Raw genomic sequence first — 143,264 nt, 5'->3', positions numbered from 1 at the left:
GGTGCATTATAAACAGAGGCTTTTAATCTGAAGGGATTGAAAAAGGGTTTGAATCCAAACATCTATCAGATTGGAGTTGTTGGAATGTCAAGAGATAGGCCTAACTTGACCAGGTGGTGGCACAGTGGATAGAGTGTTGGACTGGGATGCAGAAGACCCGGGTTCGAGACCCCGAGGCCGCCAGCTTGAGCGCAGGCTCATCTGGTTTGAGCAAAGCTCACCAGCTTGGGCCCAAGGTCGCTGGCTCGAGCAAGGGGTTACTTGGTCTGTTGTAGCCCCATGGTCAAGACACATATGAGAAAGCAATCAATGAACAACTAAGGTGTTGCAACGAAAAACTAATGATTGATGCTTCTCATCTCTCTTCGTTCTGGTCTGTCTGTCCCTATCTATCCCTCTCTCTGACTCTTTGTTAAAAAAAAAAAGAGATGGGCCTAGAATTTGTTGCTAAGGAAGGGGGCTGGGGTGACCCGAGGGGTCTTTTTTTTTTTTTCTTTTGTATTTTTCTGAAGCTGGAAATGGGGAGAGACAGTCAGACAGACTCCCGCATGCGCCCGACTGGGATCCACCCGGCACGCCCACCAGGGGGCGATGCTCTGCCCCTCCGGGGCATCGCTCTGCCGAGACCAGAGCCACTCTAGTGCCTGGGGCAGAGGCCAAGGAGCCATCCCCAGTGCCCGGGCCATCTTTGCTCCAATGGAGCCTTGCTGCAGGAGGGGAAGAGAGAGACAGAGAGGAAGGAGGGGGGTAGGGGTGGAGAGGCAGATGGGCGCCTCTCCTGTGTGCCCTGGCCGGGAATCGAACCCGGGACTTCTGCACGCCAGGCCGACACTACCACTGAGTCAACCGGCCAAGGCTATTTTTTATTTTTGTTTTATTTTATCCCCCCCCCCCCCGAGGGGTCTTGTTTGCTGTACTAAACAGCCTTAACTGCTAGAGGTGAGTGTTGATGGTTGCACTTAGAAGGAAATTGGCTTTTAATCAGATTGAAAGGGGAAAGCAGAGGCAGAGGGACGTGGAAATGATTGTTAGATCAGGGGAACAGTGAATTAGGGCGGAGGCCATAAATCGCGAAAGGGAGATGGGGTGAAGAGTGCTTTGGGAAATAAGGTTTTCAGGTCTAGTCATCTGATGAGCGAAGGGTGAGGGAGAGGGAGTTGTCATGGACGAAGTCCAAGTTTCTGGCTTGGGAGATTACTAGATAAGATTGAAAGCCAGTACATATCTGAAAACAAACTTAACAGTGTTTCTTCCTTGCCTGCTCAGACCGCCACATTAGCAAGTTGAGAGGATGAGAATGATTGCCGTCAGAGCGGGTCCCTGATGTAATCTAAGCCAGCCATCCCCACCGCCATCTCATCCTTGAGGTTTCAGCCCCGAGATAAAAGCACTGTATGCTGTTACTGGTCTAGTGCAGAGCACATCCAGCAGCCTTCTGACCGCACCTCAGCTTTGCAAAGTAGTGTCTCCTAGCTGACACCAGACCGGGGCTTTCCCAGGCCAGTCCATCGTTCTGTAAGGCCACCAGCTTCCAGATGATGGGCACATGGCTAGATCAGCAAGTCCTGTCGACATTAGCCCCTTGCCTCACTTCTTTTTAAAAATTCAGCAGTTTTATTTTGAAATAATTTTAGATTTACATAGGGTTGCATATCTAGTGCAGAGTTCTCATATGTCTTTCACCCAGCTTCCCCTAATGTTACTATCTTACACGACCATGATACTTTTATGAAAACTAAGGAATTAACATTGATACAGCACTACGAACTAAGGTCCAGACATTTTATTTGAATTTCCCAAGCTTTTCCACTCCTATCATCTTTCTGTTTCAGGGTCCACATTACACTTATTCGTTTCTTATGTATTTTTGCTGGGAAGAGCTTCTGACAGGATGGTCTAGGATACTGTGGCCCTCACATGCCATAGGTCCCTAGATGGCATTGTTGGCAGGGACACGACAAGAAAGAAACACAAATCCAATTCCTGAGTACGTGCCTGGTCCAGTGACAACTGTCTGTCCCTTCCACCAACCTGCCACCAGAGAACTGGCTGGCTGTCTTGAGGTCTGGTGTTATATGAGCGGCTTCGGGTTGTCACAGTTGCTGGCTCATGGGTGGAGTTGCACTGGCCTTGATGCAGCACAGCCCACGCTTGTCCCCTCGTGCCTAAACTCTATTCTGGCCGCTTTGTTTCATGAGCTCCACTCAGCCCAGTGAGATTATAAAGAGCCTCTTGTGCAGAAAGGTTTCTGGGAAACTTACTTATGACACTTGAATGTTTTCAGTCTCTGAGCTCACCCTAGGGGGCCAGCCACATAGCTCTCTCCAAATACCTTTGTCTTCAGTCCTCTAAGACCTGATCACCTGGCCAGAACCTTACCTGCTTCCCAGGAATCAGAGAGGAAGGAATTCCTTTCCCTGCTAACCCTCAGTGCCACCCCTGAGAAGGCTACTTCCCAGGGACAGTGGAACCACTGGCGTTCTGGCACTCAGAGGGGATTAGGAACTGAATCAAAACAGTGGGTTAAGGGCCCTGGCCAGTTGGCTCAGTGGTAGAGCATCGGCCTGGCATGCAGTAGTCCCAGGTTCGATTCTTGGCCAGGGCACACAGGAGAAGCGCCCATCTGTTTCTCCACCCCTCCCCCTCTCCTTCCTCTCTATCTCTCTCTTCCCCTCTCGCAGCCAAGGCTCCACTGGAGCAAAGTTGGCCCAGGCACTGAGGATGGCTTCATGGCCTCTGCCTCAGGCACTAGAATGGCTCTGGTTGCAACAGAGCAATGCCCCAGATGGGCAGAGCATCGCCCCCTGGTGGGTGTGCTGAGTGGATCCCGGTTGGTGGAAGGAGTCTGTCTGACTGCCTCCCCGTTTCCAACTTCAGATTAAAAAACAAAAAAACAGTGGGTTAAAAATGGTCAAGGTGAGCCTGACCAGGCGGTGGTGCAGTGGATAAAGCGGATGCGGAGGACCCAGGTTAGAAATCCCGAGGTCGCCAGCTTGAGCGCGGGCTCATCTGGTTTGAGCAAAGTTCACCAGTTTGGACCCAAGGTTGCTGGCTCAAGCATGGTCAAGGCACATGTGAGAAAGCAATCAATGTCGCAACGAGAAACTGATGATTGGTGCTTCTCATCTCTCTCCGTTTCTGTCTGTCTGTTCCTATCTATCCCTCTCTCTGACTCTCTCTCTCTCTCTGTCTCTGTGGAAAAGGAAAGAAAAAAGGAAGAACAGACAAGGTGAGAAATTAGAGAGATAATTAGGAAGTAAATTTTTCAGGGTTTAGAGATAGATTGAATGTTGGAGACTTCAAGTTTCTTTCTGAGATGACTGAGTGAATGGCGGTGTCACCAATTAAATGGTGGTGTCACCAATTAGAAAGTCCTTTCCACCGGTGACTCTAGATGATTCCCCTAGGCTTCCCCCCATCCTTCCCTTGAGCCCTGTTGAGAATCACTGAGAGGTGGCTGCTGATACTACAAAAGTAGGTGACACTGCTCCAGATGGCTGCATGGATCAAAATTAGATGCTAAAAATGGAACTTGGAGAACATCAGCAACTCAGGCTGGGGCCCAGAAGGGCGGGCCAGGGGTGCGAGGCCACCAAGCAGAGCCTGGACGGTTAAAATTCTGGTGATCCTGAGCAGTGAAATGACCAAGTCAGGAAGAGGGAGGAAGAGAGGGGCAGTGCTCCTGATTTCCTGATCAATCTACATCAATTTGAATAATTCTCAAGGTTCAAATTCTGTATCACTTTTCTTCCACACTCCACATTCCGGAAAGACACCCCCCAGGACAGGATTCCCCCAGGACAGGAGGGGAACAGCTGACTGGTTAATTCAGGGCTCAGCTTCTGAAGCTGGCTGAAGCTGGCAATCCTCCCGAGTGAATCAGGCAGCCCAGCCCTTCCCACGCGTGGTGCTCTAGGATCTCATCCCTGCAGCCCAGTCTTGTCTGCTAGGCATCTTGGCGCCTTAGGCAGAGTTTGATTACCCAACTCTGACCTCAGGGCCTCTAGGTAAAGTCATCAGAGCCCTCTGCCCCACTCTATTCCATTCCCTGTGAGCTTGAGGCCTGGGGTCAGGACCAGATTTAGGGGTGCATTCCACCTGTTTTGTCACGTACCTGGGACCCAGGGACCCTGCTTAGAAGCGCCCTTTGCTTGCTTTAACACGCTGCTGTAAGCATCGTGACATTCTTAATAATTTTTGGACAGGGGCCCCACATTTTCCTTTTGTCCTGGGCCTCACCTTTTCTTTTTAAACGATTTTATTTATTGATTTTATGAGAGAGGAGAGGGGAACAGAGTGAGAAGTATCAACTCATAGTTGCTTCACCTTAGTTGTTCATTGGTGGCTTATTGTATGTGCCTTGACCGGGCAAGCCCAGGGTTTCGAACCAATGACCTCAGCGTTCCAGGTTGATGCTCTCTCTGCTGTGCCACCACAGGCCAGGCTCATCTTTTCTGTAGCTGGACCTGTCTTGGGAGACAGATGCCAGGGCTTAGTGGAAGAGGTGGGACACTTAACCAGGAGCAGAGTTTAAGATGGGGTTCAAAAAGCACCCAAACCATCCTACTCCTTGCCCTCCTCCGCCATTTCTAAAGCTGGGGTAGGGAAGGTGACTCTGGGGTCCCCTTGTCCCCTCTGATTTTCCTGTTCTCTAGCAGACTGCAGAAATGGGTGGAGTGGATGAGTCATCACCTATGGCATCAGAGCTGAGAAAACAGAAACCAGGGGAGGGAGGAGAGGCAGAGAGACAGTGGACTTGCCTCTCCCTGCCCACTCCCCCCATCCTATCTAATCAGGGCCAAGTACCTGAGATTCTATTTTCTAACATCTCTCACAGATTCACCTGCTTGGCCCTAGGCTCCCTCTGCCAAGCCACTAGGTAGACTCATGGCCTCTTACCCTATGGTTCAACAGCTTCCTGTGAAACTCCCCTCCTCCCTGGCCCCCCTTCACCCCACACGCCACTTGGCTGCTAGTGTATTCTTTATGGTTCCCTTACTCAAAACATTTCTTGACTTTCCATCCCCTGTAAGACCAAGTCAAGACTTCTGGGTTTAAGGGCCTGGCAAGTTGGCTCAGTGATAAGAGTGTCAGCCCAGCATGTGGATGTCCTGGGTTCATTTTATGGTGCACACAGAAGCAACCATCTGCTTCTCAACTTCTCCCTTGCCCCTCTCCCCCCTCTTCCTCTCACTTCTCCTCCCACAGCCATGGCTCAATTGGTCTGAATGCATCAGCCCCGGTGCCATGAGAGGGAGAGAGAGAGAGACAGGAACATCGATCTGTTCCTGTATGTGCCCTGACTGGGGATTGAACCAGCAACCTCTGCGCTTTGGGATGATGCTCTAACCAACCATCTCTGGCCAGGGCTAAGCATATTGCTTTTCATTTTACACTCTACTTTACTCTTTGATTTATGAGTCAAGAGTTCAAACACTTTGTGGGCGGGGTCAAATCTTTTATATCTTTATTTCCAGCTCCTAGAACGTGGTAGGTACTCAACAAATAGGTGTTAAATGACTGTGCCTGCTCTATCATTTCTAGGCCTACTATATGGGAGGCCCTGTGATAAGTGTTACATATACATTATCTGATGTACAAAGAAGATAATGAACAGACAACCCTGGGAATCTAGCATAAGGGAAAGGCCAGCCTTGACACAGACCTGGCTTCCCCTGTGATCCTGGTGTTCTGCCCTCTGCTGGTGACTCTTGTCAGGGACAGCATACTGTAGGTTCGTCTTCTAGAAAATGCTGTCCTTGGGGGATGCTTCAAGGCAGGGGTCCCCAAACTTTTTACACAGGGGGCCAGTTCACTAGGTTCCGTTGGAGGGCCGGACTATAAAAAAAACTATGAACAAATCCCTATGCACACTGCACATATCTTATTTTAAAGTAAAAAAACAAAATGGGAACAAATACAATATTTAAAACAAAGAACAAGTAAATTTAAATCAACAAACTGACCAGTATTTCAATGGGAACTATGGGCCTGCTTTTGGCTAATGAGATGGTCAATGTCCGGTTCCATATTTGTCACTGCTAGTCGTAACAAGTGATATGATATGCTTCCGGAGCCATGATGCGTGCTTCTGGCATCACCGGAAGAAGTACTGTATGTGAGCGACGCTGCGCTTTGCAGCGCTGCCACATACAGTGCTCTTCTCACTGACCACCAATGAAAGAGGTGCCCCTTCCGGAAGTGCAACGGGGCTGGATAAATGGCCTCAGGGGACCGCATGCGACCTGCGGGCCGTAGTTTGGGAACCCCTGCTTCAAGGGAATAAAACCATTGGAAAGGTCTCCTCAGATTGTTGGTGAGAAAGAAAGAGAGGTTCTGAGCTACAGGGAATGGAAAGAGAAGGACCTGTGGCCTGATTGGTGATGGTGCAGTGGAGAGAGCATTGACCTGGGACACTGAGGTCCCAGGTTTGAAATTCTAAGTTTGCTGGCTTGAGCACAGGCTCACCAGTCTGAGCACAGGGTCACTTGTTGTCTCTGGCTTTAGAAAGAGGTCACTGGCTTGGGCTTGAGCCCCTCCCCTACCATCAAGGCACATTTGAAAAGCAATCAATGAACAACTAAAGTGATGCCACTTCGAATTCATGCTTCTCATCTCTCTCCCTTCCTCTTTAAAAAAACAACAACAAAAACTTTTAAGTTTTGCATATATATGTATCAGTTTGTGGTGTAAAACATATCTTACTGAGGATCTTGGTAGAACTGAACAAACAAAAAATGGTGAAAGCCACTGGAGAAATGATGAGAAAGGTCCCAAGTGGGTGTGAATAAAATCCTGGGTGGGCGTGAGATTCACAGCAGAATCAAACCGTAGGCCAGAAGGCAAGGCCAATTTTGTGAAGCCCAATTTCCATTTCAGTGCAGAAATCTCCCTGCACCCCAATGACAAAGACTTTGGAGGTCCCCCCCAAGAGACTTCCAGACATCAGAAGCTCAGAATTTCTCAAGCCTGTCCTGCTAATGGACAGCTTAGATTGTTAGAAAGTTCTTTCTATTTGCCTCTAAAATCCACCCACGAGTTCTACTTCTCTGTCTCTGTTGCAACGTTCTAAATTTGCTTTCTTCCTCATATAAACATGTGCTCTTTTCTCAAGAATCTGGGCTTCCTTAGTCTTCACTATTCTGGTTGTCTTTCTAGCAGTTAATATTATTGAGCCTACTGTGGATCAGATGCAGGGAAAAGGATTTTTCAATTGCTACTTTACTAATTCTTGCACTACTGCTATGCAAAAAAAACCCCACCATTATTGTCCTTTTACAGACAACGCTCAGAGTTTTAATTTACTTTTAATTTTTTCCAGACTTACGGAGATATAATTGACATAAAACATTGTATAAATTTTTTTTACATTGTATAAATTCAAGGTGTACAACACAAGTTGATATATATTGCAAAAATGGTTACCACACAAGTTTAGTTAGCCACATTTAAAATGTTGCGATTTCTGAACATTTAAATTGCTTACCCAAATGCACCCAGCCAGTTAGTAGCCAGATGAAATTTATCAATGTCCGTGTGGTGCCTGGAACGGAACCCCATCCTCCAAATTCCTTAGGCTGACTCAGATTAAAAGATTTTTACCCTGAGTCCCTCTCTGTGGACAACATTCAGCATTATCATTTTGGTGAGTGTGCAGAGGTAGTTGAGCTTTTTAATTCGCATTTTTCTGATGACTAATGGTGTTTTGGAGCTTTTAATATGTATATCAGTTATTTTGAATTTTCTTTATTTGTAAAGTGCCATTTCAAGTCTTTTGCTATTTTCCCATTAGGATGTTTGTCTCTTGTTGAATTTTAGGAGTTCTTTATATAATCTAGATACAAGTTTCTTTGGTCAAGTATGCATTCCAAATACCTTTTCACTTTCTTATTGGGGTTGTTGTTAAGAAAGACATAGAATATTATATTAATATGATGACATATATCAAACTTTTAGAAACTTGTCTTATTTAAGGCTTTCTATACTCTGAGGTGAGGTCATGAAAATACTCTATTTTTTCTTTCTAAAGCTGTATTGCTTTTCCCTTTCAAATGTCTACAGTTTACATGAAATTTATTGCCCTGCTTACTGTAAATTGGGTGAATTTGATTTCATATTTGTGAATTTGATTTCATATTTTTCCATATGACACCCATCATCCCAGAATAATTTATGGAAAGTAGGTATTTTTCCCCACTGCCCTGTTGTGCTATCTGCATCTGGGACTATTCTGTTCCATTAGTATGTTTGCACCAGTATCACGCTATCTTAATTCCTACAGTTTATAGTTGATAGTAAGTTTTACTATCTGGTAGAGTAAGTCCTCCCACCTCTCCTAACTAGGTACTTTTGAGGCTGAAACTGCTCATACATACAAATCCATTCAAACCTTTAAGGACTGTATGGGGCGGGGTGGGATGAGGTGGGGTGGAGGCGGGCTCAGGAGAGAGAATCCGAGCAGTGCAGGATCCTCTTTGTTACCATGACATCTTCCCAAGTGGCGGGAACATATAACCGCAGTGCCAATCGCCCTGTAGGGAGATCACAAATGCGTCAGCTGGCTCTCTCCTCACTTACCCCAAGCGACAGACAGCCCTCAAAACCCAGATATCAATCCAAAGAAGACAGTACTCGATGTATGTCTTTCCTGCCATCCCAGAGGTACACCCTTTCCTTCAAATCACGTGAGCCTGGTCAGCACCCTAAATACGGATACAGAGCATATTCGCCAATAGAGAAATTCGCTCAACCCTGCTGGTGAACCCTACGCTCCGCTGAGGAGAGATAGTGCATCTATATGAGGAGAAACCGAAGGCAGAGCGGCCCTGACCCATTAAGACAGACTGAAGAACAGATAACCTAACGAGAGAGAGAGAAAAGGAAAGGAGGAAGGGAGGAAGAAAACTCACCGCCTACTGCTTGAGTACCGGACAACTAAAACAAACACACAAACTTCAGTATCTGACCGCCCTACAGCCGGACTGACACCCAAACCACACCTTCCTCCCCAGCCTGCCTTTCCTTCCCGCGCCCCTTGGTTCGGTGGGGCCAGTTCCTCCCGACTTATACAACAGAAATGTATCGCTCTCTGCGCGCTGGCCAATAGGAAGAAGGATTCCCGGCAGCCTTCGGCGGGGGCGGGACTCCCAGTCCCGAAGACTGCGACTGTTGCCTTCTGGAAGCAGGATCCTGGGATCCTTCAGGTTCCTCCGCTGCCCCATCCAGATTAAAGTCACCGTCTATTTACCAGGAACTGATACATTGATTTTCGGCCCCGACTCCTACGCATGCGCAGTGAGACCCATTAGGTCGGCGCTGAAATGAAAGCATCTTGAGAGAAGGGGAGGGACCCTAAACTGCGGTCCTGCAGGTCACAGGGGAAACAGCACAGCCCAAGGTGGCCTCTGCAGCCAGCAGTCCCCAAAACAAAAATTGTAGAACCAAAAAGACTACTGAGGTCCCACCGAGATTTGAACTCGGATCGCTGGATTCAAAGTCCAGAGTGCTAACCATTACACCATGGGACCTGCTGGCTTCTCTAAGCGGCCGGGAGTGTTCTCAAACCATATAGCGACAGGGCCAAATTGTCTTTCCGGAGCCATGGTCAATGCCGGGTTCACCTGGCCTGGGCGCCAGCCCGAGGCCGCTCGGGCGGGCGGAGGCGAAGCAGCGAGGGCTTCGGCGTCCCCGACGTTCCCGGTCCCGGGGTATCATCTCTTGCGGTCACTCTTCCTGCTGTCCTCCCGAGGTCCTGGTCCCGCGTCCCGGGGAGCCGAGAGCGCGGCGAGCTGGCGGGGACGCTCTCGGGGGCATGGGTGGGCCCTTGATACCGGGCCGGGCTGGAGGCCGAGAAGGCGGCTGCAGTTCCCAGCTCCCTAGGCGGGAAGCTCGGCGCCCGCATCCTGGGCTTCGTACTTGTTTATTTATTTATTTACATACGAATGTTTTGAAGAAGATGTTTTGGCAAACGGAGAGGGAAGCGGACTAGCACGTGAGGGAGCCGCGGTTCAAGGCCCAAGCGCACCATGAACAAATTTGCGGCTAGAGAGTGGACCCCAGCTGATTCCCAGAGTTTCGTGGTTGGAAGCAGCCGAGTTCTGCACAGAAGCTTTCACTTCCAGTTTCGTGTTCAGCTTTTAAAGCTACTTGCTAGGTGGTTCCTTTTAACATGTGGGTTACAATCAGATCAGTGAAAGAGACAGGCCCTTTTGGACTTTCTTGTACGTTTTAGTAAGAGTACAAAATGGATAATGTTCCTTAAGATCAATCAGGCGGCAGATAAAATTTTATATACCATTTGATTCAGCCATTTCACTTTTGGAACTTCATCCAAGGAACTCCTGGGGCAAGTGCCAAGCGTTCAGGATGATCTCAGCTGTGTTGTTTATAACAGTAAAGAACAGAAGCTAAATGTCCATTAAGTGAAACTTGATTAAATAAATATTTACTATACAATAAATGCTGCGCAGGAATTTAAGGGATAATTTATTGTATTAACATGAAAAGAGATACAGGCCTACATAAAACAAACAAAAACAAAAATCTACTTACCAATTACTGTATATAATAAAATCCCACGTATACAAACAACATGAAAAGCCGTGTACCTAAGTAATAAACAGTTGGCATTTATTTGCTCTGTGAAATCTGACTGGCTCCCTTTCTTAAGAGATCCAACACTGTTTGGGTTGTGACAACAGGGTTGTCCCCAAGACAGACATATTCTCCATGCTTCTGGCAGCCAGAGTGAAAGTGTGTGTCCTTAGCTTGGCCAGTTGGACTTAGAATCCAGAAGCAGGGATGTACTTATTCTGCCACTGGTGGTGGCTGTGATACCCAGAGTCACAGGAGCGGTGATAGCCACGCCATGTCCACTGGCAGCAGAAGTGGCTGGTCAGTGTTCCTAACCAGACAGTCTAGGATCCTGACTTTGGTTGGCTTCCTGGTTGCCTAGTTTCCCTTCATTCTTGCCCATGGTCCTGACTTTGCTTTCTCTCCGATGATGTGAGCTATCTGACCTCCTAATAAGTCCCTTTTCTGCTCAGAGTCCGTTTCTGTTTCATATAGTCAAGAACCTTCTTAGTCCAAATTGGAAAAGGTCTGTTGATGACAGTTTTCTCCAGGGAGTAAATTTTTCTGCATTGCTTGAAAAAAATTGTAACTCTTGTATATTATCAAAAGAAACTTAATAATTTTCTCTTGTTGAGAATAGAACCAAACTCCCCTTGAACTCCTCTGATGAGATAAAGGTTGTTAGGTTTGTGCAGAGGGAAGAAGCGAAAAGAGAAGGAGCTGAGAAAATAAACAAAGGTGAAAAAAGGACATACATATTACAGGGAAAAGGGTATTAGAAGGAGAATTTCAAACCTGACCTTTAAGGTCTTCAATGATCAGGAGGATGAACAGAGACTAATTGAAACCCAGGCTTTACAGGTATTTGTGAGGTGGTCTCACAGGCTGTATATGCACAAAAAGGCCCAGAGGCCCCCCCAAAAATCCCATCAAGGATTTTCTGGCTCTCTCCCAGGGGCTTGCTTTAAGTGCAGACAGGAGGTATACTGTAGCTGCTTCTGTCCCAATCCCAGGCCACCAACCAGACCCTGCTCTCTTTGTGGTCATGTGGGCCCTTGGAAGTCAGACTGCCTATGAGCCCAAGGTGTGGGGGCTGTCCCTTCCCAGCCCCTGCCTCTTCCCAGCACCTGCCTGCAAGCAGTAGCACTTCTTGACATCCTGGGGGAAAGAAGAAGACAGGAGGGGTCTGGCCTCACCACAGGCCTCCACATCCACCATCTGAATACTGGAGCCTTGGGTAACTCTACAGGTCACCAGTAAGGCCATTCCTTTCCTGTTAAATACAGGACCACTAATTGGACACTCCCCAAATTTTCAGGGCCACTCTCTTCTTTCTTCATCTTGATTATTGGGGTCCACAGAATTTCCTCCAACCCACTGATTACCCCCCTCCCTTTTACATACTCCTTCCTCATTATCGCCAGCTGTCCAATTTGTCAAAATTCAGAGTCTCCCTTACGTTAACACCTCAACTTTTTTGTTTTTGACAGAGACAGAGAAAGCCAGAGAGAGAGATGAGATGCATCAATTCTTCGTTGCGACACCTTAGTTGTTCATTGATTGCTTTCTCATATGTGCCATGACCGTGGGCCTTCAGCAGACCGAGTAACCCCTTGCTCAAGCCAGCAACCTTGGGTCCAAGCTGGTGAGCTTTTTTTTTTTTTTTTTTAAATTTAATTTTATTTTATTTATTCATTTTAGAGAGGAGAGAGAAAGGAAGAGAGAGACAGAGAGAGAAGGGGGGAGGAGCTGGAAGCATCAACTCCCATATGTGCCTTGAACAGGCAAGCCCAGGGTTTCGAACCGGCGACCTCAGCATTTCCAGGTCGACGCTTAATCCACTGTGCCACCACAGGTCAGGCCCCAAGCTGGTGAGCTTTTGCTCAGACCAGATGAGCTTGCACTCAAGCTGGCGACCTCAGGGTCTCGAACCTGGGCCCTCTGCATCCCAGTCCGACGCTCTATCCACTGCACAAACCGCCTGGTCAGGCTTTCTTTCTTTTTTTTTTTTTTTTTTTTTTTTTTGTGGCAGAGACAGAGAGAGTCAGAAAGGGACAGACAGGGACAGACAGACAGGAAGGGAAAGAGATGAGAAACATCAATTCTTCATTATGGCTCCTTAGTTGTTCATTGATTGATTTCTCATATGTGCCTTGACGGGGGGGGGGGGGGAGCTACAGCAGACCGAGTGAGCCCTTGCTTGAACCAGTGACCTTGGGCTCAAGCTGGTGAGCCTTGCTTAAACCAGATGAGCCCGCAGTCAAGCTGGCGACCTCGGGGTCTCGAACCTGGGTCCCAGTCCAGTGCTCCATCCACTGCGCCACTGCCTGGTCAGGCTAACACCTCAACTCTTAATTCAGCTCCCTCCCTTCTCCTCCTCCTCACTACCCCTGAACCCTAACAGTTCCCACTGCTTCTTCCCAGGTGATTCCACTAGTTTGGGACACATCCACCCCTTCGGGAGCCCGCCACCATGCCCCAATACAAATTCAATTATTTTTTTAAAATATTTTATTTATTGACTTTTAGAGAGAGGGGATAGAGAGAGGGAATGGGGAGGAGCAGAAAGCATCAACACCCGTAAGTGCCTTGACCAGGCAAGCCCAATGTTTCAAACTGGCAACCTCAGTGTTCCAGGTCGACGCTTTATCCCACTGTGCCACCGCAGGTCAGGCCTACAAGTTCAATTAATGACTTCATATGCCTGTCAGCCACAATACCCTTTTTCCCTAGAGAGCCACAAGGGCCTACAACCCATCATCACTCATCTTCTTTCACAAAACCTCCAAAAGCCTACAATTCACCATATAATACTCCCATTTACCAGTCAAAAAACCAGATGGTTCCTATCACCTAGTTCAGGACCTAAGAATTATTATTATTTTTCTTTTTTTTTCCGAAGTGAGAAGCGGGGACAGCAGACAGACAGACTCTCGCATGCGCTCGACCGGGATCCACCCAGCATGCCCACCAAGGGGCATTCCTCCACTGCAACTGGAGCCATTCTAGCACCTGAGGTGGAGGCGATGGAGCCATCCTCAGCCCCCAGGTCAACTTTGCTCCAGCGGAACCTTGGCTGCGGGAGGGGAAGAGAGAGATAGAGAGGAAGGAGAGAAGGAAGGGTGGAGAAGAAGATGGGTGTGGGTGCTTCTCCTGTGTGCCCTGGCCGGGAATCGAACCTGGGACTTTCACATGCTGAGCCGATGCTCTACCACTGAGCCAACCTCTAGGGCCAGGACCTAAGAATTATAAGGTCTACCAGAAAGTTCTGTTCGTTTTTGGAATAAAACAAAATACAAATTTTTATTACCGTCAATAAACTTTATTAAATAATATAATTGCCATTATTATTAATGATTTCTTGCCAGCATGAGGGCAATTTGTATATCCCATTTTTGAAAAATGTTTTATCTTTTGATGCGAAAAATTGAACCAGTGCTTGTTTGATATCTTCTTCATTTTTTAATTTTTTGCCCTTCAAAAAATTTTGTAAGGACAAAAACAAGTGATAGTCGGAGGGTGCTAAGTCCGGGGAATATGGTGGATGCGACAGACATGCTTCTGTAGCATTTCTTCCTTGTTGAAATTCGTAAAAATTACAGTGGCGTAAATGAACTTTATCAGTAGCCATGGGTACACTATCGCTTCACACATAAGACTAACATAAATCAACTTTGTTTTAGTTAATTTGCTACATCAGTATGTATACATTAAGTGATAAAAATAGAGAGGCACACATGTGCCAAATAAACATGTGCTTATGTGTCGAAACTTGTGATAGAAACAGACAGAACTTTCCGGTAGACTTTATATTAATCAGCCTGATGAGGTCATGGCGCAGTGGATAGAGCACTGAATGAGAATCCAGGTTCAAAACCCCTAGCTCTCAGGCTTGAGCGTGGGAGCATAGACATGACCCCATGGTTGCTGGCTTGAGCCCAAAGGTCACTGGGTTGAAGTCCAGGGTCGCTGGCTTGAGCAAGGGGTCACTGGCTTAGCTGGATGGGTCACTGCCATCCATTCATGTCTGGACGCTCCTGATTTCAGAGCGCCTCTCTTTCTCCACATCACAGACCACCCCGTGGTGTCTACTGGTCTGTGGCAATGAAGCCTATTGGGTTCTTTAGGTTCCATGTAGTTCTGGTAGGTTCCATGTCCTACCAGATACTGCCATCACCCCAGACAGTGCTACCCTGCCCCTTCCTCTGTGCTCAGAAGTAAGCTTCAAAAATGAGAGGGCCTCTACTTCCCCTCATTTCTATTGTCGGCTCTCTAGCTGCAGCAGGAACTGCCACAGGAGAAGTGTCACTCAGCCTCCAAGGCAAAATATCCTAAAACAGTGGTCCCCAACCCCCGGGCCGCGGACCGGTACCGGTCCACAGAGAAAGAATAAATAACTGACATTATTTCCGTTTTATTTATATTTAAGTCTGAACGATGTTTTACTTTTAAAAAATAACCAGATTCCCTCTGTTACCTTCGTCTAAGACTCACTCTTGACGCTTGTCTCGGTCACGTGATACATTTATCCGTCCCACCCTAAAGGCCGGTCTGTGAAAATATTTTCTGACATTAAACCGGTCCATGGCCCAAAAAAGGTCGGGGACCACTGTCCTAAAAGACAGCAGGGGCCTCACCAAGATGGGAGAAACCTGAAAGTTATCCCAGGAACAACTAGGCTCACTGGCAGGAGTAGCCCTACGAACGGCAGAGCTCTTGACTTCCTAACGGCAGGGCAAGGGGGGGACTTGTCTTTAGCTACGGGAACAATGCTGCTTCTATGTTAATAAGTTGGGACAGGTTCAGGAAAACATTCAGAGTGTTTTAGAATTGGCTTCCAAAATAAAAAATTCTCCAGGCCTTTCTTCATGGTTAACTTCACTCCTACCACCCTTACTCTTTCCTGTAACTATACTAACAGTATTTCTCCTCTTTGGACCCTGTATTTTTAGACTTCTCTCCAAGTTCATTCAGGACCACTATGCCATCCCAGGCCCTGGCCTGAACCTCAGGAGACCAGTATCGACAACCAGCTGACTCTCACTTATCCCCTCCCTCTAAATATGTCAATGACCCTAAGGGGCAGGAAGTAGCTACAGAAGAAGAAACCTCCACCCCTTTTCCTTAAACAACAAAAGTTTGGGTTGAGGGCCCCTTACCTACAGTCTCAACTAGCCAGGTTGATCGTTAGGTGACCCAGGGCCAAGGCAACTCGTGTAGCTCTCCAGTTGAGCAGTGCTGGTTGATGTCTTACCTCCACCTGACCCTTGAACATTCTGCCAGGTAGTTACCCCCCCTCCCCACTTCACTTACTGAACATTCTATTGCTTGGTCATTAATCACCACCTCCTCCTTTGTTTAACCTTTCTATCCTTTAGCTGCCACAGGTAACAAGTTTTCCCCCTGCAGCGAGAAATACAGCCTAACTCAGTCCTGTAGGAAGAGGCTTTCATCCCCTTGCTGCTGACGCCACTAGGGTCTCAGCCCCTCTGTTCACAGATGCATAAAGTTCTCATAAAACTCATCAGGCCTTGGCCTGACCAGGCGGTGGCGCAGTGGGACTGGGATGCCGAGGACCCAGGTTTGAGACCCCGAGGTCGCCAGCTTGAGCACGGGCTCATCTGGTTTGAGCAAAAGCTCACCAGCTTGGACCCAAGGTCGCTGGCTCGAGCAAAGGGTCACTCAGTCTGCTGTAGCCCTCCCCCCCCCTACCCGGTCAAGAGAAATCAACCAATGAACAACTAAGGAACTGCAATGAAGAATTGGTGTTTCTCATCTCTCCATTCCTGTCTGTCTGTCTGTCCCTCTCTCTGACTCTCTATCTCTGCCACAAAGAAAAAAAAAAAACAACTCATCAGGTCTTGTACATCCCTCTTTTGGCGACCTAACAAAGGTGTCCCCCTATTAAGACTGAAGTGACTTAATATAGAATTGATTCAATGTCAAATGATTTTAGCATCTCTGGGCCTCAGCTTTCCCATCTGTTCCCTTCTTACAAGGGCTCTGTGAAAGTGTATTGCAATCAATATTTCCAGAGCTTATGGAGAAATCCTAAAGGGTGATGACTGTAGCCTTTGAAAGTGTGCTGAAGATCATTCCTCCTGTCCAGTACCGGGGCCTGACCTGTGGTGGTGCAGTGGGATAAAGCATTGACCTGGAAGTGCTGTCCAGTACCGGGGTGAGGGGAGATTTCCCCCTCCCCCTTCTCTTTACTCCTAATCCCAAGTCCTTCTGCACATCCCACCTCCTTCTTTTTCAGCTTCAGAAAAATCTTACCAGCCCAAATGAGACCCTGGCTGAAACCCCTCTAGGCATGCATTCCTTAAGTGACATAAAAGGATCATCTCCCTTACAGTTTTTGTCATTACTTGCTGGAATTACAGGTAATTTTCCTCTGTGGTTCAATCTCTCCCATCTTTCCTCCCTCCTCTCCTTGGCTAGGCTGTGAGTTCCCTTGGAGACTCCCTTGGAGACAGGGCCCAGGACTTACTGATCTTTGAATGTGCCTAGTACCTTACCAAACACTTCACTGAACCCCTTCAGAAGGCCCAGGAGAACTTAGGAGGAAGAAACAATTTCCCCTGGCCAGCTGGCTCAGCAGTAGAGCCTTAGCCCAGCATATGGAAGTCCCAGGGTTCGATTCCCAGCCAGGGCACACAGGAGAAGTGCCTATCCTCTTCTCCACCCTACCCCTTCTCCTTTCTCTCTGTCTCTCTCTTCTCCTCCCACAGCCAAGGCTCCATAGGAGCAAAGTTGGCCCGGGCGCTGAAGATGGCTCCATGCCCTCTGCCTCAGGTGCTAGAATGGTTCCAGTTGCAACAGAGAAACACCCCAGAGGGGCAGAGCATTGCCCTCTAGTGGCCAGGCCGGGTAGATCCCGGTTGGGCAGTCGGGCAAATGCGGGAGTCTGTCTGACTGCCTCCAGGCTTCTCACTTCAGAAAAATACAAAAAAAAAAAAAAAAAAAAAAAAAAAAAAAAGGAAATAAAATAAACAACTTTCTAGTTTTGTGTTCAGAGATAAGAGAAAACAGAGATAATATGTAATCTCTCTGCCCCAGTGTAACTAGTTCTTTTACCATAAATCCACAATGGAAAGCATCTTGAAGATGTCTTTGAGAACAGACTAAACCTCCACAAGGTGGCCCCCGAATCTTGGGGTGTTGGGGCTCTGCCCCAGGTGAGGTCAATCTCAAGTGAGGTTCAGTCAGACTACTGAACTTCTGCAAAGTATACCCCGGAAAGTATAATGAGGCCAAAGGTTCAGAAAAGATGGCTAAAGTCCAGGAGAAGGGACTTTTAAGATATTCTCCCAAGCTTCTTGTGAACTTGTATAAATGGATAATGAGTGGAACAATAGGTACAATGATGTTTTGAGTAGTTAACATGAAAAGTATTCCTACTCACTATCAAGGCTAGGTTAATCAATTTCCTTTATCCATGCTGAGGCCACTCACAGTGAGCTGGGATAGAATCTGCCTTGCGCTGTGTCCTCACCACCCAGGTTAGGTGATATCTGCCATAAATCCTCCACTTTGCCTTGGAGTTCTGGCTATACCAGGCAAGCCATCAGACTCTCCTTGATCAGGGTACTAGATGATACTCTGAGTCTCCCAGCTTGCCCTACCCAACCCCTACACCCAGCCTCCTGCTCTGGGCCTGGAGTTTATTATTTTTTTTTAAAGAGGTTTTTTTTGTTTTTTTGTTTTTTTACTGAGACAGAGTTAGAGAGAGGGATAGATAGGGACAGACAGGAACGAAGAGAGATAAGAAGCATCAATCATCAGTTTTTCATTGCGACACCTTAGTTGTTCATTGATTGCTTTCTCATATGTGCCTCGACCGTGGGGCTACAGCAGACCGAGTAACCCCTTGCTCGAGCCAGCAACCTTGGGTCCAAGCTGGTGAGCTTTTTGCTCAAGCCAAATGAGCCCACACTCAAGCTGGCAACCTCGGGATCTCGAACCTGGGTCTTCTGCATCCCAGTTCGATGCTCTATCCACTGTGCCACCGCCTGGTCAGGCTATGATCTTTTTTCTTAAGTGAGAAGCAGGAAGGCAGAGAGACAGACTCCTGCATGCACCCCGACCAGGATCCACCTGGCAAGCCCCCTATGAGGAGATGCTCTGCCCATCTTGGGCCTTGCTCTGTTGCTCAGCAACTGAACTATTTTAGTGCCTGAGGAGAGGCCATGAGCCATCCTCAGTGCCCAAGGCCAACTCACTCCAAGTGAGCCATGGCTGCAGGAGGGGAAGAGAAAGACAAAGAGAGAAGGGAGAGGAGAAGGGGTGGAGAAGCAGATGTCCATTTCTTCTGTGTGCCCTGACCAGAAATCGAACCCGGGACATCCACACACCAGGCCAATGCTCTACCACTGAGCCAACTGGCCAGGGCCTGGGCTTGGCATTCTGCAGGAAAATCTGATGGGGAAATCTGGCCACTCATCTTGAACGAAGCAGCATCCACTTTATATTTCTTTCACTTTGTCTTTTTAAAAGAATTATTTTATCTTTCAGATTATAAGGGTAAAACATTTATGATGGAAACTGTAGAAAATGTAGTAAAGTGGAAAGGAAATATAAAAATAACCACAGTCCCAACAACTTTTAACATTTGGTGAGTTTCATTTCCTTTTTTTAATGCATTTTTACATAATCTCACTGTACATATAATTTTATATTTTGCTTTGGCTCTTATTGTAATACAACATGTTACTGAAAAACCTTCTTGCCTGACCTGCGGTGGTGCAGTGGATAAAGCGTCGACCTGAAACACTGAGGTCGCCGGTTCAAAACCTGGACTTACCTGGTCAAGGCATATATGGGAGTTGATGCTTCCTGCTCCTCCCTCCTTCTCTCTCTCCCTCTTTCCCTCTCTCTCTCTCTCCTCTCTGAAAATTGAATAAAGTATTAAAAAAAAACAGTTAAAAAAAAAGAAAAACCTTCTTGCTTTTTCTTTCCTTAAAATTTTTTTATTAATTTTATTTATTCATTCATTTTGAGATAGAGAAGAGAGAGAGAGAGAGAGAGAGAATGAGAGAGAGAAGTAGGGTAGGCGTAGGAAGTATCAACTCCTATATGTGCCTTGACCAGGCAAGCCCAGGAATTCGAACTGGTGACCTCAGCGTTCCAGGTGGATGCTTTATCCATGGTGCCACCACAGGTCAGGCTTCCTTAAAATTTTATTTTTTTTATTTTTTTATTTTTTTATTTATTTATTCATTTTAGAGAGGAGAAAGAGAGACAGAGAGAGAGAGAGAAAGAGAGGAGAGAGAGACAGGGGGGAGGAGCTGGAAGAATCAACTCCCATATGTGCCCTGACCAGGCAAGCCCAGGGTTTCGAACCGGCGACCTCAGCATTTCCAGGTCGACGCTTTATCCACTGCACCACCACAGGCCAGGCAAAGCTTCCTTAAAATTTTAAAAAATATTCAAGAGCATAATACATGAGCATGATACAAAATTCAAAAGATATGAAAGAAAATACATAGATAAATAAAACTTTCTGACTATAATTTTTTCCCTTTTTTTTTTGTTTTGTTAGTGAGCAAGAGAGAGAAAGAGACAGGAAAGGAGAGAGATGAGAAACATCAACTTGTAATTGCATCACCTTAGTTGTTCATTGATTGCTTTCTCATATGTGCCTTGACTGAGGATCTCAAGCAGAGCCAGTGACCCCTTGCTCAAGCCAGCGACCTTGGGCTGGGCTCAAACCAGTGACCTTGGGCTCAAGCCAGCAACTCTGAGGTAATGTAGATTATCTCACACTCAATTCTGCATCCTTAGGGTTTTGAATCTAGGACGTCCCAAGTCGATGGTTTATCCACCGTGCCACTACTGGTCAGGCTAATTTTCTGTTTTACTTAGAGGCAACTTCTGATACTTTCTTTCTGGACATATTTTATCTTATAAAAATATACATGTAAAAGTATGTATATACATGTGTAACCCTGGCCAGGTAGTTCAGTTGGTTAGAACATCGTCTTTATATGCCAAGGTTACGGGTTGATTCTCTGGTCAGGGCACATACAAGAATCAACCAATAGCCCTGGCCGGTTGGCTCAGCGGTAGAGCGTCGGCCTAGCGTGCGGAGGACCCAGGTTCGATTCCTGGCCAGGGCACACAGGAGAAGCGCCCATTTGCTTCTCCACCCCTCCGCCACGCTTTCCTCTCTGTCTCTCTCTACCCCTCCCGCAGCCAAGGCTCCATTGGAGCAAAGATGGCCCGGGCGCTGGGGATGGCTCTGTGGCCTCTGCCTCAGGCGCTAGAGTGGCTCTGGTCGCAACATGGCGACACCCAGGATGGGCAGAGCATCGCCCCCTGGTGGGCAGAGCGTCGCCCCATGGTGGGCATGCCGGGTGGATCCCGGTCGGGCACATGCGGGAGTCTGTCTGACTGTCTCTCCCTGTTTCCAGCTTCAGAAAAAAAAAAAAAAAAAAGAAAAAAGAAAAAAAAAGAATCAACCAATAATGCATAAACAAGTGGAACAACAAATCCATCTCTCCCTCTTTCTCTTTCTCTCTCTCTCACATCAATAAATTAAAAATTTAAAAGAAACACACGTGGGCGCTCCCCCTCCCTGCAACACTCCCGCCCCCACCCAGGCATGTTACCTTTACCCTTCTCTCTTGAGTTTCAAGGGCCCTTCTTTTGCCTTTGTAACTTTCTAAATAAACTTTTGCTTATAGTTTGAAATATATATATATATATGTATGTATATTCCTTTCCTTTAAAAAAATCAAAACACTGTTCTGTACCTTGCTTTATTTATTGAGCACCATATCTTGAGGATTGATCCATAACAGTCCATGTAAAACATATCTCATTCTATTTACATGGTATTTATTGAGATGTTATTTACATAAATAAAATGCACAAATCTGAACTAAAATCAGTTTTACAAATATATACACCTCTGTGACTATCACCCAGATTAAGATATAAAACATTTTCTTATAATAACTGTGTATGGTGCCAGGTGGACACTGGAGATATCAGGGGGACACTTTGTAAAGTACATGAGTACCTGACCACTCTGCTGAACACCTGAAACTAATACAAAATAATATTAAATGTAAACTGTAATAAAAAAAACAAAATTCTTAAAGATATTAAAGATATTTTCATCACTTAAAGATATTTTCATCACCGCAGAAAATTCCCTGGTGTCCTTTGTTTGGTCGTTATCTACTCCACTCCCCGGAAATCGCTACTCTGGTTTCTATCACCAAAAAAATAGTTTTTCTTATTTTAAAGTGTATGTATATAAAGGAGCCAGACAAATGATACTGTTTTGCAGTAACAGTGTTTTCGAGATTCAGCCATGTCACTTTGTACATCAACGGCATGTTTTTTATTGCCGAGTCGTAGTCGGTTGTATAACTACACCACAATTTCTTGGTCCATTGCTGAGCAGTATAACTATACCACATATTGCTGGTTGTATAACTATACCACAATTTCTTGGTCCATTCTCCAGTTGATAGGCGTGTGACTTGTTTCCACCTTGGAACTAATATAAATAAAGCTACTATGGACCGTTCTTGTGCAAACATTTTTTTTTTTTTTTTTTGGTTTGGCGTATATACTTAGGCGTGGAATTGCTGGGTCATAGGCTAAGTGTACATTGAAGTTTACTAGGAACTGCTAAAGAGCTTGCCAAAGTGGCTATGCAATTTCATACTCCCACCAGTAGTGTATGCGAGTTTCAGTCGCTTCACATCTTAGCTAACGGTGGTGCTGTTAGTCTTTTAAATTTAGTCATTCTAGTGGGTGTATAATGATACCTCCTTGTGGCTATAATTTGAAGTTCCCTGATGGTTAATGAGGTTGAACATCTTTTACTTTTTTTTTTTTAACATGCTCATTAGCCATTTGGATGCCTTCTTTTCTAAGCCTTTCTTAAAGTATTTTGTCCATTTAAAAAATTCTCATCCTATTGATTTATAGAAATTCTTTACATATTGGTGATATGCATCCTTGGCCAAATATTTGTATTATGTTTCCTTCTAGTCTGTGGCTTATCTTTTCACTTTCATAACAGTGTCTTTTGATTAGCAAAAGGTTTTAATTTTGCTTACGTCAAATGTAACCTTTTCTTTTCCTTTTGTAATGCCTACTGGGTTCTTGCATGCAGAGAGCTGGGATCTTTTTCCAAGCACACGGGATAGGAGCTGTACATGTGCTGTTACACAGATTACTCAATTACATCATGAGAACCTTGATAATATAAAGCTTAAAGGGGGGTAAGAGATGTAGACTTTATATCGGAGACTTGTTTGAAGCCGAAGAGGAAGACTGAAGGGTACAAAGGCAGCTAGAGCATCCAAGCAAAAGTTTAAGAAAAAGAACTGTATACAGATAGGAATCCTCTGTGAAGGTCAATAGATGTAGGGTCAGGCCGAAGAGATGGGATAGAGAACAGTGACCTTCCGGGAAGCTGGTGATCTTGAAAACTATTGCTGATATCTGGAACACAGACTGTGTGCCTCTCAAGACTGTAGAATATCAATGGGAAATATTAGGAACAAATGAAGAGGTTGGTGTGTGTTAGTGACTTCATTCCGTCTTCAAGATGGTCCTATAAGAGAGACAAGTTTTGGGCTAAGGCAGTGTGTTGTTTTTGAGAGAGAGAGAGAGGGAGAAGGAGAGAGATGAGAAGCACTAACTCATAGTTACGTCACTTTAGTTGTTCATTGATTGCTTCTCATACATGACTTGATGGTGGGGGGGGGCTTAAGTTGAGCCAGTGACCCCTTGCTCAAGCCAGCAACTTTGGGCTTCAAGCCAGTGACATTTGGGTTCAAGCCAGCAAACTTGGGATCATGTTGATGATCTCACACTCAAGCTGGTGACCTCAGGGCTTGCTCTATCCACTGCTCCACCACCAGTCAGCCTGCAATGGAATCTTTAAGACAACAATGAAATGAAGTATGTGTGTTCAATTCCAATTTGGGAGGATAAAAAGTGATTGCCAGTCTATATCCATATCTGAGAAATGCTGAACTAAAATTAAACTGGTTTCTTTATTACAGAACTTCTCAGTCTTAATTATGCTAATGTAATTGCAATTTTTTGACAATTATTTGAGTTTTCATTAACTTTTATTAATATCTCAGACACATCTTCAGAGATCCTGAATTTCCCTCAGCCATCTTCATAAGAAAGTAGAATCTGCTGACTCCAAAGATAACAGAGAGCCTTCCCCACCAACATGTGATGACTCCATTCTGTAGATGACAGGGGTTTGAGCAATCAGCAACTGGTTGCAAGTCCTCGGAATTCAGTGCCTTGCCACCACACTAGCACTGTTTATAATGATGCCCTAGCATGGGGTCCAAGTTCAGTCCTTGGCATTCTGGAATGTGTCTTTGTGGTAGCAACCAGGAAAGCCTTGGTTCTGGCAGACAGTGGCCGACCCAATGCCTTCCTCCCTCCCTCCAACTGTTCGAATCCCATCCATCTTCCAGGCTCCAGGTAAGCTCACTCCACTTCCTCAGTTGCCTGGTGATGTCTCCCTCCTCTGATCCTCTGACCCTGGCTGCCCAATGATACTAGTGGACTGCAGTGGACCGTGCTGCAAGTCTGGTCTCAAGACAAGGACTGTGGATTACTCACACTATCTGAGTCTACAGGGTAGGACCAGATAAAAATCTGTGGATGAGTGATGCTGGAGATGATGCTTCTGACTGTGAAATAATTGCCACCAAATAATTATCAAGGGCCCTGGCCGGTTGGCTCAGTGGTAGAGCGTCGGCCTGGCGTGCAGAAGTCCAGGGTTCGATTCCCGGCCAGGGCACACAGGAGAAGCGCCCATCTGCTTCTCCACCCCTCCCCTCTCCTTCCTCTCTGTCTCTCTCTTCCCCTCCTGCAGCCAAGGCTCCATTGGAGCAAAGATGGCCCAGGCACTGGGGATGGCTGCTTGGCCTCTGCCCCAGGCGCTAAGAGTGGCTCTGGTCGCAACAGAGTGATGCCCTGGAGGGGCAGAGCATCACCCCCTCATGGGCAGAGCGTCGCCCCCTGGTGGGCAGAGCGTCACCCCCTGGTGGGCGTCCCGGGTGGATCCCGGTCGGGCGCATGCGGGAGTCTGACTGTCTCTCTCCGTTTCCAGCTTCAGAAAAATACCAAAAAAAAAAAAAAAACTATCAAGGACCCAGCAGCCAGTCATCCTTTTTTTTTTTTTTTTTTTTCATTTTTCTGAAGCTGGAAACAGGGAGAGACAGTCAGACAGACTCCCGCATGCGCCCGACCGGGATCCACCCGGCACGCCCACCAGGGGCGACGCTCTGCCCACCAGGGGGCGATGCTCTGCCCATCCTGGGCGTCGCCATGTTGCGACCAGAGCCACTCTAGCGCCTGAGGCAGAGGCCACAGAGCCATCCCCAGCGCCCGGGCCATCTTTGCTCCAATGGAGCCTCGGCTGCGGGAGGGGAGGAGAGAGACAGAGAGGAAAGCGCGGCGGAGGGGTGGAGAAGCAAATGGGCGCTTCTCCTGTGTGCCCTGGCCGGAATCGAACCCGGGTCCTCCGCACGCTAGGCCGACGCTCTACCGCTGAGCCAACCGGCCAGGGCCATCCTTTTTCTTTAATGATTTATTTATTTTGCCCTGGCTGGATAGCTCAGTTGGTTAGAGCATCAACCCAAAGTACTGAGGTTGCTGGTCCAACCCCTGATCAGGGCACAAACAGGAACAGATCATTGTTTCTGTCTGTCTCTTTTTCTAAAACCAATAAATAAAATAATTTAAGATTTATGTACTTTTCTTAAAATTTTTTTTTAAAAATCTTTTTTTTTTTTTTTTTAAAAAAAGATTGAACTGGGAAACTGAAGAAACTTAGGAGGAACAGTCTTTTCTAGTGAAGTCTCTTTTTTTTTTTAATTTTTATTTTATTTATTCATTTCAGAGAGGAGAGAGAGGGAGAGAGAGAGAGGGAAAGAGAGAGAGGAGAGGGAGACGGGGGAGGAGCTGGAAGCATCAACTCCCATATGTGCCTTGACCAGGCAAGCCCAGGGTTTCGAACTGGCGACCTCAGCATTTCCAGGTCGACGTTTTATCCACTGTGCCACCACAGGTCAGGCAAGATTTATGTACTTTTATTAAAAATTTTTTCTTTTTAACTGAGAAGTGGGGAGGCAAGGAGGCAGAGAGACAGACTTCTGCATGTGCCCTGACTGGGATCCACCTGGCCAGCCCACTAGGGGGCGATGCTCTCTGCCTATCTGAGGCCACTGCTTTGGGAATGGAGCCATTTCAGGGCCTGAGATGAGGACATGGAGCCATCCTCAGTGCTGGGGGCCAAATTGCTCAAACCATTGGAACCATGGCTGCAGGAGGAGAGGGGAGAGAGAAAGAAGGGGGGCGGGGGGGGGGGAGAAGCTGATGGGCGCTTCTCCTGTGTGCCCTGACTGGGAATTGAACCCAGGACTTACACACACCGGGTAGTCACTCTACCCATGAGCCAACTGGCCAGGGCCTTATTTTTATTACATTTAATGGGGTGACTTTGGTTAATAGGATCATATAGGTCTCAGATATACATCTCTATATAGTTACATAGGTGCATGCAGAGGCGGATTGAATGGCAGAAGCACCAGGCTCGCGCCCTGGGCCCCGACTTCTGAAGGGCCCCGCAAAACCCCAGCTTTACACTCTTTTCTAATGACACCAAGTTTGGTTTCATATGTGCAATTTTAACATTAATAGTACATAATATTTTCTATTTATTTAAAAATATGGTTAACATGTATTTTTATTTTCCCTCTCTGTCTCTTTTTTTAAAGGGGCTCAATATTTTCTTCTGCGCCCGGGGCCTCAACTGACCTTAATCTGCCTCTGGATACATGAACTGTAAATTGCGTTGTGTGCCCATCACCCAAAGTCAAATCATCTTCTATCCAGTCATTCTTTTGACTGAGGATGTCAGTTCTCTTTCCTGTGAGATCTGAGGAAACTATGTGAGATACTGTATGCGTAAGTGCTTCATAAACACAGTAAGGCATCATACAAATAATAATCATTTTTAATATGGTCTCCATTGCCCTGATCAGTGATTGGCCCATTTCTAATAACCCTTAGCCTTTTTTTTTTTAATTCTTTTTTTAAATTATTATTTATTCATTTTAGAGAGGAGAGAGAGAGGGAGAGAGAGAGACAGAGAGAGACAGGGGGGAGGAGCTGGAAGCATCACCTCCCATACGTGCCTTGACCAGGCAAGCCCAGGGTTTCAAACCGGCAACCTCAGCATTTCCAGGTCGACGCTTTATCCACTGCACCACCACAGGTCAGGCTAACCCTTAGCCTTTGATTGGTCTTCCCAGTAACTGAACCTGTTCCATTTGCCCTACACTAGATAGTTTATTACAATGTCCGTGTTTTCAGGAGTCCACGTTTTGGTAGCCAGATGGTTCTGCTATGCCAGATACCCATGACCAGTCAATCTAGTGCTTTCTCAATACCCAGGCACCTTTACGTGGAGCACTGGAGATGGTTCTTGAAGTAGTGAAGAGCCAGCTTGAACTGGATCTGGGCCCTGGTGTTGGCCCGGAATGTCCTATAGGTCTTCTCCAGGGCAGCCAGCTCCAGGTCCACATCTGGAGAATGGGCCTGGTGACCTATAACCACGTTTGGGCAGGACCCCACGTGCAGACTCCCGAGCCCGTCAATGAAGAACTCTGCCAAGAGAGGGAGAGCACAAGAAGGAAATATGAGCTTCAGTCCAAGGCCCAGGGCCATATTCCAGGTCCGGGAGGAGAATCAGGGGGAAGAGACACAGTTTGTACCCCTGAGGAGGCTCAGCCCATGCAAAACCACCTGCCGAAGCTGATTTGGAAGGAAATAAACAAGCTCGTTTCTCAGACAGAGATAAGAGTAAAAGGGCAGAGGCCCTGGACAGTTGGCTCAGTGGTAGAGCGTTGGCCTGGCATGCAAAGGTCCCGGGTTCGATTCCCGGCCAGGGCACACAGGAGAAGCACCCATCTGCTTCTCCCCCCCTCCCCCCCTCCTTCCTCTCTGTCTCTCTCTTCCTCTCCCGCAGCCGAGGCTCCATTGGAGCAGAGATGGCCCGGGCGCTGGGGATGGCTCCTTGGCCTCTGCCCCAGGTGCTAGAGTGGCTCTGGTTGCAACAGAGCGACGCCCGGGAGGGGCAGAGCATCGCCCCCTGGTGGGCAGAACGTCGCCCCTGGTGGGCGTGCTGAGTGGATCCCGGTCGGGCGTATGCAGGAGTCTGTCTGGCTGTCTCTCCCCGTTTCCAGCTTCAGAAAAATACAAAAAAAAAAAAAAAGAGTAAAAGGGCAGAGAAATACAGATTAGCTTTTCAGCTGGAGAGAGCTGTGGACTCCAGGATGGAGGGAATAAGAGGGGGAAGAGAGAGCATTTAACCAGTTGTAGTTAAATAGGAAAGGATTTCTGGGAAAATACGAATAGGAAGTAGGCTGGGGAAAGAGGGAGGGGACAGGGCTGTGGGGAAAGGGAGGGAAAGGGCGTCTCAGAGAAGCATGAATAGCCTGCAGGAGTCACGAAGCCAGAGGGTGAAGAGGGAGGCCGGAGAGACCATGAGCTCCTTAGTTTGGGGTGAAAGGGAAAGCAAGCCCACTGATGCCAGGCAAGCGACCGTGACCAGTGGAGCAGCCCTTGAAAGGACACACTTCCAAGGTCAGTTCATAACCCAGCTCCCGTCCTCACTCTTCCAGCCTCCCCACCTGAATGAGCCACTCGTTGCAGGAGGGGGTCGAAGCCAACTCGTAGTAGTCGTTCTGTGTGGGCCAGGAAGAAATTGACAACGCCACTGGTCACCACACAGTTAGGGAAGCCATGCAGGGGCTGGAAAGATCCTGGCCTCCTGTGAAGACAGTCCCCGCTCTCACTCTGCTCCAGCAACAGCTTGAACTGGAACGTGTTTCCAAGCACACTGCCGCCTACCTAGCCCGTGGGCAGAGAAATACATGTTAGAGAACACAGACTCGATAGCTAGGTTGCCTCTGCCAGGAAGCCTTACTGGACTGAAACCTCAGTTACAACAAGAATCACATCCTTTCTCTATCTACCCTTCCAACTGCCCCACGGTTACTCTCTTCTTGCTATTGAGGCCAAGGCCTTCAGCATATCCTGCTGGGTCCTTTGATCCTTCATTTCTACTCACTCCAGAAAATCTTGGTGAGAGCAGAAAGCACATTAGGCCAAAAGGGCAGGCATGTTCTCTGCTCTGCTTACACTGCAGTGAGCTCATCCTTCCCAGAAAAAGATAACTCACTCCCTTTCATTAGGAAGAGCAGTATTTGGGTGCAGGCAACAGACACCCTGTGTGCTTAATGGTCTGCATGTGGGGTCTCCCCTGTCGAGCTTCTTGCAGTTTGTGTCAAGCTGTCATCCTCCCATTCCCTGCTTCCCACTCGCCTCTCTGAGCAGCTGTCCGTGCACTCATGGGAGACACGTGCATTAATATGTCTGAGGCCAAGCCAAAAAAGACAAGCATGTACATCTATTCCTGAACCATCACAATCACCCCAGGTGGCATGGTAAAGCCTACTAATATCTCCCATCGCCTGTTCTATCCTTTTTCCTTTTAGTAAATGAACCCTCTGGGTTTTGGGTGGATTAAATTAAGATACAGTTCACTATCCACCTAAGAAGAAATATCTCCATTTCCTTTGCAAAGTCTGACTATGTGACTAAGTAAGTCCTGACTGAAGGGCTATGATTTAGGTAGATGCAGCTTCTAGGTCACATTCAAGGGACAATGGTCCTCCACTTCCTTGTTCCCTTTTCTTCTGGCCTTGCAGCAGAGAACACGAGGATGACGAGCAACAAGGGAAGAAAGCTGGTCCAGGATGACGTGGGAAGCAGTCAAGTGCCAGCTTGGATTTTGACATGTGCAGGAACTACATCTTCTGTCTCATTTACGCTATTGTGATTTGGTCTCTATAAGAGTATCAAGAGATCTCTTAGTCACTCGGATGCTTTGGGGACTGTCCACCTGGAGTAAGAGTTAACTGTGATCACAGTGCCATTTATCTATTTTCTTTTTTTTTAAACAGCTTTGTTGAGATATCTTTGATATATTGTATGTATTTAATGTATAGAGCCTGATATTTTGATATATGTATACATTGTGAAAAGATCACCACAATCAAGCTAATTAATACAGTGTGTCCGTAAAGTCATGGTGCACTTTTGACCGGTCACAGGAAAGCAACAAAAGACGATAGAAATGTGAAAACTGCACCAAATAAAAGGAAAACTCTCTCAGTTTCATACCTATTCAGTGCAGTTTGATGTGGGCTCATGCACAGATTTTTAGGGCTCCTTAGGTAGCTATCCCGTATAGCCTCTACAGACTCGTCACTGACTGATGGCCTACCAGAACAGGGTTTCTCCACCAAACTGCCAGTTTCCTTCAACTGCTTATCCCACCGAGTAATGTTATTCCTCTGTGGTGGCGCTTCGTTTAAATGCACCGATATTCACATTGCATTTTGGTCATGGATTCGAATTTAGCAAGCCACAGAACACACTGAACTTTCCTCTGTACTGTCCACATCTCGACTGGCATGGCCGTGGGTTGCTCCGCTGTATACACGGTGTTACGTCATCATCTGTGTATGCGCACATGCTGCCACATCATCCTACAGAAACTGGGAGGGTTCTCCTTTTATTTGGTGTAGATTTCACATTTCTATCGTCTTTTGTTGCTTTCCTGTGACTGGTCAAAAGTGCACCATGACTTTACGGACACACTGTATATCTGTCACTTTAACATAAGTACTATTGTATGTGGTGAAAAATTTAAGAGCTATCCTCTTCCCAAATTTCAAGTGTCATTAATTATCAGCACCTTTTTCTTCTTTCTATATTTGAATTGACTTGATGTTTTTATTACTTTCTTTTTTTAATTTCTATTTATTGATTTTGTTTTAGATTTTATTTATTTTTAGAGAGAGAGAAGGGGGGAGAAGCAGGAAGCATCAACTCCCATATGTGCCTTGACCAGACAAGCCCAGGGTTTCGAACTGGTGACCTCAGCATTGCAGATTGATGCTTTATCCGCTGTGCCACCACAGGTCAGTCAGACTTTATTTATTGATTGATTTTTAAAATTTTTATTTGCTGAGTTTTAGAGAGATGAAGAGAGAGAAACATCAATTTGTTGTTCCACTTCTTTATAAATTTATTGGTTGATTCTTATATGTGCCCTGACTGGGGATCAAACCTGCAACTTTGGCATATAGAGACCACATTTTTTTTTTCCTGAAGTTGGAAACGGGGAGGCAGTCAGACAGACTCCTGCATGAGCCCGACCAGGATCCACCCGGCATGCCCACCAGGGGGCGATGCTCTGCCCATCTTGGGGCATTGCTCTGCCCATCTTGGGGCGTCGCTCTGCCGCAGTCAGAGCCATTCTAGCGCCTGAGGCAGAGGCCACAGAGCCATCCTCAGCGCCCGGGCCAACTTTGCTCCAATGGAGCCTTGGCTGCAGGAGGGGAAGAGAGAGAGAGGAAGGAGAGGGGGAGGGGTGGAGAAGCAAATGGGCGCTTCTCCTGTGTGCCCTGGCCGGGAATCGAACCCGGGACTCCTGCACGCTAAGCCAACACTCTACCACTGAGCCAACCGGCCAAGGCCAGAGACCACATTTTAACCAACTGAGATACTTGGCCAGTCCTTTATTTTTTTCATATTTTCTTCTTTTTTTGTGTGACAGAGAGTGAGAGACAGAGAGAAGGACAGATAGGTACAGACAGGAAGGAGAGAGATGAGAAGCATCAATTCTTCGTTGCAGCACCTTAGTTGTTCATTGATTGCTTTCTCATATGTGCCTTGACTGGGGCGTTACAGAAGACCAAGTGATCCCTTGCTCAAGTCAGTGACCTTGGGCTTCAAGCCAGCGACCATGTGGTCTTGTCTGTGATCCCACACTTAAGCCAGTAAACCCGTGCTCAAGCTGGTGAGCCCACACTCAAGCCAGCTACCTTGGGGTTTCGAACCTGGGTCCTCTGTGTCCCAGTCTGACATTCTATCTACTGTGCCACCACTTGGTCAGGCCATACTTTCTTCTTTTTAAAATGTCATTAGGAATATACATATGTGCTTTTAAAGCTTTGTGCCATTTACATTTTTTTCAAATGGTGTCTGACAAAACCAAAGCACTACGCTCTTTCTGCCGCCATTCTCCAGAGTAGGTTAGAAGTGATGCATAAACACACCATTTTAAGGAAGCCACAGTGGTAGATTGAGGCGGGGCTATGATTTTCCCAAAGTAAAGTAAGTATGGAGGCAGAAGCAGAACTCGCATATCTCCTGAGTCCTGGTGTGATGCTCTCAAACCCAGAGCTGTGCCGGCTACTCATCTGCATTGTCCCTCCCTCACCTTCCTTCCCTCTCCTTTTCTCTCTTTTTTCTCCTCTTTGCTCACATGCTTTCCTCTCCTCTCTTCTCCTTTCCTTCCCTCTTTAGGTTGTTTCTACCGGTGGCAACTGCGGATAAAGCTGGCAGCTCTCCCTTACCACGTCCAGTTCAGTCTTCTCCAGGACATCCACCAGCATCTCAATCTTTGTCTTGTCGTTGAAGAGAAAGTCGTCGTCCACCCAGAGAACATATTTGGTGGTGACCTGAGATATGGCCAGGTTCCTACCAGCAAACCAACCCTGTCAACGGAATGGGGTTGGGTCAGTGGTTACCGTTAGAATAATCACCTGGGGAGCTTTCTCAAGTCCCAATAGCCAGGCAGTACCCCAGACAAATCAAGTCAGAACTCGTGGGAGTGAATCCAATACACTGAGATTGAGAACCTCTGAGTTAAAGGGAGTCCATGTCTCAGAGACACTGGAAGAAGGACAGCAACTTTCTGCATTTCGGGACGATGCTCTAACCAACCGAGCTATCCGGCCAAGGCAACAGCAACTTCCTGGATCAAAGACTGAAAGACTAGAGAGCCCTTCCTTGGCCCTGAGGCCACTATGGATGGGTTGAAGTCCTTTTCCTAGAGTCTCTGTCACTCTCCTTCCATTTCCCATTATGTTGCCTGGAAGATGTTAGAAAGTGGGACACTTTGGTACATATAGTATTCATTTCCTTCTATGTGTCCTCGTGAGGAGACGGACAGAGAGAGCCAGTCCAGCCTGGGTGGAGTCGAAGGGGTGAGAAGTTCCTCTGCTGTTGGATTCACGTGTCAGGAACCCTTGGGATGTGAGACACCTCGTCACTGAAAAGGACCTCAGTCAACTTCCACACAGAGTGTGAAGAAAGGCTGAATTTGGTGTCAGCGAGGGGACTCAGAGGAGTCTTGCCCCTTTCCACTCCAGGACCCTGCTTCCTTGGGAAGGTCACTGAAGCAGCCTCATCCAGGACAGAATCTGACTTTGAGCCCTCTTGTCCCAGGACCCAAGTGTCTCCCATCTGGGAGGGACATACCTTCCCAAAGGGCATGATGTAGTACTCCACATGGCTGTCATTAATTTTCAAAGGCTCCTTGCTGTCGTCAGCCACGATCACAGTCAAGTCTGGATAATACTCACGAACACTCCGGAGCATTGTCATAAGCTTGTGGGGGCGAAGGAAAGTTTTGGTGGCAATGGTCACAAGGTCTCTGAGTTTCCTCTCTGGTCAAGAAAGGGTGGATGTCAGAGTACTGTCTTTTGGGAAGACTCACTGTCTTATCTTGTATTGTTCTGGTGGTTTCTTTCTTTCTTTCTTTTTTTTTTTTACAGAGACAGAGTGAGAATCAGAGAGAGGGATAGATAGGGACAGACAGACAGGAATGGAGAGAGATGAGAAGCATCAATCATTAGTTTTTTGTTGTGACACCTTAGTTATTCATTGCTTGCTTTCTCATATGTGCCTTGACCATGGGGCTACAGCAGACCAAGTAACCCCTTGCTCAAGTCAGCGACCTTGGGTCCAAGCTGGTGAGCCTTGCTCAAACCAGATGAGCCCGCACTCGAGCTGGCAACCTCAAGATCTCGTACCTGGGTCCTCAGCATCCCAGTCCGACACTCTATACACTGCGCCACCTCCTGGTCAAGCTCTGGTGATTTCTTTAGAGCACAACCTCTCAGTGTTTGTGGACTTCATGCTTCACTAGGTGTTTAATAAGGGTTTGTTTGTTGGGTTAGAAAATAAATATATTTATATATGCCTATATTCCTTGCAGCATTATTCACAGCAGCCAAGACAAGGAAACAACCGAGGTGTCCTTCCTTGATAGACAGATGGATAGAGAGATGGTACATACATACAATGGAATACTACTCAGCCATAAGAAAAAAGGAAATACTGCCATTTCCGACAACATAGGTGGGTCTTGAGAGTATCATGCTAAGCGAAATAAGTCAGATGAAAAAAGTCAAGAACCATATGATATCATTCATATGTGGGATATAAAACCGAAAGCAACGAATGAACGAACAAGACAAATAAACAAAAACTCATAGATGCAGACAACAGTACAATGGTTACCAGAGGGAACCCTATAAGCTTTGTGGATGGTTTGATTCAGAAGAACAAGCCTTAGATGGTGTTTCCATCTTAGATCTAAAGCATGGAGGAATAGCAGGAAGCCACACCAACAGGAAAACTGTGTATGATGTAAAGCGGAGAACCTGGCCAAGGTGACAAGGCAGACTAACTCAGCTCTGCGGCAACAGTGGTGTATCTCTGCAGAGAACGCCATGTATCAGGCCTGCTCAACTCAGAACTGTAATAAGAAAGTGACTGATCAGCCCTGGCCAGCTGGCTCAGTGGTAGAGCCTTGGACTGGTGTGTGGAAGTCCCAAGTTTGATTCCCAGCCAGGGCACACAGGAGAACTGCCCATCTGCTTCTCCACCCTTCTCCCTCTCCTTTCTCTCTGTCTCTCTCTTCCCCTCCCTCAGCCAAGGCTCCATTGGAGCAAAGTTAACCCAGGCGCTGAGGACAGCTCCATGGTCTCCACTTCAGGCACTAGAATAGCTCTGGTTGCAGTGGAGCAACGCCCCAGAAGGGCCAAGCATCACCCCCTGGTGGACATGCCGGGTGGATCCTGGTAGGGCGTATGCAGGAGTCTGTCTCTCTGCCTCCTTGCTTCTCACTTCAGAAAAATACAAAAAAAAAAAAAAAAAAGAAAGAAAAGAAAGAAAGTGATTGATCAACAGAATAGATTATATCACCATGAGAAGTGTGACTGAATTTTCTCATTTCAAGTACTACATGATCCTGTTGGAAATATTGCCGATTTTCAAGAGTATCAGTGGGTCACCTGTTTCCAGAAATCTGTGGAGGCCATCCTCTGACAAATCCCTGCTTATCTTGAAAATTTTAAAGATCAGAATGAGGCCCTGACTGGTTGGCTCAGTGGTAGAGCATCAACCGGGTGTATGTATGTCCTGGTTCAATTCTCAGAGCACACAGAAGCGACCATCTGCTTCTCCACCCCTCCCCCCTCTCCTCTTTCTCTCTCTCTTCTCCTCCTACAGCCATAGCCTGATTTGTTTGAGTGCACTGGCCCCAGGAGCTGAGGATGGCTCCCTGGAGCTTTGTCTCAGGTGCTAAAATTAGCTCAGTTGCGAGCATGGCCCCTGGTGGCAGAGCATAGCCCCAGATGGGCAGAGCATCAGCCCAGGACGGGCGTTGCCAGGTGGATCCCAGTCAAGATGCATGCAAGAGTCTGTCTCTCTATCTCCCCTCTTCTTCACTTGGAAAAGAAGAGAAATAAATATATAAATAAATAATCAGAAGGAGCAGGCATTTGAGAAAATTTTCCAGAATGCTACCTTTTGATCTTTTGTATTCAAATCAGGGTCAACCTGAAGACCTACAATGATGAGTCTCAAATTAAGACCATTGTGATGGACGTGAAGCCCATGGACTACAGAGCATATAGCAGAAGACAGATCACGAATATCAGGAGAAACATAGCAATGTGAGAAGATCAGTGCTCACTAGGCAGAAGTTTGAAGATAAAGAGCTGAAGTAAAATTGATTTCTTCTCACTTCCTGTATAACAATTTCACATTAGCTACACAGTGCCTAGAGCCTCTTTATGGTAGACTAAGCAATTTCCTCTATGTATATCTTGAAGCCCATTGGTAGGCAAAGGAGAATGTGCTCAGAGGGCTGTGGTGTAAACTGTCAGACCTCAGAGATCAGCTGGCCAGTAGTGTAGTACCAGTCATTCTCTCTCTCTTCAGGCTTTTGTCAGTTTGGTTAAGATTTCATTATCTGCCTGACTACGCAGTGGCACAGTGGATAGAGCGTTGGACTGGGGTGCGGAGGACCCAGGTTCGAGATCCCGAGGTCGCCAGCTCGAGCGCGGGCTTATCTGGTTTGAGCAAAGGTCATCAGCTTGGACCCAAGGTCACTGGCTTGAGCAAGGAGTCACTCGGTCTGCTGTAGCCCCACGGTCAAGGCACATATGAGAAAGCAATCAATGAACAACTAAGGTGTCGCAACGAAAAACTGATGATTGATGCTTCTCATCTCTCTCCGTTCCTGTCTGTCTGTCCCTGTCTATCCCTCTCTCTGACTCTCTCTCTGTCTCTGTAAAAATAAATAAATAAATAAATAAATAATAAATTATCAGTTTTAAAATAAAAATAAAAAAGATTTTGTTATCTTTGTACAAGAATTATGTCATAGGTAATGGACCCTAAATCTGCAGACAGTGAAATATTAGTAATTTTTTTCATATTGATTTTGAGAAAGAGGAAGGGAAATGAGGGAAGGAGGGAGACAAAGAGAAAGAAGCATCAACTCGTTCCACTCAGCTGTGCACCCCTTAATTGCTTCTCTTCGGCGCCCTGACCTGAGCTGGAACTGGCTACCTGGGGGTCAAGACGATACCCTTCGGATCAAACCGGCAACCTTGGCACTCCGGGATGATGCTCTGTCCACTGTGCCATCAGACACACACAAAAAATAATAATAATTTTAAGCAGTTTTCATATTTAAATATTCTCACTTTAGCCTGAACAGGCAGTGGCGCAGTGGATAGAGCGTCGACTGGGATGAGAAAGGACCCAGGTTCGAGACCCCGAGGTCGTGCCAGCTTGAGCGCGGGCTCATCTAGCTTGAGCAAAACCTCACCAGCTTGGACCCAAGGTCGCTGGCTCCAGTAAGGGGTTCCTCAGTCTGCTGAAGGCCCGCAGTCAAGGCACATATGAGAAAGGAATCAATGAACAACTAAGGTGTCGCAATGAAAAACTGATGATTGATGCTTCTCATCTCTCCGTTCCTGTCTGTCTGTCCCTCTCTCTGACTCTCTCGCTGTTCCTGTAAATAAATAAATAAATAAATAAATAAATAAATAAATAAATAAATACATCATTCAAAAAAATATTCTCACTTTATACCTTTCTTTGTTTCATATTTTCTTTTTTATATGCATGATTCTGTTACTTATTGCTTTAAAGATTTTAGACATTTTCTTTTTTTTTCACAAGCAAAGAAAGAATATACTGTTTATTAAAAGAAAGCAAGGGAAACAAAGGGCTTTTCCCTTCAACACCCCTCCTATTTCACTCAGCTTTAATCAAGAAATGAAACACAAATGCAAGGGATGTGTACAGGCAGAAAAAGTGTGTATTCACCAACCAAAATGCAACATTAATTGAAGTGAAAACTAAATCAATGAGTTTTAATTGCCTGGATATCCGTGGGGGCCGGCAAGTCAGTTTATCAGCCTTCTTCAGAAGAGACAATTTTGATTAATATCTTACCCATCTGACTTGGTCTATTAAACCCTGAAAGAAGGATATTTTTCAAAAGATAGGTCTTTGGCCTGACCAGGCAGTGGCACAGTGGGTGGAGCATCGGACTGGGATGCCGAGGACCCACGTTCGAGACCCCGAGGTCGCCAGCTTGAGCGCGGGCTCATCTGGTTTGAGCAAAAGCTCACCAACTTGGACCCAAGGTCATTCTTGAGCAAGGGGTTACTCGGTCTGCTGTAGCCCCACGGTCAAGGCACATATAAGAAAGCAATCAATGAACAACTAAGGTGTTGCAATGCGCAATGAAAAACTAATGATTGATGCTTCTCATCTCTCCGTTCCTGTCTGTCTGTCCCTGTCTGTCCCTCTCTCTGACTCTCTCTCTGTTTCTGTAAAAAAAAAAAAAAAAGATAGGTCTTTGATTAGTAATTGTGCCCTATTTCCATCCCGAGCATTAACAAGTCTGTGGCACCTTTAGAAGGAGAGTGCCTCTGAATTCTAGGGTAACACGCTTACCCAAGTTCCATACAACCACTTCTTGGCTCTCCCTCCTGATAAGGAACCCAAGTTGTGAAGGATTCACCACTGGAGAAATAGAAACTAGTTATAAAATTTATTTCAGCCACCGCCTGGTCAGGCTTAAAATTATTAAAGATCAATGTTAAGAACCAGAAGGGGGCCATGACTTCAGATGTATTTAAATGTTATAAAAAGCACCTGACCGGGCGGTGGCGCAGTGGATAGAGCGTCGGACTGGGGCGTGGAGGGCCCAGGTTCGAGACCCCGAGGTCGCCAGCTTGAGCACGGGCTCTTCGGGTTTGAGCAAGGTTCACCAGCTTGAACCCAAGGTCACTGGTTCAAGCAAGGGGTCACTCGGTCTGCTGAAGGCCCGCAGTCAAGGCACATATGAGAAGGCAGTCAATGAACAACTAAGGTGTCACAACGAAAAACTAATGATTGATACTTCCCATCTCTCTTCATTTCTGTCTGTCCCTATCTATCCCTCTCTCTGACTCTCTCTCTGTCACTGTAAAAAAAACAAACAAACAAAAACAACCCTTAAATGTTATAAAAAGCATAAAAGAATGCTATGAACAATCTTATGACAGAAAACTGGCAATTTTATGTCAAATGGATACTTCTATAGAAACATTTAAAAATGGACTCAATGTATATATATATGGATCAATAACCATTAAAGACACAGAATTTTATTTTAAAAATTGACTCAATGTATATACGGATCAATAACCATTAAAGACACAGAATTTTATTTTAAAAATTCTCCCCTTCCTCTCACTCCTTCCCATTTACATTCCCACTCCTAATCCCTGACACCTACCTTGCAACTCAGACTCAAGGACCAGATAAGTTTTAACAAAAGTTCAAGAGATATGCCTGACCAGGCAGTAGTGCAGTGGATAGAGCATCAGACTGGGACACTAGGACCAAGGTTCGAAACCCCGAGGTTGCTGACTTGAGCACAGGCTCATTGGCTTAAGCATGGGCTCACTGGCTTGAGTGCAGGATCTCTGGCTTGAGAGTGGGATCATAGACATGACCCCATGGTCGCTGGCCTGAGCCCAAAGGTCACTGGCCCAAGCCCAAGGTCGCTGGCTTGAGCCCAACGTCACTGACTTGAGCAAGGGGTCACTCGCTCTGCTGTAGCCCCCTGCCCACCATCAAGGCACATATGAGTAAGCAATCAATGAACAAGTAATGAGCTGAAACAAAGAATTGATGCTTCTCATCTCTCTTCCTTCTTGTCTGTCTGTCCCTATCTGACTCCCTCTGTCTCTTTCAAAAAAAAGTTCTCTGTCAAAAAAAAAAGTTCCAGCCCTGGCCGGTTGGCTCAGCGGTAGAGCGTCGGCCTAGCGTGCGGAGGACCCGGGTTCGATTCCCGGCCAGGGCACACAGGAGAAGCGCCCATTTGCTTCTCCACCCCTCCGCCGCGCTTTCCTCTCTGTCTCTCTCTTCCCCTCCCGCAGCCAAGGCTCCATTGGAGCAAAGATGGCCCGGGCGCTGGGGATGGCTCTGTGGCCTCTGCCTCAGGCGCTAGAGTGGCTCTGGTCGCAACATGACGACGCCCAGGATGGGCAGAGCATCGCCCCCTGGTGGGCAGAGCATCGCCCCTGGTGGGCGTGCCGGGTGGATCCCGGTCGGGCGCATGCGGGAGTCTGTCTGACTGTCTCTCCCTGTTTCCAGCTTCAGAAAAATGAAAAAAAAAAAAAAAAAAAAAAAAAAAAAAAAAAAAAAGTTCCAGAGATATATAATTTTTACTTTATTACAATTCATTTTAGAAAATAAAAAAAGTTTCCCAAGTCATTTTATGAGACTTGCATAATGTTGATAACAAATTAAGCAAGGACATTACAGGAAAAGATAGTAATAGTTTGGAAAACAGATGCAAAAATCCTAAATAAAGTAGTAGTAAATTTAATTCAGCATTTAATCAAATAATGCATTGCAATCAAGATGGACTTATTCCAGTAATGCATGGATGTTTTAGCAGTAGCAGATTAATCAATATAAATCACTACATGAAGCCAATTGAAGGGGGAAAAATTATTTCAAGATACAAATAAATTACCTGATAAAATTCAATACCCATCCATAATAAAAACTCTTAACAATGAAATGGAAAACAGAAGTAGAAACAGAAAAATACTTAGCAATAGAAATAGAAGGAAAGAAGGAAACTTTCTTACCCTGATAGATCTACCACACTCCTACACAGCAACCATTAGTGGTGTAACATTAGAATATTCTTCTCAGTCAGGAACAAGCAAAATTGCCTGCTACCACTGCTACTATTCAACACTGTCCTGGAGAGTTTAGCCGAATGCAATAAGACAAGAAAAAGAAAAGACTTATAAGGATTGGAAAAGACAAAAATTATTTTTCTAAGAGACTTTATATGTAAAAAATAAGTTACCAATAAGAGTGCAACAAAGCTGTTGTTTATTAGTTCAACATTCAAAAATTACTAGTAACCTTTATACTAGCAACGACCAATTAAAGTGTAGAAGAAAAATATACAATTCACAATAACAATTAAAATATAAGGTACCTGCCCTGGCTGGTTGGCTCAGTAGTAGAGCGTTGGCCTGGCATGCAGGAATCCCAGGTTCGATTCCCGGCCAGGGCACACAGGAGGAGCGCCCATCTGCTTCTCCACCCCTCCCCCTCTCCCTTCTCTCTGTCTCTCTCTTCCCCTCCCACAGCCAAAGCGCCATTGGAGCAAAATTGGCCCGGGCACTGAGGATGGCTCTATGGCCTCTGCCTCAGGTGCTAGAATGGCCCTGGTTACAACAGAGCAACGTCCCAGATGGGCAGAGCATCGCCCCCTGGTGGGCATGCCGGGTGGATCCTGGTCAGTGCATGCAGGAGTCTGTCTGACTGCCTCCCCGTTTCCAACTTCAGAAAAATACTATATATATATGGTACCTAAGGCTACATCCAATAAAATATATGTAATTCCTTTACAAATAAAGTTACAAAATAAATTGCTGAAGAACTTATGGAGACTATAATATGGAGAAGTATACCTAACTCATTGTTAGAAGTATTCAACTTCATAAAGTTATGAGTTCATCTTTAATTAATATATAAATTCTATGAAATTCTTGTTACGAATTTCTTTATGATTTGGGCTCACGAGGCAAAAGACACACCAGATTCAAATAACTGGGCAGAGGGCTGAAACTCTTAGGCGGAACCAGCCCCGAGAAACAGCGCCACTGCATATTTATTGAGTTCCAAAAGCCACAGCTCAGCAGATAAAACTAGAAAGTTACACAAGCCTTTTTTTCTCATCCATTTCATCCCCTACCCTGCACGTCTACTGTTTCGTTTCATGAACAAGGACACAAGAAGAGTCAGAGTCCCAGAGCTTATCAATCACAAAGGACATCTGGTTCTTGGAGGCATTCCTCCAAGAATCCTGCGTACACGCATTCAAGTAACCCTGGCCAATGTCTCTTTATGGCCAATATACTCCAAGATCTCTTGTCTCCAATTAACCCTTGCTCTGCAGTTAACTGCCATTTATATTGGTGCAGGGTCGTCTCCTACAAATTCTAATCAAAATCTCAAGGGATTTTAAAGGATCTTAATGAGCTGATCCTAAAATTCTAATGGGAAGAGTAAAAGACCAAGAAAAGCTTTATATAAGAAAATTTTGTAAATGAAGTACATTCCTCCCAAAGTACAGGATTTATCCGCACTAGATAGAAAACTTATTATAAAGCATATTAAAACATTATGATATTAGCCCAATGATACAGATCAGAGCAACCTGACAAAGCCCAGGTTCTGACTCCTGCACATAGCAACCTTGGTGTATGACAGAGTGACTCTAATATGATCCAGGGAAGAGGATGGGCTCATATGGTGTTAGGGCAAAATTTGCTGTTCATACACCAAAAAATTAGATCCTCATTATATGACACACATAAAAATAACTTCTAGGTAGATCAGATATCTCATTTTTTTATTGATTGATTTTAGAGAGAGAGAAGAAGGGAGGGAGAGAGAGAAACATCAATGTGTTGTTCCACTTACTTATGCATTCATTGGTTGACTCTTGTATGTGCCTTGACTGGGGATGGAACCTGCAATCTTGGCATATTGGGCCAACATTCTAACCTCTGAGCCACTCAGCCAGGAAGGTCAGATATCTAAGTGTGAATGAAAACAAATATGTACATCTTGGCAAAAAGTACAGAATATTTTTCTGGCTTTAGTATAAATAAGAATTGATTTTTTTTATTTTTAGAGACAGAGAGAGAGAGTCAGAGAGAGGGATAGGGACAGACAGACAGGAATGGAGAGATGAGAAGCATCAATCATTAGTTTTTCGTTGCGCGTTGCAACACCTTAGTTGTAGTGGAATAATCCATTGCATGACCTTGGATGGGAACACAGCCAACAAGAAAAGAATGTTTTGCCAAGAGAATTGTTTTGTGACTTGAAGGCGGGTCACTGAAACAGGTCTATGTGACTGAAGGCAGTTGCTGGCCTTTTCTCAGTAAAACATTCTCATAAGATTTCTGTACTTTCCAAGGTTATCATCCCTTAAGATAAGGAGAGGAATGTTGTGGGATCCATAGAAGCAATAGCAATTAATACCTTCTGATATTATATTGTTACTAAGCTATCTTGCAGGTGCACTCCCTGTATCTTTAAGTAAAAGTTACACTTGATGTTATGCCAATTTCTCAGTAAACAAGCTTTTTGAAGTCTTGTGAATAAAATTAGGACACAGCGCAAACTCGGGGCCATTTATTTGCCTGAGCGAGCGGTGGTCCTTTGCTAGTCCTTGATCATTTCGTCTGCTGATCTCTCTCTCTGCGCCCCCGACTCACAACAACATTTGGTGCCTACCGTGGGCCTTAAGAAGAGATTGGGAACAGATGGAACCCCAAAAGGATAAGTTGGACGCGCTGTGTATGTGAAACTTTCGGGTAACTAGCAAAGTCATGGGAAATTCCCATTCATTACGGGACAATTATGTACAAGTTTTAAAACCCCTTTTAAAAGGGTCTGGGATTCAGATAAAAGACAAGGTGTTGTTACGTCTTTTAAATGCTGTTCAGAAAGATTGTTGTTATACTCCTGAACACTGTAATCAATTGAATTTGAATGTTTGGCAACAAGTAGGAAAATCTTTAAGCTGTGTTCATCAGCACAGAGATCCACTTGATGCTAAAATGTGGGCTGCTTATAATCTTATTGCTACAGCCCTTGGACCTTTGCAATCAGATGGAGATTCTGTTAAAGACTTGAGTGAGCTTATTTTTAATGAGCCTGAAGAATTTGATTCAGCACAGAATGAACAGAATAATGACTTGGACAATACTGTCTCTGCTTCTGAAGTTACTGATGTTAATAAAATTCAGCCATCCACAGGCTTTCATCCCTCTTTCTTAAAAAATGAGGGAGCCCCTATGGATGATGTTGCCTGTCTAAAACATTTATTAAGTAAACTACAATTTACACTGGAACAACAGGAGAATGGAAATCAGTATACTGCTTATCCTGTTCAAAAGCAAGATATATGTGAGCCTATGGCTCCTCCAATTCAAGGTAAAAAATTAATTGGTACTGGCAGGGGAAGGATTTTTCAATTCCCTGAAATCTCTGAAATGCAACAGGTACTTGTGCGTCATGATGATTTAGAATCTAATTCTAGTAACTTTTCTGCATCTATTTTTTTCAATTATTCAACAGCCTTTTCCTCTTAATGCTCCAGATCCTGGGGGAGGGCATAACATCCAATTTGACCAAACTGAATTTACTTTCTTAAAGCTAGTCAAACAATCTGTTGGGTGACGTCACGGAAATGGCGCCGTGAGAAGCGCGTCCGACAGCTCTCCCCTAAATCACAACAAATTTATCAACTAGAAACAGAAAAATTTATCCTCGGAGCATTCCGGAGTTCCACACAAACTGAAAGCAAAAGGACTGTTATCACTTGAATCTGAGAGACGAGGATGTGGAGGAAGCTACCGCAGCGACGCTCATTCAAGCCGCCAGGGAGTGCGCCCGCGGTGACTCAGCCCATATACTTGGGAACCGCAAGCCGCCGCGAGCGGCCAACCGCGAGCCGCCGCGAGCCCGCGAGCTGCCGCGAGCCCCCGCGAACCGCCACCGCGAGCGGCCGCCACGAGCCGCCGCGCGCGCGCCCGGTCCGGTTGAGCACTGCTGACGTTCCCAGCGGCCCGCACACTGCGAGTGGGGGTCGCCGGCCACCGGTGCCCGGAGCGCCCCATTTGCGCGCGTGCCTTGGGCATTCCACGCGCCCAGGGCGCCCTACTGGCCCGCACACCCAGGGGGCTCCATTATCCTGCGCCTGGTGCGGTCCAGCCGCCAGCGGCGGGGCGATTGGGAGAGGCTTGGGAGATTCTCTCCGTGGGCGGGGCACCTCACCCAGCCATTCAAGCTAACAATCAAGCGTTGGGGGAGGGGTGCGCGCAGGCAGCCTAAAATACCTTCGGAAACACAGCTGCGACCCAATCACTGAAATTAGCTTAACCCATAAAATCTGCGCACCCTCGGTCCTAATTGATAAGATCTCTCTCAGTTCAGCGATCCAAGACAAGAGGCGTGATATTTTTTAGTGCCTCTCCGTAAAGGGGCGGGGGCAACTTCTGATTGATAGAGCCTCCATATTCAGGGATAAACGCTAACAAGAAGGACTTGGCAGATAATAAGGTCTATACTACACTAGTCGTAAGCAGAGACTAGTGCCTCTTCTTCCCTGCAAAAACAGGCTACAAAGTGTGGAAAGCCTGGGTTGAGAGGTCCAACTAAATGATAGGTGCTGAACAGTCACCTTGACAACAATTGACTCCCACCCCCGCCTGATTACACTGGAGGCCCTGACTCTCAGAGCCTTTCCCAAAGCCTTGCACTGAGTGGGGATAGAGTGGGGATTTCCCAGCTCTTTGAGCCTCTTACTCCCCAGGCAGAAGCAGTTGCAGCCTTATAGCTGGATCACCAGGCTGCTAATTCAGAAAGGGGGGACTAGGAGAGAGAATCCAGGAAAGCAAACTCTCTCATCGTTGGACCCGGCAAACGCCAACAATCCTTTACTTCCAGCAAGACTAAAGCCAATTATATGACATTGCCATAGAATCCCATCAACTGCAAATCCCTACCTAAGAGTGACACAGGGGCAGAGCCTGGGGTACAGAGTCACCGACTAGGAAGAGGGAGAGAAAAGAAAAAGGAAGAAGTTAACCTCTCAAAATCAAGAAAAACCCACAGACTTTACAACTTGATCCACTAATTTTTTGTTGTTGTTGTTGTTGTTGTTGCTTGTTTCTTCTATCTTTTTGCCTTTATTTCCTCCACCTCGGTCCTTCTATTCTCTGCCCATCTTATGCTTCCCCTTTCTTGAACTACACTACCCATGAGTGTTGCATTTTATTTTTCTTCTTCATCCTCACCCTCCTTTAAGGTTATACTCCAAAACACTTAACTCTCACTCTCTCCTCTTTTGTTTTTTTTTTTGTCTTGCTTTATTTTGTTTTTTTCTCCTCCTATTTTATTTCTTCCTTCGTTTTTCTCTTTTTCTTATTTTTTCCTTTCTACTCGTTTTTTCTTTTCTCATTTTACTTTCCTCCCATATAATCCTCAATCATGAACAAATTAGTTAATTTGGGACTCAAGGCTTTTTTTTGGTTTTATTTCTCTTTTTTGCTTTTGTTTTTATTTTTTTTTTCTCTTGTTTGTTTATTTTTGTGGCATTTTGGGTCCTCCCAACCCAAGGTCTCCATTGTATTTAGTCTTCGCTCCACTTAATACAACAGATTTTTACTTATTATTTTTATTTTTTCTTCTTTATTATTCTTTTTTGGTCCTTTTTTCTGATTCCCTCTTATCCCTCTCATTATATCTCTTAGTTGACCATCACTTACAAGCAAATCATCTTATGCTTGTCTAAGATTTTCTTCTTTTTTTTTTTTTTTTTTTTTTTTTTTTTTTTTGCATTTAGTAGGTCCCTACTCCCTTTTTTTGCCCCTTGAACTCTTCACCCCAAATTAGGCCCTCCATTATAGGCACGATATTTCCCTGAGGAGGGGAGAGGAGGGAAAGAGAAGAGAGAAAAAAGGGGGAAATAATAAATTATTACTGTTTTTTTTTTGTGGGGTGTTTTACCCTTTTTTTTTTTTTTTTTTTTTTTTACTCTTTATTAATTCTAATTAGTGCTATCAATAAGACCACCCTCAGATGCCGATAAGAAAGAGGAAATCGAATATTATGGATACAAAAGAAAGAGAGGTAACACAAATAGATGTGGAAAAATCTATGGAGAAAAGACTTAACATATTGGAAGCCTTGGAGCTAAATGACAGAGAATTTAAAATAGAAATCTTAAAAATACTCAGAGATATACAAGAAAACACAGAAAGGCAATATAGGGAGAACAGAAAACAACTCAATGAACACAAAGAATATATTACCAAGGAAATTGAAACTATAAAAACAAATCAAACAGAAATGAAAAACTCAATTCACGAGCTGAAAAACGAGGTAACAAGCTTAGCTAACAGAACAGCCCAGATTGAAGATAGGATTAGTGAAATAGAAGATAAACAACTTGAGGCACAACAGAGAGAAGAAGAAAGAGACTCAAGAATAATAAAAAATAAGAAAGCCCTACAGGAATTGTCTGACTCCATCAGAAAGAATAACATAAGAATAATAGGTATATCAGAGGGAGAAGAGAAAGAAAATGGAATGGAGAATATACTCAAACAAATAATAGACGAGAACTTCCCAAGCCTGTGGAAGGAACTAAAGCCTCAAATTCAAGAAGCAAACAGAACACCAAGTTTTCTTAACCCCAACAAACCCACTCCAAGGCACATCATAATAAAGATGACACAAACCAATGACAAAGAAAAAATTCTCAAGGCAGCCAGGGAAAAGAAGAGTACAACATATAAAGGAAGGCCTATTAGATTATCATCAGATTTCTCAGCAGAAACTCTACAAGCTAGAAGAGAGTGGACCCCAATATTTAAAGCCCTGAAAGAGAGGAACTTTCAGCCAAGAATACTATACCCATCAAAGCTATCCTTCAAGTATGAAGGAGATATAAAAACATTCACAAATACAGAAAAGATGAGAGAATTTATCAACAGAAAGCCCCTACTCCAGGAAATACTAAAGGGGGTTTTCCAACCAGATTCAAAGAACAAAAGAAAACAACACCACAAGTAACAGCTCCACCAAGAACACAATAAAACCAAACTTAAACTGTGACAACAAAGGAAAAAAAGGGGGGAGAGGATGGAGATTAACAGTAGCAAAGGATGATGAAGTGCAGAAATACTTATAAGATAGGGTACTACAATGAATATGGTAGGTACCCTTTTCATTACTTAATGGTAACCACCCTTAAAAAAACCACCACAAAAACACTTGACTTAAAAAAGGTAGCAACAGAGGAAAGAAGTATGGAACACAAACAAACAAAAACAAATGATAGAAAAACAAAAGAGAAGAATCAAACTAGATACAAAACTAACAGAAAGCAATTTATAAAATGGCAGTAGGGAACCCACAAGTGTCAATAATTACACTAAATGTAAATGGATTAAACTTACCAATAAAAAGACACAGAGTAGCAGAATGGATTAAAAAAGAAAATCCAACTATATGCTGCCTACAAGAAACACATCTAAGCAACAAGGATAAAAACAAATTCAAAGTGAAAGGCTGGAAAACAATACTCCAAGCAAACAACACCCAAAAAAAAGCAGGTGTAGCAATACTCATATCTAATAATGCTGACTACAAGACAGAAAAAGTACTCAGAGACAAAAATGGTCATTTCATAATGATTAAGGGGAAGTTGAATCAAGAAGACATAACAATCCTTAATATATATGCACCAAACCAAGGAGCACCAAAATATATAAGACAGCTACTTATTGACCTTAAAACAAAAACTAACAAAAATACAATCATACTTGGAGACCTCAATACACCGCTGACGGCTCTAGATCGGTCATCCAAACAAAGAATCAATAAAGATATAGTGGCCTTAAACGAAATACTAGAACACCTGGATATGATAGACATCTACAGGACACTTCATCCCAAAGCGACAGAGTATACATTTTTCTCTAGTGTACATGGAACATTCTCAAGAATTGACCATATGTTGGGCCACAAAGACAATATCAGCAAATTTAGAAAAATTGAAATTGTACCAAGCATATTTTCTGATCATAAAGCCTTGAAACTAGAATTCAACTGCAAAAAAGAGGGGAAAAAACCCACAAAAATGTGGAAACTAAACAACATACTTCTAAAAAATGAATGGGTCAAAGAAGAAATAAGTGCAGAAATCAAAAGATATATACAGACAAATGAAAATGAAAATACGACATATCAGAATCTCTGGGATGCAGCAAAAGCAGTAATAAGAGGAAAGTTCATATCACTTCAGGCCTATATGAACAAACAAGAGAGAGCCGAAGTAAACCACTTAACTTCACACCTTAAGGAACTAGAAAAAGAAGAACAAAGACAACCCAAAACCAGCCGAAAAAAGGAGATAATAAAAATCAGAGCAGAAATAAATGAAATAGAGAACAGAAAAACTATAGAAAAAATCAATAAAACAAGGAGCTGGTTCTTTGAAAAGATCAACAAAATTGACAAACCCTTGGCAAGACTCACCAAGGAAAAAAGACACAGGACTCAAATAAATAAAATCCAAAATGAAAGAGGAGAGATCACCACAGACATCATAGAAATACAAAGAATTATTGTAGAATACTATGAAAAATTATATGCCACCAAATACAACAACCTAGAAGAAATGGATAAATTCCTAGAACAATACAACCTTCCTAGACTGAGTCATGAAGAAGCAGAAAGCCTAAACAGACCAATCAGCAGGGAGGAAATAGAAAAAACTATTAAAAATCTCCCCAAAAATAAAAGTCCAGGCCCAGACGGTTATACTAGTGAATTCTATCAAACATTCAAAGAAGACTTGGTTCCTATTCTACTCAAAGTCTTCCAAAAAATTGAAGAAGAAGCAATACTTCCAAACACATTTTATGAGGCCAACATAACCCTCATACCAAAACCTGGCAAGGATGGCACAAAGAAAGAAAACTACAGACCAATATCTCTAATGAATACAGATGCTAAAATACTAAACAAAATACTGGCAAACCGAATACAACAACATATTAAAAAAATAATACATCATGATCAAGTGGGATTCATCCCAGAATCTCAAGGATGGTTCAACATACGCAAAACGGTTAATGTAATACACCATATCAACAAAACAAAGAACAAAAACCACATGATCTTATCAATAGATGCAGAAAAGGCTTTTGATAAAATACAACACAATTTTATGTTTAAGACTCTCAACAAAATGGGTATAGAAGGAAAATATCTCAACATGATAAAGGCCATATATGATAAACCATCAGCCAACATCCTATTAAACGGCATAAAACTGAGGACTTTCTACCTTAAATCAGGAACAAGACAGGGTTGTCTACTCTCTCCACTCTTATTCAACGTGGTGCTAGAAGTTCTGGCCAGAGCAATCAGACAAGACAAAGAAATAAAAGGCATCCATATCGGAAAAGAAGAAGTAAAGCTATCACTTTTTGCTGACGATATGATCCTATACATCGAAAACCCGAAGGACTCCACAAAAAGATTATTAGAAACAATAAACCAATACAGTAAGGTCGCAGGATACAAAATTAACATACAAAAGTCCATAGCCTTTCTATATGCCAACAATGAAATATTAGAAAACGAACTCAAAAAAATAATCCCCTTCACGATTGCAACAAAAAAAATAAAATACCTAGGAATAAACATAACAAAGAACGTAAAGGACCTATATAATGAAAATTACAAAGCATTGTTAAGGGAAATCGAAAAAGATACAATGAGATGGAAAAATATTCCTTGTTCTTGGATAGGAAGAATAAATATTATCAAAATGGCCATATTACCCAAAGCAATATACAAATTTAATGCAATTCCCATCAAAATCCCTATGAGATTTTTTAAAGAAATGGAACAAAAAATCATCAGATTTATATGGAACTATAAAAAACCCCGAATAGCCAAAACAATCCTAAGGAAAAAGAATGAAGCTGGGGGCATTACAATACCTGACTTTAAACTATATTATAGGGCCACGATAATCAAAACAGCATGGTATTGGCAGAAAAATAGACACTCAGACCAATGGAACAGAATAGAAAGCCCAGAAATAAAACCACATATATATGGTCAAATAATCTTTGATAAAGGGGCCAACAACACACAATGGAGAAAAGAAAGCCTCTTCAACAAATGGTGTTGGGAAAACTGGAAAGCCACATGCAAAAGAATGAAACTCGACTACAGCCTGTCCCCGTGTACTAAAATTAATTCAAAATGGATCAAAGACCTAAATATAAGACCTGAAACAATAAAGTACATAGAAGAAGACATAGGTACTAAAATCATGGACCTGGGTTTTAAAGAACATTTTATGAACTTGACTCCAATGGCAAGAGAAGTGAAGGCAAAGATAAATGAATGGGACTACATCAGAATTAAAAGTTTTTGCTCAGCAAGAGAAACTGATATCAAAATAAACAGACAGCCAACTATATGGGAACTGATATTTTCAAACGACAGCTCAGATAAGGGCCTAATATCCAAAATTTACAAAGAACTCATAAAACTCAACAACAAACAAACAAGCAATCCAATAAAAAAATGGGAAGAGGACATGAACAGACACTTCTCCCAGGAAGAGATACAAATGGCCAACAGATATATGAAAAGATGCTCAGCTTCATTAGTTATTAGAGAAATGCAAATCAAAACTACAATGAGATACCACCTCACCCCTGTTAGATTAGCTATTATCAACAAGACGGGTAATAGCAAATGTTGGAGAGGCTGTGGAGAAAAAGGAACCCTCATTCACTGTTGGTGGGACTGTAAAGTAGTACAACCATTATGGAGGAAAGTATGGTGGTTCCTCAAAAAACTGAAAATAGAACTACCTTATGACCCAGCAATCCCTCTACTGGGTATATACCCCAAAACCTCAGAAACATTGATACGTGAAGACACATGTAGCCCCATGTTCATTGCAGCACTGTTCACAGTGGCCAAGACATGGAAACAACCAAAAAGCCCTTCAATAGAAGACTGGATAAAGAAGATGTGGCACATATACACTATGGAATACTACTCAGCCATAAGAAATGATGACATCAGATCATTTACAGCAAAATGGTGGGATCTTGATAACATTATAAGGAGTGAAATAAGCAAATCAGAAAAAAACAAGAACTACATGATTCCATACATTGGTGGAACATAAAAATGAGACTAAGAGACATGGACAAGAGTGTGGTGGTTACCAAGGGTGGGGGGGGAGGGAGGACATGGGAGGGAGGGAGGGAGAGAGTTAGGGGGAGGGGGAGGGGCACAGAGAACTAGATAGAGGGTGACGGAGGACAATCTGACTTTGGGCGAGGGGTTTGCAACATAATTTGATGACAAAATAACCTAGACATGTTTTCTTTGAATATATGTACCCTGATTTATTAATGTCATCCCATTACCATTAATAAAAATTTATTAAAAAAAAACAAACAAAAAAAAACAATCTGTTGCTACGTATGGACCTCAGTCCTCATATGTTCAAGGTCTGATCTCTTCCTATTGTAATAATCATTTAATCATTCCTTTGGATTGGGATTTATTTGCTAGTACGGTTTTGGAACCAGGACAATATTTACAATTAAAATCTTGGTGGAGAGAGGAGGCTTTTCGAATATCTCTCATGAACGCCAGAAATAATCCCCCCGGAGTTACTTTTGAAATGCTCATCAGCATTGCAAAAATCGGCAAAGCTCATTGGTGCTTATGCAACTGTGGGACAACAAACTGGTTATACTGATGCTGTTATAGCTCAGATTAGATCGCTTGTCTTAAAGCCTAGATGCAAATCACTGGAGATGAAGACAAGGAAGAAAAGCTTGCAGCTTTACATCAGTTGATACAAACTCAATTAGAATTAGGACATATAGAAGAATCATAAAGTCTTTAAAATCCTCTAGTCTTTGTAATAATAAAATAAATAAATACTAATTTTCTTTGATGTTTTAGCTACAATCCTCTGAGCTATCACTTTGTTTCTTTCTTAATCTTTGCCTAGAAACTGAGGCAGGGGACATGTGTTGGATCTGACTATAGAAAATATCCCAGCAGCTGCCAAAAGAATTTTCTTGGGGAAATTTTGTTCAGTCTCATCCATCGTCAGTCCCTCTGTCAGAAAATGCCCTGATTAAAATCACGCAGGCATCTTTCTAGTCTGACTGTGCTCTGAAATCCCGGGTTTCTCTTTGGTTTGTCTGGTCTGGTTTGTCTGATTCTAATTTCTGTTTAGTTTTTGTTTGACGTTGTCTAAAATGTGATTTTTAAGGCCTGAATTGTGTTTACATACAAAGATTAAAAATGCCGACTTTTATATTGAAAAAATAGTTTCATCCATATATTTTTTGCTTTAAAATGAGAAATTATAAGGAGCACTCATTTAAATTTAAATTGAATAGAATATGGATCCTTAAGACTTGCTAATTTGGTTAATACATTGTAAGGTATATTCAAAGTTTGAAATCAAATAAGAATTCAAGTATTAGGATTAATTAAAGTTATATGTTATACTTGTGTTTCTGTATTGAAAAATTGTCTTGTTTATGTGTAAAATATGCTCAAATTTGTAAAACTAAGGAATTAAATAAAATTAAGTCATTTTAAGAATTTATCTCAAGTTGGCTCAGCGGTAGAGCGTCGGCCTAGCGTGCGGAGGACCCGGGTTCGATTCCCGGCCAGGGCACACAGGAGAAGCGCCCATTTGCTTCTCCACCCCTCCGCCGTGCTTTCCTCTCTGTCTCTCTCTTCCCCTCCCGCAGCCAAGGCTCCATTGGAGCAGAGATGGCCCGGGCGCTGGGGATGGCTCTGTGGCCTCTGCCTCAGGCGCTAGAGTGGCTCTGGTCGCAACATGGTGACGCCCAGGATGGGCAGAGCATCGCCCCCTGGTGGGCAGAGCGTCGCCCCTGGTGGGCGTGTTGGGTGGATCCCGGTCGGGCGCATGCGGGAGTCTGTCTGACTGTCTCTCCCCGTTTCCAGCTTCAGAAAAATGAAAAAATGAAAAAAAAAAAAAAAAAAAAAGAATTTATCTCAAGCTGCTTCAGACAGTTGGCTGCTTGTAAGGCAACATCCTGAAAAAGGAGGCACTGAGGAAAGCGGGAGTTTAGTTCCTCTAATGCCCTATAATAGACTGAACAATACAAAAGACTTTTAGATATAGAAGCTGATGCATCTCTTATTACTAAGCAACATTAGTTTTCTTTTTAGCCCATTTAGGCAGTAGTCACTAAGCTGCATGGCTTAGGAGAAGTCCTAACAAAGCTCTAAAATTTCTTTTACAATAGGAAAATAACAAGGGTCATTTGGCCTCTGATAAAGAAAAACATTTATCTTATAAATAATTAAAACAGCAACTTTTTAAATTACAGTCTAAACTTTCTGACAAGGAGTTTTTTATATTCACTATGACCAAATTTCTGTCAAAGCTCTTAAAGAGTTAAAAACGGCTTGCTCCCAGTATAAAACTAACTGTCTTTATATGCAAGAACTGCTATTCTCCTTATGGACTCTGAATGTTTTATTTCAAAAAATTTAGAAATGTTAGCTTGGACTGTTCTTTCAAAAGCGAAAGAGTTACAATTTATAACTTAGGAAAATCAAGCTTGTATTCCAGCTAATCAAAATGCTAATGCTGCCCAACCAGGCAGTGGCGCAGTGGATAGAGCGTCGGACTGGGATGCGAAGGACCCAGGTTCGAGACCCCGAGGTCGCCAGCTTGAGCACGAACTCATCTGGTTTGAGCAAAAGCCCACCAGCTTGAACCCAAGGTCGCTGGCTCCAGCAAGGGGTTACTCGGTCTGCTGAAGGCCCACGGTCAAGGCACATATGAGAAAGCAATCAATGAACAACTAAGGTGTTGCAACGCGCAATGAAAAATTAATGATTGATGCTTCTCATCTCTCTCCGTTCCTGTCTGTCTGTCCCTATCCTTCTCTCTGACTCACTCTCTGTCTCTGTAAAATAAATAAATAAATAAATAAATACTAACCTTTACACAAGATGAACTTTTTAAATGGACAGTTTTCTAATTTACAACAGCAATGTAGACAAAATGTAGGGGTGAGGATTTGCTCTTATTTCCACAGATATGGGACTAGTAGATACCTTCCAGAAAATTGAAGCCTCGGCATAAGTTGGAAATAGAAAAAAGGGAAATTTGACAATTAAATAAACTTACCTAGGAGGCAAAATTTTTTTTAATTAAGATTAAGACTTCAAAAAACATCTTTGACTCTGTTTCTAGCAATGCTAGCTGTTGTGTCTATAACAATAAGCATAACTAACTATTCTTACTAAGTTTATATTACTTAAATAAGCAATAAGCAATATTGAATAGTCAGACACTGTATCAACATTATGTAAATCAACCTTTAGAAAAAATTCGTTAAAAATATCTTCAATCTTTAATAATCCATTATATAAATGACATATTAATAGCTTATAAAAATAATGCTGAACTTTCAGTCATCCTTAAAAATGCTTCTGAAGCAATACTTCCAAACACATTTTATGAGGCCAACATAACCCTCATACCAAAACCAGGCAAGGATGGCACAAAAAAAGAAAACTACAGACCAATATCTCTAATGAATACAGATGCTAAAATATTAAACAAAATACTAGCAAATCGAATACAACAACATATTAAAAAAATAATACATCATGATCAAGTGGGATTCATCCCAGAATCTCAAGGATGGTTCAACATACGTAAAACGGTTAACATAATACACCATATCAACAAAACAAAGAACAAAAACCACATGATCTTATCAATAGATGCAGAAAAGGCTTTCGATAAAATACAACACAATTTTATGTTTAAGACTCTCAACAAAATGGGTATAGAAGGAAAATATCTCAACATGATAAAGGCCATATATGATAAACCATCAGCTAACATCATATTAAATGGCACTAAACTGAAGGCTTTCCCCCTTAAATCAGGAACAAGACAGGGTTGTCCACTCTCTCCACTCTTATTTAATGTGGTACTAGAGGTTCTCGCCACAGCAATCAGACAAGACAAAGAAATAAAAGGCATCCATATCGGAAAAGAAGAAGTAAAGGTATCACTTTTTGCAGATGATATGATCCTATACATCGAAAACCCCAAAGAATCCACAAAAAGACTACTAGAAACAATAAGCCAATACAGTAAGGTCGCAGGATACAAAATTAACATTCAGAAGTCAATAGCCTTTCTATATGCCAACAATGAAACAACTGAGAAGGAACTCAAAAGAATAATCCCCTTCACAATTGCAACAAAAAAAATAAAATACTTAGGAATAAACATAACAAAGAATGTAAAGGACTTATATAATGAAAACTATAAACCATTGTTAAGGGAAATTGAAAAAGATATAATGAGATGGAAGAATATACCTTGTTCTTGGCTAGGAAGAATAAATATAATCAAGATGGCTATATTACCCAAAGCCATATACAAATTCAATGCAATTCCCATCAAACTTCCAATGACGTTTTTTAAAGAAATAGAGCAAAAAATCATCAGATTTATATGGAACTATAAAAAACCCCGAATAGCCAAAGCAATCCTAAAGAAAAAGAATGAAGCTGGGGGCATTACAATACCTGACTTCAAACTCTATTATAGGGCCACGACAATCAAAACAGCATGGTATTGGCAGAAAAATAGACACTCGGACCAATGGAACAGAATAGAAAGTCCAGAAATAAAACCACATATATATAGTCAAATAATTTTTGATAAAGGGGCCAACAACACACAGTGGAGAAAAGAAAGCCTCTTCAATAAATGGTGCTGGGAAAACTGGAAAGCCACATGCAAAAGAATGAAACTGGACTACAGTTTGTCCCCCTGTACTAAAATTAACTCAAAATGGATCAAAGATCTAAACATAAGACCTGAAACAATTAAGTACATAGAAGAAGACATAGGTACTCAACTCATGGACCTGGGTTTTAAAGAGCATTTTATGAATTTGACTCCAATGGCAAGAGAAGTGAAGGCAAAAATTAATGAATGGGACTACATCAGACTAAGAAGTTTTTGCTCAGCAAGAGAAACTGATAACAAAATAAACAGAAAGCCAACTAAATGGGAAATGATATTTTCAAACAACAGCTCAGATAAGGGCCTAATATCCAAAATATACAAAGAACTCATAAAACTCAACAACAAACAAACAAACAATCCCATAAAAAAATGGGAAGAGGATATGAACAGACACTTCTCCCAGGAAGAAATACAAATGGCCAACAGATATATGAAAAGATGCTCATCTTCTTTAGCTATTAGAGAAATGCAAATCAAAACAGCAATGAGATACCACCTCACACCTGTTCGATTAGCTATTATTAGCAAGACAGGTAATAGCAAATGTTGGAGAGGCTGTGGAGAAAAAGGAACCCTCATACACTGTTGGTGGGAATGTAAAGTAGTACAACCATTATGGAAGAAAGTATGGTGGTTCCTCAAAAAACTGAAAATAGAACTACCTTATGACCCAGCAATCCCTCTACTGGGTATATACCCCAAAAACTCAGAAACATTGATACGTAAAGACACATGCAGCCCCATGTTTATTGCAGCATTGTTCACAGTGGCCAGGACATGGAAACAACGAAAAAGCCCGTCAATAGATGACTGGATAAAGAAGATGTGGCACATATACACTATGGAATACTACTCAGTCATAAGAAATGATGACATCGGAACATTTACAGCAAAATGGTGGGATCTAGATAACATGATACGAAGCGAAATAAGTAAATCAGAAAAAACCAGGAACTGCATTATTCCATACGTAGGTGGGACATAAAAGTGAAACTAAGAGACATTGATAAGAGTGTGGTGGTTACGGGGGGGAGGGGGGAATGGGAGAGGGAAAGGGGTAGGGGGAGGGGCACAAAGAAAACAAGATAGAAGGTGACAGAGGACAATCTGACTTTGGGTGACGGGTATGCATCATAATTGAACGACAAGATACCCTGGTCTTGTTATCTTTGAATATATGTATCCTGATTTATTGATGTCACCCCATTAAAAAAATAAAATTATTTAATAAAAAAAAAAAAAAAGAAAAAAAAATGCTTCTGAAACCTTAAATCAGTGTAGTTTGATTGTAGTTAAAGACAAAATTCAAACATTCTGTCCTATTAACATTGTTACTGATTCACAATATGTAGAACATACAATTAAACTTATAGAAACTGTTTATATTTCAAATAATAGTTTTAGATTGCACAAATTGTTTCAAGAAGACCTGTGGTGGCGCAGTGGATAAAGCGTCAACCTGGAATGCTGAGGTCGCCGGTTCAAAACCCTGGCCTTGCCTGGACAAATTGTTTCAAGAGTTACAACTTTTATTGTAGGAATGAAATTTGCCTATCTATATAACTCACATTTGTTCTCATACAGCTTTACCAGAACCTATGTCTACTACAGATAATGAAGTTGATCAATTACTCATTAGAGGCCCTGGCTGGTTGGCTCAGCGGTAGAGCGTCGGCCTGGCGTGCGGGGGACCCGGGTTCAATTCCTGGACAGGGCACATAGGAGAAGCGCCCATTTGTTTCTCCACCCCCCGCCCCCCCCTCCTTCCTCTCTGTCTCTCTCTTCCCCTCCCGCAGCCAAGGCTCCATTGGAGCAAAGATGGCCCAGGCACTGGGGATGGCTCCTTGGCCTCTGCCCCAGGCGCTAGAGTGGCTCTGGTTGTGGCAGAGCGACGCCCCGGAGGGGCAGAGCATCGCCCCCTGGTGGGCAGAGCATCGCCCCTGGTGGGCGTGCCGGGTGGATCCCGGTCGGGCGCATGAGGGAGTCTGTCTGACTGTCTCTCCCCGTTTCCAGCTTCAGAAAAATACAAAAAAAAAAAAATTACTCATTAGATCAATAAAAATAGCTACTAAGTTTTATACAAAGACTCATACAAATAAAAAAGATTTAATGCAAAAAATTAAAATAACCTGGTGAGAAGCTTGGAATATTGTTAGAAACTGTCCTCAGTATAGTATTATAAATGCTCCTCCATTACCGAGAGGCATGAATCCTAGAGGGCAACACAGTAATAACCTGTAGCAAATAGATATTGCTCATATTTCTTCTTTAAAAAAAACTATCTTATGTACGGTTTTATTAATATTTATTCTTCCTTTCGATAGGCCACACCTTTGCCTAGAGAAAAGGCTAATTGTGTCATTCAACATCTTATTGAAACTTTTAATGTTATAGGCATTCCTAAAGGAATTAAAACTGACAATAGTCCTGCCTATACATCTACTAAATTTCAACAATTCTTAGCATTTCAGAATATTAAACATACTACTAGAATTCCATATAATCCGCAAGAACAAGCAATTATTGAATGCAGTAATTGCATTCTGAAAAATATGATACTTAAACAAAAGGGGGGAGAAGAAAAAAGATTATTCCCTAGAATTATGTTACACAAAGCTTTATTTACTTTAAATTTCTTAAATACAGGAGAAGATAATTTGACTGCTGCAGACATTAGACGAAAAGTAACAGTTCTAAGATTAATCAACCTATACATTATAAAAGTGAGTTGAATCAAGCCCTGGCCGGTTGGCTCAGTGGTAGAGTGTCGGCCTGGCATGCGGGGGACCCGGGTTCGATTCCCGGCCAGGGCACATAGGAGAAGCACCCATTTGCTTCTCCACCCCCACCCCCTCCTTCCTCTCTGTCTCTCTCTTCCTCTCCCGCAGCCAAGGCTCCACTGGAGCAAGGATGGCCCGGGCGCTGGGGATGGCTCCTTGGCCTCTGCCCCAGGCGCTAGAGTGGCTCTGGTCGTGGCAGAGCGTCGCCCCTGGTGGGCGTGCCAGGTGGATCCCGGTCGGGCGCATGCAGGAGTCTGTCTGACTGTCTCTCCCCATTTCCAGCTTCAGAAAAATACAAAAAACAAAACAAAACAAAAGTGAGTTGAATCAATAGGTGCCTAGTGTAGTGCAACATTGGGGAAGAGGGTTTGCTTGTGTCATTGCAGAATCCGGTGAAGTCCTTTGGTGTCCTGCTCGCAGAATTAAACTAACAACATGAATAAGAACAATAGATTCTTTCCATATTCACCCATTGCTGAGATGGAAGAACTGAATTTCAAAAGAAGAATCTTAAAGGTGCTACTGCTTGGTATTGAAAAGACTAAAATACCAAGTTGGGTTCAACTTAAAAAGCTGATCTTTTTTTTTTTTTTTTTTTTTTTTTGTATTTTTCTGAAGCTGGAAACGGGGAGAGACAGTCAGACAGACTCCCGCATGCGCCCGACTGGGATCCACCCGGCACACCCACCATGGGGCGATGCTCTGCCCATCCTGGGCGTCGCTATGTTGCGACCAGAGCCACTCTAGCGCCTGAGGCAGAGGCCACAGAGCCATCCCCAGCGCCCGGGCCATCTTTGCTCCAATGGAGCCTTGGCTGCAGGAGGGGAAGAGAGAGACAGAGAGGAAAGCGCTGCGGAGGGGTGGAGAAGCAAATAGGTGCTTCTCCTGTGTGCCCTGGCTGGGAATTGAACCCGGGTCCTCCGCACGCTAGGCCGACACTCTACTGCTGAGCCAACCGGCCAGGGCTAAAAAGCTGATCTTTAATGGTAAAAATATGCTACAAGCTACTAGAAAAAAAATGCTACTAACCTGTTTTTAGCAATGATTGCCTTGATAACAATTCCGGTAAGTAGAGCTGAAAATTTTAGTTATTAGGCATATGTTCCTAATCCTCCATTAAGTAGAGCTATTCATTAGGAAAATAGTGCATTTCCTATTTTTGTTAATGACTCTAATTGGCTTCTAGGACCTTTTAATGATAGAGGTCCCTTAGCACCTTCGAAAGAAGGCATAAACTTAGAAAATCATACAACAGGAGTTGAGGAATTACCTATATGTATAAGACATGAGCCACATTGTTTAAAAATAAAAGCTCAAGCTTGGCTCTCTATTGTCAAAAATAACAGTAAAGGAGAAGGAAAAAAATGTTTGTTACAAGAATACAGATTTAAAAGTAATACATCTGTACATAAAACATCATAAATTAAAACCCTCATAGCTCTGCCCAAGTTAAAGGGCAGGGTGCTGATTTAAGGTAGCATAAGAACAATGGTTTAATTACAGCTGGTGATCAAAGTAATCATACTATCATATAGCATAGAGAAGGATGTCACCTCAAGCTCCTCATATAAAATTTGGTCCTATACAATATCATTTGTGGAAAGTAGCCATGGCACTTAAACATATGTCACTGTAGAAAGGAAAAATCTAGAAAAATTATCCTTCTAATCATATTATGTTAATCTTTAAGAAGAATGAAACACATTTCATATCTGCTTATGTTAGATTGCTTTATATATTTGTTATAGGTGAAACCAAATAGACAGCTGAAAATTATTCAATAACTTGCAATAAGTGTGCTTTTTATACATGTATTAACTCTTCTATTCTTTTTAATAAAATAGTCAAAGTCTTTACATTTTAAGAACCTGAACAGGAGTCTAGATTCCAGTACAGATGCATCGGATGTGGCAGGGTTCCCCTTCCATGATGCTGTTACAACATCTTATTAAGTCCTTGGAGCAAACCAAGAGACTGGTTGGACTAATTATCACCATCATTATAGGACTAATAGCTGTAACCACCGTGGCTGCTATATCTGGAGTTGGATTACATCAAAGTATTCAGACTGTGGACTTTGTGCAAAAATGGCATGAAGATTCTGAACAACTGTGGACTTCTCAATAACGTATAAATAGTAGCATTAATACTAAAGTTAATGATTTAGAACAGACTATGATTGTGTTGAGATCAAATTGTTAGCCTGCAAAGACAAATTAAGCTAAGATGTGATTAGAATGTAACTACTTTTTGTGTTACCCTTATTTCTTAAAATCGTACTTATTTCCATTAGGAAAATGTTAGAAAGCATTTGTTAAATCATGTTAATGTAACTAAAAAAATTATTAAATTACAAAGACATATTCATGAAGCTTTTCAAAGAAAATTAGAAATTCTAACATGTCAACCTATATTGAAGGGATTAATGGATAATTTATCGCAGTTAAATCCTATTGAATATATTAAAGAATTTTGGGGATCCACTGTAAGACTTCTTATAATAATATTAATTATTTTATATGTAGTCTGTCAACAAATCAAAGCAAGAGAAATAAGGGATGAATGACAGAAGGCTGTGTTTTCTGTGGTACTTCATAACATTCAGCATAAACAAAAAGGGGGAAATGTAGTGGAATAATCCATTGCATGACCTTGGATGGGAACACAGCCAACAAGAAAAGAACGTTTTGCCAAGAGAATTGTTTTGTGACTTGAAGGCGGGTCACTGAAACAGGTCTATGTGACTGAAGGCAGTTGCTGGGCTTTTCTCAGTAAAACATTCTCATAAGATTTCTGTACTAGGGGTGAGGAAGGAGAGGGAGGGGGTGAGAGGAGGGTAGGGGCATAAAGAAAACCAGATAGAAGGTGACAGAGGACGATTTGACTTTGAGTGAGGGGTATGCAGCATAATCAAAGGTCAAAATAATCTGGAGATGTTTTCTCGGAACATATGTACCCTGATTTATCAATGTCACTGCATTAAAATTAATAAAAATAAGATTAAAAAAAAAAGATTTCTGTACTTTCCAAGGTTATCATCCCTTAAGATAAGGAGAGGAATGTTATGGGATCCATAGAAGCAATAGCAATTAATGCCTTCAATATTATGTTGTTACTAAGCTATCTTGCAGGTGCACTCCATGTATCTTTACGTAAAAGTTACACTTTAAGTAAAAGTTACTTATGCCAATTTCTCAGTAAACAAGCTTTTTGAAGTCTTGTGAATAAAATTAGGACACAGTGCGAACTTGGGGCCATTTGCCTGAGCGAGCGGTGGTCCTTTGCTAGTCCTTGATCATTTCGTCTGCTGATATCTCTCTCTGCGCCCCCGACTCACAACACTTAGTTGTTCATTGATTGCTTTCCCATATGTGCCTTTACTGCGGGCCTTCAGCAGACCGAGTAACCCCTTGCTCGAGCCAGTGACCTTGGGCTCAAGCCAGTGAGCTTTTGCTCAAACCAGATGAGCCCGCACTTAAGCTGGCGACCTTGTGGTCTCGAACCTGGGTCTTCCGCATCCCAGTCTGACGCTCTTCCACTGCACAACCGCCTGATCAGGCGAGAAGAGTTTTTTTAAACAATGCACAAAAAGTAAAAACTAGAAAGAAAACAATGAATTAATTTTACTATACTAAAAGATAAAACTTTCATATAACAAAAGATCCCAGAAGCAAAATCGAAAGACAAGTCATGGGCTGATGAAAGGTCAGGATCTAGAACTTCATACAATACAGTGTGATAACTTTTATGAAAAGTTCAAAAATGCATAGAGCCAAAATACAAAAAAAAAAAAAAATTAAATTAAAAATAAAAAAAATGCATAGAGCCACACTGTATGCATTGTGTGTGTGTGTGTGTTTGTGTATAAGAATGGGAACCTGCACATTAAACGTACAAAAGCAGGGAAAAGAAAGATACATGTGACTGTGGTTGCTGAAGGCAGGGAGGGGAAATGATTGTGGAGATTTCCATCGGGACTGTAACACTTTACCTTTAAACAAAATACCCAAATTATTTTTTTATGAATTTTCTTGTGCTTATTTCATTTATTTTTGAGATAGATAGCTATGTTAAACAAGTATTTAAATTGTTGTCTATGATATTTATTGCTATTTTAAATAATTTAATTTAGATTTTGAATAGAATTATTTGGATAGAATAGATTATATTTTGAATATGCAGGTAATATATTGATTTCAGTGAGAGAGGAAGTGAGAAAGAAAGGCAGGAATAGCAAGCTGCTTCTGCATGTGTCCCGATGAGGATCAAACCAGCAACCTCTGTGCTTTGGGACAATTCTCTAACCAACTGAGCTACCCGGTCATGTGGTAATATATATATATTTTTAAATGCCAAGTGGTTCAAAATTCTAAATATATAGAAAGTAACACCATGACAATACTTTTTCCCACTCCTGTCCCAACTACTTGGTTTCCTGCCAGGAAGCAACCAATATTATTACAAATTTCTTGTTTATTTTTCTATAATAAGCAATTATGGAAGTATATTCTCCCCCTCCTTTTTTTTCTTTTACATAAGTGATAGCTTACTCATCACTCTCTTCTGTACCTTGATTACCTGTTGGAAAGCATTTGGTATAATTTAAAAAACCCTAACTCTTCTAGCCCTGGATGGTTGGCTCAGTGGATAGAGCCAGCATATGGACATCTTGGGTTCAATTCCCGGCCAGGGCACACAGGAGAAGCAACCATCTGCTTTTTGCACCCTTCCTCTCCCCCTTCTCTCTCTCTCTCTCTGCCCCTTCTGTAGCCAGTAGCTTGATTGGTTCAAGAGTCAGCCCTAGGCACTGAGGGTAGCTCAGTTGTTCCAGTGCATCAACCTCAGGCACTGAGGATAGCTCGAGTGTTTTGAGCATTGGCTCCTAATGGGGGTTGCTGGGTGAATCATGGTGGGGGTGCCTGTGGTAGTCTGTCTCACTATCTCCCCTCCTCTCACTTATAAACAAACAAACAAACAAAACCCTAACCCTCCTGCTTCCCTCTTCCTTTCTTCTGAATGCCACTATCAGGCAATTCACTATACAGCTGGACCACTCTTGTGTTAACCAGTGCATCCCTGTTTTAAGGTTTTTGTCATTGCAAACAATGTTTTAATAAATAATCTCAACATGACCTGTGGTGGCGCAGTGGATAAAGTGTCAACCTGGAAATGCTGAGGTCGCCGGTTCGAACCCCTGGGCTTGCCTGGTCAAGGCACATATGGCAGTTGATGCTTTCAGCTCCTCCCCACCTTCTATCTCTGTCTCTCTCTCTTCTCTCTCTCTTCTCTCTCTCCCTTTCTCTCTCTTCTCTAAAATGAATTTAAAAAAATTTTTAAAATAAATAAATAAATAATCTCAAACCAATATTATTTCACAAGGATGTAATATTGTGATGTATGTAGGATCATTTTTAGACATAGAATTTCTGGCCCAAACAGTATACACCTTTAAAATGTTGACAGATATTGCCAGTTGCCTCCAGAAATGTGCCCGCTTACATTCCCACCAGCAGTTTATAAGAATAGCTGTCTTCGCCTGACCAGGCGGTGGTGCAGTGGATGGAGCATCGGACTGGGATGCAAAGGACCCAGGTTCGAGACCCCGAGGTCGCCAGCTTGAGTGTAGGCTCATCTGGTTTGACCAAAAGCCCACCAGCATGAACCCAAGGTTGCTGGCTCCAGCAAGGGGCTACTTGGTCTGCTGAAGGCCCGCGGTCAAGGCACATATGAGAAAGCAATCAATGAACAACTAAGGTATTGCAACGCGCAATGAAAAACTAATGGTTGGCCCTGGCTGGTTGGCTCAGCGGTAGAGCGTCGGCCTGGCGTGCAGAAGTCCCAGGTTCGATTCCTGGCCAGGGCACACAGGAGAGGCGCCCACTTGCTTCTCCACCCCTCCCCCTCTCCTTCCTCTCTGTCTCTCTCTTCCCCTCCCGCAGCGAGGCTCCATTGGAGCAAAGATGGCCCGGGCGCTGGGGATGGCTCTGTGGCCTCTGCCTCAGGCGCTAGACTGGCTCTGGATGCAACAGAGCGACGCCCCAGAGGGGCAGAGCATCGCCCCCTGGTGGGCATGCCGGGTGGATCCCGGTTGGGCGCATGCGGGAGTCTGTCTGACTACCTCCCCATTTCCAGCTTCGGAAAAATGAAAAAAAAAAACAAAACAAAACAACTAATGGTTGATGCTTCTCATCTCTCTCCGTTCCTGTCTCTCTGACTCACTGTAAAACAAACAAACAAACAAACAAACAAAAATGGCTGTTTTCCAAGTGTTGGAGAGGTTGTGGAGGAAAAGGAACCCTCACTCACTGCTGGTGGGAATGTAAACTGGTACAGCCATTATGGAAGACGGTATGGCGGTTCCTTGAAAAATTAAAAATTGACCCAGCAATCCCTCTACTGGGTATCTACCTGGACAACTTGAAAACATCTGTATGCAAAGACACATGCACCCCCATGTCCATCACAGCATTATTCACAGTGGCCAAGACATGGAGACAAAGTGTCCCTCGATAGAGGACTGTATAAAGAAATTGTGGTACATATATACAATGGAATACTACTTAGCCATAAGAAATCATGAAATATTGTCATTTGTGACAACACGGATGGACCTGGAGAACATTATGATAAGCATAATAAGTAAATCAGGAAAAGCTAACAACTATATGATTTCACACATAGGTGGAATATGAAACTGAGACCCATGGACATAAACAAAAGTGAAGTGATTCCCAGAGGGAGAGGGTGGAAGGGAAGGGACTAAAGAGAGCCAGATATATGGTGATGAAAAATGATTTAACTTTGAGTGATGGGCACACAACATAATGAATAGTTCAAATGCTATAGAGAGGTATACCTGAAACCTGTGTATTCCTATAGGCCAATATCACCCCATTAAATTAATTCTAAATAATTTTAAAACAGAATGTCTGTTTTCCCACTCCTTTTTTTTTTCCCTTAAGTGAGAAGCAGGGAGGCAGAGAGACAGACTCCCACATGCACCCGCCTGGGATCCACCCGGCATGCCCACCAGGGGGCGATGCTCTGCCCCTCTGAGCCATTGCTCTGCTGCAACTTGAGCCATTCTAGCATCTGAGGCTGAGGCCATGGAGCCATCCTCAGCAGCAGGAGCCAACTTGCTCCAACTGAGCCATGACTGCAGAAGGGGAAAAGATAGAGAAAAGGGAAAGAGGGAGGAGTGGAGAAGCAGCCATCTGTGTTCCCTGACCAGAAATCAAACCCAGGACATCCACACACTGGTCCAATGCTCTACCACTGAGTCAACCAGCCAGGACTTCCCCACTCCTTGTCAAGTACTTTTTGATATAAATGTAGTGTTCACTTGCACTTTTCTTAATGTGATCCTGAGCATATATTTTAATGACTAAAAGTCTTGCCAAATTTAATTTTTTGTGATTTGTGCATTTTCCACTGGCTTATTAGGTGTTCTTTACTTACTGACTCACAGGTGCTCTAAGTAAACTTAGAGCTCTAAGTAAACTTAGACCTTTGACTTTAATATGGTTGAAGATATTTTTCCCCAACTTGTTCTCTCTCTCTCTCTTTTTTTTTTTTTTTTGACAGAGACAGAGAGTCAGAAAGAGGGACAGACAGACAGGAAGGGAGAGAGATGAAAAGCATCAGTTTTTCGTTGTGGCACCTTAGTTGTTCATTGACTGCTTTCTCATATGCGCCTTGACTGTGGGGCTACAACAGGCTGAATGACCCCTTGCTCAAGCCAGCGACCTTGGGTCCAAGCTGGTGAGCTTTGCTCAAACCAGATGAGCCCGCGCTCAAGCTGGTGACCTCGGGGTCTTGAACCCAGGTCCTCTGCATCTCAGTCCGACACTCTATCAACTGTGCCACCGCCTGGTCAGACCCATGTGATTTCTTGAGTAATCCATCTTTCCCCCCTTTAATTTGAAAAGTTACCTTTGTCACAAGGTAAAATCCCAAGTGTCTATCTAAAATTCCAATTTGATTCCATTGATTAATCTATTCATGCTCCAATACCATTCTGTTTTTTTATTACTATTACTTATTAAAATGTTTCCATTCATTGGGTCTTTTTCAAAATAAGCACAACCATATAATAGATTAAATATAATTAAGTGATATCAGGGCAGTGCATCCTAGAATTGTTTTCCTTCAAACAAAGCTTGCTGTCAGGAACACATCAGAGCTGTTTATCGCTCTCAACCTCCACCTCAGGGATCTGAGTCTCACCAAAGCTCTACAGGACACCAACATGCAGCCCCAGGGGCAAGGGCCTTACCTGGTCCAGGGTCATATAACTTGGGTATGACAGGATGGCGGATGGTCACTGGAAACTTGGCTACTGAGGAGTCAGACTTCAGAGTCACTGGGGGGAGAAATAAGACAGGGGTGGGCAGCACCGTGTCTGGGTCCCTCTCCACGCCACCCCAGGGAGACCCATGCAATGCGGAAGTGAAGGTTTGACGGACTATGTCCTGGCCTGGATGAGATGAAGGAACTAATGGAGCTTACGGCATTCTGGCTCCTGGCTTACTGTGTGTCCCTGGGGCAACCTGTTGAGTGCCTCCTCAACTCACATTTCTTGCCCTTGAGAGACTCTGGTCAGGTGGAGAGGGTGTGGAGTCAGAGGGTCTGGATTACATTTGACTTTGCCACTTATTATCTGAAATGCCTCAGTCTCCTCCACCTACAAAACCGGGATAGCAGTGCTTGCCCTCTTTTATCTCACCAGGTCATTTTGTGAAAGGAGATGTCTGAAAACCTGAAGGTGGAGAAAACTCGCTCTTTAATATGTGCTCATGGGACATGTGTCCCATGTTTCATTTCTTATTGTTGGTGCCTGCGAATGCATTCTGTGTAGCTTGTCAAAAGAGAAAGATTGACTTGAATTCATCTGGAAAGAAACTGGGCTGCCCTGAGGATGTCCGGAATTGTTCTCATGGAATTATTAGGGTGGGGGTCAGGGGGGTCAACTGGGAAGGCAGAGTCAAAGCCACTGTCCTTTGGACTGGGAGTTCGCCACATCCTCCTTCCCTGCTAATACCCAGGACAATAAATGGATGCGTAGACTGGCTCTCATCTCTACTGCAGCTGAAGTCTTCAGCTTTGAGAACTACAGGGAATAGGGAACAGAACTACAAGGTTTCCAGGTGCACAGCACGAATAATCTGTGCTCACAGAGAGAAGAGCAGATATTTCACCTGTCCTTCCCTCGAGTCATTTCTGTAGGGTCAATGGCAATGTGCAGATAGTACTGGGTACAGTAATTTGGAAGTGAATCGTCTAGGGTTAGAAACAGAAGCAAGGCAAGCATCTCAAATGCAGGCAGGATTCTTGGAGGAGGAAGACTTTGAGGTGCCCAGTAGTGTTTTCCGTCTCCCTAGGCATTTTGCCATCCAGGGACAGGTTCTCACCCACATCCACTCTGTGGTGCTGGTACACCGTACTGGTGTAGGTCACGTGCTGGAGGATGAAATTCAAAAGCTTCCGGTCTCTGGTTGAAATGGTCAGCTGCTTCTGGCCTCTGCCCTTCACCACACTGTCTGGGACATCAGCAAGGGTGTTAAGTGTCCCCAGAGAAGCCATCAGAGTGACCTAGGGTGGGTGCAATCCAAAGAGACTAAATCCAAGAAAAGGCACATCATACCCAATACGGCCAGCAGAGGGCAGAGCATATTAGGGTGAGAAAAGGAGCGTCATGGGTGCTCTGGTGGCTAGAGTCTGCAAGGGGTCTCCGCTCTAGTCACAGCAAAGAGAAACCTGAGGCCTGGTGCGTTCAAGGGCAGTTTCTTTCCCCTTCTTATCACTTGGCTTGCAGGATTTCTTCTTACTTCCACTGGCTACTCCTTTTGACTTTAGTTTGCCAACTCCTCCTCCTCTACAGACCTCCAAATGGAGTTTTTCAGGGCTTTCTTATTCTAATATCTTCTTTTCTTTTTTTTTTTTAAATTTTAAAAAAATTTTTGTATTTTCTGAAGTTGGAAATGGGGAGGCAGTCAGATAGACTCCCACATGCGCCCAACTGGGATCCACCCGGCATGCCCACCAGGGGGCGATGCTCTGCCCATCTGGGGCGTCACTCTGTTGCATCCAGAGCCATTTCTAGTGCCTGAGGCAGAGGCCACAGAGCCATCCTCAGCACCCGGGCCATCTTTGCTCCAATGGAGCCTTGGCTGCAGGAAGGGAAGAGAGAGACAGAGAGGAAGGAGAGGAGGAGGGGGGGAGAAGCAGATGGGCGCTTCTCCTGTGTGCCCTGGCCGGGAATCGAACCCGGGACTCCTGCACGCCAGGCCAATGCTCTACCACTGAGCCAACTGGCCAGGGCCTTCTAATATCTTCTTGCTAAAAGATTTCATCTGTTACCAGGGCTTTAACTATCTACGTGCTGATGGTATGAGAATCTTTGCCTGCAGCTTATCTCTTTCTGAGATCCAGCCACCTGGTGGGTTGCCCTGCTAGGAAGTCTCACAAGCAAATCAAACAGATATCTTCAAAATCAAACTATTGCTGTTTCTTTTTTCTGTTTTTCTTTTCTTTTTTAGTGAGAGAGAAAGAGGGACCCACAGACAGAAAGGGAGAGAGATGAGAAGCATCAACACGTAGTTGGAGCACCTTAGTTGTTCACTGATTACTTTCTCATTTGTGCCTTGATGGGGGGGGGGGGCTACAGCAAAGCCAGTGAGCCCTTGCTCAAGCCAGTGACCCCGTACTCAAGCTGGTGAGCCCACGCCCAAGCCAGATGAGCCCATGCTCAAGCCGGCAACCTCGGGGTTTGGAACCTGGGTCCTCAGCATCCCAGGCCAATGCTCTGTCCACCGTACCACTACCTGATCAGGCTGCTATTTCTCTATAAGCCTGTTTTGCAGACTCTCCCTAGTTCTCCCTGCCTCCTGAATGGCACCTTCATCCTCTCAACTGCTCCTGTCCCCATGTGGAAGTCCTTGCTGTTCCGCCCTTTCCCTCACACCACAAGCCAATCTACTGAGTCCTGTCAGTTCTACTTCCAAAATGGAGCTGGAATTGGTCCACTGCTCTGCATCCCCGTTGTTACTCCCTAATGCTCCCCTCTTCTCTGGCCTCCATGTCTTCTGCACTGGCCAGTTATCTTCATGAAAAGTGGATTAGATTATGTCACTCTTGTTGAAAACACTTTAGTCAATGGGCATTTTCTGAGCTCTACATTACTGTCACTGGAAAAAGAGTTGTGAATAAGAGAGGCAATATGATAGTGCACATAGGTCATTCAGGCACATGGAAGTGCTGTGAAGAGGACAGCAGAATACTGAGAAAGTGACCCAAGTGGGTGGCTTTGCTGGGGCTGGGAGCAGAGGAGGTCTCGGGAGGGTAGAGCAGCTTTGCTCACTTATCACCCATTTCAACCTCGGTTTAGTATGCACAGGTGAGAAAACTAAAACTCGATTTCCCAGGCTCCTTTAAGTTAGGGTTCTTGATGTGATTTATGTCCCACCAGTTAGATATACTGGCAGAAGACCTTGATTGGAGCTCTGTTGGGTAGAGAAGGCAGGGCAGGCACAGGGCGTCCCTGCACGAGGAGCGAAGGCTGTGGCAGCAGAAGCAGCCACCATGGTGGCTCAGCGCTTTGGCATGGTCTTGGAAGTCCCCCCTGGAACTCCAGCCATGCCTGTGGCCAGAAAAATTGTCCCTCCCATAGGCACCCTTCCCCATTCCCCCCACCTCACACTCTTGTCTGATATTTTATCTGAATTTAATCTCCATCAAAATCTGAGACCAGCCAGACCAGGCGGTGGCGCAGTGGACGGAGCGTTGAACTGGGATGTGGAGGACACAAGTTTGAGACCCCAAGGTCGCCAGCTTGAGCACGGGCTCATCTGGTTTGAGCAAAGCTCACCAGCTTGGACCCAAGGTCGCTGGCTTGAGCAAGGGGTTACTCAGTCTGCTGTAGCCCCATGGTCAAGGAACATATGAGAAAGCAATCAATGAACAACTAAAGTGCCACAACGAAAAATTGATGCTTCTCATCTCTCTCCCTTCCTGTCTGTCTATCCCTCTTGCTGACTCTCTCTCTGTCTTCATCAAAAAAAAATAAAAAAATCTGAGACTAGCCACCACTAGAGAGAAGAGGATGAGCAGTGAGCCAAGGATAGGATGCCATGTATAATACAAAAGGACTGGGAAGGGGACTCTTACCTCATAGATGGGGGCATTGGGTCCATCAAACTGGAGACCTGGAGGACACAGGGAAAAGGACAAAAAACAAACAAACAAAAAAACACCATCTGAGAGGATTCCAAGGGCTCTCTAAGGCCCACACCTTCCTAACTGACTCCATATCCTTCCAGAGTCCCTTCAAGTGTCCCCTCCTATCCAGGGTTTGCTGACACACTCCCCTCTCTCCAGGGTTCTGCTTTCCGTGGTCCTACCAGTGGTTCTAAAACCTCTGGTGATTACCCTTGGCTTTGAATGGGTGCTATGAATTAACCCAGTCCCTTCCAGGTAGCTCTTTTACTGCAGGGAAAGAAGCAATGGGGACATAAAGAATCATCCTTATATGAAGCACCTGGAGCAGTCCGATTCAGCAAGACAGGAAGTAGAATAGTGGTTGCCAGAGGCAGAGGAGGGGAGGTAATGTTAAATAGGCACAGAGTTCCAGCTGGGAAGATGAAAAGGTCCTAGAGACAGATGGTGGTGATGGTTGCAGAACGATGTGAATGTACTTAATGCAATAGACCTATACACTAAATATAGTTAAAAAGTCAATTTTGTTACGTACACTTTACTACAATAAAAAATGAATCATCCAGATTCTCCCCATTGATTTGAGAGGAAGGAAGGAAGGAAGGAGAGAGACAGACAGAAAGAAGGGAGAGAGAGAGGAAGAAGCATTAACTTATTCCACTTAGTTGTTCCATTTATTTGTGTGCTCATTGGCTGCTTCTCAGATATGCCCTGACCTGGGATTGAACCTGGAACCTTGTAGCACTAGGACAACACTCTATTTACTGAGCCACCCGGTCAGGGCTCTCATTTTTAAATGACTATTCAAAGCCGCTAACAATTAACTCCAAATGTATTACTTTAGCATTTATCTCTGCTCTTATAATATGACTAACTCAAGTTCTAGTTTAAGCATATCCTCCGTATGTAGCCCTAGATAACTTACTAAATTCATCTGTGAAATTGTCATAATAATATTTATCTCACAGGGCTGTGATGTTAAACTAGAAGAGTGTGGCCTGACCTGTGGTGGCACAGTGGATAAAGTGTCAACCTGGAAATGCTGAGGTTGCTGGTTCAAAACCCTGGGCTTGCCTGGTCAAGGCACATATGGGAGTTGATGCTTCTTGCTCCTCCCCCCCCCCTCTCTAATGAATAAATAAAATAGAAGAGTGTGTAAAAATCCCTTATGGAAAGGAGGTTTTATTCTTTGTTTTTTTGTTTGTTTGTTTCTGAGCAAGGGCATGCTCAGCACAGGCTTCTTAATTGTTTAAAAATGAAATAAATGTTTCATTTCTAGAAAACAGTGTCGCTTGTGTCTCAGCCAGAGCACCCTCATGATCAGCTCTTTCTCCAGAATGGGGACGTAGGAAGCCCTGTGGGTACTCAGAGAGCCAGGACCAGCATGGATACTTCCTTCCTCGGGTCTGATGGGGGCCCCCTGCATACCCTAACTCCCCCTGTGTCAGGGAGGACTGGGGGCACCAGTGCAGACCCAGCCCCAAAGGGGAGCCAAGTATTTATTCACCATGGATCAGCCCAGGCCCTCATGCCTAAGAGTTTAATCAACATGAACATTCCACTCCCTGGAGATGGGCTCATGCTTTGGCTGCTCCCGTGATGCTGTAGGACACCAAGAAGTCAATTATATCCTAAGATTCCTCAGGGAGACACACAGATACCTGTCCTCTTCTGTGTTATCTCATAGCCCCAGGGGAGTCACAGCTACTCAGGGTGATCTCCAGTGGTGGAAACCGTGACACTAACATCAAATGAAATCATGTCAAACTTCCTGCCTTGTGCTGGGTACAGAGCAGGCACTCAATGAATGACTGTTCCCTTCTGTTCCTTCCTTTTGCTAAGGAAGGAATAGGAAAGTTGCCCAGCCCTCTCAGGATGGGGATGCACCTACCTGGGATGGGAATTGTATGCAGGGGCATCACCTCCACACCATGGACAGGGTACCCAAAGGGGAGGTTGGGCGGAGCCAGCAGGGGCGGTGGGCGGGGCAGCCCTTCTCTGCAGGGAAACAGAACAGTTAGCATCTGCCATGATGCCCCTCCCAGTTCTTTTCTTTTAATTTTTATTTATTCATTTTAGTGAGAGAGGAAGGAGGGGGAGAGACAGAGAGACAGAGAATGACAAAGAGAGAAGAGACAGGAACATCGAGCTGGAGCCGGTCCTGTATGTGCCCTACCCGGGAATCGAACTGGCAACCTCTGTGCTTCAGGAGGATGCTCTAACTAACAGAGCTATCTGGCCTGGCAGAGCTCTAGTTAGTTCTTAAAGTGGGTCTGTGCCCAAAACCTTGTGCTGCCAATGGAGAGAGATGGAAAGTAGATCGTCCCCATCTCCCCTCCATCTCCACCCCTCCCCTTATTCCCAGCCTCTAATTCCACAAAGGATTGAGGCTGTTTACAACAATGCACGTAAAAAATAAAACTCATGGCCTTGGCCAATTAGCTCAGTCATTAAGAGCGTCATCTGGAAACAACCAAGGTTGCCGGTTCCTTCCCCAGTCAGGGCTCACACCGGAAGCAACCAATGAAGGCATGACTGAAGGGAACAACAAATGAATGTTTCCCCTCCCCCTCTCCTCTCTCTCTCTTTCTCTCTGTCTCTCTAAATATCAATCAATCAATCAATCAATCAAACCCTGGCCAGATAGTTCAGTTGGAGTCGGTTGGGGGTCTTCCCAGCGCAGAGGGCGCCAGGTTGATTCCCTGGTCAGGGCACATCCAGGAGCAGCTTGATGTTCCCATTGCGCGCTCTCTCTCTCTCTCTCTCTCTCTCTCTCCTTCTCTCTCTCACTCTCTCTCTCTTTCGATCTCTCTAAAAAATTTATAAATAGAAATCATGACCAGAAAAAAGAAGAACCAAAACAATCAGATCACACTGGCCAATGCAGCTGCAATAGTTGAATGCCGAAGCCACACGTATACTGCTTAGTAGCCAGGGTATAAAATGATTCTCTGAGAGAAAGGAGATCAGACTCCTGAAAGTAAGTAACTTTTCCTGGTTCTGAACTAAAAATAAAATATATCACAGGAGTGATTGTTATCTCTGCATTTTCAGAGCAAACATAGTGACAATTTTCAGATGGTTTTGTTGTTGTTACAACAACCTTCAGTCAAAGGCAAAAGCATAACACAATCTAGTGAGATTTGTTCTTTGAGAGAAGGTAACAAGGTTGAAATGTAGCCTTCAGGGGTCCAGTTTAAGCAAAAATACCATTCAGATTACTGGGAAGAGAAATTAGACTACCATAGTGAGTATTTGTAGGAATACAAAAAAGACAAAATTTTAAAATGGAAAAGGACACAAATATCAATTAACAGAAAGAAAATACAAATGGAAAATAAATATATGAAACATGCTCAGCTTCATATCAATCAGAGAAATACAACTTTAAAAAAATAACTACCTTTTCATTAAAGTTAATTCTGAGGATAGCAAGTATTGGTTAGATAAGAGGTCTGAATGCAAGGTTCTATGCTTACCTACTCTTCATAAAAGTGTGAATTAATATAGGCTCTCTTGAGGGCAGTTTGGCAGTATATATCAAAAGTAGAAATAAGCATAGGGGCACAGGGGATAGAGCATCAACCTGAGATGCTGAGGTCTCACATTCAAATCCCCGAGGTCACCAGCTTGAGTACAGATTCATTTGGTTTGGGTAGAGGCTCAACAGCTTGAGCACAGGGTCACTGGCTTAAGCATGGAATCATAGGCATGACCCCATGGTCACTGACTTGAAACCCAAGTTTGCTGGCTTGAGCAAGGGGTCAATGGCTCCGCTGGAGCTCCCTGGTAAAGGTACATATGAGAAGCAATCAATGAACAACTAAAGTGCCACAACTATGAGTTGATGCTTCTCATCTCTCTCCCTTTCGGTCTGTCTCTCACTCTCTTTCTCATTTAAAAAAAAGTCACACACACACACAAAAAGGATGGAAGGGCTTGCCCAACCCTTGTGTGCTCCATTGTATCTTAATTTCTCAGCCTGGCCATCCTACCACCTGTGGATGAGGTCCCAAATCCTTCCCACAAATCTCTTTGACATAAGCCAGCCAGAATCAACGTCAGCTCTCTTCAATCAGTAATTCTGGTCAATATACCCAAGTGTTTTAACGCTGGGCCTTGCACATAGCAGGGGACAGTATGTTCTCAATATACATGAATAAGATAGTGCAACTTGGTGAGACTACAAAGTCAATAACATCCTGGGTGCATGGAGGGTGTGCCACAACACCACAGTGACATTTCAAACCATCTTCATTCCTTAGCTCCTTTTTAATTGTGAAATGTTTTTATACATGCAAAGCTTATAAGTCTTCATTTAACAGCTATTTTTTTCAGTTGTCTTTCCTTGATTTATTTCTAATTGTTCCTCCCAGGGACCTTGAAGAGAAGAAGTTTCCTCCTGCCCTCTTCGAACCCACACCCTCAGGACAAAGGAGAGAGAGCTTTCACTCTTCTGCAGAACCCAAGAGCCCTCACAGACGGTCTGTATTACCTCCTCTGAAAGTGTTCAAATTCAGCCTGTCTCCTCGCCCTCACTGCAGGGAGGTCTGTCTGGCCATAGGCATCCTGAAAGTTGTAGCCCTGATGTTTGGTTTCACATCGGCACTGATTTTTCGGGAACAGCCTAAAACAAGCAAGCGGAGTGTGAATATTACTGCGTGGGTGGGTGGTAGGTGAGGGGGACCTGAGGCCTCATCCAATGTGTTGTTCTGAAACTCTCCTTCCCAGACCTGCTGTCCTAGTTGGGCTGAGACCCTGAAATCTCAGCAGTGGCTCCTGAAAGAGACACGGGGAAGGGGGGAAAGGGGGACAGGAAGAAGACCCCTCTGTCTTGAATTATCTCCTGCACCAAACTTCTGTGATGATCTAAACACAGATGATCCAGATAGACCTCTAAACCAGTGGTGGGATTCAGCCAGTTCGCATCGGTTTGGCAGAACTGATACCTGATTTTTTGTTGAGTTCGGCAAACCGGTTGTTAAAATGGCACTTGTAATGAGGGTTGAGGGTTCTCTCCAAGGTGGACGCCTGGGCAGCTGCCCAATGTGGAAATCACAAGTTTACATTCCTTACTCTTTTTTAATGTTCATCTGTGCAACAGTGTATTCTAAACGCCCGTAGTAATGCTCATTCTGTCCATATGTGAAAAAAATTGCAAGTGAGGACGCCAATCTAGAAGCAATATGACCTGACCAGGCGGTGGCGCAGTGGATAGAGCATCGGACTGGGATGCGGAGGACCCAGCTTCGAGACCCCGAGGTCACCAGCTTGAGCTTGCAGGCTCATCTGGCTTGAGCAAAAAGCTCACCAGCTTGGACCCAAGGTCCCTGGCTCGAGCAAGGGGTTACTCGGTCTGCTGAAGGCCCGCGGTCAAGGCACATATGAGAAAGCAATCAATGAACAACTAAGGTGTTGCAATGCGCAATGAAAAACTAATGATTGATGCTTCTCATCTCTCCTTTCCTGTCTGTCTGTCTCTGTCTATCCCTCTCTCTGACTCTCTCTCTGTAAAAAAAAAAAAAAGGGTCTTTTAGGGCAGAGAACCAGTTGTTAAATTATTTGAATCACATCACTGCTCTAAAGTGAAAGAAAAGTAAGGAAGTTGAAAACCTATGTAGTCCCCCCTTCAACAAAGTCCCAAATCTGTTCCACAAGTAAATAGTTTCAGCCTGGTTTACAAAACAGCTTCACAGTGATGCAAAAATAAGCAGTAAAGAGCACAACCAGGTAGTGGAGATGAATGCCAGTGGCATCTCAGTCCCACCAGAAGAGGGGGCTAGAGGGACAAAAAGGCAGCAGTTAAATGGGCCTTCCAAGGCTTTGGGGGGTTTTTTTGTTTGTTTGTTTGTTTTACAGGTACAGAGAGAGAGAGGGATAGATAGGGACAGACAGGAACAGAGACAGTCTCATTGCGACACCTTAGTTGTTCATTGATTGCTTTCTCACACGTGCCTTGACCACGGGCCTTCAGCAGACTGAGTGACCCTTGCTTGAGCCAGTGACCTTGGGTCCAAGCTGGTGAGCTTTTGCTCAAACCAGATGAGCCCGCGCTCAAGCTGGCGACCTCAGGGTCTCGAACCTGGGTCCTCCGCATTCCAGTTCAACGCTCTCTCCACTGTGCCACCGCCTGGTCAGGCTGGTCCTCCAAGGTTTTAAGGGACTTTGCTGAGTGTTGCAGAGAACAGAGACTGTGCCTTGGAGACCAAGCCCTTTCCTGGTCCCACAGATAGGAATGACTTTAGCCACCAACACAAGTTCAGGAAGGTAGGGAACCACCTGTATAAAACACTAGGACAGAGCAAACCGTAGGAGGAGCAAGGGAGACATCAGACCAAGGTGGAAGCGAGAGAACACGTGATATCTCACCAGATTCCGTCGTAGGTAAAGAGGCTCCTGAGACGTTCCTCAGGTAGAAGCTTCGGGACCAGGACGGCCTGAGCAGGACGAGGCTGTTGTGGCTGGAGGCTGAAATTGCCATGAATGTACACACTGGTGAACAGAAATAAAACCATGCCAACTCCTCCGATGAAGATGGACATCTTGAGGAGCCACAGAAATCTAGATCTACTGGGGCACAAAATAGCAAACGCTGTTAAAATTTATTTTCTTGATTAGGAATTAAATAACTTGATAGTGTAATCTATATGCAAATGTGACTTGAGGAAAAAATGTAAGTTAAATTTATAGTTTATACCATTTACCAAAATTTATTTCTGATAAGTTGAAAAAAATCAAGTTGCAACAAAGAGACTCAGAAAAATCACAAATAAAAGAATGAACAAAAATATTCCAAAGGGGAAGAAAAGAGTAAATAAAGTTTGTAATATTAATGTTAACATAGTTTAATTCAAGGTAAAAAAAAAAAAAAGGTATTAAATAAGACAAGAAGGATCACTTATAATTATCGAATGCATGACCTACAAAATAGACATAGGGGTCATGAACTTTATCCACTAAATCAGTGGTCCCCAACCTCCAGGCCACGGACCAGTACCGGTTCGTGGGCCATTTGGTACCGGTCCACAGAGAAAGAATAAATAACTTACATTATTTCCGTTTTATTTATATTTAAGTCTGAACGATGTTTTATTTTTAAAAAATGACCAGATTCCCTCTGTTACATCCATCTTGTCTCGGTCACGTGATACATTTTCCCGTCCCACCCTAAAGGCCGGTCCGTGAAAATATTTTCTGACATTAAACCAGTCCATGGCCCAAAAAAGGTTGGGGGCCACTGCACTAAATAATATCACTAAAATGCACAAAGCAAAGAATTGCAGGATATAAGAACAGGAGTCCAATACAAAAAAAGTCATAAATTCTAAAATTCTCACATCTAATATCTAACATTCTAACATCTTAATCCCTAACAGATGAAGTCTAAAAAATATATAAGACCTGCCTGACCAGGTGGTGGCACAGTAGATAGAGTGTCGGCCTGGGATGCTGAGGACCCAGATTCGAAACCCCGAGATCATGGGCTTGAGCATGGGATCACAGATGTGACCCTATGGTCACTGGCTTGAACCCCAAGATTGCTGGCTTGAAGCCCAAGGTTGCTCTCTTGAGTCCAAGGTCACTGGTTTGAGCAAAGGGTCACTCAAGAGGCTGGAGCCCCCGGTCAAGGCACATATGAGAAAGCAATCAATAAACAACTAAGGTGCTGCAATGAAGAATTGATGCTTCTCATTTCTCTCCCTTCCTGTCTGTCCCTCTCTCTCTCTAATATATATATAGCCCTGGCTGGGTAGCTCAGTCAGTTGTCCCAAAGCAACAAAGTTGCAGGTTCAATCCTCAGTCAGGGCACAAACAGGAAGCAACTAATGCATGCACAATTAAGGGGAACAACAAATGTATCTTCTCTCCTCTCTCTCCCCTTTCCTCTCTCTGTCTCTTAAAAATTAATTATTATATAAAAACAGTAGAGCAAATAAATGATAGAATTTATATTCTGTGAAAGAGTTCTTAGAACATATATAAAAACCGGCCACAGCCTGACCAGGCGATGGCGCAGTGGATAGAGCATCAGGCTGGGATGCAGAGGACCCAGGTTCGAGGCCCCAAGGTCGCCAGCTTGAGCGTGGGCTCATCTGGTTTGAGCAAAAAGCCGACCAGCTTGAACCCAAGGTCGCTGGCTCCAGCAGGGGGTTACTCGGTCTGCTGAAGGCCAATGGTCAAGGCACATATGGGAGGGCAGTCAATGAACAACTGAGGTGTTGCAATGCGCAATGAAGAACTAATGATTGATGCCTCTCATCTCTCTCTATCCCTGTCTATCCCTCTCTCTGACTCACTCTCTGTCTCTGTAAAAAAAATAATAATTAATTAATTAAAACAAAAAACAAAAAACCGGCCACACATCACACATTTGGACACAAAGTAGAAACCATTCGGATCATATACTCTGACAGCAGGATCAGTAACCTACTAAGAAACTCCCACCCACAATAATGTTAAAAGAACAACAAACAAAATAAACTTTCCAAAGCAAATCTTGAATCAAGGACAACAGCAGAACAAACACATAAAAATAGTAAAGATGCTACACACCAACACTGTGGAATACGCTAAAACTATAAGAAGAAGAAGCTTTGAAGTTTGAAATACAAATATCTAATCACAAGACAAAAATATAAATTGACCAATCAAGTAAAAAGTTTGAAAAAGAAAAACAAAATAAATCTAAGAAAAGTATTAGAAACAAGCCCTGGTCTGGTAGCTCAGCTGGTTGGAGCACTGTCCCGATACACCAAGGTTGTGAGTTAAATCCCTGGTCAGGGCACATACAAGAATCAACTGATGAATGCATAAATAAGTGGAACAACAAACAGATGTTTCTCTCTCTCTACCTCCCCCTATTCCTCAAAAAAAAAAAAAAAAAAAAGTAGAAACAAGAACTTAGTTACAATGCAAGTAGAAAGTGGTAAAGTAGAAAAAAAAAAACCCTAAGATTGAATAATTACTAAATCTAAGCACTGAGTAGACAACTTGGGGATAGCTGGTATTTTATAACCTCCCTTCTCTAAGACTTTTCTCCTGAGCCACAGAGATTACAACCTACGAGCCTAGTTTGTATTCCATTGTACTCCCCTGGTTATGGTTGACTGGACTAAGGATGAAGAACTAGGCCAATCTACCAGAATTTTTCCCCAGGACTTGAGAACCAGAGGTATTGAGTGGTTTATGAACTGAGAAGAAAGGGGAGAAAAAGAGAGCAAATAGAAGAAGCTGAAACACTAGAGAAGTCTAGATTTTGAACACTTAGGTCAGAGATAACTTTCTAGAAAAACAAGATGATCTAAATAGACCTCTAGCCTGGCCTGTAGGGTGGCACAGTGGGTGGGGCACTCACCTGGAGTGCTGAGGCCGCCAGTGGGCCTGGGCCAAGGCACATACAAGCAGTCAGTGAGTAACAGGTGAAGAAACTGTAAGTAGATACTTCTCATTCCTACCCAACCTTCCTCTCTCTGTAAGATCAATAAATAAAATCTTGAAAAATAAATAAATAGACCTCTGAAGTGAAAAAAAACAAACAAACAAGAAAGTTGTTGAAGACCTATATACACCCCTCTTCAACAAAGTCCCAAATCTGTGTTTCACAAGTAAGCATTTTAGCCTGGTTTATAACACAGCTTCACAGTGATGCAAAAATAAGTACTTAAGAGCCTAACAAGGTAGCTCAGTTGGTTAGACCAGTGGGGGGGGGGGGGGTTAATTTAATTTTTTTTTCTTTTCCAAGTGAGAGGAGGGGAGATAGTCGGACACCCGCATGCATGCTCCCCGACCAGGATCCACCAGGCACCCTCTGCTCCCATCTGGGGCTGATGCTTTGTCCCTCTGAGACCACGCTCTCAAACCAAGCTATTTTTAGCACCTGAGATGAAGGCTCCACAGAGCCATCCTCAGTGCCTGGGGCCAATATGCTCAAATCGATAGAGCCCTTGCTGTGGGAGGGGAAGAGCAAGAGAGAGAGAAGAGGAAAGTGGAGGGGTGGAGAAGCATATAGTCACTTCTCCTGTGGGCCCAGACAGAAAACCAAACCCCAGATGTACACCCACTGAGCTGATGCTCTACCACTGAGCCAACCTGCCAGGGAAGACCAGTGGGGTTTTTTTGGGTTTTTTGTTTGTTTGTTTTTACAGAGACAGAGAGAGTCAGAGAGAGGGATAGATAGGAACAGACAGATAGGAATGGAGAGAGATGAGAAGCATCAATCATCAGTTTTTTGTTGTGATACCTTAGTTGTTCATTGATTGCTTTCTCATGTGTGCCTTGACCGCGGGCCTTCAGCAGACCGAGTGACCCCTTGCTCGAGCCAGCGACCTTGGGTGCAAGCTGGTGAGCTTTGCTCAAACCAGATGAGTCCGCGCTCAAGCTGGAAACCTCAGGGTTTTGAACCTGGGTCTTCCACATCCCAGTCCGACGCTCTATCCACTGTGCCACTGCCTGGTCAGGCAAGACCAGTGGTTTTGAGCAGTGTTTTTCAACATTTTTATACTTGCTGCCCAGTGAAAATAAGAGAATTATTTTGGGGACTGCTAAGGCAGAATTCACCCTGAGCATATAAGCAAACGGATCATTGAGTCTGTAATCTTCATATGGCATCAGGGTGGTTAACTCTTTCACAGATCAACACGATATTTCTGGTGGACCAGTCCATGGACCAGTGGTTAAAAAACACTGGGTTATAAAAAAATAATAATTAATTAAAAAAAAACAAACACTGGGTTAACCCCGGCCAGTTGGCTCAGTGGTAGAGCGTCAGCCTGGCGTGCAGGAGTCCCAAGTTCAATTCCCAGCCAGGGCACACAGGAGAAGCGCCCATCTGCTTCTCCACCCCTCCCCCTCTCTTTCCTCTCTGTCTCTCTCTTTCCCTCCTGCAGCCAAGGCTCCATCGGAGCAAAAAGTTGGCCTGGGCACTGAGGATGGCTCTGTGGCCTCTGCCTCAGGCGCTAGAATGGCTCTGGTTGCAGCAGAGCAACACTCCAGATGGGCAGAGCATCGCCCCCTGGTGGGCATGCCAGGTGGATCCCGGTCGGGCGCATGCGGGAGTCTGTCTGACTGCCTCCCTGTTTCCAACTTCTTCGGAAAAATACAAAACAAACAAACAAACAAACAAACAAAAACAATGGGTTAGCCTGACCAGGCGGTGGCGCAGTGGATAGAGCGTTGGACTGGGATGCGGAAGACCCAGGTTCAAGACCCTGAGGTCACCAGCTTGAACATGGGCTCATCTGATTTGAGCAAAAAGCTCACCAGCTTGAGCCCAAGGTTACTGGCTCAAGCAAGGGGTTACTCGGTCTGCTGAAGGCCTGCGGTCAAGGCACATATGAGAAAGCAATCAATGAACAACTAAGGTGTTGCAGCGCGCAATGTAAAACTAATGATTGATGCTTCTCATCTATCCATTCCTGTCTGTCTGTCTCTGACTCTCTCTCTCTCTCTCTCTCTCTCTTTAAAAAACAAAAACAAAAACAAAAAAAAACGCTGGGTTAGAGCAGCATCCCAATATGCCAAGGTCAGAGCACAAATCAATGGGGAGGAAAGCAACCTGCAGCTGGAATAGCCAGTACAGTTCTACTTACTACACTTAAAGAAAGCTCTGAGGAAGTGGAAAAAGAACCAAAGAAGGGCAGTTCAAGTGACCAAAGGGGGGCTGGAAAATGCTGCAGTGTGAATACGGTACAAACACTTCAACTCTTGTCTGAAAAGATAGAAGAATGTTATTGAAACTACATGGAATAATTGAAGTCTCCTCAAGTTTTGAAAGTAAGCATTTAAGGACAAATAAAAGGAAATTCAACTTTGTACTTGTGGAAACGAATCCCTAAATCTGAATAGGTTTATACAGATTCATGGGTAACAGGTCCATAATAAATGGCTGGAAACGAAGATGTCTGAATATCAAGGAAGACAGCCATAGTCTCTTGCAGTGCCTCTACTGGTCTGTCTCACACTGAATGAGGTGAGAAGGTATGGTCCCATCTAAATTTTGTCTTGGTTATCTCTTTTTTTTTTTTTTTTTTTACGGAGACAGAGAGAGAGTCAGAGAGAGGGATAGACAGGGACAGGCAGACAGGAATGGAGAGATGAGAAGCATCAATTATTAGTTTTTCGTTGCGCATTGCAACACCTTGGTTGTTCATTGATTGCTTTCTCATATGTGTCTTGACCACGGGCCTTCAGCAGACTGAGTAACTCCTTGCTCGAGCCAGGGACCTTGGGTCCAAGCTGGTGAGCTTTTGCTCAAACCAGATGAGCCCACACTCAAGCTGGTGACCTCGGGGTCTCGAACCTGGGTCCTCAGCATCCCAGTCCAACGCTCTATCCACTGCGCCACCTGGTCAGGCTTCTTGGTTATCTCTTAAAATAAGTTCTTTATTTGCTGTTGACAAATCTTGCCTTTACTCAGCGCCAGTGTTTTCTGCTTAATGGTTTGCTTTGTTGACATCTGAGATCATTTATCCGCCTGTCATGCGTCATTTACATCTTTAAATACTCATTCCCAGGTTAAATCTAATTATAATACTGGACATCCGATTAAGAGGTTCCATTTCTTCTCACCTCTTTTCTAGTCAGTATATTTAGCAACAATTACTGAGCCCTTGCTATGAGCAAAAATTACGCAGAAATTGGGGAGAAAATATATAAAATTCATTGATTCTGTAAATGTTTACTGAGCACAATCGTGTGAATAACATTACAGTATGACTTCATTGTTTTGTCTGAGGTGTATTTTTTGTGACAAACTTGTACACCATTTATAGACGAATGTAATTATAAAGCCCAAGAGACTCTGATAGTATTATCAAAGATAAGTAATTTTGTAGTTACCTACCATTTAAAAGATTTTGGTATTTCTGTTTGCATCCCATCATTACCAATAATGAGAAATGATGTTTTGATTTGTGATAAACTGATTTATTGAACTGCAACTGTATTATACTAGAGTTATATTAAATTGTTAGCTCTGCCTCCTCAAACATGTATTGAGAAATAATTTCCCCAGAAGTATATAACTTTACATGAGATACAAAAGAGACTCTGGGTGCTAGAATTAGATTATTTTGAGGCAGACAGAGAGCTATTATTCCTACTAGTTAGTATGTTCTGTAATTGAGAATATGTTCACCAAGTAATACTTCTTAGTGACTTACATGTACATTTTGTATAGGGGACATATTTTGTGTATAGTGAATAAATAACTTTTATAGTATCAAAAAATAGTTCAGTAAGTCCCATTTACCCTTCATCCAGCTTCCCCCAATGAGACATTAAATACGTCTTAAAGAAAAACACAGTATATAGGTTGCAGAATGGTGTATGTGATAGGATCCTGTTTGTGTAAGTTTGTACTGAATATATCTGGGAAGCAGAAAGGGAAAAAAGAGAGAGAGAAATTTATGGCTTTGAATGCTTATATTAGAAAAGAAGAAAATCCAAGAGACAGGAAGCTAAACATCTATCTCAGAAATTAGAAAAAGATTGACAAATGGGGCTCGAAGTAGAAAGAATATAATAAAAATGAGAGCAGAAATTAATGAGATAGGAAATACACATTATAAAGGATCATTGAAATCCAAAGCTGTCTAATTTTTTTAAACTAAATGAGTTTATTGGAGGGATCAAGAAAAAATAAGAGTAGGTACAGATCACCAATGTCAGGAACATTGAGGGCATCACTTGACCCTTACAGCCATTAAAGAAGTCATAGAAAAATATAAATGAATAGTTTTGTGCCAATAAACTTGAAAATGTGTCTGATGGCCTGACCTGTGGTGGTGCAGTGGTTAAAGCATTGACCTGGAACACTGAGGTTGCTGGTTCAAAATGCTGGGCTTGCCTGCTCAAGGCACATATGGGAGTTGATACTTCCTACTCCTCCCTCCTTTCTCTCTCTCTCCTCTCTAAAATGAATATATTTATAAAATGTTTTAAAAAGAAAGAAAATGCGCCTGACCTGTGGTGGCACAGTGGATAAAGTGTCGACCTGGAATGCAGAGGTTGTCAGCTTGAAACCCTGGGCTTGTCTAGTCAAGGCACCTTCAAGAAACAACTACTATGAGCTGATGCTTCTTGCTCCTTCCCCCCCTTTCTCTCTCTCTCTTTCCTTTCTCTAAAATCAGTAAATAGCCTGACCTGTGGTGGTGCAGTAATTAAAGCATCGACCTGGAATGCTGAGGTTGCCATTTCAAAATCCCAGGCTTGCCTGGTCAAGGCACATATGGGAGTTGATTCTTCCTGCTCTTCCTTCTGTTCTCTCTCTCTTTCCTCTCTAATAAAAATGAATAATAATAAAATCAATAAATAAAATCTTTTAAAAAATAAACTTGAAAATGTAAAGAAAATAAGCAAGTTCTTAGAGACAAATACAACTCACAAAAACTAGCACAAGCAAAAATAGAAAGTTCTAAATAATCTTACAATGCCAATTTTTAATTTTCATTTTACTTCCTATTCTTCCAAAGGATAGGAAAAGAGGGAACACCTCCCAACTTATTTCGTGAAACAGCATAAACATATTACCAAAACCTAACAAGGATATGATAAGAAAGAAAAACCACAGCCCAACTCACTCATAAAACTAGATACGAACGTCCTGTGGTAGTCAGCCTCCAACGTAGCCTCCAAGGTAGTCACATCTTTGTGTGTAACCTTTTCCTTCCCACACTGGCCTATGTGGCCAATAGCAGAGAGCAGAAGAAGCCCTCCCACACATTGGTCTGAGTGACCAATATGCAAACAGAAAAAGTCACATTTCGTCTTGGTGGCACATTCTTTCTCAGATAGTTGGCTCTGGGGAAGCCAGCTGCCTGTTGTGAGATGCCCATGTTGATTCACATGGAGAACGAAGCCTGAAGCCAATAAGCACATGAGTGGACTAGGAAGTGTATCCATCAGCCCCAGTCTTCAACTCATTATCTTGGAAGAACCAAATCAGAAGTACCCATTTCAAAATCAGACTTTTTTTTTTTTTTAATGAAAAAGAAAACTTAGAAGGAAAAGCAAGTTTTTTTAAAGTTTCTTGGGAAGGCGGAACTTTAGTTTCCCTCAAGGTCACAACAGCCAGCAGCCTTAACATGCTAGACATATCTGGTTAGCAAACATCAGGTAAAACCCAGACCTTCTGTGCACCATTCATTCCTGCTGTCCAATTGTGCACGGAAAGTCAAGTTTGCCAAGCACTTGCAGGCTTTGAATTTATTGGCACCCCTTTCTATCACGGTGCCAGGTCTCCCTGGTCACGAGGTAAGGAATGTGGGGTGGGGCAACGTTGGGGAAGGAAACCGCTGAAAGAAAGTCTTAGCCAGGGACATATGATGGGTACACGGGCCGCTTCCTTTTTCCTCTCTCTCACCCTCTGAACAAACTATACTTCATTTTATGAGATGATGCTCCTAAAACATCATCCCACAGACGTGTTTTCATGCAATGACTTTTTTGTCGGTGCTAAATGATTGCTACAGTTTTGAAAAATACAAAGAAAAGAAACTTTCGGATAAAAAGGAACACACTATATTTCTGATCCTTCTAAGTTTTTAAACATTAAGGTAGACCTCCAAGTCTCCTTTCCCCCATTAATTGTTATGCTACTACTTAGGGCAGTGGTCCCCAACCCCCCCACCGCGGACCGGTACCAGTCCGTGGGCCACTTGGTACTGGTCCACAGAGAAAGAATAAATAACTTACATTATTTCCGTTTTATTTATATTTAAGTCTGAACAATGTTTTATTTTTTTAAAAATGACCAGATGCCCTCTGTTAACATCCGTCTAACACAGGGGTCCCCAAACTATGGCCTGCGAGCCGCATGCGGCCCCCTGAGGCCATTTATCCGGCCCCCGCCGCACTTCCAGAAGGGGCACCTCTTTCATTGGTGGTCAGTGAGAGGAGCATAGTTCCCATTGAAATACTGGTCAGTTTGTTGATTTAAATTTACTTGTTCTTTATTTTAAATATTGTATTTGTTCCCGTTTTGTTTTTTTACTTTAAAATAAGATATGTGCAGTGTGCATAGGGATTTGTTCATAGTTTTTTTTATAGTCCGGCCCTCCAACGGTCTGAGGGACAGTAAACTGGCCCCCTGTGTAAAAAGTTTGGGGACCCCTGGTCTAACACTCACTCTTGACGGTTATCTCGGTCACGTGATACATTTATCCGTCCCACCCTAAAGGCTGGCTGAAAATATTTTCTGACATTAAACCGGTCCATGGCCCAAAAAAGGTTGGAGACTGCTACTTTAGGGGACAAAAAACAAATGCTCTTTCTGCGCGAGCGGAAAATCGACTTTCCAAAATCCCTTCCTGTTCGGGTGTTTTCTGAAGCCGCGGAAGGGACGCAGCCTCAGCTCCTCCACGGTCCAGAGTCGCACCCCCTCCCCAGGCGGGGTAAGTGGGACCCACGTCCTCTCGGCGATCGGCCCCTGGGTCAGAAAGCCTCCGGTTCCAAGCCCACAGACACAAACCCTGCGCTCCGAAAGCTGCATTCCACATTCCCGGTCACGAGAAACAACCTCCAGGTCGAAATTTCCAACTGGAAAAGCAGTGTTTCCTGGGGAGCAGCGACAGCATAGACAGGCGGTCCCCTTCCCGCTGCCCACCTACGTGTGGGGAGGGGGGGATTGGACTGAATTTAGAGACCAACCCTCGCCGCCCCCGGCCCTGGTGTTCGCGGTCCCCGCACCTGGCAGCTCTCGGACCGTGCAAGGGTCTGTCCAAATTTGATCTCCCACTTTTGTCCGCTCCGGTGACACTCACCCGCACACGTCCATTGCGAACCACGCCGCCTTGGATGGGCCGAGCTGGTAGAGCCAAAACGAGCAGCCACCTCGCGGACCGCACGGCCCTGGCACCATTGCCAGCAAATTCTCTGGGCGTGAGGCCGATGGAGGAGACTTTGAGAGCTTGGGTCGGTCCCCAAGCCTTACGTCACAATCAACCCCCGCCCACCTCCTGGGTCTTTGGCGAGCGCAGCTCCGCGCCAGTCTATCCAAACATCGTACAGTCGTTAGGAGACGACCAAACCTCACGGCGAACAACCAGCGAACTGGCCCACGTCCTGGAGAGCTGGGAATGGTGATAATAATGACCACAGTCCCTGTTTATGATACTATATAAGTACGAACTTGCCGCTAAACGCTTTCTTTACATTGTGCCATTTATTCGTCCAACCAGCCCTAAGAAGTGGAGTGCCCTTATTAGACCGACCTTTTAGGAAAGGGAAAATGAGACTGTGATAAGGTGCCAAGGGACTGTAAAACTTAGCATTAGCAACATCATTTTAAATTTATTTATTCATTCATTTTAGAGAGGAGAGGGAGAGATAGAGAGAGAGAGAGGAGAGAAGGAGCTGGAAGCATCAACTCCCATATGTGCCTTGACCCGGCAAGCCCAGGGTTTCAAACCGGCAACCTCAGCATTTCCAGGTCGACGTTTTATCCACTGCGCCACCACAGGTCAGGCAGCAACATTATATTAAAGAAGAAAAGTCAGGACTGACCAGGCAGTGGCGCAGTGGTTAGAACGTCGAATTGGGATGCCGAAGACCCAGGTGCGAGACCCCGAGGTCGCCAGTTTGAGCGCGGCCTCATCTGGTTTGAGCAAAAGCTCACCAGCTTGAGTCCAAGGTCGCTAGCTCAAGCAAGGGGTTACTCGGTCTGCTGAAGGCCCACGGTCAAGGCACATATGAGAAAGCAATCAATGAACAACTAAAGTGTTGCAACGCGCAACGAAAAAATGATTGATGCTTCTCATCTCTCCGTTCCTGTCTGTCTGTTCCTGTCTATCCCTCTCTCTGACTCTCTCTCTCTCTCTGTTGAAGAAGAAGAAGAAGAAGAAGAAGAAGAAGAAGAAGAAGAAGAAGAAGAAGAAGAAGAAGAAGAAGAAGAAGAAGAAAAGCCTGACCTGTGGTAGCGCAGTGGATAAAGCGTCGACCTGGAAATGCTGAGGTCGCCGGTTTGAAACCCTGGGCTTGCCTGGTCAAGGCACATATGGGAGTTGATGCTTCCAGCTCCTCCCCCCTTCTCTCTCTCTGTCTCTCTCTCCTCTTGGCAAAGGGCAACTGTGTCAGATAAATCAATTTAACTACACAGGAAGGAAGACAGATCTTATCTGAGAATCCTTTCACTTTTTTTCTTAAAAGCCTTTAGAAAAAAAGTTTATGTACCTTAATCAAGAAGTCCTATATTCAGACTCACCCTAAAGTCATGAGAGTAACTATACCTCTAGAGACAAAGGGATTACGAGCCCCTCCCCAACCGGTACGTGATTTGATCTATAAAATCAGCCACAGAATGGTAGGGACTTTCTACATAATTTGGGATTGAACCCTGGGTAGGTAGTCGTCTAATTAATAAACTCCTCAAAAATTCATTTGGACGTGGTGTCTCTATGTAACCCGCGGATTGCAGTATTTTATAACAAGGCAATCTGGAGTGATCAGCTAGCTACTAAGTGCCAGAGCTGCCATTTCACCCGCCTGTGGGTGATTCGGCAGCCTACGGCTAGTCCCGCGTTTTCTGCGCCATGGTCGGGAGGCCCCAAGCCCGCCAGGCTCTACCGCCTTGGAGGTCCGAGTTAATAGAAGGGGGCCTCTCTGCGAGGGCGGTGTGGATTCAGAGGTTTACCCACCTCTGAATGGTCAAGGGCAAGGAGAGGCTGGAAAGGAGCGTGGCCCGTGCTCCCTCACCGACCAGGAGCGCCCGGCGACACTCCCGCTTTCCTTCTGCCTTCTCCCTCTCCAAGCTGCCAGAGCCGGTCCGCGCACCGCGCTTTGAACCCGGTGCGCACCCTGCTGGACCCCTGCCTGCCGGCTCCTGCGCTGCTCGCCAGAACTCCTAACCTCTAGCTGGGACCTCTTCTCCTCGGTGGGTAATCCCTGAAAACAACAACAAAATCCCTGTGCCCACCTCTAATAGTTTTCCACCATCACGATCCCTTCCTTTCCTTCTTACTTTTTTTTTTTTTTTTTTAGATTTCATTTATTGATTTTTAGAGAGAGTGAGAAAGAGGGAGAGAGAGAATGAGGAGGAAGAAGCTGGAAGCATCAACTCATAGTAGTTACTTCCTGTATGTGCCTTGACCCAAAAGGACCAGGGTTTCGAACCCACAACCTCAGTGTTCTAGGTCCACACTTTATCCAAGGCGCAACCACAGGTCAGGCTTTATTATTATTATTATTATTATTTTAGATTTTATTTACTGATTTTAGAGCGAGGAGAGAGGGAGAGAGAGAAAGAGGAGGAGAAGCATAAAGCATCAACTCATAGTGGTTGCTTCCTGTACCCTCACTTTCCTTCACCACTGTGTCTGCTGTGCACGAGCCTCAGATCCTCGTCCTTCCTCCAGTCCCCATGCCCCTCACACTTAGGTTCACCAAATTCAGACTTTGCCCCACCTCCACACTTTATTTCACCCCCTACTTTACTGTTGGGCAGATGAAATATATTATGCTCACTTTGTTAAAGATGGCGCTGCCCACGTGAAAGCCTGTCGCCCAGGTGATGGTATTGGTTGCCCTTCTTGCTTGGGATGGGCATGATTATATTAATGTGTGTTGGGGGCGGGCTGTGGGCAGGCAGGATCCTTGTATTCTGGGGCTTGGTTTGGGGACTAAGCCTTTCCCACCCTTTCTTTTTTTTAATTTATTCATCTTACAGAGAAGAGGGAGAGACAGAGAGAGAAGAGACAGAGAGAGAGAAGGGGGGAGGAGCTGGAAGCACCAACTCCCATATGTGCCTTGACCAGGCAAGCCCAGGGTTTTGAACCGGCGACCTCAGCATTTCCAGGTTAACGCTTTATCCACTGCGCCACCACAGGTCAGCCCACCCTTTTTGATGTGGGGAGGTGCACTCTCATGAGGAATCCCATTATGCCTCAGATAAGTGACTTTGTATCAGAGACTTTCTTATTTGTATATTGGATTAAAGGTTTTGGTTTCTACACTATAAAGTGGGGCAGAGCGGGAGCTTGCTCTCTGGGTTCCTGAGATTAGCATTAGAGGAGAGAGCAGAGAAAGGAGAGCAGATAAAGGCTACATGGAGGAGAGGAGAAGCAGCCAAGATGGCAGAATGCTAAAGGAGAAAGAAGCCAGTTTGTGCAGAGTTTGTGCAAGGAGAAGGAGATGGGGAACAGAGGTGATTAAGTCTGGTGAGCTAGGACCCTTTGATTCTAGAAAACTCGGATGAGTCAGTGGCTTTGTGAACACTGAATGAGTGGGTTTTGGAGCCCAGTGTGTGTTTTTACTTGCCCGCCAGGTGCAAGCTAGGATTAAAGCTAATGGCCCACCAGTTCTTGGCTCCGTTGTTTCATTACTGTCTGTCCAAATCTAATGTGAACCTGCATGGGCCAGGCGGCTGTGATGGTGGTGTGGCTACTGGCTTTACATTTACCAAAACTGTTTGGGCAAAAATGTGAGGAAAGCTGGAGTGGGTTGAATCCTTTTAACAGATCTGTGCTGCCTGTAATGCCTTTGTGCCTGGAAAAGTCTGGTGAATTTCTGATGAAATTAGCATTTGTAGGACCCTTTTCACCAGCCCCGCACGGTGTTGAACACTTTCCTGTAGTTCATCTCAAGTACACATCTCAATAAATGTATTTTGCTATATATTTACTATGACCCAGTCTAAGTCGCAAACTTGACATTTTTTTAAAGTAGACAAAGCAATGGCATGCAAAATAGCCAGTATTTCTATGTGTGTAATTAATTATATCTTGCTTTGTCCCTAAAAGAATTTTTTTTTCCTAAAAGAATTTAAGACAGAGATGCATAAAATACAAGGCAGTGTAAATAATGAGAAACATCAACGGAACCTGTTAAGTCAGGGAAGTAGTAGAAAGAAATGCCAGAGGGACCTGCAGCCTCGGTGCAGTGAGCCCCAGATACAGCTCAGCCCCTCGGCAGCCAGCAGAAAAGAGAAATCCTGCTCAGGGGAGCTCTGAAGTAGCAACTGCAGATGATTCTTTTCTAGTAATAGTCCTAAGAAGGATGTTATGCTTTCCTGGACAACACTACTCAGCAAAGCATTGTACTTACCATGTCCATGTAGTAAAATGACCTCAGTGCTCACAAAGGGTTTTCCTTCTTAATTCAACCATCCTAATAACACTTCACAAGTGTGAAGATCCAACTTATGAAATATTTTGCCTGACCTGTGGTGGCACAGTGGATAAAATGGCGACCTGAAACACTGAGGTCCCCAGTTTGAAACCCTGGGCTTGCCTAGTCAAGGCACATATGGGAAGCAACAAAATGTCCTGCCCTTCCCCACCTCTTTTCTCTAAAATCAATAAATATCATAAAATCTTTAAAAGAAAATTTTTTAAAGAGATAAAAGATTCACCCTGGTTGGTTGGCTCCACTGTCTAGAGTGTGGATGTTTCAGGTTTGATTCCCAGTCAGGGCACGCAGGAGAAGTGACCATCTGCTTCTCCATCCCTTCCCCTCTCCCTTTTCTCTTTCTCTTACTTCCCCTCCTGCAGCCATGGCTGGATTGGTCTAGCACATTGCCTCTGGCTGTAGAGGATAGCTCCAGGCTCCACATCAGGTGCTAAAAATAGCCTAGTTGTTAGGATGGCCCCAAATGGCCAAAGCATCTGCCCAGATAGGGGATCCCAGTTGGGTGCATGCAGGAGTCTGTCTTTCTATCTCCCCTCCTCTCACTAGGAAAAGAAGAAAAAAGAAAGGAAGAAGAAAGAAAAGAAAGAAAGAAAGAAAGAAAGAAAGAAAGAAAGAAAGAAAGAAAGAAAGAAAGAAAGAAAGAAAGAAAGAAAGAAAGTGTAGAGCCAGCAGGCAAGGCCAAGGCCACCATCCGAGCAGCCAGGCCTATGCAGGTTCGCATTGGATTCGGACAGTCGGTAAAGAAACAGCGGAGCCAAAAACTGATGGGCCATAGTCTTTAATTCTAGCTTTGCACCCGGCGGGCAAGTAAAAATACACACTGGGCTCCAAAACCCACTCACATTCAGTGCTCACAAAGCTACTGACTTATCCGAGTTTCCTAGAATCAAATGTTTCTAGCTCACCAGACTTATTCACCTCTGTTCCCCATATCCTTTCCTTATCCCAGATACAAACTCTGCCCAAATTGGCTTCTCACTCAACATTCCGCCATCTTGGCTGCTTCTCCTGGCCTCCTCCACGTGGCCTTTCTCTGCTCTCCTCTGCTCTCTCTTCTAATGATTATCTCAGGAACCAAGAGCGCAAACTCCCGCTCCGTTCCCATTTTATAGTGTAGAAATCCAAACCCTTAATCCAATATACAATATAGGGAAGTCTCTAATACAAAGTCACTTCTCTGAGGCATGATAGGATTGTACCGCCCTACATCAAAAAGGGTAGGAAAGGCTTAATCCCAAAACCAAGCCCCAGGCTAAAGGATTCTGCCTGCCTTTAGCCCACCCCAACACACATTAATATCACCTGGGTGACGGCCTCCTTGTGTTATCTTTAACAAAGTGAGCATAATACACTTTATCCGCCCAACAGAAAGAAAGAAAGAAAGAAAGAAAGAAAGAAAGAAAGAAAGAGAGAAAGAGAGAAAGAGAGAAAGAGAGAAAGAGAGAAAGAGAGAAAGAAAGAAAGAAAGAAAGAAAGAAAGAAAGAAAGAAAGAAAGAAAGAAAGAAAGAAAGAAAGAAAGAAAGAAAGAAAGAAAGAGCCCTGGCTGGTTGGCTCAGCGGTAGAGCGTGGGCCTAGAGTGTGGGGGACCTGGGTTCGATTCCCGGCCAGGGTACATAGGAGAAGAGCCCATTTGCTTCTCCACCCCCTCCCTCCTTCCTCTTCCACTCCCGCAGCCAAGGCTCCATTGGAGCAAAGATGGCCCAAGCGCTGGGGATGGCTCCTTGGCCTCTGCCCCAGGCGCTGGAGTGGCTCTGGTCGCGACCAGCGACGCCCTGGAGGGGCAGAGCGTCGCCCCCTGGTGGGCAGAGCGTTGCCCCATGGTGGGCGTGCCGGGTGGATCCCGGTCGGGCGCATGCGGGAGTCTGTCTGACTGTCTCTCCCCGTTTCCAACTTCAGAAAAATACAAAAAAAAAGAAAGAAAGAAAGAAAGAAAGAAAGAAAGAAAGAAAGAAAGAAAGAAAGAAAGAAAGAAAGAAAGAAAGAAAGAGAGAGATAGAAAGAAAGAAGTAACAGAAAGAGAGAGAGAGAGAGAGTGTAAAGCCAGGAGCCAGAGCCAGGGCCACCACCATCACAGCAGCCTTCTGGCCTATGCAGGTTCGCATTGGATTCGGACAGTCGGTAAAGAAACAGCGGAGCCAAAAACTGATGGACCATAGTCTTTAATTCTAGTTGCACCCAGCGGGCAAGTAAAAATACACACTGGGCTCCAAAACCCAGTCGCATTCAGTGCTCACAAAGCCACTGACTTATCCGAGTTTCCTAGAATCAAAGGTTTCTAGCTCACCAGCCTTATTCTCCTCAGTTCCCCATCTCCTTCCTTATCCCAGATACAAACTCTACACAAAACTGGCATCTCACTCAGCACTCCACCATCTTAGCTGCTTCTCCTGGCCTCCTCCACGTGGCCTTTCTCTGCTCTCCTCTGCTCTCTCTTCTAATGATAATCTCAGGAACCAAGAGCACCAACTCCCGTTCCGCCCCCACTTTATATTGTAGCTTCACAACCTCTAATCCAATATACAAAGTAGGGAAGTCCCTAATACAAAGTCATTTCTCTGAGGTATGATTGGATTGTACTACCCCACAGCAAAAAGGGTGGGAAAGGCTTAATCCCAAAACCAAGCCTCAGGCTACAACGATTCTCAACACACATTAATATCACCTGGGCAATGGCCCCCACGTGGGCAGCGCCACTTTAACAAAGTGAGCATAATACATTTTATCTGCCCAACAGAGAGAGAGAGAAAGAAAGGAAGGAAGGGAGGGAGGGAGGGAGGGATTCACAACTTGTTTAAACTTTCATGGCCAGCAATAGAGCGAGGACTTGCACCCAGGAGTTGTGTCATTAAGCCTCGTCAGTGCTGGCTCCACTGTGCACCCTGCCTCACCAGCTTTATCTAATGGGAAACTCTTGAGGCTCTGAAGTGGAGATAAGGTTAATTCAACCTTATCATCTGCCTTATGGAAGTGTTATGAATTGTGATTTCAGTTTCAAGATGAATTTCTGTGATTGTGAGTGCCTCTGCCTGGTCTGAGGGTCATTGGCAGAAAAGGAAAGTTAGCTAAGTAAGGATTTGCTAACACCAGCTCCCCATGGCAGCCACACGCTGTAGTCTTCGGGTGTCAAGATGCAGAGCTAGCCTGACCTGTGGTGGTTGTTGGGCAGATAAAATATATTATGCTCACTTTGTTAAAGATGGCGCTGCCCACATGGAGGCTGTCGCCCAGGTGATATTGTGTGTTGGGGGTGGGCTGTGGGCAGGCAGGATCCTTGTAGCCTGGGGCTTGGTTTTGGGATTAAACCTTTCCCACCCTTTTTAATGTGGGGTGGTACAATCCCATCATGTCCCAGATAAGTGACTTTGTATTAGAGACTTCCCTATTTTGTATATTGGATTAAAGGTTTTGATTTCTACACTATAAAATGGGGGCAGAACGGGAGCTTGTTCTCTCGGTTCCTGAGATTATCATTAGAGGAGAGAGCAGAAAGGAGAGCAGAGAAAGGCCACGTGGAGGAGGCCAGGAGAAGCAGCCAAGATGGCATAGTGTCGGGTGAGAAGCCAGTTTGTGCAGAGTTTGTGCAGGGAGAAGGAAGGAGATGGGGAACAGAGGTGAATAAGTCTGGTGAGCTAGAAACCTTTGATTCTAGGAAACTTGGATAAGTCAGTAGCTTTGTGAGCACTGAATGTGAGTGGGTTTTGGAGCCCAGTGTGTGTTTTTACTTGCCCGCTGGGTGCAAGCTAGGATTAAAGATGATGGCTCACCAGTTTGGGGCTCCATTGTTTCTTTACCGACTGTCTGAATCTAATGCGAACCTGCATGGGCCAGGCGGCTATAGTAGTGGCCCTGGCTACTGGCTTTACAGTGGCGCAGTGGATAAAGCATCAACCTGGAATGCTGAGGTTGCTGGTTCGATACCCTGGGCTTGCCTGGTCAAGGCACATATGCCCTGGCTACTGGCTTTACAGTGGCACAGTGGATAAAGCATCAACCTGGAATGCTGAGGTTGCTGGTTCGATACCCTGGGCTTGCCTGGTCAAGGCACATATGGGAGTTGATGCTTCCTGCTCCTCCCCGCTTCCCTCTCCCTTCTCTCTCTCTCCCCCCCTCTGTCTAAAATGAATAAATAAATTCTTTTTTAAAAAATGCAGAGCTAAGCAGACTGTTCCCTGCTGCCCTGAGAAATAGAAAAGAAATGGCCCTTCAAGACAACCTGGAGCCCTGAGGGTGGCCAGGTCTGAGCCCGTCACACTCCAGGCACTGTCTGGAGTCAGCTGGAGGGTAGCCTCTCCCAGTGGATGACTCAGACTTTTTCACTAGGGTTGGCTGCTATGCCTAGGGTTGTCACCATGCCAAGACCTCTACTTCTCCCTGGGGTGAATGGGTTGCTGACCCATTTCTGGCTGTCACTTTGACAAGTTGGTCAGTTCTTATGTAATTGAATCTCTTCTGTGCTTGATCACCCCAGTCATTCCCAGCTGGGACTGGTGTCGTTGAGCCAAAAGCCAAATTCTTTATCCTTAACAATTGGGCTCTTCTTTACTTGTCCATTGTGGGAGAAGTTTCAAGTGGGCCACAGGGAACTCAGCTGCATGACCTGGAACATATCTGAGCTTTCTGGAAGGTGGTCCTGAAAGACAGATTAAGCCAGTTTTATATCCTGGTCCAATTAAAATAATGCCCTCAGCCAAAAGGAGGGGTACTGTAAGGCCAGGAGCCATGGCTGTCACTATCAAAGCAGCCGCCTGGCCCATGCAGGTTACCATTGGGTTCGGGCAGATGGTAAAGAAACAGCGGAGTCGGAGGATGGTGGGCCATCCTATTTATTGGTGTCTCACCAAGACAGGCAAACCACAAAAGAAGACAAGGGAAAAGCAGAAAACCAGCTTTTCCCATGAAGGATAAGGGATCAGGGAAGCCCCTGCAATCCTGATAGCAGGAACTGAGTGAGCAAGCTCCTGGTCTGTCCCACTTTATAGAGTAGAAAACCCAAGACCCTTAATCCAATATACAAACAAGGAAATCTCTGATACAAAGTCACTTATCTGAGGCATAATTGGATTCCTCATGAGAGTGCACCACCCAGATCATACAATCAGTCAAGGGTGTGGGGAAAAGCTTAGTCCTAAAACCAAACCTTAGGCTACAACGACCTGGCCTGCTTATAGCCTGTCCCCCACACCCAATATAAATCACAAGCGAGCAAACATATATATCATATTTACAAACTTATTTGACCAACAGGCACTCAGAGAAGAAAGAAGTCAAATGATTTCTGATACTCTACCAAAGTATTAGTGCCTGATAGCCACTTCCAGGCTCAAAAAGAATGCGTCTATGTCTATTCATTTTTCTTTTCCCAGAGCTTTGTGCAGGACTGCTCAGAATAGGCACTAATCATTGATTGAATGAACGATTGCATTGAATGGTAAGATTTTCTCACCCACATAGTCACTAGACCTGCCTCCTCTCCAAATCCAGTCCTTACTGGTGTTCAATAATGTATGTTGAAATAAAAAAGGAGATGGGGGTCAACTGCTCAGAGGACTGACGTAAGGATCAAAAACACTGGTGCTGGGAGGGCAAGGAAAGGCCAAAGAAAGAAGCAGACCACTGTATGGCCAGGGGCTGCCACTGTGGCCATTCACATGCAGGTTCTCATTGAACTCGAACAGATGGTAATGAAACAACGGAGCCAAGAACTGCTGGGCCATTACCTTTAATCCTAGCTTGCACCTGGCAGGTGAGAAAATACACACACTAGGCTCCAAAACCACTCATTCAGCGCTCACAAAGCTACTGACTCATTCTAGTATTCCTAAAATCAAAGACTCTACCAGCCTTATTCACCTTTGCTCCTCACCTTGTGGTAAGATGCCAAAGAACTGTAAAACTTAGTATTGGCAGCACCATTTTAAAGAGGAAAAGTCAGGCTCTCTGTCCTGTACTTTCTTTGGAAAATGGAGGGAGAAGGATATAGAAGTCTCCTGACTTACAAGGACAACTGGGTCATTTAGGTTTAGTTCTCTGAAAGGATTAAGGGTATCTGAAGAACTTCCTTTCCCTTTCAAAAAGAGACAGAATTTACATACCACCTGTTGGGCAGATAAAATGTATTATGCTCACTTTGTTAAAGAGGCCGTTGCCCAGGTGATATTAATGTGTGCTGAGAATTGTTGTAGCCTGAGGCTTGGTTTTGGGATTGAGCCTTTCCTACCCTTTTTGATGTAGGGCGGTACAATCCAATCATGCCTCAGAGAAGTGACTTTGTATTAGAGACTTCCCTGTTTTGTATATTGGATTAAGAGTTTGGATTGCTACACTATAAAATGGGGACGAAGTGGGAGCTTGGGCTCTTGGTTCCTGAGATTAGAAGAGAGAGCAGAGGAGAGCAGAGTAAGGCCACGTGGAGGAGGCCAGGAGAAGCAGCCAAGATGGCGGAGTGCTGAGTGAGATGCCAGTTTGTGTAGAGTTTGTATCTGGGATAAGGAAAGGAGATGGGGAGCAGAGGTGAATAAGTCTGGTGAGCTAGAAACCTTTGATTCTAGGAAACTCGGATGAGTCAGTGGCTTTGTGAGCACTGAATGTGACTGGGTTTTGGAGCCCAGTGTGTGTTTTTGCTTGCCCGCCGGGTGCAAAGCTAGGGTTGAGGACTATGGCCCACCAGTTTTTGGCTCCACTGTTTCTTTGCCGACTGTCCGAATCCAATGCGAACCTGCATGGACCAGGCTGCTCTGATGGTGCCCCTGGCCGTAGCTCCTGGCTTTACACCACCCTACACTGATTTTGGCTCTCCCTCCCTTCCTGGAATCCTGAGATTAACGTGTACCTCTAGGCCAGGGGTCAGGAACTTTTTTGGCTGAGAGAGCCGTGAACACCACATATTTTAAAATGTAATTCCATGAAAGCCATACAATATGTTTAACACTAAATACAAATAAATGTGTTCATTTTATGTAAGACCAACACTTTTAAAGTACAGTAAGTCTCTGAATTATTTTTTTTTTATTTTTTTTATTTTTTTCATTTTTCTGAAGCTGGAAACAGGGAGAGACAGTCAGACAGACTCCCGCATGCGCCCGACCGGGATCCACCCGGCACGCCCACCATGGGGCGGACAATGCTCTGCCCACCAGGGGGCAATGCTCTGCCCATCCTGGGCGTTGCCATGTTGTGACCAGAGCCACTCTAGCGCCTGAGGCAGAGGCCACAGAGCCATCCCCAGTGCCCGGGCCATCTTTGCTCCAATGGAGCCTTGGCTGCGGGAGGGGAAGAGAGAGACAGAGAGGAAAGCGCGGCGGAGGGGTGGAGAAACAAATGGGCGCTTCTCCTGTGTGCCCTGGCTGGGAATCGAACCCGGGTCCTCCGCACGCTAGGCCAATGCTCTACCGCTGAGCCAACCGGCCAGGGCTCTGAATTCTTTTTAATAATGTTGTTATGCTGTTGCTAACCAATGATGAATAAAGTACTTCTTACCATTAATGAGACTTCTGGTGCTGCATGGTTTTGCTGATGGCTTTGTAGTCTGGTTGAAACATGGTGAGGTTAAGCTTCATGCAGACGTTGAGACTTCCATCCGTTAAATGTGATCGTAGGTTACTCTTAACGTTCTTTAGATGTGAGAAAGACTGCTCACATGCATAAGTAGAGCCAAACATTGTCAGTACAGCAATACTCACACGGTGCAGTGTGTGGTATGTGATGGGAAGCGCATTCCAAGTTTTGACAATCAGCTGGTCCATGGGTTGAAGTTTCTTCATTTCTCCCCACTTGTGTTTGCTCACCAATTCTGCTTGCTGTCATGCAAGTCTTTCTAAATCTTCATTCAGTGACTTGAATTTATTCACCCACATGTCTGAGGCCTTCAGGTCAGCAGCTTATAGCTCAAAATCTCTGATGGAGACACTGGGGATGTAACTCAGGCCGGCACTGTCCACTGCACACTCGTGTGGATGGGTGATGAACTTAAAAAGACGAGTGCACTCACGAAATTCTCCAAAGCGCACTTTGAATTACTGCAGGAGATTAGATGTGAAGCCTGCTAGCTGCTGGAGATCAAGATGTTGAGCAGGGACACTTTCTGTGCATGCATCTTTAAACTCTGTCAGTTTTTCAAAGTGTAGTAAACGACCTGTTTCAATGTCGAGGATGAAGAGTTCCAGCTTGTTTTCAAATGCAAACACTGCTTGTTGAAGAGATAAGAATTTCCAACGCCTTGCATTTTCACATTGAGCTGGTTCAGATGTTCAGTCATGTCCACGAGATATTCAGGAGCCACTCAGTGTTAGCTAACTCAGGATGCTCGACATTTTTCATTTCAAAAAAAGTCCAGATTTCGCTAAGACTAGCCGCGAAATGGCTGAGCACCTTCCCTCTTGACAACCAACGCACATTGCTGTGCAGAAGCAGACCAAGATAATTATTCCCAACTTCTTCCAGCAGTGGTTTAAACTGGTGATCATTTAAAGCTTAAGAAACAATAAAGTTGACCACCCGAATGACCAGCAACATCACCTCACCAAGCTGCTCGCCACACATCTGAGCACAAAGCACCTCCTGATGTAGGATGCAGTGAAAACTTAGGATGGGTCTCTTTTCATGTTCACAAAGAAGCACTACGAATCCTCTGTTTTTCCCCACCATGCACGGAGCACCATCAGTACACACCAAGATAAGTTTATCCATCAGTAGATTTTCTTTAGCGAACTCAGTGAAAGACTTGAATAAATCCTCCCCTCTTGTTGTCTCTTTCATAGGCAAAACAGCAAGACTTTCCTCATGGAGTGTGTTACCGACAGCATACCTTGCAATCATGCTGAACTGGGATAAATGGCTTACGTCTGTTGACTCATCCAAAGCGAGAGAAAAGAATGGTGCTGCATTTATGTCCTTCACTTGTGTTGCCTCAATTTGATTTGCCATCATGATGGTACAATCGTGAACAGTTCTTGCCGACAGAGGCATGTCTTTTATTCGTTTGATTATCTTGTCTTTATCCGAAAAGTCATCAAAATGTTCATTGGCAACATCAAGCATGAATGTTTTGGATACTCCCCATCTGTGAATGGCTTTCCGTTTCTCACAATTGCTAAAGCACCAGCAAAGCTAGCCGAATTCCAGGCACCTTGTTGGGTCCAAACACGGAGTTGCTGCTGACTAGCTTGCACTCTGCACAGTAGCTCTTGACATGCTTTCTTCCTGCTGTCCCCTGCTGGACATTTCGATGCAAATGTAGTATGGCGTGTGTCGAAGTGCTGCTTTATATTTGACTGTTTCATCGATGCAATTTTATCATTGCATATTAGACACACTGCAGAATCTGCTCTCTCCACGAAGGTGAATTCCTCTGTCCATTCCTGCTGAAAAGTATGATACTCCTCATCTTTTTTTTCTTTTAGCCATCCGTCTTTTTTTTCTTTTAGCCATCTTCTTCGTCAAAAGTGTTTCTGCAATTAGCTAGCTGACTACTTGATTAAAAGGAGGGAAATTTACTTCCTGACCTCACAACGGCCCATGTACATTATGCATTATCCAATAAAAATTTGGTGTTGTCCCAGAGGACAGCTGTGATTGGCTCCAGCCTCTCCCACCCCCACCCCTGCAACCCGACCCCTGCTCTAGGCAAAGGAGGAGAGATAGATACCAAAAGATTTGTGAATGTCTTTGATTGTATTACCTTGAAAGTTTTAACGTTCTTTGTAAATCCCCTAGACAAATGTTAATCTTGTTAATAATTATATCATGATGTCATGCTCCCCCCAACCTGTATGTAGTCAAAGGGTATATAACCAGCCTCTGAAATCTACTTGGGGCTGCACAATTTGGGTCTGCTATGCCCTGTGCTAGTCATATGTGGCCAACATATTAATAAATCTCCTCCTTTTAATAAAACCCTTTAAATTCAGCCCTGGCTGGTTGGCTCAGCGGTAGAGCGTCGGCCTGGCGTGCGGAGGAGCCAGGTTCGATTCCCAGCCAGGGCACATAGGAGAAGCGCCCATTTGCTTCTCCACCACCCCCCCCTCCTTCCTCTCTGTCTCTCTCTTCCCCTCCCACAGCTGAGGCTCCATTGGAGCAGAGATGGCCCGGGCACTGGGAATGGCGGTCTCTGCAGAGCGATGCCCTGGAGGGGCAGAGCATCGCCCCCTGGTGGGCAGAGCGTTGCCCTTGGTGGGCGTGCCGGGTGGATCCCAGTCGGGCACATGCGGGAGTCTGTCTGACTGTCTCTCCCCGTTTCCAGCTTCAGAAAAAAAAAAAAAAAAAAACCTTCAAATTCATTTGGACTTGGTGTCTCTACATAAACTCGCAGAAGTGAGGTAAGGTACGGTACTTTACAACATTTTGGGGTATGGTACTTTACAACAATCTCTTTCTCTCTGCACAAACTCTGCACAAACTGGGTTCTCCTTCAGCACTCCACCATCTTGGCTGCCTCTCCTTGCAATGCTAATTTCAGGAACCAAGAGAGCAAGCCTCCAGTCTGCCCCATTTTATAGTGTAGAAATAAAAACCTTTAAGCCAATATACAAATAAGGAAGTCTATGATACAAAGTCACTTATCTGAGACATAAATGGGATTCCTCAGAAGAGTGCACCACCCCACATCATGCAACAGTCAAGGGTGTGGGGAAAAGTTTAGTGTTGAGAAGATCTTAGTATAAATATTAAAAGGGTAGGAAAGTCTTAAAACTAAGCCGTAGGCTATAAGGACCTTGCCTGCTTATAGCCTGTCTTCCACACCCAATGCAAACTATAAGTGAGCAAACATATACATCATATTTGCAAACTTATTTGACCCACACCATTCCAGACTGGCAGGCGGCAGGCTTTGGGGGTTAAATTTCAATCATTATACTGTTAATATTTGGCTCTGTTGACTAGTAAGTTTGCCGACCACTGCCTTAAGCTGTCTCCCACACCCAATGTAAACTATAAGTGAGCAAACATATACATCATATTTGCAAACTTATTTGACCCACACCATTCCAGACTGGCAGGCGGCAGGCTTTGGGGGTTAAATTTCAATCATTATACTGTTAATATTTGGCTCTGTTGACTAGTAAGTTTGCCGACCACTGCCTTAAGCTGTCTCCCACACCCAATGTAAACTATAAGTGAGCAAACATATACATCATATTTGCAAATTTATTTGACCCACAACACTCCAGACAGGCAGGTGGCAGGCTTTGGGGGGATTTTTTTGTTTTGTTTTTTGGGTGTGGTTTTTTTTTTTGTGTGACAGAGACAGAGAGGGTCAAAGAGATGGATAGATAGGGACAGACAGACAGAAAGGGAGAGAGATGAGAAGCATCAATTCTTCGTTGCAGCACCTTAGTTGTTCATTGATTGCTTTCTCATATGTGCCTTGGTGGGGGGGCTACAGCAGACGGAGCGACCCCTTGCTCAAGCCAACGACCTTGAGCTCAAGCTGGTGAGCCTTGCTCAAACCAGATGAGTCCATGCTCAAGCTGGCGACCTCGGGGTCTCAAACTTGGGTCCTACGCATCCCAGTCCAATGCTCTATCCACTGCACCTCCGCCTAGTCAGGCGCTTTGGGGTTTTTGTTTGTTTTACAGAGACAGAGAGAGAGTCAGAGAGAGGGATAGATAGGGACAGACAGACGGGAACGAAGAGAGATGAGAAACATCAATTATTAGTTTCTCATTGCAACACCTTAGTTGTTCATTGATTGCTTTCTCATATGTGCCTTGACTGTGGGGCTACAGCAGACCGAGTAACCCCTTGCTCAAGCCAGCGACCTTGGGTCCAAGCTGGTGAGCCTTACTCAAACCAGATGAGCCTGTGCTCAAGCCGGTGACCTCAGGGTCTTGAACCTGGGTCTTCCGCATCCCAGTCCAACGCTCTATCCACTGCACCACCGCCTGGTCAGGCGGGGTTTGGTTTGGTTTGGTTTTGTTTTAGTTAACTTTGTCTTAATGTTCTTGTAAGGTCAGTGGATAATGGGGGATGGTCATGTGGGGAACTCAGGCCCTCCCAAAAACTTTGGCAAGGACCGCCCACAACCAAGTGCGCCAAAAGAATCTTCCCAAGAGCCTTTTGGAAAAGAGCAACACCTCCATCAGCCAGTGAGATTTCACCACGTCATAATAGCTCAACCACCCTAGGGACCCTTTAAATATCTCCCACGCGGGTCACCCCTTGCCCCCCAGGACCAGAGAACCTCCTCAGACGAGAAGCACTCTGTACTCAATAAAGCCTTTTATTATTCCACACTTCGTGGCTCAGGCCCCTTCCTTCTTTCTCAGAGGGGAAAAATACCTTACAGTTCTATCACAGATGACAATATCTAGCAATCTAATTATGCTATATATAAGATAATTACAAAATTTATTTTTTATATTTTAGTTACACTTGATATACAATATTATATTAGTTTCAGGTGTACAACAAACATAGTGAGTGACTAGACATTTATTTAGCATGAAGTGACCACCCTGATAAATCTATTAGTGATCTGACACCATGCATAGTTTTATTATAATATTATTGACTATATTCCCTATGCTGTACTTCACATTCCCATGACTGTTCTGTAACTACCAATTTGTTCTTAATCCCTTACTTTTTTCACTCATCCCCCCAACTCCCTTCCATCTGGCAACCATCAAAATGTTCTCTGTATAACCTGACCAGGCGGTGGCGCAGTGTATAGAGCATTGGACTGGGATGCCGAGGACCCAGGTTCGAGACCCCGAGGTCGCCAGCTTGAGCGCGGGCTCATCTGGTTTGAGCAAAAACTCACCAGCTTGGACCCAAGGTCGTTGGCTCAAGCAAGGGGTTACTCAGTCTGCTGAAGGCTCACGGTCAAGGCACATATGAGAAAGCAATCAATGAACAACTAAGTTGTTGCAACGTGCAAAGAAAAACTAATGATTGATGCTTCTTATCTCTTCGATCCTGTCTGTCCCTGTCTATCCCTCTGACTCTCTCTCTGTCTCTGTAAAAAAAAAAAAGTTCTCTGTATTTATGAGTCTGTTTTTGCTTGTTCATTTTTTTGTTTTGTTTTTAAATTTCACATAGAAGTGAAATCATATGTATTTGTTTTTCCCTGTTTGACTTATTTTACTGGCACAATACCTTCTACATTTATCCATGTTGTTTGGAGGGCAAGATTTCATTCTTCTTTTTTTTTTTCTTTTTTTTTTAGCAAGAGTATCAATTCTTCATTATGGCACCTTAGTTGGTCATTGATTGCTTTCTCATATGTGCCTTGACCAAGGGGGCTCCAACAGAGCGAGTGACCCCTTGCTCAAGCCAGCAACCTTGGGCTTCAAGCCAGTGACAATGGGGTCATGTCTATGATCCTACGCTTAAGCCAGCAACTTCAGGATTTTGCACCTAGGTCCTCAGCATCTCAGGCCAACACTCTATCCACTGTGCCATCACCTGGTCAAGCAAGATTTCATTCTTTTTTGTGGCTAAGTCATATTCCGTTATATACATGTGCCACTTCTTTTTTTTTTTTTTTTTTTTTACAGGGACAGAGAGAGAGTCAGAGAGAGGGATAGACAGGGACAGACAGACAGGAACGGAGAGAGATGAGAAGCATCAATCATCAGTTTTTCATTTGGACTCCTTAGTTGTTCATTGATTGCTTTCTCATATGTGCCTTGACCGCGGGCCTTCAGCAGACCAAGTAACCCCTTGCTCAAGCCAGCGACCTAGGGTCCAAGCTGGTGAGCTTTATTTGGCTCAAGCCAAATGAGCCCGCGCTCAAGCTGGCAACCTTGGGTCTCGAACCTGGGTCCTTCTGCATCCCAGTCCGACACTCTATTCACTGCGCCACCACCTGGTCAGGCCGTGTGCCACTTCTTTATCCATTTATCTATTTATGGACACTTAGGTTGCTTTCATATCTTGGTTATTATTAAGGTGACCAACTTTTATACCATTAAAAAAGACAAAAATAAATTGAAGTAAACAATATCATAAATAAAAAAAACATTTTATTGCCTGACCAGGCGGTGGCGCAGTGGATAGAGCATCAAACTGGGATGCCGAGGACCCAGGTTCGAGACCCCAAGGTTGCCAGCTTGAGTGCGCGCTCATCTGGTTTGAGCAAAAGCTCACCAGCTTGGACCCAAGGTCACTGGCTCAAGCAAGGGGTTACTTGGTCTGCTGAAGGCCCACAGTCAAGGCACATATGAGAAAGCAATTGTTGGGCAGATAAAATGTATTATGCTCACTTTGTTAAAGTGGCGCTGCCCACGTGGAGGCCATTGCCCAGGTGATATTAATGTGTGTCTCTGTGGGCAGGCAGAATCCTTGTAGCCTGGGGCTTGGTTTTGGGATTAAGCCTTTCCCACCCGTTTTGATGTGGGGTGGTACAATCCAATCATGCCTCGGAGAAGTGACTTTGTATTAGAGACTTCCTGTTTTGTATATTGGATTAAGGGTTTGGATTTCTACACTATAAAATGGGGATAGAGCGGGAGCTTGTGCTCTTGGTTCCTGAGATTAGCATGAGAGAGCAGAGGGAGCAGAGCAGAAAGCAGAAAGAGGCCATGAGGCCAGGAGAAGCAGCCAAGATGGCAGAGTATTGAGTGAGAGGCCAGTTTGTGCAGTTTGACGCTGGAGAAGGAAGGAGATGGGGAACTGAGGAGAATAAGGCTAGTGAGCTAGAAACCTTTGATTCTAGGAAACTCGGATAAGTCAGTGGCTTTGTGAGCACTGAATGTGAGTGGGTTTTAGAGCCCAGTGTATGTTTTTACTTGCCCGCCTGGTGCAAGCTAGGATTAAAGACTATGGCCCACCAGTTTGTGGCTCCGTTGTTTCTTTACCGACTGTCCGAATCCAATGCGAACCTGCATGGGCCAGGCTGCTCTGATAGTGGCCCTGGCTGCTGGCTTTACAGCAATCAATGAACAACCAAGGTGTCACAACGAAAAACTAATGATTGATGCTTCTCATCTCTCTCCGTTCCTGTCTGTCTGTCTCTATCTATCCCTCTCTCTGACTCTCTCTCTGTTCCTGTAATTAAAAACAAAAACAAAACAAAACAAAAAAAACATTTTATTCATTGAAACAATAATACACTATAATGATAAATGCATAATAAAAACATAATATTTTATATTGTAATTATGCTTACATGCCTATTAATTTCTTTCTTTTTTTTTTTACAGGGACCAAGAGAGAGTCAGAGAGAGGGATAGACAGGGACAGACAGACAGGAACGAAGAGAGATGAGAAGCACCAATCATCAGCTTTTCATTGTGACACCTTAGTTGTTCATTGATTGCTTTCTCATATGTGCCTTGACCACGGGCTTTCAGTAGACCGAGTAACCCCTTGCTCAAGCCAGCAACCTTGGGCTCAAGCTGGTGAGCTTTTTTTTTTTTCCTCAAGCCAGATGAGCCCGCGCTCAAGCTGATGAGCTCAGGGACTCGAAATTGGGTCCCCCGCATCCCAGTTCAACGCTCTATCTACTGCGCCACCATCTGGTCAGACGCCTATTAATTTCTAATAATAATTGTAAGGGAAAAGTACTCATTTAGATAATATTATTGAATGAATTGAATGAATATTTTTTGTCAATGTATCATCTTGTAACAATATATTGGAAATATCTGAACAAGAAATATCCTTCATAATGAATTTTATGGCAAGTGCTGCAGGTAGAATATCAACATTCGATCTCAATTTCTCACTTGTCCAAAAATCATTAGCAATTGAAAAATCTCTTTCAACTGCTGCATTAGTTCCAGGGCAGCACGATGTAAATTGAACAAGAATAAATAAATTTTTACATGGAATATGTTCATTTTTGAAATGACTGAATATTTCCACTCATCTTTTATCAATTTTGATGTGTTCATTTTCCCACTGTATTAATTTTTCAGAATTTAAATATACTGAAGTTTGGTCAGGCTACCTTCAATCTTTTGAATCATTTTGTGAAAAATAGATGCTTGATTATGTACAAAATACATTAATATCTCAGATATTTTATTATTGAAAAACGATCCCAGGAATTTAGGACATTTGTCTAAACTTAAAAAAAAAATGATCTGACCAGGCGGTGGTGCAGTGGATAGAGCGTTGGACTGGGAGGCGGAGGACCCAGGTTCGAGACCCTGAGGTCGCCAGCTTGAGCGTGGGCTCATCTGGTTTGAGCAAAGATCATCAGCTTGGACCCAAGGTCACTGGCGTGAGCAAGGGGTTACTCGGTCTGCTGTAGCCCCACGGACAGGGCACATATGAGAAAGCAGTAAATGAACAACCAAGGTGTCGCAACAAAGAACTGATGATTGATGCTTCTCATCTCTCTCCCTTCCTGTCTGTCTGTCCCTATCTGTCTCTCTCTCAGTCTCTCTCTGTCTCAGTCACAAAAAATGTCACACAAAAAAATATGAATGGAGAGGCTCAAATAATTGTAGAACACGCTCCATAGCAGGTGTTAGAGCAAGCCATCTAACTTTTGAATATCATAAAAGTCTTTTGTATTCAACATTTGCTTCTTTACAAAGTTGTTTTCAAGTAGCAACACGAACGGTAAAACAACTAAAATGCAAATAAATTGTAGTTATTATTACTTGTACATCAATGGGCATGGCACATGATGCTGTGTTGATTGCATTTGACAAAATATGTGCATTACAACCTATTTCTAGTATTTTCTTTTGGAGTAACTGTTGTAATTTTACATACACATTATTCACCCCTTTGCGGCTTCACCCACCAAAATTTGTATTTGTATTATCAGCCGTTAGTGCAACAACTTTGGATTTCAAATTGTTTTCATTCATTACTCTGTATAGATGGTTTGACAAAATTTCAGAAGTTTCTCCCTTAATGGATTCTAAATTTAAATTTTTTACTTGAGCCTGACCAGGCGGTGGTGCAGTGGGTAGAGCGTCAGACTGGGATATGAAGGACCCAGGTTCGAGACCCCGAGGTCGTCAGCTTGAGCGCAGGCTCATCTGGCTTAAGCAAGGGATTACTCGGTCTACTGTAGCCCCACGGTCGAGGCACATATGAGAAAGCAATCAATGAACAACTAAGGTGTCGCAACGAAAAAAACTGATGATTGATGCTTCTCATTTCCCTTCGTTCCTATCTGTCTGTCCCTATCTATCCCTCTCTCTGACTCTCTCTCTCTCTGTCTCTGTAAAAAAAAAAAAAAAAATTTTTTTACTTGAATGCCCTTGGTAACATTAAAATATCTTACTATTATTGGATACAATTAATTTCATTATGATTTAATGCATCAGATAAAATCATTACAAATGCTGCAGTTTCCAAGTCCTCTGTAAGTATTTTGTCACAGTAATTTTTAAATACTGATTTCAAAATAGCCTCGCTTTTTGTCCTGGCACATGAAAATTTTGCATTATGAAACTTTTTCAATAATTTAGTTGTACAATCCATACTACGAAAACTTTGTGAATTACGGTATGAAATGCAAAAGTTCTCTCCATTGCAACCAACTATTTTTCATCTTCAGGATAACTTGAAGTTTTAAAAAAACTTGTTACTTTACAACTGGAAGCTAATGCATCTAATGATTGCTTATGTTTGTTGGTGGTCAAGTATTTTGTTATCGCTGCTCTGCCCCCAACTGCAATACAAAATTCTCCGCTGCAAATATTGCAGAAAACAATGCTATCTTTCTTTGATATGAGAAATGGAAATTCCTTTTTCAATTTATCGTTGAAATAGCATTTTCTCTTTTTTGATTCTTCCATCCTTTAAATGAACTTTAAAATTAAAAATAAAATATAGAGGTACAAAAACGATGCAAGCACATTAGGAACTGAAAACATTACATCATGGTAGGTGAATTTTCCGAAGCAAAATTAACAAAACTAAATATCAAACAAAACCACTAATTTGGTGTGATATTCAGGTGTATTTACCATTTTCTAATAAAAAAACATCTGTTTTATGCAACTATTTAAAGATTTTATTTATTCAATTTTCAGAGAGGAGAGAGAGAGAGAGAGAAGGAGGAGGAACAGGAAGAATGAACTTCCCATATATGCCTTGACCAGGCAAGTCCAGGGTTTCGAACCGGCAACCTCAGTGTTCCAGATTGACACTTTATCCCACTGCGCCACCACAGGTCAGGCTTATGCAACTATTTAATCAAAATGCATTATTAATAGATATGATTTGAGGTTAGATTTCCACTTTAAAACTCGAATTTTGTGAAAATACCTGTAAATAAAATTATATATACATATTTGGACATTATTAAATAGATAATGAATTAATGTGAATTGAAAAAATGTGAATTGTGCTTACCTGTCTATGATTGAATATTCACTGAGAAAGAAATAATTGTGAGTCTACAATGTTGTATGTGCCATGTCATGTTTCAATAAGAAGTACACAAAGCCATTTGTGCGCTCGGCATATTGAGCGCTTTCTCAAGGTCACCCGTGTGGAGCGCATGTGTCTCATAATCACATCTGGCCACACTGTACTGATCCTTGACGAATAATCATGTCAAATACAAACACGTCACATCACACTCAATACATCAACTCGGCATCAATTGAATATGGACATTTACAGAATAGTCTTCCAATATCAAAAAGGAGGACACATAGAGGACACCTTTTTTTTTTTTTTTTTTTACAGGGACAGAGAAAGAGTCAGAGAGAGAGGGATAGATAGGGACAGACAGGAACGGAGAGAGATGAGAAACATCAATCATCAATTTTTCATGGCGACACCTTAGTTGTTCATTGATTGTTTTCTCATATGTGCCTTGACTGTGGGCCTTCAGCAGACCGAGTGACCCCTTGCTGGAGCCAGTGACCTTGGGTCCAAGCTGGTGAGCTTTTTGCTCAAACCAGATGAGCCCGCGCTCAAGCTGGCGACCTCAGGGCCTCTAATCTGGGTCCTTCTGTATCCCAGTTTGGTGCTCTATCCACTGCGCCACCGCCTGGTCAGGCAAGAGGACACTTTTTAAAACTTTTTATTTATTTATTCATTTTAGAGGGGGGGAGAGAGAAAGAAAAAGAAAGGGGGGAGAAGCAAGAAGCATCAACTCCCATATATGCCTTGACCAGGCAAGCCCGGGGTTTTGAACCTGCAACCTCAGCGTTCCAGGTCCACACTCTATCCACTGCGCCACCACAGGTCAGGCAAGAGAACACTTTTTTGAGGGAAGACAGAATTTACAAAAGAAGGACTGTCCTCCCTAAAGGAGGACGATTGGTTACCTTATTATTACAAATAATACTGCAGTGAACATATGGATGCATATGTCTTTTCAATTTACAGTGTTTTGGGTTTCAGATAAATACCAGAAGTAGAGTTGCAAGGTCCTTTTTATGTCTCTTGTTATAACCTTCAATTCTATTTTGTCTGGTATAAGTAGTACTACCCTAGCCTTTATTGTTGTTTCCATTTTCATAAAACAGCTTCCTCCTTCAGTTCGCTCCAGTCTGTGTGCATCTTTCCATCCGAAGTGAGTCTCTTGTAGACAGCATATGTAAGGGTTTTGTTTTGTTATCCATTCAGCCACTATATGTCCTTTGAATAGAGCATATAATCCATTTGCATTTAAAGTAATTGTTGATAGATATGTATTTATTACTGTTTTATTATATTTTTTTCTTCTTCTTCAAGAAGACCCTTTAATATTTCTTTTTTTATTATTTTTTTACAGGAATAGAGAGAGAGTCAGAGAGAGGGATAGATAGGGACAGACAGACAGGAACGGAGAGAGATGAGAAACATCAATCATCAGTTTTTCGTTGGGACACCGTAGTTGTTCATTGATTGCTTTCTCATATGTGCCATGACCATGGGCCTTCAGCAGACTGAGTAACTCCCCACTCGAGCCAGTGACCTTGGGTCCATGCTAGTGAGCTTTTTGCTCAAGCCAGATGAGCCCGCGCTCAAGCTGGCAACCCAGGGGTCTTGAACCTGGGTCCTTCCACATCCCAGTCCGACGCTCTATCCACTGTGCCACCGCCTGGTCAGGCTAAAATTTTTTTTTTTTAACATTTCTTTTAATACCAGTTTGATGGTGATAAACTTTTAGCTTTTTCTTGTCTGAGAAGCCCTTTATCTGTCCTTTGATTCTGAATGATAGCTTTACAGAATAGAATGATTGCTTTTCATCACTATAAATATTTTGTGTCAATCTCTTCTGGCCTGCAAAGTTTCTGTTGAGAAAGCAGCTGACTGTTTTATGGGTTCTTCTTGTAGGTAACTAACTGGTTTTTTCACTCTGCTTGCCAGGTGACAGGTTTGATCAACAAGGGAACTTACATAAGAGGCTTGCCTTGGGCAACAGCAAAATGAGTAGATCTTCACATCCACCAAACAGAATCTTTTCTTTTTTTGTTTTTTGTTCTTTTTTATTTTTTATTCATTTTAGAAAGGAGAGAGAGAGGGAGAGAGAGAGAAGGGGGGAGGAGCAGGAAGCATCAACTCCCATATGTGCCTTGACCAGGCAAGCCCAAGGTTTCGAACCGGCGACCTCAGCATTTCCAGGTCAACGCTTTATCCACTGCGCCACCACAGGTCAGGCCTCTTTTTTTTTTTTTTAATTAATTTATTTTTTACAGAGACAGAGAGTGAGTCAGAGAGAGGGATAGACAGGGACAGACAGACAGGAACGAAGAGAGATGAGAAGCATCAATCATTAGTTTTTCATTGCACGTTGCAACATCTTAGTTCAGGGGTCCCCAAACTACGGCCCGCGGGCCACATGCGGCCCCCTGAGGCCATTTATTCGGCCCCTGCCGCACTTCCGGAAGGGGCACCTCTTTCATTGGTGGTCAGTGAGAGGAGCACATTGACCATCTCATTAGCCAAAAGCAGGCCCATAGTTCCCATTGAAGTACTGGTCAGTTTATTGACTTAAATTTACTTGTTCTTTATTTTAAATATTGTATTTGTTCCCGTTTTGTTTTTTTACTTTAAAATAAGATATGTGCAGTGTGCATAGGGATTTGTTCATAGTTTTTTTTTTATAGTCCGGCCCTCCAACTGTCTGAGGGACAGTGAACTGGCCCCCTGTGTAAAAAGTTTGGGGACCCCTGCCTTAGTTGTTCATTGATTGCTTTCTCATATGTGCCTTGACCGTGGGCCTTCAGCAGACCGAGTAACTCCTTGCTGGAGCCAGTGACCTTGGGCTCAAGCTGGTGAGATTTTGCTCAAATCAGATGAGCCCACGCTCAAGCTGGCGACGTCAGGGTCTCGAACCTGGGTCCTCTGCATTCCAGTCTGACGCTCTATCCACTGCGCCACCGCCTGGTCAGGCACCCACCAAACAGAATCTTAAAGTTTGTATGAAGGTTTTAACTGGGGTCAGCAATGTATACTGTCCAGATGGTCTCAACAACACCTTCCTTTAATGCTGTGTCTTTGGAATGGCTACCAATTTGAGAATGGCAGGCTAGAAGATATATTCCACGAACAGGACATGTGAGTGTAAGAATGAGACAGCATTCGAACACTAGGTGTGCAAGCTTTATTAGAGGAGAAAGACCTGCTGGGGCGCTTCTCCGAAAGAAGGGCACCAGTACAAACTAGTGGAACTAATTTATAGGGTTAAAAGGAGGGTCTCGAGCAGGTGGGTGTTGAGTCAAAAGTCCTGGTATATCCGGAATGCTCCTCCTTGGGATGGTCTTACTAGCTTCTCGGAACTCCTTTATCTCAGGGATGATAGTTCAGCAAACAAGGGTGAGGTCTGGCAGATAAGCAGAACATCAAAAGGGTAGTTTGTAAGTCACGTATCTACCAGCGAGGGGCCCAGGTTCAACTTGAGATTCAACAAGCTATCCTCTGATTACCTCACTCCACACCTGGCTTGCCATAAACTCAAGGGAAAAGTTAGTGGTGTCATTTGCTTAAGAATAAGAATTAAACTATGGCCTGACTTGTGGTGGCACAGTGGATAGAGCGTTGACCTGAAACACTGAGGTCACCGGTTTGGAGCCCTGCACTTGTCCATTCAAAGCACATATGTATTAGAGTTGATGCTTCCTGCTCCTCTCCCCTTTCTCTCTCTCTCTCTCTCTCTCTCTCTCTCTCTCTCTCTCTCCTCTCTAAAATGAATAAATTTAAAAAATTTTAGCCTGACCAGGTGGTAGCGCAGAGGATAGAGCGTCGGACTGGGATGCCGAAGACCCAGGTTCGAGACCCCAAGGTCGCCAGCTTGAGTGCGGGCTCATCTGGTTTGAGCAAAAGCTCACCAGCTTGAGCACAAGGTCGCTGGCTCGAGCAAGGGGTTACTTGGTCTGCTGAAGGCCCGTGGTCAAGGCACATATTAGAAAGCAATCAATGAACAACTAAGTTGTTGCAACGTGCAAAGAAAAACTAATGATTGATGCTTCTCATTGTTAATCCAAATTCGGAGGGACCCGAAATATGGAAGACAGGAGCGAGGTCTGTCGTTTACACATCAAAGCTTTATTGTCTAGCTTGGCCAAACTGCGGGGAACTCTGACAGAAATCTGATGGAGAGCGCGCCGGCCCTTTGTTCTACTTAGTTTTTATAGTTTTGTAAGTGGGAAGTACAGAGCAAAAATTGCAATTAGGAGCCCCTTACAGCTATTGGTTATAGTCATATGTCCTTTAACATGATACGACCACGTTCAATTTGCAAACCATACATCATTTTGGAGAAAACAAAATTTACAAGCCAACACAATGGTAGAAAGATGTCTCTTTACATATTAAAGGCATTCCTATATTATCTAGTGTTTATCTGCTATCTCTCTGTCCAGAGTCACACACGCATTTACATAGGACTCATTGCTATAAGAAAAGGTTTATTTTGGCTTTTCTCTTCCTGCACCTGGCTAGCCATTCACCCCTTTCCCCACAGGTGTGGTGGAATGTCTGGGAATCCATGTTTTCCTCCCCTTGCATTAACAATACAATGCCAAGGGCCATCCTGGTTATGCCAATCACACAGTACAGAGACTATTCTCACAATTTCTCTGCACACCTTAATCCAAATTAATAAAATGTTCTCCAAGCCTCCTAAAATATTAATATTAATTCTATAGCCTTTGGTACTTTACAACACCTGCGGGTGAAATGGCTCAGTGGCTCCTCACTCATCTCTCCATTCCTGTCTGTCTGTCCCTGTCTATCCCTCTCTCTGACTGTCTCTGTAAAAAAATTTTAAAAAAATTAGCCCTGGCCAGTTGGCTCAGCGGTAGAGTGCGGGGGGACCCGGGTTCGATTCCCGGCCAGGGCACATAGGAGAAGCGCCCATTTGCTTCTCCACCCCCCCCTTCCTCTCTGTCTCTCTCTTCCCCTCCCGCAGCCAAGGCTCCATTGGAGCAAAGATGGCCCGGGCGCTGGGGATGGCTCCTTGGCCTCTGCCCCAGGCGCTAGAGTGGCTCTGGTCGCGGCAGAGCGATGCCCTGGAGGGGCAGAGCATTGCCCCCTGGTGGGCAGAGCGTAGCCCCTGGTGGGCGTGCCGGGTGGATCCCAGTTGGGCGCATGCGGGAGTCTGTCTGAGTGTCTCTCCCTGTTTCCAGCTTCAGAAAAATACAAAAATAATAATAATAATAATAATTAAAAAAATAATTAAACTATGGCTGTGCTGGGATGGGCTTTCAAGGAAGGAAGGTCTTAAGCAGATTATGTTAGGATCTCAAAGAGCCATGAAGATTGTTCAAGTTCTTACATGTTATATCCTCTTCAAGAAAGACTCTTCCACAGCTCTATGTTGTTTTTGTGTGGCTATTTTTTTTTTTTTTTTGAGAGAAAGCGAGGCAGGAATATATGTTTAGTGTTTCAGAGAGACAGAGTGGGGAGAGGAGGAAAAGGGAAGCATTCACTTGTTTCACTCAGTTGTGAATCTGGGTGTGTCCTGACCGCAGATTGAACCCACAAACACAACCTTGTCATTTTGGGAGGACGCTCTTACCTGACTGAACTAACTGGCTAGGGCCACTTTTGGGTGGCTTTTCCTTCTCTGATTAAATGTCACTTCCTCAAAGTGGCCTCTTTTAAATCAGGTCAGATTCCTTTTTTCTGTTGTCCCAGCACTTTCTGGATATGGTCCTGGTCAGAGTTTATAATTGTATATTAATGTGTGCATATGTTTGTTTACTTCTTGTTTTCCACATTCCCTGAAAAGCGATACCACTTCTGTTTTACTCTCCACCATATCCCTAGCATAAGGTCTGGCTCATAGTTGATATTCAAAAACTATTTGCTAGAGAAAGAAAGAATGAATTTTATTATACTATTTGATGCTGAAGGAGGAGAAACTGTGGTAGGGTACCAAAGAATTGCAAAAATTAATATTAGTATTTTAGGAGGAAAAGTCAGGCTTCTTGCCCCATCCTTCCACCCGGCACGCCCACCAGGGGCTATGCTCTGCCCACCAGGGGGCAATGTTCTGCCCCTCCGGGGCGTCGCTCTGTGGAGACCAGAGCCACTCTAGCGCCTGGGGCAGAGGCCAAGGAACCATCCCCAGCACCCGGGCCATCTTTGCTCCAATGGAGCCTTGGCTGCGGGAGGGGAAGAGAGAGACAGAGAGGAAGGAGAGGGGGAGGGGTGGAGAAGCAGATGGGCGCCTCTCCTGTGTGCCCTGGCCAGGAATCCAACCCGGGTCCCCCGCACGCCAGGCTGATGCTCTACCGCTGAGCCAACCGGCCAGGGCATCTTTAGAGAACGAAGGGAGAAAGATATGGGAGTTTCATAACTTACAAGGATGACTTGGTTTAACTATAGTTCTCTGAAAGGATAAAGGTTATCTGAAGAATTTCCTTTCCCTTTCAATAAGAGACAAAATTTCCATACCCTACACTGATTTTAACTCTTCCTCCCTTCCTGGAATCCTGAGAGTAACATATACCTCTAAGCAAAGGAGGGGAGATAGACACTAAAAGATTTGTGAAAGTCTTTGATATGTAAAATGACATCACTATTGTGTTACCTTGAAAGTTTTAATGTCTTTTATAGATCCTCTAGACCAGTGGTAGTCAACCTGGTCCCTACGCCCAGTAGTGGGCGTTCCAGCTTTCATGGAGGTGGTAGCGGAGCAACCAAAGTATAAATAAAAAGATAGATTTAACTACAGTAAGTTGTTTAATAAAGATTTATTCTGAAAACTTAGCGAAAATTTAACATAAAGCACTTGGTAAGTAATAATTATTATATGCTTTAACTTGCTGTACCTCTGCTTTATAAATTTTATAAAGTAAAGTTACTTCCCTACTTTATAAATCACCATGACTGTGGAACCAATGGGCGGTTAGAAAATTTTACTACTAACAGAGATACAAAAGTGGGCGGTAGGTATAAAAAGGTTGACTACCCCTGCTCTAGACAAATGTTATAAGCTTGTTAATGATTTTGTCATGCTCCCCCAACCTGTATGTGGTCAAGGGTATATAACCAGCCTCAGGGTTATATTCCACACTGCACGATTTGGGTCAGCTACACCCCGTGTATGTCATATGCAGCTGACATATGTTTTGGTTGCTTCTGTTGGGGACATGCTGCTCCACCTGCTGAATAAATCCTATTTCCTTCATCAAGTTGTCTGGGCATTTTTGTCCTCCTTTGATTCCTGCAATAATGCTCAGAACAATCTCGAGCCTTCGGTCTTGCACTCGTCTCATTTCCACTGAAGGAAAGTGAAACCCAAGATACCTGTGAGAGGACACAGAGGGATTGGCGCCAGGTCTGTTGGATCTAAAGCCTCACACCTGCTCTGTATCAGGCAGTATAGTATACTGTAAAGCCAGTGGCCAGGGCTGCCATCACAGCAGCCTGGCCCATGCAGGTTCGCATTGGATTCGGACAGTCGGTAAAGAAACAACGGAGCCACAAACTGATGGGCTGTCGTCTTTAATCCTAGCTTGCACCCGGCAGGCAAGTAAAAAACACACACTGGGCTCCAAAACCCACTCACATTCAGTGCTCACAAAGCTACTGACTTATCCGAGATTCCTAGAATCAAAGGTTTCTAGCTCACCAGACTTATTCACCTCTGTTCCCCATCTCCTTCCTTCTCCCTGCACAAACTCTGCACAAACTGGCTTCTCACTCAACACTCTGCCATCTTGACTGTTTCTCCTGGCCACATGGCCTCTTTATGCTCTCCTCTCTGCTCTCTCCTCTAATGATAATCTCAGGAACCAAGAGAGCAAGCTCCTGTTCTGCCCCTATTTTATAGTGTAGAAATCCAAACCTTTAATCCAATATACAAAATAGGGAAGTCTCTAATACAAAGTCACTTATATGAGGCATAATGGGATTGTACCACCCCACATCAAAAAGGGTGGGAAAGGCTTAATCCTAAAACCAAGCCCCAGGCTACAAGGATTCTGCCTGCCCACAGCCTGCCCCCAACACACATTAATATCACCTGGGCGACAGCCTCCACGTGGGCAGCGCCATCTTTAACAAAGTGAGCATAATACATTTTATCTGCCCAACATATGCTGCCTGCGTGTAGTGACCATCCTGGTTAGTGAGTGTGTTGGGCAGATAAAATATATTATGCTCACTTTGTTAAAGATGGCACTGCCCATGTGGAAGCCTGTTGCCCAGGTGATGGTATTGGTTGCCCTTCTTGCTTGGGATGGGTGTGATTATATTAATGTGTGTTGGGGGTGGGCTGTGGGCAGGCAGAATCTGTTGGGCAGATAAAATGTATTATGCTCACTTTGTTAAATATTACGCTGCCCACGAGGAGGCCGTCGCCCAGGTGATATTAATGTGTGTTGGGGTGGGCTAAAGGCAGGCAGAATCCTTGTAGCCTGGGGCTTGGTTTTGGGATTAAGCCTGTCCTACCCCTTTTTGATGTAGGGCGGTACAATCCAATCATGCCTCAGAGAAGTGACTTTGTATTAGAGACTTCCCTATTTTGTATATTGGATTAAGAGTTTGGATTTCTACACTATAAAATAGGGGTAGAACGGGAGCTTGCGCTCTTGGTTCCTGAGATGATTAGCATGAGAGAGCAGAGGAGAGCAGAGGCCACGTGGAGTAGGCCAGGAGAAGCAGCCAAGATGGCAGAGTGCTGAGAGAGAAGCCAGTTTGGGCAGAGTTTGTATCTGGGATAAGGAAGGAGATGGGGAACTGAGGAGAATAAGGCTGGTGAGCTAGAAACCTTTGATTCTAGGAAACTCGGATAAGTCAGTGGCTTTGTGAGCACTGAATGTGATTGGGTTTTGGAGCCCAGTGTGTGTTTTTACTTGCCCGCCGGGTGCAAGCTAGAATTAAAGACTATGGCCCATCAGTTTGTGGCTCCGTTGTTTCTTTACCGACTGTCCGAATCCAATGTGGACCTGCATGTGAATGGCCACGATGGCGGCTTCTGGCCTTACAGAATCCTTGTAGCCTGCAGCTTGGTTTTGGAACTAAGTCTTTCCCATTCTTTTTTTTTTTTCTTTTTTTTTTTAATATGGAACGCTTCACGAATTTGTGTGTCATCCTTGCACAGGGGCCATGCTAATCTTCTCTGTATCGTTCCAATTTTAGTATATGTGCTGCTGAAGCGAGCACTCCCATCCTTTTTGATGTGGGGTGGTGCACTCTCATGAGGAATCCCATTATGCCTCAGATAAGTGACTTTGTATCAGAGACTTCCTTGTTTGTATATTGAATTAAAGGTTTTGGTTTTTACACTATAAAGTGGGGCAGACCAGGAGCTTGCTCTCTCTCGGTTCCTGAGATTAGCATTAGAGGAGAGAGCAGAGAAAGAAGAGCAGAGAAAGTCCACGTGGAAGGAATGAGAAGCAGCCAAGATGGCGGAGTGCTGAAGGAGAAGCCAGTTTGTGCAGTTTGTGCAGGGAGAAGGAGATGGGGAACAGAGGTGAATAAGGCTAGTGAGCTAGAAAACTTTGGTTCTAAGAAACTCAGATAAGTCAGTAGCTTTGTGAGCACTGAATGAGTGGGTTTTGGAGTCCAGTGTGTGTTTTTACTTGCCCGCCCAGTGCAAACTAGGATAAAGATGATGGCCCACCAGTTCTTGGCTCCGTTGTTTCATTACCATCTGTCCAAATCTAATGTGAACCTGCGTGGGCCAGGCAGCTGTGATGGTGGCCACGGCTACTGCCTTTACAGAGTGTAAAGCCAGCGGGCAAGAAATACACACAGTGGGAAAACACTTCCCTTTCCATTCAGGGCTCCCAAAGCCACTGACTTATCCGAGTTTCCTAGAATCAAAGTTTTCTACCTCACCAGCCTTATTCACCTCTGTTCCCCATTTCTTTCTCTCTGCACAACTGGCTTCTCCTTCAGCATGCCACCATCTCGGCTGATTCTCCTCTCCTCCACGTAGCCTTTCTCTGCTCTCCTTTCTCTGCTCTCCCTCTAATGCAAATCTCAGGAACCAAGAGCCAGCAAGCTCCAGGTCTGCCCAATTTTATAGTGTAGAAATCAAAACCTTTGATCCAATATACAGACAGGGAAGTCTCTGACACAAAGTCACTTATCTGAGGCATAACGGGATTCCTCATGAGAGTGCACCACCCCACATCATGCAATCAGTCAAGGGTGTGGGGAAAAGCTTAGTCTTCAAACTAAGCCTTAGGCTATACTCACTCTGCCTGCTTACGGCCTGTCCCCCACACCTAAACTATAAGCAAGCAAACATATATCATATTTAAAAACTTATTTGACCAACAGTGAGTATGAAAGAGACGCAGAAGAGACAGAAAATCAGGAAGAACAAGGGTCAAGTCTGGAACAATGAAGGACGAAAGTCAAAGGTGTTACCCAGGGTGTGCACCCTGGCAGTCAAGAAGTGCGTCATTGCTATAGACCAAGGCAAAAGGAGCACAGACTTTGAGAGGTCACAAATTTCTTCTCAATTGTCTTCTAAATTGTCTGGATGCCTTCAAGAAGCAGTATAGCAGGGGTCCCCAAACTACGGCCCGTGGGCCGCATGCAGCCCCCTGAGGCCATTTATCCGGCCCCCACCGCACTTCTGGAAGGGGCACCTCTTTCATTGGTGGTCAGTGAGAGGAGCATAGTTCCCATTGAAATACTGGTCAGTTTGTTGATTTAAATTTACTTGTTCTGCCTGACCAGGCGGTGGCGCAGTGGATAGAGCGTCAGACTGGGATGCGGAAGGACCCAGGTTCGAGACCCCCGGGGTTGCCAGCTTGAGCACAGGCTCATCTGGCTTGAGCATAAAGCTCACTAGCATGGACCCAAGGTCACTGGCTCAAGCAGGGGGCTGCTCAGTCTGCTGAAGGCCCACGGTCATGGCACATATGAGAAAGCAATCAATGAACAACTAAAGTGTCGCAACGAAAAACTGATGATTGATGCTTCTCATCTCTCTCCGTTCCTGTCTGTCTGTCCCTATCTATCCCTCTATCTGACTCTCTCTCTGTCCCTGTAAATAAATAAATAAACAAATAAATTTAAATTTACTTGTTCTTTATTTTAAATATTGTATTTGTTCCCGTTTTGTTTTTTTACTTTAAAATAAGATATGTGCAGTGTGCATAGGGATTTGTTCATAGTTTTTTTTATAGTCTGGCCCTCCAATGGTCTGAAGGACAGTGAACTGGCCCCCTGTGTAAAAAGTTTGGGGACCCCTACAGTATAGTATACTTGTTAAAAGATGAACTCCAGGCACTGGCCAGTTGGCTCAGTGGTAGAGCGTCAGACTGGCGTGCGGAAGTCCCGGGTTCGATTCCCGGCCAGGGCACACAGGAGAAGCGCCCATCTGCTTCTTTACCCCTTCCCTTCTCCTTCCTCTCTGTCTCTCTCTTCCCCTCCCGCAGCCAAAGCTCCATTGGAGCACAGTCGGCCCGGGCGCAGAGGATGGCTCCATGGCCTCTGCCTCAGGTGCTAGAATGGCTCTGGTTGCAACAGAGCAATACCCCAGATAGGCAGAGCATCGCCCCTAGTGGGCCTGCCGGGTGGATCCCGGTCGGGCCCATGCAGGAGTCTGTCTGTCTCCCCATTTCCAACTTCAGAAAAATACAAAAAAAAAAAGAAAGGAATGCAAAACTTAACAAATTCATGCCAGAACCTGCTGAATTTACCAAATCTTACTAAGAATGAATATATATATATAGATAACTTTTTTGTCATTTTATTTATTTATTTATTTATTTATTTATTTATTTATTTTTTATTTTTCTGAAGCTGGAAACGGGGAGAGACAGTCAGACAGACTCCCGCATGCGCCCGATCGGGATCCACCCGGCACGCCCACCAGGGGCGATGCTGTGCCCACCAGGGGGCAATGCTCTGCCCCTCCGGGGCGTCGCTCTGCCACGACCAGAGCCACTCTAGCGCCTGGGGCAGAGGCCAAGGAGCCATCCCCAGCGCCCGGGCCATCTTTGCTCCAATGGAGCCTTGGCTGCGGGAGGGGAAGAGAGAGACAGAGAGGAAGGAGGGGGGGAGGGGGGGAGAAGCAAATGGGAGCGTCTCCTATGTGCCCTGGCCAGGAATTGAACCCGGGTCCCCCGCATGCCAGGCCGACGCTCTACCTCTGAGCCAACCAGCCAGGGCCTTTTTTTATTTTTTAACCCCTCTTTTTTACGAATTCTAAAAAGCATAACTCAAAAAATGTAACATAAAAATGTTTTTTTTTTTGTATTTTTCTGAAGCTGGAAACGGGGAGAGACAGTCAGACAGACTCCCGCATGCGCCCGACTGGGATCCACCCGGCATGCCCACCAGGGGCGATGCTTTGCCCACCAGGGGGTGATGCTCTGCCCCTCCGGGGTGTCACTCTGCCGCAACCAGAGCCACTCTAGCGCCTGGGGCAGAGGCCAAGGAGCCATCCCCAGTGCCCGGGCCATCTTTGCTCCAAAGGAGCCTTGGCTGCGGGAGGGGAAGAGAGAGACAGAGAGGAAGGAGGAGAGGGGGGTGGAGAAGCAAATGGGTGCTTCTCCTATGTGCCCTGGCTGGGAATCGAACCTGGGTCCCCCACACACCAGGCCGATGCTCTACCGCTGAGCCAACCAGCCAGGGCCTGGACTTTTTTTAAAATATCTATTTTTATTCTATATATTTTCTTCATTTCTTTTTGTATTATTAGGGCTTCTTAAAAATGTTCTACTTTTTTTTTTTTACAGAGACAGAGAGAGAGTCAGAGAGAGGGATAGACAGGGACACACAGACAGAAATGGAGAGATGAGAAGCATCAATCATTAGTTTTTCGTTGCACATTGTAACACCTTAGTTGTTCATTGATTGCTTTCTCATATGTGCCTTGACCGCGAGCCTTCAGCAGACTGAGTAACCCCTTACTTGAGCCAGCGACCTTGGGTCCAAGCTGGTGAGCTTTGCTCAAACCAGATGAGCCCGTGCTCAAGCTGGTGACCTCGGGGTCTTGAACCTGGGTCTTCTGCATCCCAGTCCGATGCTCTATCCACTGTGCCACCACCTGGTCAAGCGCACGCTTGGACTTTATTTTTTTTCTTTAATATTTGACTTAATTATTATAACATATTTCTCAGAAATTTGTATATAGTTCACCTACAATTATTTGTAGGATTTTAAATGCGCCCCGACTTCAAAAAGTTTGTGAACCACTGGTGTAGAGAAACAGTCTCTTTCTCAACTGGATCAGTCAACATATGATAATAGCTGTTAAGAAACAACCCCCAAATCTTAGTGTCTTAACATAGTAAAAGTTTATTTCTTGCTCATGTGAAGACCATTATGGATGTTCTTGGGTGGGTGGTGACTCTCCTTCAAAAGGTGATTCAGGGTCTAAGGCTTTTTCCATCTTGTAAAGTCTCTAAAATCAACATATAACCTCTATGGTCACCATTAAACAGAAAAAAGTTCATGGGAAAAACGAGCCAGATACCTAATCTCCTTGATCCAGAGGGGATACGTTACTTCTACTCCCTTCCACTAATAACCATGGTCATTGAGACCAGCTAACCACAGCGGGGCCTGAGGAATGTAGTCTCATGTTGGGCAGCCAGATCTTGGTGACAATCTTACCTACAAGCAACAGTGAACTTCCCACTGGGCATGGGGAGCCCAGCTTTTTTTGGTGGTCAGATAGCCTTCTTTCCCACTATAACTTAAGTTCCTTAAAACATTTCTAGTTGCATTCTCAGTAGTAATATATTCATATTGATTTTTTTTTCCTCTTTTTTAAGTACTTCAGTTGTCCAAACTGACAAAACTTCTCTAAGTACTTTAACCACGCAGGAAGACCTCATCAATTAAACTGATAAAACATTGTCAATCTCAAATTCTCTTAAAATATTTCATCACTATTTATAAACTTAACAGAGTCTTATACATTGCTCTGAAAAATCACAAGTCTAGAATCAATTTCCCAATTGCTTTCTAACATACAAATCATTCCTGAATACAACAAAATATACTAATGCAATGGGTTTCATTTATTTTATCATCCCTATATTTAACTCTGAATTCCCCAGGAGTTAAAAGAAACTTCATTACAGTACTAAGAAAACAATTTCACTCTACCCAGCAAGAACTACGTGTACCAATTCAGGCTGAGCTGTTTGCCAGCTGGAATTTTTTTTTTTTTTTTTTTTTTTTTTTTTTTTTTTTTTTTTTGCAAAACTTGTTCACCTGGATTTAAATAAATGCTTGGTTGGCTGGGACTTGCAAATCTACATCTTATAATTGGGGAATTCTCATGGACTTATTGTTTTGAATACATGTTGCACTATTATCTAATTCTTTCATTAAATTTGAATACACTGAAGTCTTTACCCTTATCAAGATTGCATCTAATTTCCTCACTGCTTGGATGGATTTTGCATTTCTTTCATACTTGTTTTTTTTGTAAGTTGCAAAGGAGATAAGAGCATAGGCTCTGAAGCCAAATTGTTTCATCTATAACATGATGATGATAATAAGACCTAATTCACAGGCTGTTAAGAATATTAAAAGAGTTGCCTGACCAGGCAGTGGCACAGTGGATGGAGTGTTGGACTGGGATGTGGAGGACCCAGGTTCGAGACCCCGAGGTCGCCAGCTTGAGCACAGGTTCATTTGGTTTGAGCAAAGCTCACTAGCTTGGACCGAAGATCGCTGGCTTGAGCAAGGGATTACTCAGTCTGCTGTAGCCCCCCAGTCAAGGCACATATGAGAAAGCAATCAATAAACAACTAAAGTGCCACAATGAAAAACTGATGCTTCTCATCTCTCTCCCTTCCTGTCTGTCTATCCTTATCTATCCCTCTCTCTGATTCTCTCTCTGTCTCTGTCAAAAATATATATATATTAAAATAGTTAAAACAAGCAAAGCACAAAGAACACATGAGTAAATACTATGTACTTATATATACTTATTTACTAACATTTCAAAAACTTTGAAGCCTCCTTTTTAATTTATTAACTTTACAGAGAGAGGAAGGGAGAGAGAGAGACAAACAGGAACATTAATCTGCTCCTGTATCTTCTCTGACTGGAATCGAACCAGGAACCTCTGTGCATCAGGCAATGCGCAAACCAACTGAGATATCCAGCAACGGCTGAAGTCTCTTTAATGCTATTTTATTCACTCTTTAACATCTTTATGTAATTCCATCATCATGTCTTTACATTTTGTATTCTGAGCACATTCGCCTCTTCTCTCTCAGCATAAATGCTTTGTTTGGTATTACACAATACACAATACACACACACACACACACACACACATTTCACTTGGGTGAGACAAAACAAATGGCTTAGTGGCCCTGAACTCAATTACATCATCCTGGACTTTCCTATTAATACACTAATATTTTTTCTAGAATAAATAAGGAATGAGATTTTCCTCAGAGACAAAGAAAGCTTAAGGTGGAGCTTGGTCTATGGTGGCGCAGTGCACAGAGTGCCAACCTGTGACACTGAGGTCGCTGTTCAAAACCCTGAGCTTGTCCGGTCAAGATACTTAATAACAAGCAACCAATGAACAGCTAGACTAGGGGTCGGGAACCTTTTTGGCTGAGAGAGCCATGAACGCCACATATTTTAAAATGTAATTCCGTGAGAGCCATACAATATGTTTAACAATAAATACAAGTAAATATGTGCATTTTATGTAAGACCAACACTTTTGAAGTACAATAAGTCTCTGAATTCTTTTTAATTTTTTTTTATTTTTTTACAGGGACAGAGTCGGAGAGAGGGATAGACAGGGACAGACAGACAGGAACGGAGAGAGATGAGAAGCATCAATCATCAGTTTTTCATTGCAACACCTCAGTTGCTTATTGATTGCCCTCTCATATGTGCCTTGACTGCGGGCCTTCAGCAGACCGAGTAACCCCCTGCTTGAGCCAGCGACCTTGGGCTCAAGCTGGTGAGCTTTTTGCTCAAGCCAGATGAACCTGCACTCAAGCTGGTGACCTCGGGATCTCGAACCTGGGTCCTCCGCATCCCAGTCCGATGCTCTATCCACTGCACCACTGCCTGGTCAGGCTCTAAATTCTTTTTAATAACGTTGTTATGCTGTTGCTAACCAATGATGAATAAAGTACTTCTGCCTGACCTGTGGTGGCGCAGTGGATAAAGCATTGACCTGGAAATGCTGAGGTCACCGGTTCGAAACCCTGGGCTTACCTGGTCAAGGCACATATGGGAGTTGATGCTTCCAGCTCCTCCCCCTTCTCTCTCTCTGTCTCCCCTCTCTCTCTCTCTCTCTCTCTCTCCTCTCTAAAATGAATAAATAAATAAAAAAAAATAAAGAAAAAAAAATAAAGTACTTCTTACCATTAATGCGACTTCTGGTGCTGCGTGGTTTTGCTGATAGCTTTGTAGTCTGGTTGAGACATAGTGAGGTTAAGCTTCATGCAGACGTTGAGACTTCCATCCGTTAAATGTGATCGTAGGTTGGTCTTAACGTTCTTTATTTTTTTTTTAATTTTATTTATTCATTTTTAGAGAGGAGAGAGAGAGGGAGAGAGAGAGACAGAGAGAGAGAAGGGGGGAGGAGCTGGAAGCATCAACTCCCATATGTGCCTTGACCAGGCAAGTTCAGGGTTTTGAACCAGTGACCTCAGCATTTCCAGGACAACGCTTTATCCACTGCGCCACCACAGGTCAGGCTTAACGTTCTTTCGATAGATGTGAGAAAGACAGCTCACATGCATACGTAAAGCCAAACATTGTCAGTACAGCAATACGCACATGCTGCAGTGTGTGGTATGTGATGGGAAGCGCGTTCCAAGTTTTGACAATCAGCTGGTCCATGGGTTGAAGTTTCTTCATTTCTCCCCACTTGTGTTTCCTCGTCAGCTCTGCTTGCTGTTGTGCAAGTCTTTCCAAATCTTCATTCAGTGACTTGAACTTATTCACCCACGTGTCTGAGGCCTTCAGGTCAGCAGCTTTTAGCTCAAAATCTCTGATGGAGACACTGGGGATGTAACTCAGGCCGGCACTGTCCACTGCACACTCGTGTGGATGGGAGATGAACTTAAAAAGACGAGTGCGCTCATGAAATTCTCCAAAGCATGCTTTGAATTACTGCAGGAGATTAGATGTGAAGCCTGCTAGCTGCTGGAGATCAAGATGTTGAGCAGGGTCACTTGCTATGCATGCATCTTTAAACCCTCCCAATTTTTCAAAGTGTAGTAAACGACCTGTTTCAATGTTGTCAATGAAGAGTTCCAGCTTGTTTTCAAATGCAAGTATTGCTTGTTGAAGTGATAAGACTGTCTTTCCAATGCCTGCATTTTCATATTGAGCTGGTTCAATTGTTCAGCCATGTCCACAAGATAGTAGAACTTCAGGAGCCACTCAGTGTGAGCTAACTCAAAATGTTCGACGTTTTTCATTTCACGAAAAGTCTGTATTTCACTCAGACAAGCCACAAAATGGCTGAGCACCTTCCCTCTTGACAACCAATGTATATTGCTGTGCAGAAGCAGACCAGGATAATTATTCCCAACTTCATCCAGCAGTGGTTTAAACTGGCGATCACTTAAAGCTTGAGAAACAATAAAGTTGACCACACGAATGACCAGCGACATCACCTCACCAAGCTGCTCACCACACATCTGAGCACAAAGCACCTCCTGATGTAGGATGCAGTGAAAACTTAGGATGAGTCTCTTTTCACATTCATGAAGAAGCCCTACGAATCCTCTGTTTTTCCCCACCATGCACGGAGCACCATCAGTACACAATGAAATAAGTTTATCCATCGGTAGATTTTTTTCTTTAGCGAACTCAGTGAAAGACTTGAATAAATCCTCCCCTCTTGTTGTCTCTTTCATAGGCAAAACAGCAAGACTTTCCTCACGGAGTGTGTCACCGACAGCGTACCTTGCAATCACGCTGAACTGGGATAAATGGCTTATGTCTGTTGACTCATCCAAAGCGAGAGAAAAGAATAATGCTGCATTTATGTCCTTCACTTGTGTTGCCTCAATTTGATTTGCCATCATAACAGTACCATTGTGAACAGTTCTTGCTGACAGAAGCATGTCTTTTATTCACTTGATTATCTTGTCTTTATCCGAAAAGTCATCAAAATTTGGCAACATCAAGCATGAATGTTTTGGCATACTCCCCATCTGTGAATGGCTTTCTGTTTCTCACAATTGCTAAAGCACCAGCAAAGCTAGCCGAATTCCAGTCACCTTGTTGGGTCCAAACACAGAGTTGCTGCTGACTAGCTTGCACTCTGCACAGTAGCTCTTTTTTTATTTTTATTTTTTTACAGGGACAGAGAGAGAGTCAGAGAGAGGGATAGATAGGGACAGACAGACAGGAATGGAGAGAGATGAGAAGCATCAATCATCAGTCTTTTGTTGAGACACCTTAGTTGTTCATTGATTGCCTTCTCATATGTGCCTTGACCACGGGCCTTCAGCAGACCAAGTAACCCCTTGCTTGAGCCAGTGACCTTGAGTCCAAGCTAGTGAGCTTTTGCTCAAACCAGATGAGCCCGCGCTCAAGCTGGCAACCTCGGGGTCTCAAACCTGGGTCCTTCCGCATCCCAGTCCGACGCTCTATCCACTGTGCCACTACCTGGTCAGGCTGCACAGTAGCTCTTGAGATGCTTTCTTCCTGCTGTCCCCTGCTGGATATTTCAATGCAAAGGTAGCATGGCATGTGTTGAAGTGCTGCTTTATATTTGACCGTTTCATCGATGCGATTTTATCATTGCATTTTAGACACACTGCAGAACCTGCTCTCTCCACAAAGGCAAATTCCTCTGTCCATTCCAGCTGAAAAGTACGATACTTCTCATCTTTTTTTCTTTTAGCCATCTTCTTCGTCAAAAGAGTTTCTGCAATTAGCTAGCTGACTACCTGATTAAAAGGAGAGACGTTTACTTCCTGACCTCACAACAACCCGTGTACGTTAGGCATTATCCAATAAAAATTTGGTGTTGTCGCGGAGGACAGCTGTGATTGGCTCCAGCCACCCGCAACCACGAACGTGAGCGGTAGGAAATGAATGGATTGTAATACATGAAAATGTTTTATATTTTTAACATTATTATTTTTTTATTAAAGATTTGTCTGCGAGCCAGATGCAGCCATCAAAAGAGTCATATCTGGCTCGTGAGCCATAGGTTCCTGACCCCTGAGCTAGAGTGAAGCAACCACTTCTCATCCCCTCTCCTACCCCAGTAAAATCAATAAATAAAATCTTTTTTATTTATTTATTTTTTACAGAGACAGAGAGAGAGAGTCAGAGAGAGGGATAGATAGGGACAGACAGACAGGAATGAAGAGAGATGAGAAGCATCAATCATTAGTTTATCGTTGTGACATTTTAGTTGTTCATTAATTGCTTTCTCATATGTGCCTTGACCGTGGGGCTACAGAAGACCGAGTAACCCCTTGCTCGAGCCAGCAACCTTGGGTCCAAGCTGGTGAGCCTTGCTCAAACCAGATGAGCTCACGCTCAAGCTGGCAACCTCGGGGTCTCGAACCTTGGTCCTCGGCATCCCAGTCCGATGCTCTATCCACTGCGCCACCGCCTGGTCAGGCAATAAATAAAATCTTTTTTTTTTTAAAGGGAAGCATTCATTTGTTGTTCCACTCAGTCGTACATTCATTGCTCGCTTCCTGTTATTGAACCCACAGCCATGTTGTTTCAGGATGACACTCTTTTTTTTTTTTTTTTAGATTTTATTTATTCATTTTTAGAGAGAGAGAGAGAGAGTGAGAGAAAAAGGAAAGAGATATAGAGAACAGGCAAAGGAGCAGGAAGCATCAACTCCCATATGTGCCTTGACCAGGCAAGCCCAGGGTTTCAAACCGGCGACCTCAGCATTCCAGGTCAACGGTTTACCCACTGCGCCACCACAGGTCAGGCAATAAATAAAATCTTAAAGAAAAAAATATATATGACTAAGGTGGGAGATGGCTTCCAGGCTTCCCACAATGTCATTTTTCCTCTGATTGCAAACATTATCAGTTCTATCCTTGGACCAGAACACCTGGAATTCTTTGGAATCAGTGCTGGTTGATTTTATTTGTCAACTTGACTGGCCCATGGGCTACTCCAGTATACTGTTAAGCATTATTCTGCTTGTGTCTGTGAGGGGAGTTCTCGATGAGATTAATATTTGAATCAGTAGACTGAGAAAAGCAGATCACTCTTCCCAGTGGGCATGGACCTCATTCAATCTGAAAAGAACTAAAAGGCTCATTGAGAGAATTTCTCTCTGTCTTCGAGCTGGGGCAGTGGTCTGCTGCCTTCATACTCAGATGGGGCTTTACACCATCTGCTCTTCTGGTTCTTAGGTCTTCAAACTTGGACTGAACTATCCCATCAGCTTCCCTGCGTCTCCAGCTTGCCAACTGCATACTTGGGACTTCTCAGCCTCCATAAACAAGTGACTCAATTCCTTATAATAAAGAAATCTGTTGGTAGATAGATAGATATAATATTGGGTTTTGGGTTCTGTTTCTCTGGAGAATCCTGACTGATACAGAATCCTAGCTTGGGACATCCACTTTTAGGAAAGGAATTTGAAACTCCAGGATTCGAATGGCACTTCTCTCTGTACCAGACTCTGTTGCATGGCTCTACATGGGGCGGGGATGGGCTTTAGGGAAGTCTGCTGGGGGCCTCAGGTAAGAGACACATAGAGGAAGAGCCCCTACCTCACTCTCCCCATTAGAGGAGTTTCTGTTTTAGTCTTTCCATCATGAAAGAAACACTAGCAAAGACAGTGAAAGGGAAAAACTGCATTAGTTTGAGTCCTCAGTGACACTTGTGAGTCACTGAAACCTCCGAGGAACAGACTCCCCTGGCTTTCGGCAAAGCAGTGGCCAATGGTTCTGCTGCGTAAGTTATTTTAGTCAGATGTTCATTGCAGCTGGAAATAAAAATCTTACTCTTGCCTGACCAGGGGTGGCGCAATGAATGGAGTGTCAACTTGGGACGCTGTGGTCCCAGATTCAAAACCCCCAGGCCCCAGGCTTGAGTGCAAGCTCATCCAGCATGAGTGCAAGACGGCCAGCTTGAGTGTGGGATCAACAACATGATCCTACGGTTACTGACGTAAGCAAGGGTCACTGGCTCAGCTTGAGGCCCCGACCCCCAATCAAGGTACATGTGAGAAGCAATTTTTGAACAACTAAAGTGGCCCTGGACAGTTGGCTCAGTGGATGGAGTGTCGGCCAGGAATGCTGACATCTCGAGTTCAATCCCCAGTCAGGGTACACATGAGAAGTGACCATCTGTTTCTCTTCTCCTCCCTCCCCCCCTTCTTTCTCTCTCTTCCCCTCTCACAGCCAGTGCCTCAGTTGGTTCCAGCATCTGCCCTAGACAGGTGTTGCTGGGTGGATCCTGGTCAGGGCGCATGCGGGAGTCTTTCTATCTCCCCTGCTCTCACTAAGAACAAAAACCAAAAAAATTAAAGAGCCACAACTATGAGTTGATGCTTCTCATCTCTCTCCCTTTCTGTCGGTCTGTGTCTGTCTGTCTGTCTCTCTCTCTCTCTCTCACATGTGCACTAAAATAAAAAGAAGAAGAAAATCTTACTCTGGTGTGATCCTGGAGTTTGCCCAGCTCTTAGATTCACATCTATAGGTGATACACTAGACAAGGAGTTCAGGACCAAAAGGCGGTTATGAGACTGCAGTCACCAGAGGAGGTATCAGCATCAGCAGAGTGGGAATGATAGAACCCTGAGTCAAGATGCCAGAGACATGACCCTGACTGAAGTTCTAGCTGTCCCCTTCTCGGTGTGTCCCTGAAAAGATCACTTCACTTCTCTGGCTTTCAACTTCCACTCTCTCCTTGCCTCAATTTCTCCCCCATAATATGTAGAAACTCTTCAAGTCTCTGCCTTCTCCTCCTACCAACACCCAAATTTAGGATTAGAAAAATAAATATTAATTTACATAATTATGACATTTTGCAGGTAATTTGAAGATGAGAAGTGTAGCTAAGCCTGACCAGGCGGTGGCGCAGTGGGTAAAGCGTCGGACTGGGATGCGGAAGACCCAGGTTCGAGACCCCGAGGTCGCTGGCTTGAGCGCGGGCTCATCTGGTTTGAGCAAAAAGCTCACCAGCTTGAGCCCAAGGTTGCTGGCTCAAGCAAGGGGTTACTTGGTCTGCTGAAGGCCCGCGGTCAAGGCACATATGAGAAAGCAATCAATGAACAACTAAGGTGTTGCAACGTGCAATGAAAAACTAATGATTGATGCTTCTCATCTCTCCGTTCCTGCCTGTCTATCCCTCTCTCTGACTCTCTCTCTCTCTCTGTCGCTGTAAAAGAAAAAAAATAAAATAAAAATAGAAGTGTAGCTAATGTATTAGATGACCGATACTAAGGTGACCAATCATCTTCCTTTAGGGAGGACAGTCCTTCTTTTGTAAGTTCTGTCTTCCCTCAAAAAGTGTCCTCCTACATGTCCTCCTTTTTAATATTGGAAAACTAATCTGTAAATGTCTGTATTCGATCGATGCAGAGTCAATCCATTGCACATGATATGACGTATTTGTATCTAAATGAGTACTTTTTTCTTATAATTATTATTAAAAATTAATAGTCATGTAAGCATAATTATAATATAAAATAGTACAAATGTTTTTATTATGTGTTTATCATATTATAGTATATTATTGTTGCAATGAATGAAATGTTTCTTTTATTTAAGATACTGTTTTCTTCAATTTATTTTTGTCCTCCTTTTCATTGTAAAATAGTTGGTCACCTTACAGATACAAGACAAAGGAAACTGCTCTATCTAGTAATGACTGAGCTAATTCTGATGAAACTGGCAGGGATAAATGTCCAGAGGGGTGCTCAGGTCCGAAACACTGATGTCCCATTACAGGAAAAAGGACTCAGCACAAACTCACCAGCTGTGAAAAAGATGGGGGAGTTGGTGTTGTCTCTACGGCATTATGAATCAAGAGTAGGAACTGCTGGGGTCCTTTCTGCTACTTATAGTACACATCTCACCTGGTCCGAGTCTCTCCCTGCCCCTTCTCAGGACCTCGTCCTGTCAATCACTTCTTTCTCCTATATCTTCAACCTCTCCCTCTCTACTGGACCTGCACAGGCAATATTTACACATGCCCACACTTCTCTCATTAAAAAAATTAAAACATGGCCCTGGTCTGTTGGCTCAGCGGTAGAGCATTGGCCCGGCATGTGGAAGTCCCGGGTTCGATTCCCAGCCAGGGCACACAGGAGAAGCGCCCATCTGCTTCTCCACCCTTCCCCCTCTCCTTCCTTTCTATCTTTCTCTTCCCCTCCACAGCCAAGGCTCCATTGGAGTAAAGTTGGCCAGGGCGCTGAGGATGGCTCCATGGCCTCTGACTCAGGTGCTAGAATGGCTCCGATTGCAGCAGAGCAATGCCCATGGATCAAGCATCAACTCCTGGTGGGCATGCTGGGTGGATCCCGGTCAGGTGCATGCAGGAGTCACTTCAGAAAAATATAAATAAATAAATAAATACCTGCCTGGTCTGTGGTGGCGCAGTGGATAAACTGTAGACCTGGAATGCCAAGATCACCAGTTCGAAACCCTGAGCTTGCCTGGTCAAGGCACGTACAACAAGCAAGCAATGAACAACTAACATGAAGCAACTATTAGTTCAATGATTTTCAATCTTTTTTTTTCATGGCACAAACACACACTAATTACTAAGGTGAGTGCCCCTGACTAAATACAACCATTTTCATCTCAAGGCACAAATAAATTAGTTACTAAAGAAGAGGTCAGGGCCCCTTTTTCTTTAGTAATTAGTTTATGAGTGCGTGAGAAACAAAGGTTGAAAATCACTGTGTTGATACTTCTTCTCACTCCATGCTCTCCTCTCTCTCCTGTCTCTGTAAAATCAATAAATAAAATATTTTAAATTATTTTTATTTATTTATTCATTTTAGAGGAGAGAGAGAGAGATTGAGAGAGAGAAGTGGGGAGGAGCAGGAAGCTTCAACTCCCATATGTGCCTTGACCGGGCAAGCCCAGGGTTTTGAACCGGCAACCTCAGCATTCCAGGTCAACACTTTATCCACTGCGCCACCACAGGTCAGGCAATAAATAAAATATTTTAAAAAATAAAAATCTGGCCCTGGCCAGGTAGCTCAGTTTGGTTAGAGTGTCGCCCTGAAACACCAAGATTGTAGGTTCGATCCTCCATCACAACACAACTAATGAAAATACAACTAAGTGGAACAACAAATGAATGCTTTTCTCTCTCTCTAAAAAATAGTAAAATAAAAATAAAAATCCTTCTCCGATAGTTTCCTCAGCTACTATTCTCCTTCCTCCCTGCACAGCCAGATGACTCTGAAGAGTTGTCTGTACTCCTTGTCACCATTCCCCTACATGCCACATACTCCTCCATCTCTCCATTATGGATCCCACACCTCAGTGTCACAGAAATTCCTTTTGCCTAAGTCACCAAAGGTCTTCATGTTGCTAAGTATAATGCCTGCTTTCAGTGTTCCCCTTCCTCAACCACTGAGCAGTAGTGTCCTCACAACCCTCGGTCTGGAGAATTGGGTTTTATATACCTTCTTATGCCCAACTGTTGATGAACATACCACATATAGTAGATTGCATGATTGTTCTCGATTTTTTACCCCTGCCTTGTATCAGTGCCCCTCGAAATGTGCCTTTGCAGTTCCTCCCACAGAAGGAACTTTGTAGACTATCCTTCCCCGCTCCACTACCACTCGGATTGGCCATGTGACTTGCTTTGGTCAGTGGGATAGTGGAAGGAGTGACAGCATACCAAAATGAACTCAGGACTTCAGAGGCATTGTATATTTCTAATCACTTTGATGTGCCCCTTGACATGGAAAACTATGTCCTGGTTCTAGAAGAATTAGAAACACAGGAGCACAGCTGCTCCTGTTGACCCACTGACCCATTAGCATGAATGTAAAAACTAATGCTTACTGTTGTATGCCACTGAGTTTGGAACTGTTTGTTACACAGCACTGATGTAGCAATAGTAGCCTGATACACCATGCCTTCCCCATAAAATAGTCACAGGCTTCAAAATCAGTTTTTATTTTTTAATTTTTAAAATTTTTTATTTTATTTTATTTTAACAGAGACAGAGAGAGAGAGTCAGAGACAGGGACAGACAGACTGAAACAGAGAAATGAGAAGCATCAATCATTAGTTTTTTGTTGCGCGTTGCAACACCTTAGTTGTTCAGTGATTGCTTTCTCATATATGCCTTGACCACGGGCCTTCAGCAGACTGAGTAACCCCTTGCTCGAGCCAGCGACCTTGGGTCCAAGCTGGTGAGCTTTTGCTCAAACCAGATGAGCCTGTGCTCAAGCTGGTGATCTCAGGGTCTCGAACCTGGGTCATCCACATCCCAGTCTGATGCTCCATCCACTGCGCCACCGCCTGGTCAGGCCAAAATGAGTTTTGAAGCTGTTTATAAATGGCTGGTTAAAGACTCTCCATTTCTCCTCTTCCTATATCTCAGCAAGTAGAAAAATAATGGGAAGTTCTTGCAAGAAGGCATGCCAACTCTTGGAATTTTGTGACTATCCCTCATATCCATATCAGAATTTAAGATATGTGGGTTTGGACCTCATGGAGGTATATTCAAATATTATCATAGCCTTTTGGTGCAGGAAGTATCAGCTGACACTTAAAATAACTGAAATTTGTATTGGATACCAATGTTAAAGCTATGTAATATTCCTCCGCCTCCATTTTTTTTCTTTTTAATTTTTTTTTTTTAATATTGATGTTTAGGCCCTGGCTGGTTGGCTCAGTGGTAGAGCGTCGGCCTGGCATGCAGGAGTCCCGGGTTCGATTCCCGGCCAGGGCACACAGGAGAAGCGCCCATCTGCTTCTTCACCCCTCCCCCTCTCCTTCCTCTCTTGTCTCTCTCTTCCCTTCCTGCAGCCAAGGCTCCATTGGAGCAAAGTTGGCCCGGACGCTGAGGATGGCTCTGTGGCCTCCGCCTCAGGCGCTAGAATGGCTCTGATTGCAACAGAGCAACGCCCCAGATGGGCAGAGCATCGCCCCCTGGTGGGCATGCCTGTTGGATCCTAGTCGGGCACATGCAGGAGTCTGACTACCTCCCTGTCTCCAACTTAAGAAAAACACAATATATATATATATATCTCGATGTTTAGAGAGAGGCAAGAGATAAATGGGAGTGGGGAGGAACATGAAGCATTAAATCATAGTAGTTGCTTCTTATATTATGTGTCTTTTTTTTTTTTTTTTTTTTTTTTTTTTTTTTTTTCTGAAGCTGGAAACAGGGAGAGACAGTCAGACAGACTCCCGCATGCGCCCGACCGGGATCCACCCGGCACGCCCACCAGGGGCGACGCTCTGCCCACCAGGGGGCGATGCTCTGCCCATCCTGGGCGTCGCCATGTTGCGACCAGAGCCACTCTAGCGCCTGAGGCAGAGGCCACAGAGCCATCCCCAGCGCCCGGGCCATCTTTGCTCCAATGGAGCCTTGGCTGCGGGAGGGGAAGAGAGAGACAGAGAGGAAGGCGCGGCGGAGGAGTGGAGAAGCAAATGGGTGCTTCTCCTGTGTGCCCTGGCCGGGAATCGAACCCGGGTCCTCCGCACGCTAGGCCGACGCTCTACCGCTGAGCCAACCGGCCAGGGCCTTTATATTATGTGTCTTGACCAGACAAGGGGTTTTGAACCAACAACCTCAGCAATCCAGGTCTAGGCTTTATCCACTGCACCACCACATCTCAGGCCCCCTAGCTTCCATTTTAGTAAGAAGCCACACAAATTTTGTGAGGTGGTTACACGTTGTAACATTCATAATGCCCTAACCAATGCCTGCAGCTTCTTCACCTGTCTGTAGGTCTGTGTTGTGAGACCACATGGTCCTGATGCCATCCATCATGCTTGTGAATTTCAGTCCCACTGCCTAGATTTGGAAAACCTATTAAATACCCACCCATTCATATATCCTCAACTCTCCATATGCCACTAACTCCAAGTTCTACTCATGTTCCCCACACCAGTTAAGAAAATCTCTTAGTTTCTCAGATCTAAGACTCACTTAAGTGGCTCTGTTCTGCCCTGTGGCACAGTCCCAGACAGAAAGCAAGGGCAGAAATGTTTGAGTACAGTTCTTTATCATTTGGACCTGGTATTCCCTTTCTAGAGCAAATATAGGAAACATGGCACTCATTGAACCAGTCACAAATACCATCAAAGCTGCATAGGAGGCAGTTTGTGCTAGGAACCATTCATTACACAGTGCACCCCCTTCTCAGCTCCCAACTTCTCTGGAGCTGCTGTGCCAAGAAACAGAATGACTCACGCTCCAAAGTACACCTAGTGCCATTGTTTGCTTATAATCTGACTCCTCTGAGAATACCACCCATTTGCATTGGTCTTGTAGTTCATTCAGAAGCTCCAGGAGACCCAGATAGACAGCTGATTGGTGCATAAAGCTTGTCTGAAGTTCATTGTGAGCACTTTACAAAAGTGCTTTATTCAACCAGGTGGCACTGCATAAGCCTTAGGGTACCTGACACCACAGAGTGTGACTGGGTACCTGTTGACAATGTGGTGAGGCCCCAGGCCTGGGAGTAGCAAAGGGGCCAAACAGAGGTGATGAACTGGAGTGGAGCTTTGCTGTGGTCTTTGGCTTGCAGTTTGGGAAAAGCGCTGGGAGCTTCTGATATATAATCAAACCAAGGGTCAGTTGTCCCATTATTCAGGGTTTCATATACAGTACCTGGTCTTGGCTTGTACACATATTCTCAGGACCCTGAGCCCCTTCTAGCAGTCAGACACTTACTGCTGGAGCCCCAGACAAGCTGTCCACATACCAAACAGCAAGAAGGAGATATATTGAATATTTGTTAGGAAATTGAGACCGACTGCAAGAAATAGACTCTCGAAAATGTGACTTGAAAAAATTAGAAGTTTTATTTATCTTTTATCACAAGAAATCCGGAGGAAGGTAATCTAGAGTTGGGATGGTGACTTTACAACACCAGGGACCCAGGTTCTTCCAGCTCCCCTCTCTATTCCTAGGGTGAGGCTTTGTCCTCATGCTTGCACGGTGACTGCTAAGGTTGGAGACAGTAACTCCACATTCCTGGAGGGAGGGAGGAAGGACCAGGTACAAAGAGCTGAGTCTCCCAGTTGAATCTGTTCCTCTTTAATAAGCCAGTGACTTCCACTGACATCTCACTGATCAGATCGTGTCACAAGACCACCCTAGCATTAAGATAAACTGGAGGCCTGACCTGTGGTGGCGCAGTGGATAAAGCGTCAACCTGGAAATGCTGAGGTCGCCGGTTCGAAACCCTGGGCTTGCCTGGTCAAGGCACATATGGGAGTTGATGCTTCCAGCTCCTCCCCCCCCCTCTCTCTCTCTGTCTCTCCCTCTCCTCTCTAAAATGAATAAATTAAAAAATAAATAAATAAATAAATAAAAAGATAAACTGGAAATGTGGTGGGTTATTTTGTTTTGTTTTTGTTTGTTTGTTGGCTGAACTGATCAACAGTCTGAATAAAACTGAGATTCTGCCATGAAGAAAGAGAGAATGGCCTGACCAAGCGGTGACACAATGGATAGAGCATTGGCCTGGGATGCGGAGGACCCAGGTTTAAAACCCCAAGGTTGCTGGCTTGAGCGTGGGCTCATCTGGCTTGAGCGCGGACTCACCAGTTTGAGCATAGGGTCACTGGCTTGAGCATAGGATCATAGATATGACTCCATGATCACTGGTTTGAGCCCAAAGGTCACTCTGGCTTAAAGCCCAAGGTTGCTGGCTTGAGCAAGGGGTCACTGGCTAGGCTGTAGCCCCCCAGTCAAGGCACATATGAGAAAGCAATCAATGAACAATTAAGGTGCCGCAACAAAGAATTGATGCTTCTCATCTCTCTCCCTTCCAGTCTATCTGGTCCTATCTGTCCCTCTCTCTGTCTCTTTCTCTGTCTCTGTCTCTCTCACTAAAGAAAAAGAAAGAGAAAAAGAGAGAATGAAAATTGGAAGGCCTGCACAGTCCCTGTCACACGCAGGAAGGACTTGAACCCTTGAACTGGGACATATGTAATACCTAACAGGAAGAACAGGTGCTAATTTCCCTAATGGGCTTGACTCTGAGACCTTGTTAACTTAACCCTTTCTCTATCCATGTCACAGGTGAGTTTGCATTGTGGAAACTCCCAGCTGAAAAACTAATGTAAAAACTGATTCATACCTGACCAGGCAGTGACACAGTGGATAGAGCGTCGGACTAAGATGTGGAGGACCCAGGTTCGAGACCCCAAGGTTGCCAGCTTGAGTGCGGGCTCATTTGGTTTGAGCAAAACTCACCAGCTTGGACCCAAGGTCGCTGGCTCAAGCAAGGGGTCACTCAGTCTGCTGAAGGCCCATGGTCAAGAAACATATGAGAAAGCAATCAATGAACAACTAAGGTGTTGCAACGAAAAACTGATGATTGATGCTTCTCATCTCTCTCCGTTCCTGTCTGTCCCTATCTATCCCTCTCTCTGACTCTCTCTGTCTCTGTAAAAAAAAACAAAAAAAACCCTGATTCATAACAAGTCAATCTTGTATGACTTCAAAAGAGGGAACCATGAAATTATCATAGCCCTAGCCAGATAGCTCAGCTGGTTAGAATTTCATCCCAAAACACAGAGGTTGCTGGTTTGATGTTCAGTCAGGGCAGATACAGGAACAGATCGATGTTTCTGTCTCCCTCTCTCTATAAAATCAATAAATTAAAAAATTTATTAAAATTTTAAAAAGGTAACATAGTAGGACATATTTTAACCCAGGATAATAATGACTATCCCACAGGAAGAAACACTCTTCCAAAAATTAAGTAATAACTAAAAACTATAAAGTGTGTAAGAAAACCCAACATCAGTAGAAAGAAATAGTTAGCAAATACAGCAAATTGTGAACTAGAAATAATATGACAATTTGAAATACACTTTAAAATAACTGTGTTTGTAGCCCAAGTGTCCATCAGTGGACAAGTGGATTAAAAAGCTTTGGTACATATATACTATGGAATACTACTCAGCCATAAGAAATGATGACATTGGATTATTTACAACAACATGGATGGACCTTGATAATATTATACTGAGCGAAATAAGTAAATCAGAAAAAACTAAGAACTATATGATTCCATACATAGGTGGGACATAAAAATGAGACTCAGAGACATGGACAAGAGTGTGGGGGTTACGGGGAGGGGGGGAGGAAAGGGAAGGGGTTGGGGGAGGGGAGGGGCACAAAGAAAACCAGTTAGAAGGTGACGGAAGACAATTGAACTTTGGGTGATGAGAATGCAGCATAATCAAATGTCAAAATAACCTAGAGATGTTTTCTCTGAACATATGTACCCTGATTTATCAATGTCACCCCATTAAAATTAATTTTTAAAAAAATAACTGTGTTTGTAGTTTTCAAAGGGAATAAAGAAGACATTGAATCAAAGCCAGAATATTATGGGAAAAAGCAACAAGCATATTTGAAAACATTCAAATAAAAGATTTATAAATTTAAAAAAGCATTAAATTGAGGCCCTGGCCGGTTAGCTCAGTGGTAGAGCATCGGCCTGGCATGCAGGAGTCCCGGGTTCGATTCCCAGCCAGGGCACACAGGAGAAGCACCCATCTGCTTTTCCACCCCTCCCCCTCTCCTTCCTCTCTGTCTCTCTCTTCCCCTCCCGCAGCCAAGGCTCCATTGGAGCAAAGATGGCCCGACAGCTGAGGATGGCTCTGTGGCCTCTGCCTCATAAAAGTAATTTAGACTTAGCTGAAAAGAGATTCCTTAAACTAGAAGATAGAGCTGAAGATATTCTCCAGGATGTTGCAAAGAAAGTTAAAGGGCTTGAAGAAAAATGAAAAATAGGTTAAGAGACATAAAAGTTAAGTGAGGAGGTCCAAAAGACATCTAATGAGAGTTCAATCAGAAAAAAAGAGTCACAATATTCAAAGAGTTAATGGGTAAAGTTTCACAGAATTGAAGAAAGGAGCATGCCTACTCAGCTTGACGAGCACCCAGTTCTGAGCAAGACAAAAGAAAAACACATCAACATATATTGGTGAAACTGCAGAATATCAAAGACTTAAATTGAAGACTTAAAACTACCAGAAAAGGAGACACATAGATTTCTAACAAGGAGATGATATTCAGACTGACAGCACCGTTTATCAGCCACGATAGATAGCAGAAGATACTGCGTCGTGAACACCACAGGAGACCCAAGAAATGCTAAAGAAAATAACTGTCAATTTACAATCTTGTTCTCAACTTTAAGACTGAGGTGAAATAGACATTTTCAGACTTAACAAAGAATAAGGGGGGTTTTTCAACTCCCAAGTCCCATCAAAAATATCTACTAAAGGATATACTTAAGTGAAGAAAAATACACTCAGGAAGAAGTTAGTAGAATGAAATGAAAAATAGTAAGATTAGAAATCAATAAAACAAACTGGTGTGTGTATATTGATTATAAATAATGGCTCATTTGTTTGTATCTAGAAACCTAAACTTAAGCCCTGGCCAGATAGCTCAGTTGGTCAGAGCACTGTCCAAAAAAGCAGAGGATACCAGTTCCATCCCTGCTCAAGGCACATACAGGAGCAGAATGATGCTCCTGTCTCTTTCTCTTTCTCTCTCTTAAGTCAACAAAATAAACATTTTTAAATAAATAAAAAATAAAACCTAAACTTAAAATATGACAATATTTGTAAATTTAAATATTAGAAAACAAGAGCTCAAGCCAGTGACCTTGGGGTTTCAACCAGCATCCCAGGTTGATACTCTATCCACTGTGCCACTGCCTAATCGGGTGAACAATTCTTTTTTTTCTTTTTTCTTTTTTTTTTACAGTGACAGAGAGAGAGTCAGAGAGAGGGACAGATAAGGATAGACAGACAGGAACAGAGAGAGATGAGAAGCATCAATCATCAGTTTTTCATTGCAACACCTTAGTTGTTCATTGATTGCTTTCTCATATATGACAAGGCCTTCAGCAGCCTTCAGCTCAACCCGTGCTCGAGCCAGCGACCTTGGGTCCAAGCTGGTGAGCTTTGCTCAAGCCAGATGAGCCCGCGCTCAAGCTGGCGGCCTCGGGGTCTTGAACCTGGGTCCTCCGCATCCCAGTCCAATGCTCTATCCACTGCTCCACCGCCCGGTCAGGCTGAACAATTCTTAATAATACTTTTTATATCAAATTAAATTTATGTTAAATAAATGGCTCTGTCTCCTCACTGGACCAAGCAGCACAAAAAGCAACAGCAGTGTGTTAAAACACATTAGTTATAGTAACATTCATCAGTACCTAAAGATATTCTTTAAATATGTCTTTATTTTAGAGAGAGACAGACAGACAGAAACATTGGTTTGTCCCTGAATGTGCCCTGAAGATCAAACCTTCAATCTTTGTACTTCAGGATGACACTCTAACCAACCAAGCTATTTAGCTACGGCCTAAAGATGCTTTCTAAAAAACCTTTACTTTGGAGAATGCTTGGAAACCAAATTGTTATTCAGAGAACAAGCAAGCAGCTCTTTGGACAGTGTCTGGACTCTCTTTTCAAGCAATGGATTAAGAGTAGGTTAGAATTGGTTTTTTTTGTATTTTTTTTTCTGTAGTTGGAAACAGGGAGGCAGACAGACTCCCGCATGCTCCCGACCGGGATCCACCTGGCATGCCCACCAGGGGCGATGCTCTGCCCATCTGGGGCGTTGCTCTGTTGCAACCAGAGCCATTCTAGTGCCTGAGGCAGAGGCCATGAAGCCATCCATCCTCAGTGCCAGGGGCCAACTTTGCTCCAATGGAGCCTTGGCTGTGGGAGGGGAAGAGAGAGACAGAGAGGAAAGGGGGGGGGGGTGGAGAAGCAGATGGGTGCTTCTCCTGTGTGCCCTGGCAGAGAATCGAACCTGGGACTCCTGCACGCCAGGCCGATGCTCTACCACTGAGCCAACCGGCCAGGGCAGGTTAGAATTTTTGTTAGAATTTTGACTTCAGATAACAACCAGCCCCACAAGCCATCAGACAAGGAGGTGAGAAGGCAGCTGAGTTAGGTGCTTGTATCTGTAT

General features: G+C 44.2%; 1 protein-coding gene and 2 non-coding genes across 8 annotated transcripts; all 3 read right to left on the bottom strand.

Annotated features, from left to right (window-relative positions):
- Positions 1-9,455: 9,455 nt before the first annotated feature.
- TRNAQ-UUG (transfer RNA glutamine (anticodon UUG)) lies at positions 9,456-9,527 on the bottom strand. Its single transcript has one exon. It is a non-coding gene; the product is annotated as a tRNA-Gln (tRNA).
- A 17,116-nt stretch (positions 9,528-26,643) lies between these two features.
- On the bottom strand, positions 26,644-89,529 carry B4GALNT2 (beta-1,4-N-acetyl-galactosaminyltransferase 2 (SID blood group)). Of its 6 annotated transcripts, none has more exons than XM_066263878.1 (11): positions 89,409-89,529; positions 77,146-77,343; positions 75,272-75,403; positions 72,668-72,774; positions 70,729-70,766; positions 67,974-68,154; positions 66,839-66,925; positions 32,971-33,158; positions 32,064-32,204; positions 28,266-28,485; positions 26,644-27,239 (listed from the first exon to the last, which is right to left on the bottom strand). In XM_066263878.1, exons 2-11 carry the CDS (start codon positions 77,316-77,318, stop codon positions 27,034-27,036), a joined length of 1,473 nt encoding a protein of 490 aa, XP_066119975.1. In that variant the 5' UTR covers positions 77,319-77,343; positions 89,409-89,529; the 3' UTR covers positions 26,644-27,033. The 6 variants fall into 6 exon arrangements, with proteins under 6 accessions (XP_066119975.1, XP_066119977.1, XP_066119972.1 ...); XM_066263880.1 differs by having other exon boundaries at positions 77,146-77,346; positions 89,409-89,508; XM_066263875.1 differs by lacking the exon at positions 89,409-89,529 and adding an exon at positions 87,537-87,693.
- A 29,726-nt stretch (positions 89,530-119,255) lies between these two features.
- Positions 119,256-119,362, bottom strand: LOC136327877 (U6 spliceosomal RNA). The gene has a single exon (XR_010729937.1). It is a non-coding gene; the product is annotated as a U6 spliceosomal RNA (small nuclear RNA).
- Between the last annotated feature and the right edge of the window lie 23,902 nt (positions 119,363-143,264).

This window comes from Saccopteryx bilineata, chromosome 2 (genome assembly GCF_036850765.1).
Source record: "Saccopteryx bilineata isolate mSacBil1 chromosome 2, mSacBil1_pri_phased_curated, whole genome shotgun sequence".
Classification (NCBI taxonomy): Eukaryota; Metazoa; Chordata; class Mammalia; order Chiroptera; family Emballonuridae; genus Saccopteryx; species Saccopteryx bilineata.
Note: the sequence above shows the minus strand (reverse complement) of the source record. Positions and strands in the feature narration are given on the sequence as shown.

Bases quoted from the DNA above. Each gene is read 5' to 3' on its own strand.
- B4GALNT2 (XM_066263874.1), bottom strand. From the start codon at position 87,634: ATGGTGCCAGGGCCGTGCGGTCCGCGAGGTGGCTGCTCGTTTTGGCTC. The intron at 33,159-66,838 runs GTAAGGCCCTTG...TTTCTTGACCAG, and splicing joins GTTATATGACCCTGGACCAG to AGAGGAAACTCAGAGACCTT. The intron at 27,240-28,265 runs GTGGGGAGGCTG...CTCTCTTGGCAG, and splicing joins GCAACGAGTGGCTCATTCAG to AGTTCTTCATTGACGGGCTC.